Below are 144,179 nucleotides of genomic sequence, written 5' to 3' on the forward strand. Positions count from 1 at the left end.
CCATTGTCAATTGTGCTCATTCCTTTTGTGTGTCCTCAATCTGGCAACCTGCAATATTTAGAATTTGGACCGCAGTACCCATTTTAACTGCTAGCTGTCAATATCACATACTGCACCTTTAAAAAGTCTTTGTTTAACAGATATAAGCCATGAGCCAAACCAAATCAACTTTGAAATGAATCACAAACATTACGAACTTTGATTTTAAGCAAAGAAAGTGTTTGAAAATTATACAAAAACAATGATACAAAAGTGAAAGAAATGTATTCTCATGAGGCATTGGAAATGTCTTAATCAAAATGAAAAATTATGTAGAAAACTTGCATCATTCACAGTACTTTTTGGGAGTGGGCTTGCCGCAACTCTCTGATTGGTGGACTATGATTCTCTAAATGTAGACTCATGGGTAATGTAGTTTTTCACCAGGAATTCTGCAATTGAAAAAAACTATTTAAATAATGTGGGCTCGTGGCTTCAACAAAAACATATACCATCGATAAGCAACCTCATAGCTCAAAGTAGCTCTGTCTTTAAAGGTTTATATGTTATTGTTGAAAATCCATTTCCCTATGGAGAAAGTGAATGCGATTTTGACTTCCAGAACCTGACTGTTGCATTCTAGAAACTTCTTGGCTTGAATGATTCAAAGATATAAGGACAGTTACAGAGCACCTGAAACCTACATTGTGATGTCTCTTTTTGAAATGTGTCGTCTTTGTTGAATTCAGAACACTCTATAAACGAGTTTTCACTTTCCATGCAGTCATTTGTGCCAATGAAGTGAATTATTCAGGTCACATTAGACACACTTTAGAATAACAGGCAGGGCAGATGCAGGTAAACAGGTGTATTATATTGCTTTTGTGTTTTTGGTCTTTCTGTCTCTATTGGAAAAGAGCTTTATGATGTATTGAATGTATATGAAGTGAAACATGGTTTATTTATTAAATGCTACAAAAGTTGTTTGTATTTGTTGTTCTTCTTCTGTTTAGTTACATTTTTATTATATTTATAAAGTTCCCTGAATGTATATTCACTGATTTTTGAGTACTGGGACAAAAACAAAAAGGAGACAAAACTGAAAATAAATAAATAAATACAATGTATCAAGGAATCGTATTGCAAAAATAAATTACACCGTGAAACACATTTTTATAAAAGTTTTGTTTCACTTTTATTTGTAATGTTTCTTTATGAAGTTTGACTTGCTGAATATGAAAATTACATATGTTGACAATTTATATAATCTGTTATTACTCATGCATAAAAATAACAGGGTACATGCATAATACTGAAATAACAACAAATTAACATAAGCAGTTACCAAAAATGAGTCCAAAACATCAGAAATGTACATTGGTTTTTGTCTTTTATGACTGGTCCCAAAATGTTCTGGAATGTTCCAGAAAGCACTAGAATATTACAGAATGTTATAGAAACTTCTAGAATGTTCCAATGCTGGCAAAAGCAATATATATCTTTTAAAATTAGTACAAAAACTTTTCAGAATTAATGATAGAATTCTAAAACTTACCTATTTACCAAATACCACTGCTACATGAAAATAAATAGAACAATAATAATTAGCACCACAGAGTTACAGAAGAACCATAAAACATTTAAGAATTCGCAAACATTTTTTTACAGGTTGTTACAGAATTGACATATCAAGGTCATTAGTAAATGATAAAAATTTATCAAACTCACCACCAGAGTCCCGATGTTATAGCGGTTGGAAGGAGGGTCTTTTAAAAGGCTGACTTCAATATTGCCTGATTGTGTTTTATACAGTTTAGTAATACAGTGTATTTTAAAGAAACATAGTATGATATATTTTTGATCAAGTAAATAGAAAATTAAATTTATGGACATGTCATATGACAAACATTCTAATCTATTTCAAAACTAAAAACCGCTAAATCTGTGGCCGCTTCTCTATTTTGTAATTTTCATTGACATTAAAGGTCAACTATTGCTTGTATAGCCTCGAAATTTTGCAATATTCACCTAAAGAGCTTAACGACCTCTAGCATATTCATATTTTTCGTTCTTTGGAATCTATATATATTTATTTTGGCTCCTATAAAATTAAAATATATTATTAATTCCATAAGATATCTGAAAGTTATAGCTAGCATACGCGCATGCGCAGAGTAGCCTAAAGGTGAGCTGAAAACCGCAAATAAGGCTGCGTGGGAGAAGACAAACAGAAACAGACAAGGAGAAGATCGATAAGCTTACAACAAAAATGATGCTTACTACTTCTGCTCGTTTAGTATTTTTAAAGTGCTCTGTTGGTTCCACTTCTCCGACTATTGTAGCTTTTCCAAACAGGTCCTGCTCATTCCGCCGGTGCTGCAGCACTATGTCATAGCGAGCGCTCGAGCCAGCAGCTGATTCAGGAGAGAGGTGCATCACCGAGCAATGCACTCCACAAGCGCGCAGATCATATAGAAGACTCCTGAGCGAATTTATGATCTGGCACGGATTCAAGAAGTCATGTCATGTGCTTTTTTGTTCAGTGAAGCTGAAGAAATGAGTTGCGATTTTTCTGGAAGAGGAATGGGATGCGGGGAACTCCACTGCGACGCCTCCCCCCGGGAATAGAAAATGTGTGGGGGGAGATGGAGGGGTTCATGAGACACAGGATGAAGGGCAGAGGAAAAGACACTATAGAATTGTGTTGCGTTTTGTGGAGAGAGGGACACCTCTGCTTGGGACGAGCTATTCTGCTTACCTGTGATTCTATAGAGATTTATGGGGCAGATGGACAGCGGGCACATTTATGAAGGAACACAACTGTGAGAAGATGCTTGCATGTTTAATATTACTTATTAATCCATTAGTTTCAATTACATAGGAAAAAATGTTTCTGATCTTCTGCTGTTAACTTTTTTTTTAGGTACAGAAATTTATTGGAGATACTATCACCCAGTCAGTCAATTCATCTATGCATAAATCATCCTTTCGGTAATTTCTGGCATGCCAAAAAATTGAATGTCTTTGCTGTATTTGCTGTCTAGAACATGTTGAAGCTATTGCAGAGTTGCTAGATGCCAGACTTGGTAATTGGGTATGTCAACTGTCTGTCAGCTTTGATTTACCAACAAAGCAAGGTTTTTCTAGCAGCCAAGGTCATTTTAAAACCAAATGAGCTCTTATTAGCTGACTCACATTGGGCTTTGTTTCTTGGGCTGTAAAATTACAGTTCTTTTGTAAACAAACGGACAATATGGGGAACATACTTTACTGTTGCCGTAAGGTATCTGAGTTTGTTAATGCCACGGGAGTTGGGAACCAGACCGAGGAACAGTCTCTGCTGCTATCCCGGGAGAATAGTGATATAGAAAGTCTTTCTCCTTCAAGAACCTCAGCTGACCTGCTGGCCTCTCCTGTTCTGAACCGAGATCATCTACTTTTCCCAGACATCGTACTTAGCAGCAACCTTCGGGTCAGAGGGGACTCGATTCAGCCATTGGAGCTCTTGTTGCCAACGAGGGGGGGAGCACAAGATGTCAGAACGGACGAAGGAGTTTATGAAAGCAATCTACAAAATGGAGGAGAAAGAAATAAAGAGCTAGTGGGGCCGCCAAGCACAAACGTTACAGGCATAAATCAATTATGCTCCACAGAGGATGAATGGCCCCTTCTGTCGTCCCTGTACCAGATACCTGCTGCTCAAAACCGAATATGCACTCATGGACTAGAAGCAGACACTTGTAAATGTCATGGGATGGGACTATTTGCAGATATTACGGTAAGTCAAAATTCATTTTCTGGTCCTGTTAGCATTCCTGTGCTTGCTGCATCTTCACTGGATGCCTCACAAAGTGACATTGACGTGAGTCAGAGAGAAGATTGGACTCAAACAGAGCAGTTCATTGAACGCGAAGAACCAAAGGCGCAATTAAGAGTAAATGTGACACACACCGAAAAGAAACAGGACAAGAAACTACTGAATGATCCAAACAGTGCAGCACAAACACCTCTTGATGCGATGAAGATGCAACCTGCGTATGGCATTACAAGTGAATGTCCTTTGCTTCAGAAGACGCAAAGGGAAGCACAAACCTTGGAACTCATAGCACAACCATATGACTTTAAAGATCCAGATGCACTCACAAAAGCAGACCCAGGGCAAAATGCACAGACTTATGAGACACTAGAGATGGATATTATAAAGAGAGAGCATGCTAATGAGAATGCTACTACAACTGCAGAGCTTCTTCTTTGTATGGAGAAGAAAATATCTCATGTAGAGCCACCAGACATTACAGAGATGAGCTCTGGGCTGATGAAACATGAGTTAGGGGAGATTGAGCAAAGCCTGTCACAGATGGACCAGGATTTGATGTGGAAAAAGAAGGAAGTAGAACAGATGCAATGGGACCTGGAAGCACTAAAGCAGAGCACAAGGTTATCACTGCGGGATTCTGAGCAGGCAACCCTCGCTGTGGCACAGGTAGAGCAAAGAGAGGATCAGACTGAACGTTTAACACTTTTTGTGGTTGATAAACTGTTCCTGGCCACTCCAAACATTACAGGTGTGTATTCTGTCTACGGGTGCACAGTATACCGCAATATAATTTTATTTATTTTTTTAATTATCAGTATTGGAAATATTGGATATTTAATTGGGCATGCTCATTTTCCCTATTTTTACATTAAGATTTCTTTAATGCTCACTTAAGGTTAATCTTTAATACCATTTTTAATTAGTTGAGTATTAATATTAATTGAATAACAATGTAATTGTTAGCAAATCCCCTAATTCATCCCAAACCTTTCATAACACTTTTGTTATCTACTTGTGATTTGTGTATTCTTCTCTTTTCCAAAATACAAGCACCCAGCCCTGACACCATGTCCAGTGGCCATGTGCTAGACACTCCAGCAGACAACCTGACAGAACAAGTTGAGAGCAACAGCAAAAAACATGAGCTTCCTGCTGTTCCAGACATGGACCCATCTGAGGATGCAGGGTTCACGGTGAAGATCCAGGCGCCTGGAACAGAATCCACTGACTTCCAGGTAAAGGCTTGTCACTTACAGGAATTCAAACAAAGCTGCTTTCTGTATGTGTAGATATAAATATAGCTGATATTTATCTATCTTTCTGTTTATATTGGGCTCAAGGTGTCACCTTTAGCGATGGTGCAGGAAATTAAGCAAGTGCTGATGGACCGGGAGGAGACCTGTCGTCGTACCTGCTTCTCCCTGCAGCTCAATGGAGTAACTCTTGACAACTTTACCCACCTTAGATCTATACCAGGTCTTCAGGAGGGCTCCATTCTGAGGGTTGTGGAGGGTAAGGCCGTAAAATTTACCTGATTAAGGGCCAAATTTACTAAACAGTGCAAATTAGCATGAGATGCAGCCAACTCATTTTCATAACGACCAATGCAATTTACCAAGAGCAGCGCAAATTATCAACTGGTAATGGTTATGTCAAGCGCAAAATGAGTTAAGACATTTTGAAAATTCTGTCATTAATTACTCTCATGTTACCCTCATGTTGTTCCAACCCCATAAGACCTTCGTTCATCTTCGGAACACAAATTAAGATATTTCTTATGAAATCCGAGAGCTCTCTGACATTATTTTTGTTTTCTTTGCACACAAAAAGTATTCTGTAGTTTCATAAAATTATGGTTAACGTCGACTATTTTTACAAAAACATCTTAATTTGTGTTCCGAAGATGAACGAAGGTGTTACGTGTTTTCATTTTTGGGTGAACTATCCCTTTAAATACTCTCCTCCCACAAATTTTGTGTCTGAAAGTGAAATTCCTACAAATGCATACGAGGTCAGCCACAAAAATAACTGTCCAAACCTTTTCATTACTAAATTCTGGCAGTAGTTTTTTTAATGCCAAAAAATAGGCTTTGTGTTGGTGCAAACTGTTAGTAAATCTGGCCTTAAATCAGATTCACATCATCATAGTTGACCAAGTAAGCTATAACTGGAAACATCACCTAAAAGTAAAATGGTTGAAATCTTAAATTTTAGGCATACATACCATTAGCACTATTAACTGCCTCAAATTTCTGTTCTTGCTCCCCCTTGAAATATGACCAAGAGCCATACACTGTTCGAGAAGTGCGTATCCATTTACGCCACATCAGAGACCTTTTAAAGAGCCTGGACCTTACTGATGGCTATAATGGATTGGAGGGCAGCTCACCGTCCTTTCTCAGTTGTGTCACAGAAGAATGTCTGGAAGGTGAGATACCAGTCTTAGGATAAAATACAATAGGTAAGATATCAGGCTTAAATGTTTGGTTAAAATAACCTTATACATTAGATCGATATAGTAGACCTATAAATGAATAACCAGAGTTTATAAAATATTAGAGCTTGTTGGGGTAATATTTGATGTATATAAAAAAATTACATTCATATTATGAAGACACATCCACATTGCAAGTCAGTATGCAATACAAGTATGGTGGCTTCATAATATTTTAATTGAATTTAATTTCCAGAGAACAGCAAACCTAAGCGAAGAGGTGATGGGTTGAATCAGATGAGCTGCAGCCCTCCAGATCACATCCTTCCAGGTTCTAAGGAGTGTCTGCTGGTACCCCTGCTACCTCATACACATTTTGGGAAGGTAAGAATTAAATGATCTGTGACAGTAATGGTGTTAAAATTGTGCTAGATGTTCATATGGTTTACTTCTGGGTTAAGGATGATAATATGTAGTTGTTCATCTTTTAAACAGTCCTCAGAGTGCTTGAAGGTTCTGACCATGAGTAGCTGGAACCCCCCTCCTGGAAACAGAAAGATGCATGGAGACCTCATGTATCTTAATGTGGTGACCATGGAAGACAGACACTTCAGTATAACGGCATCAACTCGTGGGTTCTATGTAAATCAGTGAGTTACTGAGTACAGTTGTCTTCTAAATTGTCCTTTGCCTCAAAAAGACAAATAGAAATTTATTTTAAACAATCTGGTTCACTTAGGTCTACGACATACAGCTTTAACCCAAAACCAGCCAATCCTAGTGTCCTCAGTCACGCTCTGCTGGATCTTCTGGGTCATATCAGTCCTGTTTTTAAGAAGAACTTCAGTGCCTTGCTGAAAAGGAGGTATGCCAGTTCCTACAAGGAGGAAAAGAGTACCAAAAAACTGAGCTAAAGCATGGGTACTGCACCTATTTTTGTGGTTCAGGGTCACATTTATTTATATAGGAAATGTTTAAGTCTTCTCGACCTGCAAAATATGTACTGGTCTGAATAAAATTATAGTTGTACAAAATTTATAGTTTACAAAATTATTGAACTCAAACTTCTCTCTTATTTTAGAGGGTCCACACACCCCTTTGAAAGGATTGCTACGCCTTTCCAGGTGTTCAGCTGGACTGCTCCAGCACTTGACCACACAATGGACTGTGTTCGAGCGGAGGAAGTCAGCTCCTTCTGCCTGGGTTATGAAGAACACGTGCCTGCTCAGGTAAACATGTTGAAAGTCAGCACACAAGCCAGTTACATGAATAGATTTTAATCAATTCCTCTGTGTTGAACAAAGGCCCGGGACTGGAATGAAGAACTTCAGACCACAAGAGAGCTTCCAAGGAAAACCGTGACTGATCGCCTGATGAGGGACCGAGCTGTTTTTAAGGTATCTTGACCACTTATCATATGTGTTCAATTTAGAACAAAAAAAGGCTTTAAAAATTACACAAATTGCTTTTACAGTCACAAAAGTTATTTATATTTTCTAGTTTTTTTAGGCCTTGTTTATACATTGTATTAAGATGCATAGCTGAGACGCATTTCCATTTCCATCTGGTCTTACCATGCATCATAAATGTATCTCATGTGACCACTTGGATTTTATCTAGACCCTCCCCTATTATTTCATCACACTCTATATCAGTATCACAAAAGTAGCGATTGTGGCGGTACTATTGAATGAAAGGAAAAAGAAGTGAATAGAAAGAATACAAGTAATAGCAGCGATTTCAAGTTCTGGCTCAACATAACAAAGTTTGGATAAATTGTTTTGGTGTAGTTTCTCAAAATATGTCCTATGGCGCTCATGTGTTACGTCAGTGGATGGCAAGTAGGCGGTCATTTGTGGGTTTTCGAGTGTATTCAAACACATGAGCGTCTAAACTACTAAAGCAGTCCTCTCAAATGCGTTTTCTACTACCTCTGGAAGTGGTTCAAAGTGGACAAGCTCAAAACGTTTTAGACCCTGTTTACACCTGTATTTAGCATTGACCACTTGTGATTGAATCATTGAAAAACAGGTGTAAACATGCCCTTAGAAAACTAACCAACCCAGCAGAACCCAAAAACCAAATCTGACTTCTGAAAAACCAAAACTGTATTATCTGTTCTTGACGTATCTAAAAACTAGACCCATTTTTATTGACTTTTTAGGCTAACAGTGATTTTGTGAGCACTGCCACTCGAGGAGCCATGGCAGTGGTAGATGGTAACGTGATGCCTATCAACCCTAGCGAAGAACCACGACAACAGATGTTCATCTGGAACAACATTTTCTTCAGTTTAGGCTTCGATGTGCGGGACCAGTACAGAGATCTGGGAGGTGAGGCTGCGGCCCACGCCGCCCCTGTTCTTGACCTGAATGGTGTGAGAGCTTATTGGGCAGTGGATCAGGAAGGCCTCTACCTGATTGGCACTGTAGTGATTGATTACCGTGGCTACCGCGTCACTGCCCAAACTATCGTGCCGGGGATTCTTGAGCGTGACCAAGGACAGAGTGTCGTCTATGGCTCCATTGACTTTGGCAAGACTGTTGTGTCTGATGACAGGTAGAAGGACTTTTATTTTAACAATGTGTTAGAAATGACATAAAAAATTAATATGTAAATGTAACCACAATATTTCATACTCTGTGAAGGTATCTAGAGCTGCTTGATAAACCCAGTAAGAAGCTGAGAGTGCAGCGCCACCTAGTGCTAAACAAAGATGATACAGCAGTAGAGTTGTCCTCCTCGGTGGAGCACAAGGGCATTGTGGGTAATGATGGACGGCGCTACATCTTGGATCTACTTTTTACCTTCCCACCCGACCTCAACTTCCTTCCTGTAGAAGGAGAGGATTTAAATCCTGTGTGTCAACAACTAGGCTTTCCAAAGTTACATCCTCATCGCCTGGTCTGCCTGAGACAGGAGCTCATTGACGCCTTTGTGGAGCACAGGTAATTACATTCACTTGTCTTATGATCAATATATGGGTGAATCTCATAAAACATGTCAGGAATGTCATATTTTACCCTAAAATAAAACTAAAAAACAAAACAAACAATAATATTTACATACAGAAAATGAAGTCTGTTTTAAGATTTTACTCCTTTCTCCACTTCTCTTTACTCTCTCTCTCTCTCTCTCTCTCTCTATATACACACATTGAATTAAATTCTGTGTAGAATTTAATAAATTATGTATAGCATTTAATTGTAAATTAATAGCTGCTGATTTGAATACAAAATAAATATTTTAAAATAAAATATTTAAATAGAATAAAAAAAAATCGACTAATTATTACAAAAGAAATTATATGGTGTATTGTTTTATCTGTTATACAGTAAACAAAAACTTTATCGCAGTAATGTATGTTAATCAGTAAAAATGTGACTATAATGAGAATAACTGAATAATTGAGTATAGCAAATTAAAACAATTTATATAAAATAAATGCATTAAAGTACTGATTTTTGACTGAATTTTAAGGAAATTAATTTTCACAAAAACAGTGTCAAGATGCAAAATATTAAATTTTCTTTTGGCCATTTTTTCTTTTCATTTTGTTGTGAAATATGATTAATAACAGGTTTTGTGAGATCCTCTCACACAATTACTCTAATAGTACTACATTTGCAGAATTATTTCAGTGCTTTTATTATAATTCATTGTAAATAGCACACAAATCATTTTGGGTGTACCAGTTGCATCAGTAAAAATAAATCAAATGCACAGAATGAAAAAAAAAACTATATCATGGTGCAGATATTAACCTGATATGAGTTTTTGAGCTAAACAGTCTTTTTATATGTATGTCTGTGTCATCAGATACCAGATATTCATGGAGACTGTCTCCAAAAGTACTGAGCATGACAGAGAAATCCCCAAAGCCATTGGCATATCTGCGATAAAGAGTGATCCAATTACTACACCTCAGCTTCCCTCAACTACTGTCACACTCCCAGACCAGGAGGCAGATCACCATTCCCTAAAAAATGTGCCAGTGAATAACATCCAGCAGGGGTCTTCAATAAAACATGCCTTCTCCTCCCTCAGGGATACTTTTGACATACATTTCAACCCTAACGTCTTTTGTGCAGGTGCGCTATTAGCTTTTTGGACCAGCAGACAATAGTAGAAATATGTGTATGGCTAAATGTGAACATTACTAATATTTTCATTTATTAAACAGATGTACGTTTTCCCAATGAAAGTACTGAAGATATCCAGAAACAAAAACAGCAGTTAAAGGATGCGACAGTCTTTCTCATTTCCAATCAAATACCTGCATTTGTAAGTTGCTTTTTATAATGATTGAACTGATTATCCCTGATGTCTGTCCTTGTGTAACCCTGGGGAGGAATGAGAGGAATCACATCTTTTACTGTGTGTCTCTGTAGACGAAGAGTTGCCTTGACCACACATCAATGCCTACAGATGGTGTCACACTAACAGAGGCTCTCCATAAGCATGGCATCAACATTCGATACCTGGGAACTGTGCTAGAGTATATTGAGAAGATACCCCAGAAAGAAAGACTGGATCATGTCTATGTGAGTGTGTATTTCACTCATGCAATCGATCAGTTCAGTCGATTCTGAATGCAACGTACACATCTGTATACTGTATGTACACTACCATTCAAAATGGCAAAAAATACAGCAAAAAGAATAATATGAAGTATTATTACAAATATTATTTTCTATTTTAATATATTTTAAAATCAAATTTATTCCAGTAACAGCAAAGCTGAATATTTCAACGGCAATTTTCCATTCTAATATGCTGATTAGTTGCTCAAAAAACGTTTCTTTTTAATATCAGTGTTGCATACAGTTGTAGTGCATATATATGTACACACAGAGCTGGGTAGATTGCTAACAAATTGTAATCCCTTACTGATTCCAAATTGCATGACAAAAATTGTAGTCAGTAACGTAATCCACTGCATTACACGTTTTAGAGTAATGTAATCAGACTACTTTTAGATTACTTTTGTAAACTCATTTATCACATTGATTTAAAATGAAACATTTTATTTTTACCTGCATGCATATGACCATTAACCAATGTCAGAGAACTGTTAACACACAAATGTGATACTTAATTATTAAAATATTTATTTTAAAATCTACTTAAAGGGGTCCTTGATTATGATTTCACTTTTTTAACTAGTATAGTTGAGAGATATTGGGTCTTTTAAACTATTTTAATAATTCAAGTATGTATTTATGTTTTATATTTATTATACTATAATATAATAAATACATAATTATTATATATGTAATATATCAATTTTAATTAAAATAATACTGCTATTATTCAATATAATAATAAATTAAGTAATAGAATGATAAGAATTAAAAAAATAGTATAATTTAATCTTAATGAAAACTGTACCACTAGACTAACTCATCTTACTCTTAAATGAATAATTATTAAAATCAAAAGAAAAAATGTGCATGAAATCTGAAAAAGTATTTTTTTTTTTACCTTTTTCAGAGAATTGCACTCTGTGAGCTGATCACCAGATGTGCAAAACATCTGTTTAAGACATATCTTTTGGTGAGTGTCCAGAAATTGCTTATGGTTTTTATAATGCTTGGTGAGGATATCGCTAATATAATGTTGTACATTATGATACGCTTGCCAAAAATCTTTTGTCTCTGCCTCAGGCTGTAGAACCATCTGCCTTGTCCGCCTCCGTCAGCCATTTCCTCAACTGCTTCCTGAGCTCCTTCGCTGATGCCGGAGTCATTCAGCAGAACGACAAGTTAGCTTCTAGACGCAGGAGTCGGAGAAAGCGGAGTCGTGCATCCGTGGGCAGCACTGTGACCGCCTCGTCCAACCTCACTCCGACTGACCTTTGGGGGGCCATCAAAGCTGAGGCTCAGGAGTACTACCATTACAGCCTGCCCTGGTGAGCGTCCTGTTCTCTGAACACAAATAGATGCTGTGCTGTGATTTGATACGAGTGGGATCTCATCTCTTTCTGGCAGTGGAAGTGTGGAGGAGGCCGTGGACGAATGCAGGCTGCAGAGGATCACCCTGCTCAGAGAGCTCGCCATCAAAACTGGCACTCAGGTGTATCAGTTTGCAATAGACATGATTTAACATGATTTTTTGGCAGTGTCTGTGCATCTTTTTAACTCTGATGGCTAATTCATCTCATTCTCTGCTTCAGATTCTTTTAAGAGAATATCACTTTGATTCTGAGCACAAAACTGTATTCACTGAAGAGGACATCCTTAACATTTTCCCCATAGTAAAGCACATCAGCCCTAGGTCCAGTGATGCGCTTTATCTCCTGCGTTGTGGTCAGTCTAGGGTCCAGCAAGGTGAGCATTCAGAGTAATTCTGGGTATAGGAATAATCCAGGGGACAAACTTTATATTATTATTATTATTTTTTTTTAAGTGGCAACAATTATTAGAATTATTAGAATCAACAAAATTTAAAATATATATTTGTTAATAATAATGCTTCTCAATGCACTTTACATACAAAAGAACAAGTGAAAAAAAAAAACAAGGACAGTTGATATGCATGCATATGTATATGAATATACACTAGCGTTCAGAAGTTGTTTGTTTGTTTATTTATCTATTTTATGTTTTTGTAAGAGGTCTCTTACTCCCACCAAGGTTTATTTGATTTTGTGAAATATTATTACAATTTAAAACAACTGTATTCTATTTTAAGATATTTAAAAATATCTTAAATTCAATTTTAAATTCAGCAGCCATTACTGTAGTCTTCAGTGTCACATGGTCCTTTAGAAATTATTTTAAAATGCTAACTGCAAGAAACATTTATTATCAGTGCTGAATCAGTTATACTGCTTATTATTTCTGTGGAAACTGATACATCTTTTTGATGATTTTTTTTTGTTGAATCAAAAGTAGACCATCTGTTAGGAATATAAATCTTTTGTAACATTGTAAATGTCTGTACGGTCACTTTCGATCAATGTAAAGCATCCTTGCTAAATAATTATTTGTTTCAAAATATAAAAAACATTTACCGACCCCAAACCTTTGAACAGTAGTGCATATCAAAACCAAAATGACAAAAAAAAAATTGTCATTTTTATTCATTTGTACATGACTAGGTTGTCTGAAAGAGGGCTGTGAGTTAATAAGCCAGGCTCTGGGTCTCTTCACTAACGTCTACGGAGCTCTGCATCGGGATGTCTGCATATGTCTGCGGTTACTGGGACGCATACACTACATCCTCGGAGACTACGCTGAGGTATCACATGTTCCAAAATGACAGATGAGCCAAAATAAATCATTTGAAAATGACATTTTGAAAGAAACTTTGAATTTTATGCTGTCAGGCCCTCAGTCACCAGCAGAGGGCTGTGCTGATCAGTGAGAGAGTTCTGGGAATTGAGCATCCCAGCACTATACAGGAATATGTAAGTAAACAGCTTTGTTTATTCAAATAAATTGAACTCATACAGTTACATTGGTGTCTACAACCCGAATTCTGGAAATGTTGAGACGTTTTTTAAATTTGAATAAAATAAAAACTAAAAGGCTTTCAAATCACATGAGCCAATATTTTATTCACAATAGAACAGGAGCTCAAAATGAGCTCATTTCAAATTTGATGCCTGCTACAGGTCTCAAAATAGTTGGGACGGGGGCATGTTTACCATGGTTTAGCATCTCCGCTTCTTTTCAAAACAGTTTGAAGAAGTCTGGGCATCGAGGTTATGAGTTTCTGGAGTTTTGGTGTTGGAATTTGGTCCCATTCTTGCCTGATATTGGTTTCCAGCTGCTGAAGAGTTCGTGGTAGTCTTTGATGTATTTTTTGTTTAAAGATGCGCCAAATGTTCTCTATAGGTGAAAGATCTGGACTGCAGGCAGGGCAATTCAGCACCGGGACTCTTCTACTATGAAGCCATGCTGTTGTAATAGCTGCAGTATGTGGTTTTTCATTGTCCTGCTGAAATACACAAGGCCTTCCCTGAAATAGACGTCATCTGGAGAGGAGCATTTGTTGCTCTAAAACCTTTATATACCTTTCAGCATTCATAGTGCCTTCCGAAACATGCATGCTGCCCATACCGTATGTACTTATGTACCCCCATACCATCAGAGATGCTGACTTTTGAACTGAACGCTGATAACACACTGGAAGGTCTCCCTCCTCTTTAACCCGGAGGACATGGCGTCTGTGATTTCCAACAAGAATGTCAAATTTAGACTCGTCTGACCATAGAACACTTTTCCACTTTGAAACAGTCCATTTCAAATGAGCCTTGGCCCACAGGACATGACGGCCCTTCTGGACCATGTTCACATATGGCTTCCTTTTTGCATGATAGAGCTTTAGTTGGCATCTACAGATGGCATGGCGGATTGTGTTTACCAACAGTGGTTTCTGGAAGTATTCCTGGGCCCATTTAAGAATGTCAATGACAGAAACATGCCGATGAGTGATGCAGTGTTGTCTGAGGGCCCGAAGACCACGGGCATCCAACAAAGATCTTCGGCCTTGTCCCTTACGCACAGAGATTTCTCCAGTTTCTCTGAATCTTTTGATGATGCTATGAACTGTAGATGATGAGATTTGCAAAGCCTTTGCAATTTGATGTTGAGGAACGTTGTTTTTCAAGTATTACACAATCTTTTTACGCACTCTTTCACAGATTGGAGAGCCTCTGCCCATCTTTACTTCTGAGAGACTTTGCCTCTCTAAGACATCCCTTTTATAGATAATTGTAACGGAGCCAATGAGGCGTGAGGATCCATTTGCAAGGCTTAATTAGAAGGCGTGGTCATGAAGCATTGGACGATACACAGCAAACAGACATAGACAAAGAGTAATCCTAGGACAAGCGTAGGTCTGCGATCGACGAACAATATCCAACAGGGCAAGGCAGAGAGATAATCCAGGTACACAAGCAAAAGTCCAAACGAGTCCGAACAGCAAGGCAAAGGGTTAATCCAGGAAACACGGGCAGGTATCAAAACACGAGAAAACGGGCAGGTATCAAAACACGAGAAAACAGGCAAGGCAAGACTATAATAACTGAGTGGGCTCCGTAGAGTAGCTATCGCTAGGATATCCGCTATACAATACTCGACGATGACAGAGAGGAAGTTCAATGCTTATAAAGCATGTCTGATGGGATCAGCTGTGTAATCAGTGCAATGGATGATGGGATATGCAGTCCGGGGGTGATGTGCAAGAGTCAATGTGATGGAAGAGTGACCTCTGGTGAGTGGACGGAAGGTCACGAACCAGATTTGTGACACTAATCATGTTACAGACCTGATGTCAATTAACTTAATTAGTTTCTAGATGTTCTCCCAGCTGAATCTTTTCCAAATTTCTTGCTTTTTCAGCCCTTTGTTGCCCCCGTGCCAACTTTTTTGAGACCTGTAGCAAGCATCAAATTTGAAATGAGCTCATTTAGTGGATAAAAGTGTAAAATTTCTCTGTTTAAACATTTATGTTCTCTGTTCTATTGTGAATAAAATATTGGCTCGTGTGATTTGAAAGTCTTTTAGTTTTAATTTTTTTTATTCAAATAAAAAAAAAACATCCCAACAATTCTGGTTGTATATACGAAAGGGACAGTTAAAGTTGTTTGCCCCTTTGTGTAGAAGCACCTTGGTCTTTACTGCTTCGCTGGGGGCCAGTCAGTGACAGCTCTGCGATTACTATACCGCGCTCGCTACCTGATGCTCCTGGTGTGTGGAGAGGACCACCCTGAGATGGCTTTACTGGATGTGAGTTCTAATGATAGCAATGTGATAATAATAAATAACATGGACATTGAAAACTTCAAATAGTGGCCCGCAATGTGACATGCTGTATTCCCATCTATTTAATTTTATTTTATTACTTTTTGTTTTTTGTTGTTCTGGTATATTTTCACATATTAAGAGATTTATATTGTTTTATGTATTCTATTCCATTCATTAAAATTGTTTACATCTGCTAAAAGTTATTTTTTCCCCTTTCAGAAGTTCACTTGCATTTAGACTAATGCTGAAAAGTTTGGGGGCTTTTTTAATGTTTTTGAAAGAAGTCTCTTATGTTCACCAAGGCTGCATTTATTTGATCAAAAATACAGTAATAACAATTACTGTGATATTGTGAAATTTAAAAATTTTCATAAATTTATCTTTTAAAACAATTTAAAATTACTGCTTTATAATGAAATAGTTACTTTTATTAATTAATGAGACATTAAATTGGACTGACAGTAAAGACATTTATAATGTAGCAGAACATTTCTGTTTTAAATAAATGCTGAAATTTTGAATTCTATTTTCATCTAACAATACAGAAAGATAAGTATTGTCATCATTAATAATCATAAATGTTTCTGAAGCACCAAATCAGCATATTAGAATGATTTCTGATCATGTGACAATGAAGACTGAAGTAAAGATGCTGAATATTCAGCTTTGCATCACAGGAATAAATTACATTTTGAATATCTTCAAATGGAAAACAGTTATTTGAAATTGCAATAATATTTCAAAATATATTTGTTTTTATTATAGTTTTATTAAATGAATAAGGCTTGGTGCGCATAAGAGACATCCTTTAAAAACATTTTTAAAATCTTACTGACCCCAAATGATCAAACAGTAATACTTTCGTTCATACATTCATATAAATTTCAATCTCAAATGTCCATGGTATTTGTATCTCCACAATATTGACAAGGAATACCCATACATATATTTGCAACTGTTTGATATTTAACTACTAAATACACAAAACCAAATTAAAACACTTTTATCTGAAACATATTTTGCATTCATCTCCTGTACAGAGTAAGATAGGTCTTGTGCTTCATAGTATGATGGCCTGCGACCTTTCCATGAAGTTCCTCGAGAACGCCCTTGCCCTGACCTCCAAATATCAGGGACCCTCGTCTCTCAAACTGGCACAAAGGTGAAGAGTGAACAGAAACACAAACACATGCAGCACTCATAAATTCTGAACATGGCAAAACAAATAAATGACAAGTGTTTCATTATCTTGTCCCTTTTTACAGTCATCACTTGTTGGCAAAGGTGCATGAAAGTAAAGGAGATTTCCGTGCTGCACTGATGCATGAAAAGAAGCGTTATGGCATATACAGAAAGCAGGTGAGCGATTACAGTCCCAAAATGATGAGCAGATTTGTTCTAGTCTAAAATCTAATCTAGATTTTCATGAATGCTGTTTTAATAGGTCGGAGAAGCACATGAAAAGACCCAAGAAATTTCAGAGTACCTAAAGCATCTGACACATCAAGCAGTGATTCTACAGAAAACTATGAACTGGATCTACAAAACTGGCTCAGACACCAATATTCCCCCTTTCAGTGTTAGTACTGTACAAAACACAGAATACATGTCTTAGTTGATGCATAGTATAATAATGATTGAATGAATTAATAATGCTGTCTTTGGCTTTGCTTCATCCTCATATAGCTGAATTCTCCAAGTCGCGTCTGGATAATGGAGCAGCTAAATCTTGTCACTGGGATTGTCCTTATTCCTCTTAGGTAAGAGAGATCTGAGTTTTATTCATTAACTTTTTGTTGTATGAACTTAATATATTATGATGGTCACATTAAAACAGTCTAAACCTCATGTGTTATAATCTCTTTGCATTTTTCTTTCTCATGCATCCCACTTTTTTATACCCTGAAGTACCAGAGACCTTGAGAAACTCAGGACTGATGCTCAGAAAACATCTCAGCTCACACAAAATAATGTTCAGTCCGTGGAGGATCTGCAGGAGCCGTTTGAGGACCACGACGCATCACAAGCTATTACTCAACAGGACTAGCTCCTTCTAATTTAAGACTGCAAAGTGAACAAACAGATGAGCCCTTAAATGAAGGGTTCTTGTTAGGGTTTAAACATATTAACATGAAGATAAAAATGAAAATGTGTAAATGAACTCTTGAACAAATGGTGTGGTGGATGATGTTGCCAAAAAAACAAATATATATATATATATATATATATAGCACTCCCTTTAAAAAGCATGAGTGTATCTGGCTGTTGAGTGTATCTAGGCAAATTTGCACATTTGTAAACAGGACTGTCTGGTCATTTATGTCTTCCTTTGTACATTGATGTGTGATGATTGCACTGTGTATGTATAAGAGCCACAGAACAGTGACTAGTAAAGAGGGCTAATGCATGCACTTCATACTTGACTGACTTTAGCTTGATTTCAAGGAATGTACGACAAGAAATGTTATTGCATTGTGATAAAAATTACTTGTGAAAGGTGCTACAAATAAAGCAGTTTAAATGGATTGTTATTTTAGTATTATGTAATTTTTCATTAATATTTTGAATTTGCTTTTATTTTTTCATTTGATCATTTTTAGGCCTATTTGTTTTTTTTTAATATTACTATTTGATTTTTTTTTATTTCGGTTTTAACTGATTTTAAGTAACTGTTTAACTTTTAATTTATTTCCATTAAGTGCTTCAAATTCAACTTATTTTACTTTGGTCCCAAAGCTACATTTATAATTTTTGTTTAGTTTTTCATCTCAAATTTGTATTTTATTTCAGTTAACAAAAATGTTTTAATAGTTTTCGTCTTAGTTAACATTTATAACAGTGTACCCATGTTTCCATTAATTAAATCTTACTAATTTATCAAATGATTAATAGCTCACGCAGAAATGTAATGAAACTTTTAATGACATACTTCTCCATTTGCATTTATTCATCATAGTGCAGTTTAATTGCTTGTGCTATGCAGTGTGCAAAAATATGTAATTGAAGGGGATCTCATAATTTACCAAAAAATTGCATAATTTGCAATTATGTTAACTCTCGTAGTTTGTTTTTATATAAAAACATTTTTTTCACACTTGGTTAAAATTCATAAATGCCAATATTTATTGAAACGTCCCACCATAAAGCTGATAAAACGCTACTCATCCTGAGTGTCAGCTGAAGGTTATGATGTAAGTGACCGCTGTGATCCTCAAGGCGTGCGCGCCCCCGGCCTCGCCGTGCGCGCGCCCGGCATCAGTAGACGGTTATGCGGCGCAGAAATCAGAAGCAGAAACAGCGCTGACTGAGCCGCAAAATCGGAAGTGACTTTCAGCAGAGACATATCTCAGTCGTTTTTACCTGGCTGTGTGAGCTGGCAGATGAGACCCTTCTCATATAAGAAGGTAAGGGTCATTTGTATTCGCTGCTAGCTGTGCTACAGTGAAAGTGAGTCAGGTAAAGTGTGTATGTGGCTGCGAAATTTGCGCCGCCTGCCTGACTGACTCAAAATGGCGGACATGCCGTTAGAGCAAAATAAGGGTGGGAATATCAAAGAGCGATATAAACAAGCGCCGGTAATAGCATGACTTGCGTACACACGTAGATACGGAAACAATACGTTTATTTAATTCTCATTCGATTAAATTAAACCCCTTGCTTGACCTGAAATTTGTGACAGCCGGCCTTAAGTGATTTGACCCATACTAATGTTAGCTAGTTCTTGTTAGCATCATCTCCGCACTAAACTCATTGAATAAGTAATAACAACTGGTGTCATTTGTATTTATGTGTATCAAAACCTCTTTGGCACTAATGTGGCTTCATGAAGCCGTTTAAATTGTATTTCAGTGGCTGGTGAGGGTGATATTTGGGATTGGGTGTGCCTGTGATGGTTGAAGGCCGGATTCATCACTTCGATGCCGGTGTATAACTGTATGCTTCGCTACTGTTATGATAATATGCTGTTTAATCTGTCAACAGGGGCGTGTGTGATATGTTGTGCTGTGCTGTGTTTGCTAATTAATAGTCGAGCCGTCCATGATTATAGTTGGCAAACAAATTGTCGACGTTGACTGTCTGGCTGCCGTCATGTTTTGATTCTGTGTTCAAGCTGGAATGCTTTTGAATAAGATAAACAATATTCTTAAATGATATTGCGAGCCACCGGAAATGTTGAGCAGACATGAATAAATACTGGCTATGCTCAATTCTGGTTAGAAAACATCACCAGCTCAAGAATCATGACATGTAGAGGTGTGAGCTTGTCTTGTTCTCGGTAACACTTGATATAGACATGCACGCCTTAGATTATTTAGCTGTCATCACTCTCTTACCACGTGGGCGTTGCCTTACTGTGGTAAGTGATTATTATTGATCCGGCCTAATTAATTTTAGGCTGCTTGGCCTGAACTTGCCTTATGTCTGACGTCATTCAGTGTGACGTCTTCATTGCAATCTAATTCTAATGTAATTTTTTTTCCCTGATATAAACTTAACGCTTTACGTCTGGGAAGGCCCAGATGAAAATGACAGACTGACACAACTGGCACACAATTCTTGAAATAATTTTTTAGAAATAAAACTGTTTATCAATGAATTATACACATCATAGGACTTTTCCCACGAATGCATCCAATGTGCTCCCATATGTTTGTAATTATTGTAAATTAGGGTTTCACGGGTTCACGCCCACGTTTCACGGGTTCACGTTTTAGGGGTTCACGCCCACACAAATGCTTGATATTCCAATCTGATTTTTGGATTTGATTTGTCTCCTCAGACCAATTCTAAAAAATGGCATGAATGACTTAAAATGATGGATGCACTGATGCATCGGCTAATAATCGGTGGTGGTTGATAAAGACAATTATCCACATGCATGCATGCATGCATACATACATACACCATAATTAATGCTGGCTCTATAATATGGCTCTATGAATCACCCATAGTTCAAGCCAAGGTTGCCAGGTCTGTGGTTTTTCCCTTTCACCAAACATTATTTGTAGCATGCCACCCATCCATTATTCACAAAGAGCTTTGTTCTCTGTTGCTTCTAATAAAAAAAAACCATAGTCTCAGTTCTCTAATTCTGTCCATTTGGTCACAAAATTCAAACAATAGGCTAAATGCTCTGACTGTTGCATTTCTGTTTTTAGTACTAATCAGAATATTGTTAAATTAACGTAGGCTGATTATGAAATTGTATATTAAAATTTACCTGGTAGTTAAAAACACCGTTGCTACATAAAAAAAAAAAAAAAGCATTCGTTGTTGCAGCATTATAATATTCTTCTAGCAACTCTTAATATTTAGCATACTTTTTATATTGCTCATCCTCTGAAGACTTCACAAGTCATGAGGACACGTATACAGCCAATCCTCACTGTTTTTAGTGTATAATGGAAATTTATTGGGAGCAGGTGTTTCTCACAGTGGGACAAGCCTTAGAAATGGTTTAAGACACACCCACACAGTTGCATCAGATCACAATTAAACGAAATCAACAGAATATGTTGACATGCTTTAATGTTCAAAAAACAAATAATTTTTCAAATACTATACATTATTGTAGGTCCTCTATGCCCCACCTCTCTCAAACGCTTCGTTTTCTACAAAGTCCCTCCTTCCGACAAGCACAGTCTTCTCTGATTGGCCAACTGGCACAGTGCATTGTGATTGGCTAAACACCACAACTGCTCGTCGGAAATGTAACGCCCCTTTCCATAATCGCGAGCTTCAGCTTTCAAAATATAAGACGGTTAATAATGTGCTTAGTTTTACCATCAGTTCAAGCCCGAAAGGGGAACAGAGTCGCGTGAACGCAGTGATGAAGCTCGTATGTGTTTGCACAAAGCCGCTATTAAGTCAGCTGACTCCACTGTGATGTGTCTCTCTCTCTCTCTCTCTCTCACACACACACGACGCGCAAAACTCCGCATTTGAACAGTCAATAGCAAATACTTAAACTAATAACAAAACATAGTCGCTGATTCAGAAGTGCCAGATTGTCATATCAAAGTCAGAATTACCTCTTCTCCTAGGTTCACGAAACGGTCGTCCATAAAATGCGTTGATAACATCTGGGTTGTGCTGTTCTGTTGTAAGTAATCTTAATGATTTCTAAATGCGTCTACTTTCGGAAGGCCAAATAAAGTGCTTTTGCTTTCACCTGGAAACACAGTGTCTCCTGGACATGACTGCATCAACACTACTGCGGTTACTGAAACCACGCCTTCTTTCTTTGCGTGAACATTTGGGCTGCGTTACACAAATATTTCCACATCTCGACATAGACATGTTGGGGCGTGTTTGAATGAGCTGTTTTAGGGGGGCGTGGCAGAGTCTTAACTTTGATAAAGAATATCTCTTTGGTTTTGAGACTTTAATCTTTGCAACGTCAGGGATCTTATCTATGCACAATCAGCTTGTAACACTCCAAAGAGAAAGGAAAACTTGCATCTTAATTTTGTAAAATCAGCTGTATTCATACTGACCCACTTAATGCGTTTTGTTGCTCTGTCACAGACAGCCTCATTCAATGAAAAATTCACAAAACCATTTCATGTTTGACTTACTTCAGACATCTACCAGACCTAATTCATTCATGTGCTCGAGCATGGTGTCGTTTCAGCGCTTGTTTATGCTGTTGTAATGAAAGTATTAGGCCTAGCTAGAAATGAATCCAGTATTACTGATTAGAGCTGCACAAGTTATCACACTAAAATCAAAATATGGATGTGGTTTAATGTGTTTGCGTGAATGTGCAGCATGCTTCAAATTTAATGAGCGGCGCTCTGATCTGTCCTCTACTACACATACTCCAAACACACGTGGTATAGGGCCTTGTTTTTTCAGTGGCCTCAGAGCAGTTTGCTATTTTTGACTGTTCCACATGAACTGTTGATTCGGTTTATGTCCACAGTTCAGTTTTGCGGTAATGTGCATTGAGAACCCTAAGTGATCAAAGCTTTTTACTCCCATGTTATTCCAAACATTATTGTTATATTTAATGATGTTATGGCAGGAGTTCATTTCAAACTATTGTGAATTACACAAAAGATGGTTCACCAAAAAATTTAAATTCTGAAAATATAATCACTCATCATTCAAGACTCATGACACTTTTGTTCATCTTTAACACACAAATGAAGATCTCTTTATTATTCTCTCAAAAAGACATCCGTTTGACTACATAATCCATCTGAATCAAGTGGTTTAATCCAGGGCATCTGAAGAGAGACAGTCAATATGTTGAACAGATTTCATTTAATTTAGGCTTTATGCATATAAGCCTTGATCAATGCACACAAACAGAGCACATCAAATGGAAGCTCAAACTGGTTTGAAATGACATGAAGATGAGAAAATGGTGACAGTTTTCATTTTTCTGTGAAATATCGCTTTAAAAACCCTCTTTCACTCTTCAGCCAAAAATAAAGACTTGAGGATTAATGTAAAACAATTACTATAGAAATATTAAATATTCTGTGCAATAATGGTAATAATAATAACAAAGTAAATAAACGTTCAGGTACATTGTGATTTATTAAGAATATTCACCTTGGGGTCAAATGGATATGTATTGGCAGTAGAGCATGGACAAAAAAAAAATTATTTCAGAGACCTAAGGTATTTCTAGACTGTTTTGATAATGACCGCAAAATGTCTTGCAAAAAGCATGAAGGGCTGTTGAAGTGAAGATTGTCTTAATGTTTTTGGGATGAACTGCGCTAAACATAATATTTCATATTCTTTCCCAAGTCCAAAACACAGCCACATGTCTGGATATGTCATCTGCTCTCTGAAGGCCAGATTAGGCATTTTTCACCTGTGTCAAGCTATTTTAGTTTGCACCGCACAGATTAGAGTGGATATTTGCAGGCTGTCAAAACCGACTGAAAGGATTACAAAGTCTTGTCTCAGTCCCCAACACCCCCCACTTCTTGTCTGGACAACTGTTTTATTGGACCACCATCCCCTCAGGATTAGCAGAGGAGATTTGTGCCACGCCACCTCCAGCACTTCCAGTCTGGTTGTCATCGAGGGGCTTAATGTTACTGTAGATATTTGGGTTGGCGGTGATGGTTTCTTGTGAGTGCACCTGGCCAGAATGCCAGTTTGATTTAATATAAGTGGAATAGAGAGTAAGAAAGCTAATAAATTAATAAAGGCTCCCTCTTTTATTGTGTTTGTGAAGGGTTTTTTTTGTCTGGTTAAATGGCTGAGGGCATTTTATACATTTTTGACTTCACATTTCTCTTGTATGAGCTTTTGTGTTTCTTTTTCTAATTAATCTTTCTTTTTCCCCTCTCATTTTCCCTAGATGGCAAGTGGATCAAATTGGTGTTAGTTCCAGTGGGTCATCAATTTTGTCTTGTGTGTCACTGTGGACAAAGTCTCCACGCTGCAAAAGTGACGTCGGTTTGCACAGGATTGTGTGTCTCAGCCAACAATTCGTCCTGCTGAGGAGCTGCTCGGGACTGTTTGCCAGCTCCCTACTTGGGGCAGAGACAGCGCCCCCATTCTCCTGCCAAAATGGTGCTGTCACAGAGGCAACGAGACGAACTGTGAGTCAGAATTCTCATGTACACCTAAAATGCAGATCTGTATGTTTCACATTAATAGTCTACCATATTCGAAATTCTGTCACTTAACATATTGTCCAGAAAACAAATCACGCAGGGTCAGAATTTCACCATTTAGACATGTTGCATCAGTGTATAAGCCACTTTTTAAAATTGCATTCAGAAATTTAAATTCATTATTCATCATTTATTGTGAACACCAAGTTTAAACAAAAATTATGTAAAGCGAAACTGAAACTGCCAGAGTGTGAGATCTCATTCGGCATGAATCCTAATGTGTTCATTTTGTGTGTTTTGTGTGCTTGGCATTAATTGTGTTATGTAAGCCACTTTACAATACAAGCTGCAGCATGATTTTTAAAAAGTGACACAAATTCCTGAAAATACAGCAAGTGTTCACTGTGAAATGGTAGATATCAATATGTTATCAAATGAAATGATTACACCCTGTGAAACTTGACATCAAGTGCAGTTCAGTGTACTAGTAAAGAGCATGACTGCCTGCACCTCAGGGAGCATCCTGCAACAGCTAGTTAGCTTTAATATTTCATAAAGCCTCTCGACCGAGAAGTGGAGGAGGGGTTCATAATTGCGTGACCATCCTTGTGCATTCTTTACGCATCACGTAGCATTAGGGCTCTCTGGGTAATCTTGGGTGTGCTGGAAATCTGTGAATTTCTTCATTCACTTATTTAAAGAGTGATAGTGATGAAGAAACTGTTATGATACAGGTGAAAGGGCAGTTCTGTCTGATATTTGATGAGCAAGTTTAGATGTCGTTGTTGGCTGACCGCCTTGTTTGGAAGGAAAGTTATTGCTGGAAGCTTGTACTGCTGAAGCCTTTAAGCCAAAACAGCATTACAAACATCAAAAGCCTTAACCAGTTGAGGCCAGTGATTTGTAATTAAGCAGCTCACTTAATAATCACTACACTGAAGTTAAATAATGCTTTACAGTTTTTCTGTAAAGTGTAATGTCTGCTCCACATGAGATGACCTTGCAAAAATCACTGTTTGTTAATGACATGATGTTGTTGTTGTAACCAGAAAAAAAGTGCAAGTCAGTTGTGAGAGCAGTGCAGCATCAGGACGTTTTAGAGATCGCACACAAGTGCAGGAGCAGTTGAGTATCTGTAAGTAGTGCAGGAGGAACAACAAATGTGTTGACAATGTAAATGGGAGTGAATGCATTGGAAACTGCTTATGTTTCCGATGTGAACTCTTATTTGTTAATGTTGATGTTGAAAAATGCATGTTTTGCATTGTAGCAGATGCAAAGTAAATAATAGGAGGTAGTAGACCTGTTTTGGATCGGGCAATTAAAAGCATGAAATGTGAATTTGATGTGTAATGGATATTTTCCCCCTGTCTGCTGCCTGTCACAGCTTAGGGTAGCCACTAGTGAAGGGCTTGAGACCGCAAAATGTTCTTGTAATGCCATCAGGCAGTCAGTGAACAGTCAGTGCCATAGTGTTTTTGCGCTCTTCAGAAGCCAACTTATGAGTGGCTTGCTTACAGTTATCTGTGTAGATAAAATTGGCATTGGAGAAAGTATTTTAAGTGGGGGGGAAAACACATCACCATTAAGAAACTTAAGAAATGAAAATTGAATGAGGTGGCTGCTCTTTGATTCCAGCCTATGGTATTTTGCCTATGGTGACTGGACTGCTTGTGTTCCACAGTTTCCTTCTGAAAAGTCACTGTTACTACAACTAGTCTCAAAGGTGCTGACATCACTGTCTAAATTTAGCCCATTGGCCAGCTCATGAAATATTTACCATCATCTGAAGAGGTGAAAGTCTCATTTACATAATGAAGCACAGAAAGGAAAAAGAGGAGGCTGTGTTTTGAGAAACAGAGTGAAAGTGCTCAGTCCTCCATTTTGGCATTTCCTGCTGTGTCATTGGAGACTTTTTCCATCCTCAGTGGTGAGTGTCCATGACAACCAGGGCTCTGTGTTTTGGTTACTTCCCGGTCCTTTTTTCCCCCCAGTCTCCACCTTCATTATAAGATGGAACTTTCTTACTGGGTTGTACTGCTGGAACTGTACTCTTTATTGCCATGTAGACATCACAGTTACATCAAAAACACTGGTAACGAGTGGAGGGAAATGGGTAAAATCCATAGAATAAGAGAAGAAAAAATATTATAAATGGATTTGGTGATGATCACAAACTGGTCATATTCCCATAGAGGAAAGGCTTAGCTGCATGATTCCACATCTTTGTCTAATAAAATCACCTCTTTTTCTTTCAGAAATCGAGCAATAGCAGATTATTTGCGCTCTAATGGCTATGAAGAAGCATATTCTGTTTTTAAGAAGGAGGCAGAGTTGGATATGGTAATAGCATATTTTTACACTAAGCTTCAAAATGGAAAAAGATGTACTAGTAGGTCCCATTCTCACTTGTAATTTCTTTAGAATGAAGAGTTGGACAAGAAGTATGCAGGCCTTTTGGAAAAGAAATGGACTTCAGTTATCAGATTACAAAAAAAGGTCAGTAAATCCTTTTTTTCAGTATATTCTTATCTTTAAAAAAATCTGGGCTATATCTCTTAAATAACTGCACAGGTGTCAATTTTTCAAGATTAAACAATCCCAGTTTGTCCTGTATTTTTGTTAGGTAATGGAGTTGGAGTCTAAACTAAATGAAGCTAAGGAAGAGATCACTTTAGGAGGCCCCGTGGGACAGAAACGAGACCCTAAAGAGTGGATCCCACGCCCGCCTGAGAAGTACGCCCTCAGTGGCCACAGAAGCCCTGTCACACGCGTCATCTTCCACCCTGTGTTCAGCCTCATGGTCTCCGCCTCAGAGGACGCTACTATAAAGGTGTTTTTTTTTATTCTGTATTTTAGTGTCAGATGTTTTGACTTTGGTAGGCTGCACAAGGATGTGTGCATATGCTATATGGATGTTGTCTTTTGCCATGTTTCAGTTTAGAAATCCATCTGCTCTTATTCTTTTCTGCTGAGTCACTGAGTATCTCCATGGAGAAATCGTGATGCTCTGGTTTCCCAGGGCAACGGCGCAGTGAGCAGTTCTCTGGACACCAGGCAGTTCAGTTATAAGCGTTCTCAGCCTGCATTTCTGTCAGATCTTTCTTTGTACCTTTCTTTGTACCTTCCACATGTCAAGACATGGATAGATCCCAAATAAATATCACTGCTGGAGACATTTTGCCTCACACATTTTTATATAGGTCTTATAGATCTCCTTTATGTTCTCTGTTTTCTAACCTGTTGACATTTGCAGTTGAAGTGGTATACTCTTGTATGCTACATTTAAGACCTGCTATTAAGTTTGCTACTGTACATTTAACATTTGGGATTGGAGCTTTAGTGTAAAGTAGAAAAAGTGTAAAGCTTGTTTTTTTTCATAATTTTGTATACACAACCATTCAGAAGTTTGAGATATAATGTTATGTATATGTAATCAGATCATATCAGTTATTGAAAAATTATTATACTACTATAGTATATTATTTATTGTATATTTTTATTTGATTGCATATTTATAATGTATAATATGATATTTATTATATTATCATTGATTATTCTAATTGGCTGTGGGTTTTGTGCAGAATTGCACTGGTGTAGTTTGATTCTGAAAAATGAATTCTGTTTTGTTTAGGGGCTTTTTACAGTGGCCTAGAACTATTGGTGGAATTTCCCGCTTTTTGGCATGTTCGCATCGCAGCAACTAGGAACGGGTTTTAGTTCTAGGAACTCCATTTGGGGGCCACTAAATTAGCTCTTATTTCAGAGTAGGTCTAAGACCGATCTATAGGACTTATCGGTGACGTAAGTGCACGCTGACTGGCCAAACGCATAAGAAACACCGGCTACCCAGCATTTTTAAAAAGCCAAGTAAAAATATTTTCTCTGTGAACATGGAAAACATCGATAACGGCATTTACCCATTGTCTACAGCATTGTTCTTTTCTCATCCTCAATGATAATACTGCAAGTTGTCATGAGATTAAGTCAGATTTTCATGCTCTTTCAATTGTGCATTTACATTCCATTTCCGCTATTAGCGCGTCGTCCATTTGCAAATGCCGCGAATAAAGATGTCACTATCGGCCACTTCAGAGTTTCTGCTGCTGATGTGAATAGTTCCTAGAACTATGTGGTGTGAAAGCCCCTATGTTCTGAAAGTACCGGAGCACTCAGATGTTTTACTCAAGATACACAAACTGTTTTTGAAAGTGTGCAACATTATTATTATTTTGAATCACTTTGAAACAAGTGTGTAAGTATGTTCTGTTGCATTGTTTTGCAGGTTTGGGACTATGAGGCTGGGGATTTCGAGCGTACCCTGAAAGGTCACACTGACTCAGTGCAGGACATTTCCTTTGATCAGACTGGAAAGCTGCTGGCTTCTTGCTCTGCGGACATGACCATCAAACTCTGGGACTTCCAGGGCTTTGAGTGCATCAGGACCATGCACGGTACATATTTTCTGCACTTACTACCACATTATTACCATTATTCAAATCTACTGCTGGAAGAACTTCCTTAAATGGCCTTTGACCTACCATGTACTGCAGCCACTTCCAATATAGGCTTAAAGCTTACTGGGATCCTTATTAGTGTGCTGGAGAATCCTCTCTCTGGACGCTGAGACTCAGTCAGTACCTGTTGGTCCAGGGGGAGGGGTAAAGGTTTGTTTGGGGCCAGGATTAACCAGGTTGACCACTTTAATCTCTCTCTCAGATAACAAAGGTGCCTCTTTTAATCATATGCTGTAAGTTCTGTCCTTTACATCGGTCAGTAAATTACCTTAGATATTTCAAATGAAGATTTGGGTTAATTTTTGTTTTTGACATTGGATGGTTATGCATCTAATCATAAGTCCAGTTGCTTGAGACTAACTGTAACTAAGCTTTTCCCTGCATCTTTTATCTCATTCGTTTTCTTCACGTCCTCAGGACATGATCACAATGTGTCGTCAGTTGCAATCATGCCCAACGGTGATCACATAGTGTCTGCTTCCAGGGATAAGACCATGAAAATGTGGGAGGTGGCCACTGGGTGAGTAATACTGAAGTGCATTGTGTGGGTAATTGTGGTCTGAATATTGTACTCAAGGATTTCAGTGAGTCACATGTGTAGCTTTGAATGTCTTGTAGTTTTTGCGATGTTATTGCCTCAAGCCAAGTAGTTACATAATTTCTTTCTTTTTTTTTTGAGAAGCAATACAAAACATTCTGGAAGCATATGTCATTGTATAATGGTTCTCTTTGTCTTGCCACAGCTACTGTGTGAAGACGTTCACGGGTCACAGGGAGTGGGTGCGTATGGTCCGGCCCAATCAAGATGGCACACTATTGGCCAGCTGCTCTAATGACCAGACGGTGCGCGTGTGGGTGGTGGCGACCAAGGAGTGCAAGGCGGAGCTGCGGGAGCACGAGCATGTAGTGGAGTGCATTTCCTGGGCCCCTGAGAGTGCACATCCCACCATATCTGAGGCTACAGGTTCTGAGGTACATTGTGTTGGTTGATGTGAGCCTCATTTTTCCTTTTCTGCATCATCATGATCCTCTAGAATGCTATTGTCTTTCGTTGATAATTTATCATGTTTACTCTCTTCTTCCAGAACAAGAAGAGTGGAAAGCCTGGGCCATTCCTGCTATCTGGATCCAGAGACAAGACCATTAAAATGTGGGACATAAGTACTGGCATGTGCCTTATGACACTGGTGAGTTGAGCTATAGCTCAGGCAGATTCATTGTATTATTTCTATAGCTATATTGGCTGTGTTCAGAATAGAAAACGTACTGCTTTTTCTTTTTACTGCTAACATGTATGCACTACAGAAGCCCATGTCATCAACATAATAGAAAAAAAGACAAAGTCATAACAATGAAATTAAATTGAAATAGATACTAAGTTGTAATTCACAGATAAAATATTGATATTGACATGAGTTGTCAGTAAAAATGTGAAATTGAGATTTATGAAATTTCTCAGACAAAAAAAAGGTCCATTGTTGATTATCAGTAGTGTAATAATGTATGAAGCACTGCTCACAAAGAAGTCACTTTCAAACCAAGCAACTTTCTGCTGGTCAACACATAATTATGAGTCGTAATTGCCTGTTAGTTTAAGCTTAACTCATCACTTTTATAATCTTTTTATTATTTATAAATCGTATTATAAAATAATTTCAACTTTACATTAAAGACTTGGCAAAGTATTGCTTTTTTCTTATTTGTGATTGAAATAGGCTACCATTTATTTAATGGTCAACATTTTGAAACCGTAGTATGTTACATTGTGGCATTGCCGTTATGCTGAATGCAGAGTTTATGATTTCTGAAAACAAAAATGTTGTTTTATCCAATTTTGTTTATATAAAGAGTCAATAACAGTCCAGATAAAGAGATATTTAAAGTAGGAGCTGATTTCTTCTGCTTCATTTCTCATGCTGTTAATGAAAAGTTGCATTGCATTATCCAGCACAATGTGCTCTATTTTATAATGCACATTTTGGGAAAATGTATTCACGGTATTCCATGCATATACACATTTTGCATTGGAATGGTTGTATACTGTTTTGAACATGGCCACTGTGTACATATCATACTTTATGACTGCTTTGTATTTGATTGATTGAAGTATCAGCAAACCGCTTTTTCAAAAACACACTGTAGTGACTTTTCCCATTTATTAGATCTACTGAATCGTATAGCAAATTCTGGGCTTTCATCCATTTCTCTTTCTTCATTCATCTTTTTCTTCTCTCACCTCTCAGGTTGGTCACGATAACTGGGTGCGTGGAGTTCTGTTCCATCCTGGTGGGAGATTTATTGTGAGCTGTGCTGATGACAAGACCCTGCGTATCTGGGACTATAAGAACAAGCGCTGCATGAAGACCCTGAGTGCCCATGAACACTTTGTTACCTCTCTGGGTAAGCCAAGCAGATAAATGGAAATGGTGAAATTTGGTCTCATTACACCATCAAATCAATGCAATGTTCATCCTTTCTTCCGCAGATTTCCACAAGACTTCTCCTTATGTGGTGACAGGAAGTGTAGATCAAACGGTCAAAGTGTGGGAATGTCGCTGATCGCCATAGGAGCCTCCCCGTCCCTTTCCCCCCAGCACTACCACTTTGGCCACTCCCACACCTGCTCTTCTGGATGCACTCATTACTATGGTTACCACCTCATTCAGCTCTCTTCTAATAACTATTGTCCTTTTATGTAAATTACTCTGGATGTAGTTTGAGCTTATTAAATGTTACACAAGACACTCACAAGGTAAAAAAAGTAATAAGTAAAACAAGTATTCTTGCATGGTGAATCCAGACCTTGTATACTGTAAATTTTTTTGCTTCTCATCTAAAGTACCGTAGGGATGCGGAGCACAGGTGTTGCTCTCGCCTCAAGCGTTTATGAACAGAAGGCAGAATGATGCAGTTTGGGGAATTCAGGATACAGGGCACTCAAAACCGTTCTGTTGGACGTTTACGTTTTCTTTCTTTGACGTTTGTCACATTCTACTTTACAGAAAAGAAAGACTTGTAAAACATTTAAACTGACTGAAGATGAACAGCTTGACATGTCTGTTCCGGGGGTCTATAATGTAATTTAACCGTGTGAATGCCTGGATGCTCAAAAGATTCGTCACTTTAAGAAGTGGTAACAACTTCAGTTCACATTATTGAACCGTTCTCATCCATGAAGTCCATTTAAAAAAAACAGGCCAATCTACATGCAATCCCGTTATAAACGAAGTACAGAAAAGGAATTGCTTTTAAAAGGACATGGATCAGTAAAGTGCACTTGTCCCTGGAGAAAATGGGGTTTACATTTTTTGTTTTTTTGCTTGCTTTTTTTTTTTTTTTTTGTACAGAAGATATAATTCTGACATCCTCCGTCACCACGTCTTGGGAATGGAGGACTTTGATATACTTTATTTACTGATAGAGGGCAAGTGAAGTGCCATTTTACTCATTCTTAATTGCACACATTCACTATTTCCAGGACTGCGTTCAACAAGGTGCCCCACATAAATGCAGCTACATCTCATCCACGGTCTGATTTCCTCCCAGATTTCACTCTGACCTCCCACATTCTGCCTCCCTATTCTCAAAAATGACTTCATTCGGTCAGGTTTCATTAACCCCTGCGTCATTGATATAGCGCTTTCATTGCTTCATCATTCTGCTGCTTGCTTGCACCATCTGCTGCCTGTCCGCTTGTGAAGACTTCAGGAGACGTTGCCCATACGGTCTTTTTGACTTGCTCTGTGGTACTGCTCAGTGACCATGTGCCGATGAGCTATCTAGTCAGTCTCTCTTGATTCAGGGAGGTTTTTGGAATTGCAGAGGAAGACACTCTTTTTGAGGACGGCACCTCCACCGTAGATCAACGTGCAATATCTATAGGCTGCTCTGTGTTAACTATTAAGGTGTGTATGTGTTTTCTATGAACACAGTTATAGGAAGATGGCCTCCTGATCAGATTAACAGGGCAGACAGATGAAAGTCCGACAGGAGCGAGTTTGAAAGGTTCTCCACTGGCTGCCCCGTACAAGGCAACAATTAGCAATTTATAAGACTACATCAATGGTGAGTAGTTTGCTGTGCTTGCTGGTCCGCAGCGTACTGTTTCCAACAGTAGAGTCGTGTATGCCCAACCACTGCCATCCTAAAGCTGTGTATGTAGAATCTATGGATGTGTGCGTGGATGTCACTTCCTGTCTGTGAGCACACAGCGGACTCTGACTCCAGCTATTCGCTTTCTCTGCCTTGTTAATGTACTGAGAATCCCCAATATCGAGGACTTTATTCTGCTTTTTGTGGTCTCACTGTTGACACACCCTCGTGCACTCGCATAAATAAATAATTGTCCATCAGTATATCTTGATGTCATTGTTTGCAACATAATTAAAATAAAATATCTGTAAATATACATCAGCCCATCTATTGTTGTTATTTTTCTTTATCCACAATAGTGGCCAAAATATTGCCACTCTTTGTAGGAATTATGCAATATTTCAACCGAAATAAGTGTTGTCGACATGTCCATGAACCTGAGGGTATTCAGTATTATTCAATAGTATTTGTGGAAAAGAGTTTACAAATACAATACAAGTTATAGTTATATAACAATATACAGTTATTTTCATTGTTTTGCAGTGTAAGCATTATAATATACAAGGTTTCTTAAAATAAAATTTTGCAAAATTTTGAAATTTAAAACGTGTGTGTGTGTGTGAATTATGTATGAATTAATTTGGGTTGCAGTGGGCTAAATCAAAAAAAGGCGCACAAATAATCTTAATTTATTATACATAGAGAGAAGCCCTAAATATTTGTGCCCTTAGATGCATTTTATAATATAAAATAATAGGGTTGCATAGCACTGATAGATGATAGTCAGAGGTACCACTTGTGGCTGATGCCTTTGATATCAAAACTATTATAATTATTATTAGACCAAGTTTATTTGTTCCTTTATATTTCTTTTGAGGCGTTTTTACAGTGTTGCGCGTTATAGCCAATCACACACAATTCAGTTGAGTTTATGAATGCTGCGGCCAATCAGAGGCGCTCAGATGAGTCCTCGCTGAAACACCGCGGTTTTGTAGTTGAGTGCGCGCGCTGCTGACTGAATTCTGCTGTCTCGCGAATTCTCTCATAAACAAAAAATGCAGATGTAAGAGATATCTTTACTGATTTTAATTGGAGTATTTTTTTAAAGTGCATTAACTCGCGCAAGACTGAGTCAATGGTGATGTTCTTTGATCATGCAAAAATGGTCATTGCTCCTTTTCTATAGCTGCTGTTTGAATAACTGTAATTGTAAGCGTTGTAATTACATTTACATTTATTCATTTAGCTGACGCTTTTATCCAAAGCGACTTACAATTGCTATATATGTCAGAGGTCGCACGCCTCTGGAGCAACTAGGGGTTAAGTGTCTTGCTCAGGGACACATTGGTGTCTCACAGTGGATTTAATTAGTAAATTACAATGTTTTTATTAAATTGTGATCATGTTAAATACAAATTACGGCTATTAAACTAAGTAAATAAGAAATATTACGTGTATCGGCGATATATCACAGGCTGATGATATGGAGCATATCGCCCAAAACAAATATAATATTAACCAGAACTGTGTATTTTTTTTTTTTTATTATTATTATTTTTTTTTTAAAGGACCATGTTTGTAGGCTTATTCTGTACACTGGTTTTGTGTCATCTGCAACAGTGACTTTGTTCTGACCTTGGTTTGCACATCTAATGATTCAATGCCTGAGAAACTTCAACAAGCTGGCGCCAAAACAGCAGTTTCCATGGAAACAGTGGCTGATGCAGCGTGGACACAGCACCGTCAATAATGTCTTTTTTTTCTTTTTACTCCAGCTTCTTTTTCTTTTTATTTGTTGTTTTGTTCCTGGATATAATAAAATACAAGCCAAGAATTGAAGACTAAACTATTCAAGTGTTTTCATTGCGTTTCTCTGCCACGTGTGCGTTTGTAGACGTCATCTGACAAACCAGAAGCTGCTTCATATAAACTTAAGATGTTCCTAAGCGAGGTATAGAAAAAAATAATACCATTTATGTAAGGGCAAATGATACGTTTTTATTTGTTTAAAGCCTCATTACATCCCCAGTGTTGAGGATACTAGGAACAATAATATATTTGACATTTAGACACCAGCCACTGTATAAATTGTGAGAAAACAATAAGCTATGCAAAATTTGGTTTTATGGCATCGTTGACACAAGTTATTCGCATGTTTACCATCACTGCAATAGCAGAAGTAATAGTTATTTTTGCAACATGTTTGGAGTACAATGTAGATACTGTTTTATCAAAGAGGGCTTTTAATATCTCGCTGCTCCCTCTAGAATACCACTAGAGGGAGCCTTTGCATTAAGAAACATGATAGTGTAACTAACATAAAACGTAACATTTTTTCAATTAAAACATATCTAGTCAATACATTCTTATTGATGAGTGCATGCGCAAAGATTTTTTAATGTTACTGTTATTACCACGTTATTGCTACATTTTCCATCCCTTTTCATTTAAAAATGAGAAATTCTTTGATATTTTACATAGAAATTATTTTTGAAAATATCATTGTGAAATTTATAAAAACATACACTGATACTGGTAATACTCAGATTATTTAATTAAATTCCTATGAACTCCAATAACGTGTGTGTGTGTGTGTATATATATATATATATATATTATACACTCTTAGGGGGAAAAAAAGGCACAAAAGCTGTCATTGGGGCGGTACCTTTTCAAAAGGAATTAATTGTGCATATTACCTTAAAAGTACATATTAGTACCTAAATAGTACATTAGTAGCTTTTGACAGCATTTTTTCTGAGAGTGTGTTCAAGTCACTGGGAGGAGCTGTGAATGACAGTCAGACTGCAGACTATTTGTGCTGCGTGTAGTTTGCGCTGTCTATTACACGAGCTGCATGTGTTGGCATCTGCTATTTGTGAAACAGGTGCGCATACACAGGCATGCACTTAATGTTGACTGTCCATGTGTGTATTTGTATGTGCGTGTGTGACCATGTTTTACGCAGCTCTGAGCTCAATGCTGATTGGAGGAAAGGCTCTGACTGTGTGCTAGTCATCTAGGGTATCCCTACAAATCAGCCAATCACAATCTGTTACCATGCAAGCCCTCATTCATAGAAATGTCAGCATGCACGAGCCACAAGCTGCTTCACAATTTTGAATTTTAAAATAGTACAAGGGCCATTAAAAAGTCTTTATATTGTGAATTATTTTTATTAATATTAATAAACTTGTGGATTATCGTTGCAACAAGCCAAATTCTGGATTCAGGCCATATCAATAGGTCCTTGCCTCGTGGATTATTACATAGTATTAATGTTCAAAAATCTTGGGAGTCCAAAGTATATTAATTGTTAAAGCAACGATAGGCCTACTAAGTGTTTGAATATATAAGACGTTGTGTTATTTAAATTAAATATTATTTAAATAAGTATGTTTAAATACTGAACAGCTTTCCAGATATGAATGAAGTTTCAGTTTCAAAAGCGTCTAACTTCATAAATTTTCAGATATATCGAATAAATCATAATCATTTATGATTATGGCCAGGCTGCCTGTAAAACAAGTTAAGCTGAGCATGACAGTACTGTCACTCATGACTCCGTTGCTTGCATTACCAGACAAATGTACCGCGTACAAATACAAAGAACAATATATTCGTATTCTTCGTAGAGATTCATGCGTTTTGTTTTCATCGGTACTAAGTGAACATTGACTACCCAAAAGCTAAAACACGATCTGGGCGTGGCCACTTCGACACTGGTTCAGGATGATTGGCAGATACCAAGACAGCGAGGCAGGCTCACGCTATATGGCAAGCCGCTTCAACATGTAAAATTAAAACTATAATCCGTATATATTTTGTTACTAACACATATTTTTCTTAGATTGTAGTAATAATACAATAGTGACTAGTATCTCATCAGTTAACTACTTTTTCTAGTACTTACTGCAATAGCAGCTAATTTTTCCCAGTACGGAATAAAAATATCTATGGGGCTGGTTACACCTGGTCACTTCATGCGTTTTCTCTGATCGGATCTCTATCTGATTTGCTAAAACGTTTCCATTTACACTTGGCCACATAAATGTGTCTTCGTAAAGCGGATATAAATCCGTTCTTTAATTCCCGCGCTATATGCAAATTTAACGGAGTTCACGTCAATGAAAGCAATAGATATGCCCTGCATTTTATTCGTTATCAGATAACTTCAATATCAGAGACCACAACAAGAGAGAGCGAGGCGTCAGCACTGGAAAGATAGGTTAGTCTCACTACTTTTAATGAAGATGATTGTGTGTTGAGTGTCTGCAACTTACTTTCAGTTTCATTCGCAGCAATTTGCTTGCTGAAGAGATACTCAGCTACTCATCCACGGCGATGCTTGTTGCATTAGCGCTGTCATATCTGACTGTAACATACCATATAGCCTATAAAATGCTCTCACACGTTTTTTTTTTTAAATATATTTTGTAAGGAGTAAAATTAGCATATATGGTTACAACAACCAGATGCATTTACACTTGTCCAGTTTCGTCTGGAATGCGGCCCAGACCACCTACTGAAGTGGTTTGAGCGATCGGATCCGTCTCAAATGCGTTTTGGAGGGCATTTACACCTGGTCTTTTCCGATCAGAAAAAAACGCATGAAGTGACATGAGGTGTAAACAGCCAATGGACAATGGCGAATGATATGCAGATCCTGAGCACCACTGACAAGCATTTAAACTTGTAAAATGTGTGGTAAGTACTGCCGCCCTACATGTGATCGCAAATCTCAAAAGTTAAAGTAAAAAGTGAGCATGCACTCAAAAGCAGTTTCAGTGCCCTGCATATTAATAGCGGCTCCCTGATGCCCGCAATTTATATACAGTATAAGTACCCGACGATATAACAGCGAGAGAAAGAATCACTGAATCACGATGTCGGCTAAACATGAATAAACATCAGAAGGTATCTTGTTTCAACCACGGAAAGATGTCAATACACACCATTTTTCAAGTTGACCTACGTTATGCTCTCCGGTCTGGTTTATTTGTCGGACAAATGGCAGATTCAGCGTTATGATGTCAATCAAACTCCCTGCGAAGGGTCAATTGACCGTTCATAAAGATGTCTGTCTGTCTGATTTGTGGTTAGGATACTGCTGTGGCTCCTGGGCATGCGCAGATCAATATAGCATATTATTTTTCACACTGTACATTAATAATTACTGTTTTTGCATTATTGTTTAGGGTTGGGGTAGGTGTAGAGGTTAATAAAACACAATCAAATAGATAGAAAATTTAATTTATTGTTACTTTCCGGCCATAGCTGTCGTACAAGATAGCGGATTCAGTGTTATGATTGGTCAAATTGCCTGTCAATTAAGCTCTTTCCAAAGGTCAGTTGAACTATATACTAGACGGAAGTGAATGATTGATATCTGAAGCACATCAATTAAATGTAAAAAACTGCATTTTTTTTTTTACAATTAACAATGAGATGACTGCTAGTGAAGGAATATAGTTAACAGTTAAATTTAAAATACTAGTTTTACTTTCTGGCAATTAAACAAGTCCTAGCAACAAAAATAGGTAGTTGGATAAATGTAAAATGGCTTGCCATACACGTCTCGCTCAGCCTTTAGCGGCTGCCCATGTGGACAGACACCATGCCTTGTTGTTCTCCACGCCCATTGGTTCCCTCTCATCGACATGTTTTAATCATGTGCTCATGTACTGCAGGGTAGGGCCACCGAGAAAACCCGGAGCACGGATTCCGTCGACTTTTCGCACGGTTTCCTCCTTTTATGCTCTAATAAGCGACCGGAAACAAGTTTACACAGCTTCTATTGTGTCATATAAAGCTCACCTTTAAGTCTTGATCGTTTATATAAACATTTATATTTCTATTCTTAGAATACGTTCGGTTCAGATTCCCGATCCTATCGCTTAGAGTGAAGCGTGTTCTGCCCTACTTTTTAATCACTGGTAGTATGAGGGAGGAGTAGCTCTGAACAGGGCGGAGCTTGCACGGTATGCCTCTTGTTGTGTTTTCTGTTACTCCAATCGCCATCTTGTTGCCAGTGAAGTAATGCGTTTCTGATGAATTTCGGGAGCGCCCTGGATGTCTTATGACTGTCTTTGGAAGCCAGTGGATTATACTGTGATTTAACCCACCACATATATCTGTACCGGGGGCTTGCATAAATTTTTTTTTAACGGGAACGTATTGTATCGGTGTTCAAAATGAGTATCGATACTCTATTGGAAGCGGCCAGGTATTTGGAGTGGCAAGCCCAGCAACAACAGATTACACGTGGTAAGGCGGGGGGGACTGGGGGATTGCATAGATCTATGGGATAAATTAGATATGTTCCCAGCAAAGTGCATTTTCATGCCGGCACACTTCAAGATAAATACCTACAGATTTATTTTCTTTAAAAAGCAAAAAATTGTAAATCATCTTTTTATCTTAAGCATTGCGAAAAGAGCTCATTGTCTCAGTATGTCCAGTGGTTTGCACGGTTTTAGGGTGCAGTGTTCGTGACTAGGGCATATTTCGCTCACTCGGTTTCCGGGTTAAATGCATGCTATATTTAGTGTGCTACTATACTCGCTCAGTAGCGCGTGCTACATTTCCCCGATAGATCCTAGTACATGCGCGTCGTATTTTTGTCAGACACAAAGTTACATGTTTATTGGCATTCTTAAAATTATAACAACCATTTTTACCGAGCGGTTAATGTCTAAACAGATTTGCTGAAAGTAGTGAACGTCGTGTTTCTTATCCGTTGGGCGGTGGCAATAGACCAAAGCGTTTTTGTTTTTTTCTACATAATGACATTGCTGAGTGGTTATCTCACTCATGACTTTCAAGACACTGTGTGATTTCCCATCACAACTTCTTCGTTATTATCTGCTTAAATGTCTTTTTTGTTTGTTTTCGCATCTTCTATACGCCGAAATTCTATAAAACAGCCGTTGTAAGGTTTTACTGGCGATTTATTTTTCGCTTTAAACAGAGCTGGGGGCTTTTTGTTTCATTCTCGAGGTGACGTGTCAGTAAAGCCACACCCACAGCAAATACCGCGTGCTGAAAGTCCGCCCTCTTCAGCCACGTGCGCGCCAGACACCACCCCCGCCCCTCTCCCTCTCTCCCAGGTCACAACTGGGGAGAAAATAGGGCAACGCCACCCTCCCTCAATGCAGAAGTTATATAATGTGCATTTTTCACGCATCTCCAAGTAAAAGCTTGACAGACTGATTTACTGTTTTGAAGACTGTTTAAATTTTGTGAATACAGATAAAAAGGCTGTACAACAATAAGTGCAGTTGGCATATTTTTGAACATTTCTGCAAGGTCTTTCTCTTTAAAGGCTCTATTTAAATGTGCAAACTTTGCATACACTTACACAATATTTGACCTTGTGTTAGATCTATAAAATTGCATGTAAGATCAAATGTGCTGTATTAAAAGAGGAAGTGAGAATGATGCACCACATTTATTAAAAAAAACAAAAAAACAGGGAGAACTGTCAAACCTGGTTAAGCTTTCACTTACTGTTTGAGCTTTGTAAACTAGAGTCTGTGAATGTATTGAGTGTTAATGAAGACGTGACAGGTTCTTAACTAATTGTCCAGACCTAATTATTTGTTCTTTTATATTTCCCAAGCTGCTCGTAATTATACAAGAGCCTTATACCGGCCAGCACACTTGCTTATCTTAGAGTAACACAGTAGTGAATAGGTTAGTTTGATAAGTTGGTTGTTAAAGTTTTAAACAAGCAAAGCCTCCTAAAATCTTTTGTGCTGTGCTTGTCTAGTGGGTTGTGATTTCCACGTTAGCCTGTGAAAATGAAATGGAATTTTGTTGTATGCTAGACATGAGGAAACTTCATTGGAAGGTTCCTTTGTCCCATTTACGCAGTGCCATGTTGATAATGCACACTCTTAAAGCCTACGAACCACCATAGTATATCCTCAAGAGCTTTACATGCTTATTTATGGAGAGCAATAGATGGCACTCTCATGAGCTCAAAGCTGATTAGCCTGGCTGTATAATATTTGCACAATGACACAATATTGTTTGTGGTTCCATTCCTAACATGCTATTAATTTCTTTGTACGCATTTAAATGTCAAGAGAAATGGCATTTCTGTATGTACTTGTCATCTCCTGTTATATAATGGAGAAATACGCAAGCACTGAAAATATTGATCCCAGCACTCTGTGCTTCTGAGAACGTGTTTCACAGTCAATATTATTCTTCCTGCTGATGCAGGAGGATTCCCGCATGTGGTGGTTTGAACTGTGTAGGAATGCTTCGCATCAGGTCACCTCTTTGTCTGCGGCGTGCTCACATTCGCAAGATGCAGTTTCTCCTGCACAAGAATGTCTTGCTGTGCAAATGACAGTTTTGGCTCAAAGACGCTTTGGACAGCAGGCAGAAATCCTCTCCCCCCCCCCCCCCCCCCCCCTGTATTAAAATTCAAAGATCGATCTGAAGTCACAACTCAAATGCAACTGAATATGGATCGACGGGCTCAACAATAGATCTGTCCATCAATCATGGAAATCGTTGGATAGCGGGGGCATTTTAGCCTGCAGATGGTACGGCCCGGCCTCAGATTCCCCACGCCAGCTCTTGGCTTTTCGTGCAGACTGCTGTGTTACGTGAGCGTAGAGCTGGAGTCAAGGCAAGACTCTTACTGGGGCTTCTCTCTTAAAGAGACAGACCATGCAGGACAGCTAGCTCATACCCCACCCTAATTTAGCCAAGGAGTCATGATTTACTGCTCCCTGCACTGGCTTTTCTTGTTTAAAATGAAAACTATAGCTACACCGCAGGTTTTGCGCCATGTTTTATGAATTTCATACGCTGTCTTGATGTATTAAATTACTCTGTTAGTCTTCAGCTTCTCATTATTAATTTACACTTCACAGCCAAGAGCGCTTCTCTTAGTCAGAGCCTAGAAAAGCACTAATTAGTTCCATTCTTGATCTGTAAATTGGTATTGATCTGTAGTATTGTTGCTGGTATTCATCAGCTATGGTTATAGTTTAGTTTGCTTCTTTTAGAATTTTTTTTATTTTCTTTTTGTGCAAACAGAGCAATGCCATTATAGCTATATAAATAAATAGTAAATCACTCTTAGAAACCTGCACTGTGAATATTTATTTCAAGCTATTAATGAATCAGGCAACCACATCAAGGTAACATGAATGTGAGTTTCATAAAATATACTTAAGTCTGAGGGAAATTAATCACCTGTAGAAATACATTTTTCTGTTGTATTATACTTTGATGGATAACCAATCTATTACAATCTTAAGAACAAAAGTAATGTTTTTTGTGGGGGGGGGGGGCTATTTAGAACTATTTCCAAAATTAGAAATAGTTTTTGATTTATTTGCATGGGTGTCGTTGGATTTTTGGACTGACACAAGGGCTTTTTGGTCATTTGAAAACATTGAAATTGGCCAATAATCAGTATAACTCTGGTGCATAAAGTGAATTAAGTTCTCTTTGGCAAGCTGTTTCGAACTCCTGACAACTCCAAACAAATTTAGTTTTGGCATTATTTTGTTCAAAAAGAAGTCACACCAGTTCTTTGATTTTGCTTTTGACTCTGCTGTGAATTTATGCGAGAAATCAGAACACCTCAAAAACTGTTTGTGAATAGAGCAGCATTTCCATCTTTCTCTAACTAGAATCTCCAGGTAGAGACGAGAAGAAAATGACTGTTTCCATTAAAGCTGCAAATTTAATTTATGCAACAAAAACTGCAAAACTATTTGCAGATCAAGCAGCGTTTCCATCCCATGTGTTCAAGAGAACAAAATGGTCACTTCTAAGGAAATTGCAAAATATAAACGAAAACAGAAGCGGTAGGCTTTTTTAAAATTAAATGTAATAAATAAATTGCTGTTCAGAATATGCAAACACAAATGCTCTGACAATCTTCAGACAGTTCCAAGGGGTAAAAGCAACCAATCAGGAGTGAATTAATCAGTCCCATTTTTTATACAGCATCCCAAATTTAAATATACACGTATTATTCTCAAATAGCATTTCCAAGTTGTAGCCTTCATTTCATCTGTCTTTGTGCATAACGTTAATTTTTATCTGTTTTTTTTTTTCTCTACAGAGGAGGAGGAGGAGCGGCGAGAGAAGGCCTTGCTGTCCCATGAGGCCGAGCTGAAGCTCTCCGCCCCCATTATCCAGTCTGTCCAAGTTAACCATGTGACCTGGGCCAATGACATGCGGCTTGAGCCACACCGCCACCACCAGCACCACCCTCCGGTCCCGCCCCCTCCCCTCCCACCACCTGTTCCCATAGCTGTCATTCCTATCCCGGTGGTCCCTGCCAACCCTGCGGCCCCTCCCATTCAGACTGCTTCGTCCCTTCACACAGCCTCCCCTATGCCAGTGGTCACACCCTTGGCCACAGCCTTGTCCCCACCAGCAGCCCCCCTCCTCAGCCCCAATGGCAAGGATGCCCACTCCCCTCCACAACAGCAACAGCAGCAGCATCGTCACTTGATCGCACACATAAAAGCAGAAGTTAACACCTTGCCTCTGTCGAATAACAGTCCCAAGCAGCAACTACAGCCGCAACAGATGCAGGCACTTTTGCAACCGTATCCAGCCTCCATCATCACAGCCCAGCCTTCACCACAGCAACACGCCCTCCTGCCCCAGCCAACACTACCCCAACCTCAGCCCACTCCGGCCCAGGGTCAGGCAGGCCAACCGCCCAGGCCTAACGGAGTCACTGTTGAAGAGCCACGCAGCCTGGATGGGAAAAGGAGACCTGGAGGGTGAGCCGTGTTTTGTGACTTTATACAAGAAAACTGAAGAGATTTTTTTTTAAAGCGGAGGAAAACTGAATGACACACATCTGTAATCATAAATGAACCAAACTGGGTTGGCTATTTTGTTTTGAGATTGCAATTTTTAAAAAGTAGGCTGCTGTCCTGTACGGTGACCCATGAGGAGATATAACGCTGCCCCTCAAGTCATGCTGTGTGTTTGTAGGTTGCAAACTAAATTTGTGATTTCTGATATTTTATGTGGAACACAAAAAGAGATAAATTTGAGAACGTTCATGCTGCTCTTTTGCATACAATGCAAACAAGGTTTGAGTATGTTAAAGGAATAGTTCACCCAAAAATGAAAATTCTGTCATTAATTACTTACCTCTTTGTCATTCCAAACCCATAAGACCTTCATCATTGGAACACAAATTAAGACATTTTTGATTAAATCTGAGAGCTTTTTGACTCTGCATAGGCAGCAATGCAACTGAAATGTTCCCAGGCTCAGAAACGTAGTAAGGACATTGTTAAAATAATCCATGTGACATCAGTGGTTCAATCGTAATTTTATGAAGCTACGAGAATACTTTGTGCGCAAAGAAAACAAAAATGACTTTATTCAACAATTCTTCTCTTCCTCATCCCATCCTCCGCCATTATGGAGAGTACAGCGACGCATGCGCATTGCTTTCCTCTGCACGTAAACAAGGCTCAGTGCGTGTTCTATGTCAGCATAATCACACACAGGTGTTGTTTACGTGCAGTGGTACTCTCGATAATGGCGGAAGATATGATTTAGAGAAGAATTGTTGAATAAATTAGTTATTTTTGTTTTCTTTGTGCACAAAAAGTATTCTTGCAGCTTTGTAAAATTACAGTTGAACCACTTATGTTACGTGAACTGTTTTACTAATGTCCTTACTACGTTTCTGGGAACATTTCAGTTGCATTGCTGCCAATGCAGGGTCAGAGAGCTCTAGGATTTCATCAAAAATATCTTAATTTGTGTTCCAGAGATGAACGAAGGTCTTACGGGTTTGGAGGGACATGAGGGTGAGTTATTAATGACAGAACTTATTTTTGGGTGACCTATCCCTTTAAGCTACAAAAAAAGCACCATAAAAGTAGGTTTTTTTTTTTTACTTTTTCACTATATTCTTAAGCTGTATGATATAGTCATGTGGAAATATTTGCTGAGAATTGAGCACCTAAATAAACAAAGGGCTCATCCAGTTTAAATAAATAAAAGTCAGAGTTTTGAAAGTTGGCATTGAGAATGAACTGTACATTAACGGAATATATGTGCTGTATGTTTCAGAGTGAAGTGAGGCACTGTGTTCTTTTACTTGCGAGCAGCTCATGATCCAGTGTTTTTAGTTTCTCAGAGAGGCTTGGTTCACAGTAAATGCTGCTCCACACAAACTCCGTCTCTGCATGTGTTCTGAGTTTGCATCGCTTATAACATGCATTCTAGAACACAACATGCACCAGTCATCTTTCCAAAATTGTAAAGAGAGGTGCTTATAAACCTGCTGTTGTCAACTAAAGAGACACTTTCAGGGCTCTCTGTGGCCCAAATAAAAGTTTGATGTTTTAACAATTGAAAATGAAGAAAGTAGTAGTAATAGTAGTAATATTAATATAATAATACATTTATATTAAAATTTTGGATGATTTGTGCAGCCCAAGCACAGCAAACCTGGAGTTTTTTTTTTTTATTATAGTAGTGTAATACCACTTGTTCCCCCAAATCATGCCAAGTTTTGGTCTTTTATTCTCATGAAGCTATCATTTGGCTTCAGAAGACTCATACGGACCACTCATTATAGTACTTTTATATCAGAGCTTGACAACCCCTGCTCAGTGTTTTGATGTCATTGTTTGTGTAAGAGCTGTATGAAAATCTTTCCTTTTGTGATCCATTAGAAAAAAAGTTTGAAATAACATGAGTGAGCGATGACAGAATATTCTTATTTGCACACACATGCAACAGACCATTATATAAAATGTAATGGGTTGATTTGTTAAAGTTTACATGTGACCTAGGTAAACATTTTCAATATTTTTCCCGCAGGGCTGGAACTCGAGAAGTTCACAACAAGCTGGAAAAGAACAGGTGGGTTAACTTCTGTTTGCATTTTTGTTTTAATTAATTTTGACAAACAGAAGCTGAGCATGTAAAGTCGTTGTGTAGCCTTAATGTACGTTGTATGGTTGCTGGACTGATCACAGACACATTAACCCTTGTCGCTTTGCAATTTGTGCACTATTTGTTTTTAATTGCTTGAAGGCCTTTGCTCTACTAGTAACATATATTATATCACAAAGCAATTGCCTTTTGACTTCCATCACCAAATCACTTTGCCTAAACATCTGTTAAAACTCTCACTTGCTTTGTACAAAACAAAAAGAAACGGAATGATCAGTGCTTTTCTTTCTGTCACAGACGAGCACATCTGAAAGAATGCTTTGAGACCCTCAAGAGGAACGTTCCTAATGTGGATGAAAAGAAAACTTCCAATTTGAGTGTCTTGAGGAGTGCGCTCCGCTACATCCAGGTAAATCAACAATGGGATTGGATATGAGTGTAATAACTATAATCAATACATTTTGCATATAATGAAGCCTATTTTTAGGGCCATTAAGCATATTAACATTGAAAAATATATAATTTTTCTCCTTTGATTTCTGAGGGCAAAGGTTTGATGACGCGGACATGTTTTTATGAGATCGCCTAGAAACACGCATCCATCCTAATTCCATTTGTAGGATGTGGACTGTTACGTCTGCTTGTAAAAGTTAATGTTTGAATGTGAGGATGGAGTTTTGATTGGGAATGATTTTCCTCTGACCTATAACAGTTGGCTGCCAACTTGAATTTATAAACAAAATTATAATATGGTTTATTGCTAAAGCATATTATATGGTAATAACATATAAAAACAGAAAATGTGTTGGGAATAGGTCACAAGATGGGGATTTGTAGTCTGTTTTCTCCTTATTCTCTCGTTCTCACCCTCCCACCCACATACGATTCTCCGCACATACTCTACTGGCAGCATTGTGTCATATGCATCTGCCAAAACATCATGGGTCGAATTCTTCTCCGTGTGCGCTCATTATATCTTTTCCTTACCCTCTTACCCTGTTCATTTATTACCAAAAAGAGGTATACTTCTTTTTTCCACTTGGCTGTTTCTCTGTCCATCTGGTTTTTCTTTGCCTTTAACAATGTTCATTTGAGCATATGAAAACCTTGATTTATTTTATTTAGTAAATATTACATTTTGCACATTTAGGGTTAATATGGTGTTAAAAGTGCATATAAGTTTACCCGGATCAGAACATTAACACTGATGTAGATACAGCTGACATAAAAGCGGCAAGGTCACGGTCGATCGTTTAATTTCCAGACTGCAGCCGCAACAATTAGTATAATAGTGTGGGTGGAAAGCAAGGTGACCTGTTTATGAAAGACATATCTTTGAGTTATGAACTCAAAAGCTATAAAACTGGTTATAAAGACACGATAAACATAAGCGAGGGAATGTGGGCCGCCCGCTCGCACGCTACTCTCTTCTGAGAGTGCAGTTCTGTTCTGGAGCGCCCTCTCTCTCCTGCTCCCCCTCCTGCGTCTGCTTTGAGCCTGCTCCTGTGTCCACGTGAGGCATGAGCACATGGCGAGCGCGAGTCCGGTGACGTCAACTGCTGTTCTGTGCTAGTCCTCCCCTCCCTCTCGCTCCCTCAGCGTGCGCACGCCAGACACACACATGCCGACCGAAGCTGTTTAAATCAAACAATGCACTGTTGCAGGACATGATGCGTGCTGTATGACATGCTTGTGTGAAAGTAGGTTACGCTACATTGTTCGAGTCGAGATTTTTCTTTCTTTTCTGGGCCGTAGTGCTGTGAATCGTTATAACCAGGGAGACCACGGCAAACAGAGCTGGTGGTCAGTAAACAGCAGGGGGTCCCTCTGTCTGTAGATTGAGTTTCTTTACAGATTCGTTCTAGATGTAGTCAAATGCTGTCTGTGGTTTTTCCAGGCATGACGCGCTTGTTTTATGCCCACTGGTTGTGGAGCAATATAACAGGGACAGAAGTGATGAATTTTCATATAAGATAATATGAGTTACATGATCAGTTCACAGTTGCAGTGATGTAACAGCATCATCGGTGTTGATTTATGGTGCTCCCATAAATATGTGCTAAAGTTTATATTTTATTACTCACTTTATTACATTTAATTTACTTTAGTGGTCAACAAATTTTTTGTTTGTTTTTCTTTTGGTGGCTGATATAATACTTCTGTACATATAATCAAACGAATAAAAATATAACATTTTGCATACTTTTAAAAGAGTACTTGTGGAAATAATATACTTTATAAGAATGTGTTTAAGTGCAAACTGAATGTTTTCAGACACTTAATCACGTCAATTGCAATTACATGGAAATGTATAAATTTAAACTATAATACGGAACGTATACTGAATTTCATAATTCTGTTGTCTTTCAAATATGGTTAAAGTTCACTGTCAGCATTTATGGTAAACTACAGTGTACTTTAATGCCATTTCTTCTGAAACTTGTAAGTCATATCTATATACACTCACCTAAAGGATTATTAGGAACACCATACTAATACTGTGTTTGACCCCCTTTCGCCTTCAGAACTGCCTTAATTCTACGTGGCATTGATTCAACAAGGTGCTGAAAGCATTCTTTAGAAATGTTGGCCCATATTGATAGGATAGCATCTTGCAGTTGATGGAGATTTGTGGGATGCACATCCAGGGCACGAAGCTCCCGTTCCACCACATCCCAAAGATGCTCTATTGGGTTGAGATCTGGTGACTGTGGGGGCCATTTTAGTACAGTGAACTCATTGACATGTTCAAGAAACCAATTTGAAATTATTCGAGCTTTGTGACATGGTGCATTATCCTGCTGGAAGTAGCCATCAGAGGATGGGTACATGGTGGTCATAAAGGGATGGACATGGTCAGAAACAATGCTCAGGTAGGCCGTGGCATTTAAACGATGCCCAATTGGCACTAAGGGGCCTAAAGTGTGCCAAGAAAACATCCCCCACACCATTACACCACCACCACCAGCCTGCACAGTGGTAACAAGGCATGATGGATCCATGTTCTCATTCTGTTTACGCCAAATTCTGACTCTACCATCTGAATGTCTCAACAGAAATCGAGACTCATCAGACCAGGCAACATTTTTCCAGTCTTCAACCGTCCAATTTTGGTGAGCTTGTGCAAATTGTAGCCTCTTTTTCCTATTTGTAGTGGAGATGAGTGGTACCCGGTGGGGTCTTCTGCTGTTGTAGCCCATCCGCCTCAAGGTTGTGCGTGTTGTGGCTTCACAAATGCTTTGCTGCATACCTCGGTTGTAACGAGTGGTTATTTCAGTCAAAGTTGCTCTTCTATCAGCTTGAATCAGTCGGCCCATTCTCTTCTGACCTCTAGCATCAACAAGGCATTTTCGCCCACAGGACTGCCGCATACTGGATGTTTTTCCCTTTTCACACCATTCTTTGTAAACCCTAGAAATGGTTGTGCGTGAAAATCCCAGTAACTGAGCAGATTGTGAAATACTCAGACCACCACCAACAACCATGCCACGCTCAAAATTGCTTAAATCACCTTTCTTTCCCATTCTGACATTCAGTTTGGAGTTCAGGAGATTGTCTTGACCAGGACCACACCCCTAAATGCATTGAAGCAACTGCCATGTGATTGGTTGATTAGATAATTGCATTAATGAGAAATTGAACAGGTGTTCCTAATAATCCTTTAGGTGAGTGTATAGTTGTATTTACATACTTGTAATGATGTTAAAATGCATTGCATTTAAAATATATATTACCCTTACATTTAATATTATTTAATAATTTAATTTTAACACACATTTTCATGCATGTCTCTTTAAATGCAAATAAGCTGCTGCGCACAGAAAGCAGCGGTCATACGGTATACGAGTACTAAACTAACTTCTCTTTTATGTCTTGCGCTTAAAAACACACGAGTTACAAAAATAGTTGGTTATGTCTGTAAAGGTAAACAGCTGGGAAAGAAATCACATGTTTATATTAGATCTGTGTGGCAGCAGTGTAATATACAGTAAACCCAATATAGAGGGACCCGATTATAGCACTTAAACATGGACAAATTCAGATTTTCATGATATGTCACCTTTAAAGCACAACAAAAGACTATTAAAACAATGATCTTAAATGATTAATTTGACATGACTACAGAGTGCACTTTTTAAAAGTGTAATTAAATGTTAAAAAATCTAAATCTTGAAGCTCTCTTTAAGTACACTTATGTGGCCTTTTATTGCATAAAAATAGGTATTTTTTAAATATACTTTTAAAATTTTCAGTACACTACAAGTACACATTCTGTACAATTAAGTGCACATCTTTTGCACAAGGGAAGTTTGTCAGTAGATTTTAGATTTTAAATGAGGATGCTCCTGTTAATTATCCAATGCCTTTAAATCGACCAATTAATCATTTATGTACTTTAATTTATTGTATTTGTGAATTTGTGAAACAATTGACGTGCAGTAAATTGGGCAATAAAAAAATTTAATATTGGATGTTTAATAGCCGGTTATACGAATAAGTAACAAATATTATTGCAGCATTATTTCATTGTTTGGATATTCGAATGCAGTGTTACTTGAGCGCCTTCTTTTTCAAACTACGTGATAAAAGTGGAAGGCATAGGGATGCTGGGAGCAGGTGAGGAATGTTTTAATCACAAAAGTAGAGGGGCATGAAGACGTGAAACGGGGGAGGAAGTGTGAGAGCCATCGTACTGGAAAGCACTAGAGGTCGATGTGAGCCAATCGCATTAGCCCTTGCCTCTCTCTTACACCACCTCCTCATCACCACGTTGCTCCTTCCCTACTCTGTTGCCAAGGAGACCACGGCGGGTTCCAGCTGTTGCCGTGGTGATATCCAGTGGGACCTGATATCTAGTCTGTAGGGATGTCTAGTCTGCTTCTTTACACACAAAAGATGGAGTGGGTTCAAAAATGTCCCGGGGTCAGTAAGCACAGGGTTTATACACTGACACATAAGGATTCAAGCTGATGGCTGGGGTTGATGTTTCAGTATTATCATGACTGCTTTATCACTAGCTGAAGTGTCGCATTCCCAAGAACTATGATGACAGTCTTGTTGTCCTTCTGATTTGTCATCTTGACTTGTTTATTTCAAGTGTATTTAGCTTCTAAAGCATCACTTCTAGCAGTATTAAGTTCAGTTGTTTATCTCAAAAACACCCCAATGTTTATATGAATCCTTGACAAGGTATTATCAGTCATTTAGCAATTACAACAAAGTCCAAAATGTAGTTTACGAGACAATGTTTTTGCAGACTATTTTGCAGTATATCAGTTATCGGCCAACATTACATATTTTTCTTTTTTATTAATCATTATCAGTAGATATTGGATATTTAAATATTTAATGAATACTCATTCAGCAAGGTTGCATTTAATTGAGCAAAAGTGACAGTAAAGGCATTTATAATGTTACAGTAACAGCATGTAATACGTCTCAGATGTCCCCAGAATGTGTTTGTGAAGTTTCAGCTTAAAATAGCCCACAGATCATTTATTACACCATTTTGAAAATGCCTATTTTGAGTGGAAGCAGAAAAAAACATGCTGTTTTGTGCATGTCTCTTTAAATGCAAATGAGCTGCTATTCCCCACCCCTTTTTCAGAATAGTACTGTGAATTTACAGCTGGTTCCTCAGATACTCTGCTAAAAAACATCTGCTTGGGTTTGATTATCGTTGTACCGAAGTCATGCGTTTTATAACATTAGTTTTAACTTCTGATACACACTGTTCTCTGAGCGCACACACTTAAGTTCTCGTTCATGCCTTATTGCGCTTAAACTACAAAATACACACAAGTTAATGTATAAAAACACACATGAGTTGCAAAAAAAGTTGGTTATGTCTGTGAAGGTAAAGAGCTGGGAAAGAAATTGCATGTTTATTAGATCTGTGTGGCCTCAGCGTAATATACAGTAAATAAATCAATAAATCCACTGCTCTTGTTTACTCTAATGCTGGGACTCTCAACATTGTTCTGTGCTCCTCTGTGCAGCCAAAGACAGAGCAGTTAGCATGCTTTGCTTAGACTTAGAACTGGTACACTGTCTGCGCTTGCGAAAACACAATGGTGGCACTGTGGGTGGAAACTTGCAGATTAAGGGGCAATAATATTTATAATAAGTATAATAATATCTTCTTATAATTTATATTATAATAAGATCCCCTTTCTACATCACAGGGGAGTGAAATCTGAGTGGCTTATTTTTTCACAAGCTTGCAGAGAAAGAATTACCCCCAAAAAACTGGGTTGTTCTTTTTCACGTCTTCTGGCTTGCACTGGGGGCCCGATTATAGCACTTAAACACGGAAAAAAGTCAGATATGTCACCTTTAAAGTAAATGCTTTTCTTTTGAACTTTTCTATTCATCAAATAAATCTGGAAAAAAAATCTGTTATCATTTATTTTAATATACATTAGAAAATTTTTCAATTGTAATAAATAGTAAAAAGTAATAAATAATAATAAAATTTATAAATAAATAAAATGTTTTAATTTGAATAAATAGTTGTTTCGCAATATTACTGTTTGATTTTTTTTTTTTTTTTTTTTTTGCCTTGGTGAACAACATAAGATAATTATTTCCAAAATCCTTAAAAAAAAAAAAAATCGTATAAACAAACTTTTGTGTTTTGGATATGTTTATATGGCTGATCACTATCAGACAGAATTGTAATATCTGTGCATCCCTACATCTAGTTCATAGCGGGTGCTTGGCTTTTCAATATTAAAATTACTTTCTGCTGCAGCCTAATATAATCAATTAAAGGTTCAAAAACACAGTTTTTGCAAAATGTTTAATGATTTAATATGATGCATTTTAGTAGCGCTGGTTGTATACTATCCGTGTAGTAAACAGAAGGTGTTGGCTTGTATGTATTGCTCTCTGTGTGTGTGTGTGTGTATTTGTGTTGACCTGCTGTGTGAAGGGGGTTTAGGGCCAGACAGTCCAATCTGACTAATCCTGGATCAGGCTTCAGTAGGACAGACTCTCTCTCTCTCTGCCTATGCTCTCAACCTACTGCACCAGTCGCATTCATGTTCCCTTAATACTGTATCAGTGTGTTATATAATCCCAGACACGCACAAAAAACACCCTCCATCTCTGCACATCGCTCTATCTTCATGCACGCTCACTGTCTCGCTGCTTTCTATTCTTCAGCACTCAGAAACGTGCTGTTATCATGTATACTGCAGTCCTCTGACTCTACGGGACTCCTGCTAATTAGGAGCCAAAACGCCCGTGTTGTCACACAGTTTCTTTGGCAAGAGCATAGGTGAGGGAGGGACTGAGGAGGAAACTGACTGATGTGAGTGTGTCAGAGCCATCACGTGCGCTAGGCTTTGACAGACGGGATGGGGTGTGTAAACTGCTTTGCTCCTTGGACGGTTTGTTTCCCAAAATTGTATGAGCAGCACATGTGTTAAACATTCTGTCACAGAGCAGTTCCGCTTTCACACGGCCAGCCTCTCTCTTACTCACATTTCTTGAATGTGGATGGACATACCTGCTCCTCTTCAAGGGTTTAAATATCTAAACTGTTTGTTCCCATTAGCCTGGTTTGATGTCCCGTGGTCAGCTGACTAACAAAAAGTGGGTCAAACCATTTGCCTGTGACTGTCTCATCCCTTCTTTTCATCCCTCCCTTCTTCTCTTCCCTTATGACTTCAAACTGTTGCTCTCTTTAAAAAGGTGCACTCAGTTATTTCTGTATGTTCGCGTTGGAGTTATTTTGACTCCAAAGGTGTGTTCAATTCTACTATAAGTGCCCTGCAAAGTGAACTTCACAGGGTGGACTTCACGTTCCAGTCTGAGGGGAGTGAACATGTTCAGTTCAAAGGGCACTGCAAATGGCATAGGGAATAAGGGAATGAGGGAACCACTGATTCATCACTTCACAGGAAGTGGAGAGGAAAATTTACCCACCAGTCACTGCACATCAGTCTAGCACTTTAAGAAGTTTCAATAAAGGCAGTGAAAAGGAGTCAAGGCTCTGGCATTACTATTACTACTAATACATCATAATTACAGTTAAATAACTGGTATAACAAGATAATTGTTTTTAGTGTTAAACATCGTGCTTGGCGCTTTCAAATATGACCTTAAATTAATAAATGCATATTTGTATAAATACACAGATGTATTGGATATGGATATGTATAAATACACAAACCTATGGTCATTTATATTTATTTATAGAAGTATCTTGCCTCCAGAGCAGTGAACACTGTGTAGGGAATTGGAACGCAGGACTAGTTTCATGAACACAAAAGCAAATCTTTTAAGTTGATGGCACCGTATAAATGCACTGTTGGCTCTGAGCCGAGATTTAATAAATACACCAGCCAAAATGATAGTAGTAGTTGATATACTGCGATTTGTATTTGGCTTATCGTGTGATCTCAAAATGGCCCTCTTCGTGTGGTGACCCACTACATTTAAAATCAAAGAGCTTTTATTTGGCTGATGAATAGAGGCTTTGTGTCATGTGATGTGCGTTAGACTACTATTTTATTTTTTTATTTTTTTTAGAAAATAAAATTAATTTTTGTGTAGAATGTTTTGAGTGAGCATTTAGCTTAGCAACATCAACTATGTTAATGAATTGTGAGTTGAGTCTCCTCTACAGGTTTTGGAATATGATTATGACCTCTTATTCTTATATATGCTAGTAGTTATTCGTTATTATACATAAAAAGGAAGTAGAGACTTTACAGCCAATGTGTATTCAGAAGCTTAGACATCAGTTAATTGTTGAAACCCATTTGTTGACTGATTGGGAAATGTGTCATACTGAAACCAGAGCGTGTGTGATTGAGGATTGCACAGTGAATGCTTCATGTGCGTATTAAAGTGCAGATGATTCAAGGAGTTATGTGTCATGTTTCTTGCAGACTTTGAAGCGGAAAGAAAAGGAGTACGAGCACGAGATGGAGCGCTTGGCACGGGAGAAGATCGCCACTCAGCAAAGACTCGCGGAGCTGAAGAATGAGTTGAGCCAGTGTATAGACATCATGGAAATCGACAGGATACTTCGACAAACTGTCCAACCGGAAGATGATCAGGCCTCCACATCAACAGCATCAGGTACAACACACATATACATATATATATATATACCGCTTAAAAGGGTCATATGATGCGATTTCAAGTTTTCCTTTCTCTTTGGAGTGTTACAAGCTGATTGTGCATAGATAAGACCCCTGAAGATGCAAAGATTAAAGTTTCAAACCCAAAGAGATATTCTTTATCAAAGTTAAGACTCTGCCACGCCCCCCTAAAATGGCTCATTCAAACACGCCCCCACATGTCTACGTCACGATGTGGAAATATTTGCATAATATTTTGCACGTTGTGTGTGTGTGTGTGTGTGCATGTGTGAGAGAGAGAGACAAGGTCACATTACAGTGGAGTCAGCTTTTTTTTAATCGCGGCTTGTGTGCCACACATACGAGCTTCATCACTGCGTCTGTCACGCGACTGTTCCCCATTCGGGCTTCAACTGATGGTAAAACTAAGGACATTATTAACTGTCTTCACATTTATTTTGAAAGATGAATCTCGCAATTATGGTAAGGGGCATTACATTTCCAACGAGTGCTCGCTGTGTTCGGCCAATCAGAGTAGACTTCGCTTGTCGGAAGGAGGGACTTTGTAGAAAACGACACGTTTGAGAGAGGCGGGGCACAGAGGGCCTACAATAATGTACAGTATTTGAAAAATAATGTGTTTTTTGAACATTAAAACGTCAACATATTCTGTTACACCAAATACACAAAATAATGATCTTTAAAAAAAGCATCATATGACCCTTTTAAAACCACAGTTTCCACAAAAATATTAAGCAGCACAGCTTTTCAAGTATTCATAATAAGAAATGTTTCTTAAGCAGCAAATCAACATATTAGAATTATTTCTGAATGATCATGTGACATGGAAGACTGAAGTAATTGCTGCTGGAAATGTAGCTTTTCCATGAGAGAAATGTTGTATTTAAAAAATACTAAAAAGAAAACCATTCCTTTAAATTGTAATATTTCACAATAATTTTTTTTAAATGTATTTGATAAAAAATAATGTTTTTTTTAATCACTTTATTTATTTTACAAATTGTTAGTTGATTTTTTTTTCATCAGAAATAGATATTTTTTATTATTTATTTATTCCCCCTTGATGTCCCCCATGTTGAGGTTTCTTGCACCAGAAACCGATTTTCTTAGTTTTTCGTGGTGTGTACAATTAAACAGGCCATTTTCCTTTCCAAATTTACATTGATTTCATATTACATCAAACATCAAATTTTCCCCCTAATATGATTAATCGTACTCTGTATCAGGGCTAAGAGACCAGGTAAAATCTAATTGCCATTAATCATTTCCACTCTTTTCAGAGGGTGAAGACAACTTCGACCAAGACGTAGATGATGACATCCTTTCCTCCCCGCCCTCTGCGGCCAAACCGTCTGCACCAGCGCCGTCAGAGCCCCGCGCTGCCATGCTTCCACCCTCCATTCTCCCTACGCATATCTCCATACAACACAAACCCACCACACCACCCTCCGCTCCACCCAATCAACCCCAGCCCACAGTGGTCACCCCTCAAGCCATTGCCCCTGCGCCCCCTTCCCACGTTGTATCCTCTCCTCAGCCAACAGTCATCACCCATGCCTCCGTATCCCATGCATCCGTCATCCAAGCTGTCAACCACGTCATCCCAGCTGGGCCTAAACATCTGGCGCACATTGCGCCCTCTAGTGGCGGCCAGCCTATCGGACACATCACCGTGCATCCTGTGGCCCACCTCCCTACGGCCATTTACCCGCAGTCGGTGGCCGTCTCTCAGTCGGCGATGGTGGGGCACATCACGCACACGTTGGCGCACCACCCGCACACTCACGCCCAAGTTAATGGCACGCCGGTCACAGGCCAGCAGGCCACCATGGTGGGAAAGCCAACGGCCGTGGTCGCTCACCATCACACCGGGCTGGTGGGCCAAACGGTGCTCAATCCGGTGACAATGGTAACTGTTCCTCCTTTTCCCGTCAGCACACTAAAGCTGGCCTGAAGAAAAGAGAGGCTGCACAGAACGACTATGAATGGAGGTCTCACAAAGTGAGAGCAAGAGAGACTAGACGAAGAGCTAATCGCTAAAAGGATGACTAGATCCCGTTCAGAAATTCACTACTGTCGCTCCTACACGCCAGGACCTCTTCAGGATCGGAGCGTGTCCTCTTTTGCTTGTAGAAGGGGCTTGCGTGTCTTTTGACATGCAGCGTTGGAATGAAATTCATGTAATGCACTTGCTTAACTAAATTCGAAGACATTGGTCAGTCTTCAGTAATGTGAAAGTGGAGTGCTAAAACAAATCAATTCTTTCTTCTCTTTTCCTCATGTCCTTTTTTTTCTGTATGCAAATTCTCACGCTTTACATTCATTCACCAAAAAAAAAAAAAATCCACTTTAATCAAAAAGGAGAGCTTAAAGGTCAGCACTGAAAGCATGCAGAAAAACGTTACCTGTGTAACTATATTTGGGGGGCATTTAAAACTCTTCAAACGGGGCTTTTGACTAAACAGGTACATTCAGACTCAGATCAGTTTCTCAAAGTGTCTGTACTTGCGAGTGAATATAAGTGCCTAAACCCCAATTCAAGCCCAGTGGCGCCACCTGCTGCCTACGCAATGCAACAACAACATTAGTCTGCCATGACCTGACCTACAGTCACAGACATCTGTTGGCAATCAGTCTTAAAAAAAAAAGTGTCGAGGCGAATGGGTTTCAATGAAACTCAACTAATATACAACTCAACATCTGAGAAAGACATGTATTTGAAAGTACATTCAAGCATGTATAGCTTACAGCAGGTGCTCAGATATTTAACTTTATAATACTTGATTAACGTTTCAAATGATTAAAAACGTTACTTACGGCGTGTGGTAGTCGGGCATTTCCGTTTCTTCAAATCAGCAGTTACCAATGTTCTCGTGCTTGTAGCAAACACGATGAAAAACGTCGAATGAAGTCTTAGAAAATACGTTAACGTATATGAAGCTCTTGCGTCACGCCGCGCGCACGTTCACAGGTGTCCAACGCGCGCGCTTGTCCAGTGTAAATCGGTGCTGTTGTTGTGTGTCCATTCTACGTTCATCGGCGCACACACATTTTTCATTACTACGCGTGATTGTGTAAATTGTCGTGAAGTAGGCGCTTGTTAATAAGCATTTAAGGAGGTTAAAATTGCTGTTTTCTGGTTTCATTGAGATCAGGACAAAAAGCCCCTTTGCCAATAGCAGTGCTTCTCTTAAAGTCGGCCTGCCATACTCAATGCACTCGCTCGGTTGAACCTGCACAAAGATAGCCATCTGACCGTTTCCCCATGTAAACTTAATGGTTTGCTGTTGATGGTTAGGTACACCACGTTGTTGCTTTATACTGTCACTTTCAAACGGAACACTGTGATTCCTGCTCTTAACATCCTCTTCCTGCTGCAAACCCCCTAAAATTGAGGTTTGGTTTTTCTGTTTGACTTCCTTTTTCTTTTTTTGGAGATGTGAAGATGGAATAATACATGCTGTGCTTCACATTCAGTTAAAAAAGACAAGCAAACAAAAAACAAATTGCCTAACCTATGTGAAATTTATTAGCGCATTTTGTTTTTCTTTCTTTTTTTTTAAATATATGTGTATGGATGTATGTATATATGTGAGGTATATGCACGCATTCATATATATGTGTATGCATTTTAGGATTATACTGATGCCTGGTTTTGCATGTAGATTGCAGTTTTTGTTTGTTTGTTTAAATGTTAATCCCTCCCTTTATTTCATTTTTTGGGACCATGTATCATACTGTATGATGTGGGCGGGACCGTTAGACCTCATTCTACATTGATATTATATATGAATATATGAAAAACTGCATTTTCCCTATGGAGAAAGTTTAAGTTATATATCGCCTGTACATTTTGGGCTGCATTAAGATCGAATTGTCCACCATGTTTAACTAAAATAGTAATAAAACTTATTAAAATATGCTAGATTACTACAAAAAAAAAAACATATCGACGATTCATAATAAATCTTACGACATTTACAATTCAAGTTGTATTGGTTTTATTTCTTGTTTATCACAACAGTCATATTTACATTGTCTAAAATATTAAAAGTATTTGTAGATTTATTCAGACAGCTAATTTAGGACACATTCCTTCAAACACCTACGTTCACAAGATGCACACATTTTACAGTTAATATTCAAACCTTTGACATCTCAAGCCATATTTCTATCGTAAACGCATTTAAATTAATTGATTAGTCTGTCTTAATGTCCATGACGCATCTGTTCCTGAATCCTCTCCAGAACGTCCTGCATTCGGCGCAACTGCAGAAAGAAAAAATACACAAGATTTATTACAACTATCAGAGAGTTTAAAGAAAGGAGAGACTTAAACATTGGCTTTGTTGAAATATGCTAACATACTAATCTTAATATACTAATTTTAATATGGCAGACATAGTAATATTCTAGTTGTATTCTAGTAAGGGCCAGGTGTGGTAAATATGTGGTAAATACCTACTCTTTCACTTAATGTTTTAAAAAATAGTAGTATGGTGTGAATGGTAAGTTAGTATCCATTCCAAACATGCACTGAATCTATTCTGAAGAGAATGAAAACATTGTATGGATCTAATTAGATAAAAAAACAAAACTGTATTACCTCTTCATCTTTCTCCCAAATAAGGCGCTCAGTCTCGCTGTCCACAGGCATCAGAGGCACAGGAAGGTCTGAGGTGCTGTCTCTTAGCTGGTTACACAGACTGGATGAAATAAACAGTAAGCACACCAATAATTTGCACTGTAGAATATAGTCTGATGTGATCATCTGATGATGTCAGTTCATCCTCTGACCTGCGTTTCCTCTCCTTGACCACCATGCGGGTCATATTCTGGATGCACTGAGCGCGGTAATTCTCGTAATGCATTTCCCGAGTCACATCCTTCAGGTCTTGCATGTGCGTGCGCACCAACATGTTCCTCAGCTTCAGGAAGTCGGAGTGAGCAGGGTTCTCCACTGCAAAAGTCGAGTCGACTCATTTATTTGAATAGTTCCTTACACAATACACATTGTTTCAAAACAGCTTTACAGAAAATCAGGTTCATAATAGTAACGATACAAGCAATTAAGCAGTTTAGATATGCTATACTGTATGTATGTATGTATATGTATATATATATATATACACACAGTAGTATTACTTAAGTATTGGAACAGTAAAGACAAAATTGCTCTGTTGGCTGTGGAGTCAAGAAATTTGCAAATGTGATTAAAAGATGAATGAGACAAAACTACAGAATGTCAGATTTTATTATTGGGTGATTCAACACATAGATGTTTTACCAGCTAAGAAGTTCAGCACTTTTATAGTTTCATCCCTCTATCTGATGTGAGCATAAGTATTGGAACAGTTGCCTCACAGGTCTTTCTAAGTGATCAGCTGTGTCCTGTTGCATTAATTCTTCAGATATTAAAAGCAGGGAATGTGTCGTATCAGTTATATCTATTAATTCTGTATTCTGAATCTTGCATTCGATGATGACAAACACAAACCAGGATGAAGACGAGGGAGCTGACTTTGAGAGAAAAACAAGCAATTTGGATGCTAAATGAAAAGAGGAAGTCAGTTAGAGCTATAGCAAAAACAAAAGACATGGAGAAATAAAGAGTCTGGAAACCACCAGCGACACCAGCAACCACCTGATCGGCTAAGAAAACAACAGTAGTTGATGACAGACAAATCATAAAAGCTGTGAAAATGAATCCTAAAAGACGTGTCTGTACAATCACCAACAACTTCCAGAAAGCTGGGGTGATGCTCTGACAATCTACTGTCCTCAGGAGACTTTGACACAGAATTACAGATGCTACACAGCAAGATGCAAGCCTCTGACCAGCACCAAAAATAGAAAGGCAAGATTAGAGTTAGCAAAAAAGCACAAAGGTGAGCCAGAAGAGTTTTGGAACTGTGTTTATGGACCGATGAGACAAAGATGAACCTTTATCTAAGTGATGGGAGAGCAAAAATGTGGAGAAAAAAAGGGAACTGCAAATAATCTCAAGCATAGAGCCTCATCTGTAAAGCATGGTGGAGGTGGTGTCATGGCATGGGAATGCATGGCTGCCTCTGGAACAGGCCCTCTCAACTTTACTGATGACTTAATGTATGATGACAGTAGCAGAATGAATTTGGAAGGGTACAAAACCATCTTGCCTACCAATATTCAAGAACATGCCACCAGATTCATTGGGAAGTGCTTCATATTGCATCAGGATAATGACCCAAAACACCCTGCCAGTTCAGTCAAGGAATTTCTAAGGGCAAAGAAATGGAAAGTCTTAGATTGCCCAAGTCAATCTCCAGATTTAAATCCGATTGAACATGAATTTCACCAGCTGAAGAGGAGAGTAAAGGCAGAAACTCCCCAAAACAAGCAACAATTGGAATTGGCTGCATTAAAGGCTGGGAAAAGTATTTTAAAGGATGAGACTAAGAGTCTGGTGATGTCTATGGGTCACAGACTCACTGCTGTGATTGTGCGCAAGGGATCTGCAACTAAATAATAGCTTTTAATCTTTTATATCTGCCTTATGTTCAACTGTCCCAATACTTACGCTCACATCAATGAGTGGGATGAACTCTAAAAGTGCTGTTATTTTTATTTGGCAAAACGTGTATGTGTTGAAACGGTTAATAATAAAATGTGACATTCTGTAGTTTTGTCTCATTCATCTTTTAATCATATTTGCAAATGTCTTGACTCCACAGCCAACAGAGCAATTTTGTCTTTACTGTTGAAATACTTATGGAGGGGACTGTATATCTCACTCTGCGTGACTATGCTGAATGTTGGACATACATTTTCAAACTGTACAGAGTGCTGGGCAATAATATAGTTACATTTTGATTGAATATATAGTAGGGTAAACGTACCTATTAAGCTCACAGGTCTGCTCTGTGCCCATTAAACACACTTCCATTTTTGAGACCAGATTATAGAAACAAAAAATTATTTATTTAAGACTTGATGTCTTAACCAATTGATTTGTTTGTTACTATATACCTCCAATAATTTCAGGTCAACCAGATCATTGCACACTGAGATATGAGTCTCCATGTGTTCACAGTGTCTGGCGGCCATTTTGAAAACTGTCTAAAAACTTTCACCAAAAGAGTAGCTCCTTAAATGTGAGTTTTTAGATGTTTAAGCCTTTATTTTGGGTAAGTTTCACTACTTATTGTAAAATTAAGAGATTAATGTGCAGACTTTTGCATATTATAACCTGGAACTTGGATGTAGGAAATAATTACATTAGATCCAAAAGATAGTTTAAGCAACATAGCGCAGATGCTACAGAACACAGTTAGCTGACTCGCTATATAAGATTGCTACGCTAACACATGCAATCACAGGCATTACTTTCTTGTACTTTTACATCCATAATATTATAAATTGACAGTTTATTCCTGGTCTGTCGTTTTACAGTGCTGTAATTTTTAAAGATTTCATTATATTTTAATTTTAATCATATCTTACTACTCATATCTTACACATATCATACTGCCAAAGTCACGTGATTTCAGTAAACGAGGCTGTTTCTAAACAAAACATTAAACGAAAATGTTTCGACATTTCAGTGATTCACTGCTAGGGGTGAGCTCTGTGAACCCATGAATCATACAAGATCACTGAGATTGCCTCATAGCATCTAATTTTTTACCTGATTTTAGATCAGTCTTTATAAATTTGTAGACATTTTAATGAGGCATTTGTATAATTAAAAGGAATAATAGTATAGTTAATTGCTTATTGGCCCGTTTAGCTGAGTCATTCATTGAATAACCAAAATAAGCCTTGAAAATGGATAAAAGAACACATACAGACACTTAATATTTAATGGTTATTTAATGGGTGGTTAGTTAATTTGCTTTGCTTTCAATAAAACACTTGCAATGGGTTTGTAAAAGTTGTTTTTATGCATGTATGGCCTGAGTTTTGGCCAGCAGGTGTCACCAGTGTGTGGTTTTGAAAGCTTCGAAATAGTGAATCATTTTGCGAAGCGATTGGTTCAGTTGATTCAAAGCTTTGAAAAGCTTTGTTTCTCTCATCACTACTGTACAGTATGTATGCTGATAAAGTGGGAAGTATCTAAATGGAACTTTATATCCAAATCTCTATATATCCAAAGATAATTAATTTTGCTGCATTTTTGTTTCAAATAAAAAAACATGAGTGTAATGTATGCAGATAAAGTAAAAAAGATAATTCAGTTTACATTTTACATAATCATGCAGCTGAGATTTGCTATATAAAATATATTGCTTTACAACCAGAATCTGGAAATGTTGAGACGTTTTTTTAAATGTGAATAAAATGAAAACTAAAAGAATTTCAAATCACATGAGCCAATATTTTATTCACAATAGAACATAGATAACACAAATGTTTAAACTGAAAATGTTTACAATTTTATGCACAAAATGAGCTCATTTCAAATTTGATGCCTGCTACAGGTCTCAAAATAGTTGGGACAGGGGCATGTTTACCATGGTGTAGCATCTCCTCTTCCTTTCAAAACAGTTTGATGTCTGGGCATCGAGGTTATGAGTTTCTGGAGTTTTTGTGTTGGAATTTGGTCCCATTCTTGCCTGATATAGGTTTCCAGCTACTGAAGAGTGTGTGATCGTCTTTGACGGAAGGTCTCCCCTCCTCTTTAGTCTGGAGGACACGGCGTCTGTAATTTCCAACAAGAATGTCAAATTTGGACTCCTCTGACCATAGAACACTTTTCCACTTTGAAACAGTCCGTTTTAAATTAACCTTGGCCCACAGGACACGACAGTGCTTCTGGACCATGTTTACATGATAGAGCTTTAGTTGGCATCTGCAGATGGCACGGCGGATTGTCTTTACATACAGTGGTTTCTGGAAGTATTCCTGGGCCCATTTAGTAATGTCAATGACAGAAACATGCCGATGAGTGATGCAGTGTCGTCTGAGGGCCCGAAGACCGCAGGCATCCAACAAAGGTCTTTGGCCTTGTTCCTTACACACAGAGATTTCTCCAGTTTCTCTGAATCTTTTGATGATGTTATGCACTGTAGATGATGAGATTTGCAAAGCCTCTGCAATTTGACATTGAGGAATGTTGTTTTCCACAATCTTTTTACGCACTCTTTCACAGATTGGAGAGCCTCTGCCCATCTTTACTTCTGAGAAACTCTGCCTCTCTAAGACATCCCTTTTATAGCTATTCATGTTACAGACATGATGTCAATTAACTTAATTAGTTGCTAGATGTTCTCCCAGCTGAATCTTTTCAAAATTTCTTGCTTTTTCAGCCCTTTGTTGCCCCTGTGCCAACTTTTTTGAGACCTGTAGCTGGCATCAAATTTGAAATGAGCTCATTTAGTGGATAAAAGTGTAGAATTTCTCAGTTTGAACATTTGTTATGTTCTCTATGTTCTATTGTGAATAAACTATTGCCTCGTGTGATTTGAAAGTCCTTTAGTTTTCATTTTATTCAAATTTAAAAACATCCCAACATTTCCGGAATTCGGGTTGTACGTGTGGACGTTTGTATCTTAACATACTGAATGTTTGCAGGTGAAGTATGACATACTATATATCCAACTTCTAATATATCACTGGCTGATAATATAGTTTACACTTTTCACCAATATTACAATCAAGCAGTTGAGATTTGCTATTTAGTACATATTGCTTAACATGAATGGACTGTATGTATCCAGGTAAGAGCATACAATACAGATTATTACTGTTTTTGCAGAGACACTTAATTCATCATCTGTGAACAAATAAAAGATTATGTACAATAGTACATAATAGTCTACGACAGAGTCTAAGTACCTTCCACCACACCCCAGGGGTACTGACGGCCTCTGAAGCGCCTGCCTTGGCTTTCAACTTGGAGATTACTGCCAATTACTGCAAAGGGAATGCTGTCCTGTAACAAAGATTGAAATCCACGTCAGTTTAGTCTGTGTTCTGTTAAGTTTGATGTAAGTATGGAGCAGAGCAGGTCACCTTCAGTTCCTGTTGTTGAAGTTTGAACTCCTCATCTTCATCTGAATCACATTCAGGGAACTGGTAGATGTTGATGTCGAATCTCTCAATCTCCTCACGAATCTAGAGAAAAAAACAAACCCATGATGACTGTGATATTATATATATACTTTTTATACACTGCATACACACCTTCATTTTCATTTTTCTGACTTCCAGTGGAGTGAGACTATCTGCTTTGGCCAGCACAGGCACTATGTTGACCTTCTCATGTAGCATCTTCATGAACTCCACATCCATCGGTCTGAGACTGAGGAGAGAGGGGAAAAAAGAGTCACTCCCATTATTCCTGAGGTACATTTCCAAATCAAATGCCACTGTCATTAAGTTTTTGAGTTAAACCTCTATTTTTATATTGTCATTAAACTGATTTAATCTTAAATAGTGGTTGATCGATATGGGTTTTACAGCATTCTGATGCCAATATTTCAGAAGAAAGCAACAAAAATTCACAAATTCAATATAATACATGATTCTGGGACTGACTTAATAGTAGCTAAACACTATAAACAAAGGTTATGCTGATAACCTAAAAATACCAAATCCTAGTTGCTAGTAGTCAGGAAGTGTTACCCGTGGCCATAAGGTGAAATGAAGTAGAGGCAGCAGTGCACACGGTTGTCCTGAATGTTTTTACGGTTGAGGCCACTTTCGTCACGAAAGTATTGCTCAAACTGCTGGTCAATGTAGTCCACAACTGCCCCCCAGCTATTACAATTAACATAAAACTGGAAATGAGCAAATGTATTTGTATAAACAAAATCCAACATGTATTCTGAGACAAATGACTAATAATTCATATTGCAGTTCCACCTCTCTGTGTTGTTGACAGCATCCCCGAATCCTGGTGTATCCACAATGGTGAGTTTTAGTTTGACTCCTTTCTCCTCTATAGCCACAGTGTGTTTCGTGATTTCCACTGTCTGTGAGATCCGCTCTGCAATGGGTCAATGAAGAACAATACAGATAAAGAAAAAAAAACAAATAAAGTAGTAATGTATGCCATTTTCAAAAAAAATGTTAGTTGAATGATTATGTCATGTGGTGTAACCATCAAGTAACATATTTTCCTTACACCTTGAATACATGTTCATATTTTAAGCATTATTAAAATATTTTAAAATATATATTTTTCAAGGTCAATCAATTGTTTTAACAAATATCATGAATTTATTAATTAACAAATATTAGTTATTGGGGGGTATACCACATGACATTTTAGAAACTGAACTTTGCCTTGTCGTTAAGTCAAATTGTCTGATATTTTAGGAGACTTACAGACCTTTTTAGTTCCTCCATATTGTTTGAAACACATGACCTTGATTTAATCACCAAAGGTTATAAAAAATATTTTTAATATTTTATCCAAATAAATTTTAATTCAGAAATTAAAAATATGTTTGATGGTGTATTTATGAATTGCAGTTATATTCTTGAATAAATTAGATTTTACAATCAAAAATGTGTTTTGATTGACTAAACTACATAATGCTTATATTATACAAAGGTTGTTTTACAGAAGAATATTGCTTATTACCAATGTTATTTTAGTATAATTAAAATGCTATTATAGTTTTTCGTAATATTTTGAATAACATTTTTATTTGAATATTTTCTGTCTTCATTTTAATAGTTACAGTTTTAGTAATTGTGTTGTGGTTTGTCGTTTTTGTTACTTTTCAATTTATTAAATATTTCTACACAGTTTTTATTTAGTTTGTTTATTTTAGTATTTAGACTTGTTGCATTGAAAACTAGCTCAAATAAATATTTAATTTCAGTAAATGTCGGAGGAATTTTTTATTGTTTTAGTTAATGATATCCTGGTTCTTACCTTCAGCATTCAGCATCTTCCTGTCTTTGTAAAGGTCTGTGAGGAAGAGGCTGTTGACTAGTGTAGATTTCCCTAAACCTGACTCCCCTGGACGGATCAAAAGAAAGTTTTATTGGACATCAAATTCAATTTTTATTTTGCACTGCCTGTGACATACAGCATCTGATGATCTCACCTGCCACCATAAGAGTAAAGGCGAACCCCTTTTTCACAGATTTCCTGTGCACCTGGTTGGGCAGCGTTGCAAAGCCAACATACTCCTTATCTTGATCCTAAAAGTCTCAGATGGTGATGTGATTTCAAAATAAGTATTTTCAAAATCAGGTCCTGCGTAAGCAATCAAATAGGCTGAGTCAACATTATGCATCATACACAGGACTGGTTACACATTACCTCAGCAGAGTCATAGGGGTCAAATCTGCCCCAAGGACTTTTCGGGCGAGAGGGGCTCAGGGGAGAATCCAGAGAGCTCATGGAGCTGAGCTGTCCACGGCGGGGTAACTCCGGCTCGGAGCCCAGAAAACTTCTGTTCATTGGCCGGGTGAAAGTGGGTGTCCCTGGTGTATGAGGGCGGGTGCTGCCATCCGGCTCCCTGTCCATCATGGGCATTTCACATCCAGGGAAGGTGTGACCAGCTCTAGGGGGCAGGTCTCTCATGGTATAGGCCAATTCAGCATCCTCACAGTCTTCAATGGCTAAACTAGACAACTGCAGATATGGGACACAAATTACTTTATTGTTTCCGTTTGTATAAACTTAATAACACTATAATATAAACTATATAAAATAATCAGCTTGAATAGTTAAGGTTGCAATGTAACAGAAGTAAGCTACAGATCTTTACTTTATTGTGATTTTGTCTTTTTTTGTATTTGTTTATATACTGAATTGTGATTGACCTTTTCTTTCTTCCATGTAACCATTAACCATTTATAGCCACAGTAATGTCGATAATAGACAATGATACAATAACACTATAAACCTTAACACTGAAATAATTAACTGGTTTGAGTAGGGCGATCTTAAATTAAGCAAATTATTTCAAACAAATGGACTTTTATGAGTATTCAGAATTTTCTTTTTCAAGTTCATGAAACTGACACCTCTTAGTAATCTAAATGGTTTCAATGTTTTAATGAACAGTAGATAAACTTGACTAGATAAACTAAACTGGACTGGGATTTCTATTTGACAGATTGTTTTGGGGGGTTACCATCATTGCCATGAGTGGAGAAATGATGGTTTGAGAATAGCAAGTTACTGAATTGTCTAGTTTTGCCCACTTATTCAGGTTGACAGTGAATAACAAATGCATTTGTGTGGGAAAAAGATTTATACAAATTTATATAAGTATTCATTGATAATCTTTCTAATAATTTCAGAGCTTGACAGACCAAGTCAACATTTATTTTCATTAGCTATATGGAAATGTTTTGTAATTATTTTAAGAGTAGCCAGAAAATCATACGTGGCGTTTAATCATACACAAGTTTAATTTGTCACTTCACTCAATTCACCTTCACGTTGCCCCAGACCAATTCATAAAACAAACAAAAAAAGAGTTGTAGGCCAAGCAGAATGTACTGACTACTTATTTCCATGCAATTAAAGTGAATGGGGACTGGGGCTGTCCAGCTCCTATTTTCATTTATGAGCAAACTATTCCTTTAACAAACTTTTTTTTTTCTGAATTACATGCTTTATCACAACAACAAAAGAACAGAACACACTCATCAGGTTTGAGCAACACAAATAAACGTTCATTACAGTAGAGATTCACTACAGTCGCTCAGTCTCTAATGCAAACAACGTGACCTGCATTCAGCCTGTCACTGCTCATTAGTCCAGACACATTAATACCTCACACTAATGCTCTGATCTCCAGTAAGATGCTGGAGAAGTGGGGGTCGTGACTGCTGGCACAGTTTGGTCGTTTCGTTACAACTCTTACTACATTTCTATCTTAAATAAGGAAATTAATTGTTATGCATCCATACCTCAGGATCTGGTGCCAATGAAAGTAGAGAGAAAAAAGCATTATCAAAGTTTCAAAATTAATATAGAATTAGTCAGCTGCGTTAATGACCTATATATGCAAATCCATCATTTAAAAATGTATTGTGTTTATCTGAAAAACCCTTACCGCGCTGCCTGTACATCGCATTCACGAACCGGTTGGTGGTCGACGACAGGTGCTCCATGCTCCTTTGTTTACATCCACTTGTCAATGCTCTAAATATCTCTTCCTCTCAGCCTACCTACGGATGAAAGCAGGCTCAGTCCAATCAGTGATCACTTGCGCTGTCCGGGAGCGTTTCAGTTGCGTCGCGCTTATAAACTAGTCTTTGATTGGTCGACTAGGTGCCAACCCAACTCCAGCCTAAAGATGCGTTGGTTAGAGTCATTGTGTTCGTATGTCAGTATAATATTATAATTATGTTGCGTTTAAAATAAGAAAACTTAACATATAATAGGCTAAGTAAAATAATATATGCATTTTAACTGTGAACAAATTGCCACAAGCATGAAAAGACATTATTTCTTTCATTATAGTAGCTCAATGGTATAACCGGGTAAATGTACATCAACTAAAAAATAATAATAATACTTTGTAATTTTTTTTTTTTTTACATTTCAAATGATCAGTTAAAGATAAAGGCTATACTGTAAAATAATTCATTTAAAAAAAAATGTAAAAACTCTACAGTACTCTAAAAAGTGGGTTATTTGGCTCGTAATCATAGGGGAACCACTTTTGGCGGTGTATAGCACCATATCTTGGTTCTTCAGCGGTTCTTTGGCATGACTGAGGGGCTATATAGCACCGCTATCATATAGAACCTGTTAAGCTCCTGTATGGTTCTTCGGCGGTTCTTTGGGGTGATTAAGGTGCTATATAGCACCACTGCCGAACAAAGAACCTGTTAAGCCCCTTTAAAGGTCCTTTACGAGCCAAAGAACCACTGTTTAGCACCATTTTTGTTGAAGAAATACAGTGCAATATGGCAACTCTTATGGTTCCACATAGCACCATTTGACAAAGGTTCTGTATAGCACCTTTGAAGATATGGTGCTATAGCACCAAAAGTGGTTCCCCTATGATTACGAGCCAAGAACCACTTTTAGTGCTATATAGTAATATATTTTTATTATATTTTTATTTTATTTAAAATAATATATTTATTTTAGAGTGTAACCTGTATCATCGGCCTATAATATCATATCATATTTACACTAAGTGCAAATAGCCCGTCTTGTTGGCAAAGGGTATTTACACTAACTCCGCCCACTAACGTGTGATTGGTCAACAATAAAACAAGACGCTACTTCAGCATCAGTTTCAGTGGCGTAAAGCATTTTGACGCGATCGACCCGAGTTCAAGCCCGCTTTTGCCGAACTTTTTTTCTCCCTTTTCAAATCCCATATCACATCGGAAAGGCATTTATTTTCAACAAAAATGAAGGAAATAATCAAAAAGTTGAAAATAAAGTATCGGGTAGGGTTAGGGTAGGTGTAGGAAGGGCTTTATTGTCCCAATAAGGTGGCATCCATTTAATAATTTGAATTAAAACTATAATTTACACTCAGTACGTTATTATTGCATACTGTTTTATAATGTACTACAATACTGAGGTGCAGATAATTGCCACTATTTGTAATAAGTAGTATAAATAGCAGAAAATCTTGCTATTTAAACATAGTGTAAATAGCATCTATCTCTAAAAAAATATGGTATTTGCACTCAGTGTAAATAGCATCTATCTCTAAAAAAATATGGTATTTGCACTTGGTGTAAATAGCATCTATCGCCATTTACACTTAGTGCAAATAGCCGCTGCCAGAATAAAAACACATAGGCCTACATTCAATGTGAAAAACAACAAGAATTATTAAGTAAAAAGTATGAATTCTGCTATGAATTAAATGGGTGAATTATGAAAATCTAATATTTAAGAAAATATTAAGAAAATAGGCACTTGGCGCTCAAGCAGCTGCCCTTTTGGCCTGACAAGATAAGTGCCTTTTTGCTAGACATTTTTTAATAAATTGTTTTACTTTTTATATAAATGCATCACTTCTTAACGTAGCGGACAACTGCATTTAAATTCTAATAGACCTTAGTCGGGATTGCACCGTATTTAGTGTTTGACAGGCATGAAATTGAAGTTGTGAGGAATAAAAGTACAGGTCATTCAGTTGATTGTACAGTGGTTTAACAATACCAATTATTCAGCTGACAAAACATCTTTCTTAGAAAAAAAAAAAAAACTTCAGTTGACAACACCTCAAGTAAAATAGTTTTTAAAGTTGTGATTTGGCAAAACATGATCTAGGACTTTTATAAAGTGCATAGAGTACAATGGCACACACAAAGCATCATTTTTATATATCTCCTGTGTTAGCAGCACCACACACATGCATCGCATTACTCATGAATGTGCATCGAAGACTGTCATGAAAAAGAAGAAATTGTTGAATAAAGTTATTATTTTTGTTTACTTTGTGCATAAAAAGTATTCTCGTAGCTTTATAAAATTAAGTTTGAACCACTGATGTCACATGGTCTATTTCAATGATGTCCTTACCTGTCTGGGCCTTGAATGTGATAGAGTTGTTGTCTAGTCTGGGTCAGAAAGCTCTCCATATATTTGTCAGTTTGCGTTCCTAGACTGAACGAAGGTCTTACGAGTTTGGAACGACATGAGGGTGAGTAATTAATGACAGAATTTTCATTTTTGGGTTTACAGCGAGCTTACTTGCAGTAATATGAGTATCCATTAATATGGGTATTTAATACTGGAGCGCAGATCTATCACTGGAGGACCCAATCACCTCTCAAGTTGATGATGGCTGGAGTGACAGCATCTTGCAAGATTTAGTTGGTGATTTGTCTGAATGAACTTCTGTTGCCCTCCATACTCTTAACGGTGCAAATTTAATTTTGACTCCCTCCAAACTTTAGTCCATGTTGCACCTGACTGTAGTGTTAACGTCCCCTGAGGTACAATCTGTGCCACGTCCAACTGTAGTAATAATATCCCTCCAGCTTTATTTTGTTCCTCGTATGATTGTGATGATGGTTCTGTGATGGCAGTTCAACGGTCTCTGCTTTAAAATGACTTTAATTTGCACTTTGTTTAAAGGTAGTTGATAACTAACATAAAAAAACATATTTAACATTCAGCAAAATTTCATATGTGTATTTATGAAGGAATGTTCACTAAAATAGTTCTGTAGTGTGACATGGATTTTTAAAGGCATTGTAGTATCTCAATAAATATCTAAAATAGAAAAGTCTTTTAAAAAAAGTTTTGAAGTAAGTGGTGTCACCGATTGACAATTAATGTCAACACCTCTTATTTATCTTTTAACATACATCAAGTTGTGCTGATATGAAATCAGCATTCAACTTGTGTGAGGGAGGCTTTGGAACTGTTTATGCAGCGACTCATTTAGAAGATGGCCTTCAGGTATCAATCTGTATTACAATGTTTATCAAGCTTTATTATACTCACTCTTACCTTCGCAAGCACTCTTAGTGTATCATAGCCTATTAACTATTTAGAGTACTTCATCTGCATTTGTGTGCTCTCTGTTTCTCCTCTCAGTCACTGTTTTAATTTCAAACATCTCGTATCAACATTAATCATAGACTGTATATGATTTTTCAATAGACAACTGCCATTTTTAACAGTTTGTCCAGAACTGATTTAAATACTTTTTTAATATAAATCTTATTTTGTTTTGATTTTATGATGGTTATTCCAAACCACTTTCGCTTGAGATCATTCTCTCAATTCTTGCAAATCAAGACCCCAGGCCAAAGTTCCTGAACTTATCCAGCTTCATGACTGACAGAGATCCTGATAAAAATTAATGGAGTAAATAAAAAGTGCACTTATTTATACTGAATGTGCACTTGTACTCTGCTTAAAATTTTAAAAGTATATTTATAAAAACTAAAAATACCAATTAAATAAAAGGATAGCATACTTTCATTATTGTTTCTTAACACATGTAAATACACTTCATAATAATGTCAAATTAAAAGTTTTACTTTAAAGAACATATTTAATCATTATTTTTCAATAATCAGTTATTGTGCTTTAAAGTACAATCATTTTAATGTAGACTAACATACTAAAGCACATGTAACGCATTGATTATTTTAACTGTAGTGTGTAATTTGATATGAAATTAAAAGTTAAAGGAGGGGTGACAAATGTTTTATAAAGGCCCAGTTCAATGCTGGATTTGCCCATCGTTTGATACTGAAAGATGGAGCGGTCCCAGCGATAAAAGATCCCGGTCATGGAACTGCAGGTGGTAAGTAAAACTGCATCAAATTTCTGTATTTTGTTGGCAATCGGCGTGCAATTGCTCTTGATTCATTAGCTCCACCCACAGCGTGTGCCTTCAGGAGCTCGGCTGTTTTCAGAGAATAGTAAATCTGTATCTTTCTTTTATAAATGTGACCCTGAACCACAAAACCAGTCGTAAGTGTCAATTTTTCAAAACTGAGATTTGTGCAACATCTGAAAGCTGAATAAATAAGCTTTCCATTGATGTATGGTTTGTTAGGCGATATTTGGCCGAGATACAACTTTTTGAAAATCTGGAATCTGACGGTGCAAAAAAATCCAAATATTGAGAAAATCACCTTTAAATTTGTCCAAATCAAGTTCTTAGCAATGTATATTACTGATCAAAAATTAAGTTTTGATATATTTACAGTAGGAAATTTACAAAATATCTTCATGGAACATGATCTTTACTTAATATCCCAATGATTTTTGGCATAAAAGAAAAATCAATAACTTTGACCCATACAATGTATTTTTGGCTATTGCTACAAATACACCCCAGCAACTTAAGACTGGTTTTGTGGTCCAGGGTCACAAATAAGATAAAACGAAAGACTCTTTGGAGATATGAAGGATGCAGTACTCTAGAGGTACTCAAGATTAAAATGAGATTGAGCGAAACTGAGTGTGTTATGTCCCCTTTACTATATATTAAATTTACTACATTAACTTTTCATCATTACAAATGTGTAATTACAAATATGTTTAATGACATACAAGTTTCAATAAAATGGCATTAGTATTGTCACGAATCCTGGCCATGAATTTCCATTTGTTCACCACCAGAGGTCACCCACTCACCACATGGACTTTCACACTACACAGCACATTGGACTCCATTTCCCACCATCCATTGCACTGACGACACACACACAGCTGATTACACTAATCACTCACAGCTGAGAACTATCACCCAATCACACACACTTTATAAGCCTTGGACTTTCTTTCTGTCACTGCCGAGTATTGTTTAGCCCAGCTACCTTACAAAGCGTTCCTGTATATCTTGTTTGATTTCCTGTGTTTTGATTCCTGCCCGTGTTTCTGGATTATTCTCTCTGCCTTGCCCTGTTTGGATACTGTTTGCCGATTGTCGACCCACGCTTGCTCTAGGATTGCTCTGTGTCTTGCCCCTGCCATACCTGTTTGCTGTGTTCTGACCCTGCCTGAATATGACCTTGTTTTATAATAAAGCTTCACAAATGGATCCACATGTCTCACGTCTCGTCAACCCCGTAACAAGTATTGCTTCTGTATTATTTTTTTAAATCAGTACATTTGACAGTACTTTGATTCTTTTGGGTACTTTTTGGGGAAAGAATATGTGTCTTTACAACTTTTGAGAAGCAAAACAAAATCTGTGACTCTGTTATCAAAGAAACTAATAATCACTACTTTGTGACCTGTAGTCCTGTCCTTTAACTCTAGAGTCTGCTGCTTGAACAGATCTTCATTATCCGGGTCACACTCTGGGACCTGGAAGATCCTGATTTTGAATTTGTCAATTTCAGTCAAAATCTATGGAGAAAAATGCACTTTGTTTAGATAGCTCATCTGGTGGTTTTTGTTGACAGTCCCATGTTCTCAAAAATATCTACACGATAGAGTTTCAGTACACGCGCCTTCTCACCTTTGCCTTCATATTGCGGGTCTCTTTTGGAGTGAGGCTGTCTGCTTTAGCCAGCACAGGCGCAATGTTGACCTTCTGATCCAGGGCTTTCATAAAGTTCACATCAATGGGTTTGAGACTGAGAAGGCACAAAGGAAATTTGTTAATTGAATACAGCCTTTATTTTCATGGTTACTAAAATCCTGGGATAGAAATAAACACAAAAACACCTGTGCCGAGAAGAGGTCTTACCCATGGCCATGAGGCAAAATGAAGTACAGACAGCAGTGCACTCTGTTGTCTGTTATGTTTTTACGGTTCAGCCCAATCTCATTTCTGCGGTTCTTCTCCATCTCCTGATCTACATAATAAACTGCAGCCTTCCAGCTGTAAGAAAAACCATGTGTAAATAACTTTTTGCATTTTTCATATTTAGGGGAAGTCGTGGCCTAATCGTTAGAGAGTTGGACTTGTTACCCAAAGGTTGCGGGTTCGAGTCTCGGGCCGGCAGGGATTGTAGGTGGGGGGAGTGAATGTCCAGCGCTCTCTCCACCCTCAATACCACGACTGAGGTGCCCTTGAGCAAGGCACCAAACCCCCAACTGCTCCCTGGGTGCCGCAGTATAAATGGCTGCCCACTGCTCCGGGTGTGTGTGTGTGTTCACTGCTGTGTGTGTGCACGGTGTGTGTGTTCACTGCTGTGTGTGGGTCACCATACTTGGCAGTATGTCACTTCACTTTATATTTCCTATTAGCAAGCGGTCACCCAAGTTATGCGATTAAATTTGATCATTCTAAAACAGCTTTTTAAACATTTCAAAATATTTAAAGAAGTGCTCAATAATCAGTGCTGGGTAGTAATTATTTACATGTACTCTGAATTAAGTACTTGTAATTAGAGTATTACTTTTTAAACTGCTCATAGTGGGACTACAGATTATTCACAAACTGGCAGTAAAATATTCATAATTCATCAATTCTTTCTAATTCCTCTTTTAATTTTCACAAATGTCATCTAAATAAATTTGCAAACCATACTTATGAATTTGGGAGAAAGCCGCCTCTCTAGCAACTAGACAATGTATGAAACCAATTACTATGCAAGTTACTAAACTGGTGATGTATAGATGTGAATCATTATGTCATTATATCCGGTATTGATTCTGGAAGTCTGGACAAAAATATGACTTTGGGCATGTAATCTCAGGTTTTTTTTCATGTTTATTAATGTTTATTCATATAATGCATTGATTCTCAAACATTTTTGTCAGCCAAACCCTTAAAATACAATATTTACTTGAAATACATCTGAGGAAATTAATATGTCAATAATTTAACAACACATTCGCATGTTTTTCAGTTCTCTCATGTCACTTAATGGTCACATTGACATGCCGGTCAACCAATAAAATATTTATATTTTTACTGTTCAAGTGCTTAAGTGATTTTTATTTGACATTTTTATGATTTAATTATTAGCTCTTTTTTTATCACTCACAAACCCACTGCAGTTCTTACACTAAGCCCAGTTAGGGAAACCCTGGTGTAATGTAATGTTTAATGCCTTTTATGATGTTGATTTAAAAAAATATATATATTTTTTCTTTCTCTTTGCTGTTTTTCTGTCAGTATGGCACATTTAATGGCAAGTTTAAAACAAGTTTGATTAAAAAGGTAATCTAAAAAGTAGTCAGAATACATGACCTAAAATGAGATTACGTTCCTGACTAGTTTTCATTATGTAATCTGTAATCGGTAATGGACTACAATTTGTAGTAACTGCTTCATTTATGTTCGTACATATATTTTTATTAACATGAACATAAATGGCACTTTTAGAGTAATAAACTAATTTTAGTGTAACTGTTTTTTGTTTAATTGTAGTGGTTGCCTCATGGGGTGCTTGGCTGGGAGCACATGATGAGCTGTACTTCACAAAAATATCACAAAACCAGGGGTGTCGATAACAGTGAGTCTTAGGTTTACTCCCTCTTCAACAATGTCTACAGTGCTTTTTGCTATTGATACTGTCCGAGCTATCTTCTCTGTGAAAGAGTATACATTTCACAATCTAATCTTCTCTGCAGTTCAGTATACTACTTTTATAAGTAGTATACAAATGTTAGGTTTACCTGAAACATCAGGCATGCATCTGTCCATATAGAGGTTTGTGAGGAAAAGACTGTTGACAAGAGTGGATTTGCCTAAGCCAGACTCACCTAAACATACAAATTATATATTTTAAGATTATAAACAGTCTTTTAAGATTATATATGTATATATATATATATATATATATATATATATATATATATCTTAAAATACTGTATATAATACAAGAATCATGTGACAATGAAAAATGGAGCAATGGCTGCAGAAAATTCAACTTTGCCATCACAGGAAAAAATACATTTTAAAATATATTAAAGCAGGAAACAGTTGGATTAAATTGTAATATTATTTCACAATGTTACTGTTATTTATTTATTTTATTTTTAAAATAACTGCAGCCGATGGGCGTAAGAGACTTATTTTAAAAAATGGCAGTGTGTGTGTGTTTACGTTATATGTTTCTTACCAACAACCATCAGATTGAACACAAATCCCTTTTTCACTGCTTTCTGTTGGACTTGGTCCATGTCACAATGCCAACATATTTCTGGGAGGGACAGTGAAAAATAATCTGGCTTGTGTACAGTATATCACATTAAAGCTTAATAATATTACTGGTTTTACTGTATTTTTGATCAAATAAATGCAGCCTGTGTAAACATGAGAGACTTCATCACACTTTCGCCAGTGAAGGTCCAGGTGTGCAGCATGTTGCAATACCTCTAAAAAGGCACGTGGGTCAAAGCTGCCCCCTGGACTCTTGGGTCTAAGAGGTGATTTGTCATCAGCAGGATGCGTCTTATCTTCAGCCAGAGAAGAGGATAAGCCGAATATGTGAGACAAATGGATACTTTCATCTTTGTCCTCTGCGTCAGTGGAGTCACAAAGAGAAGTGTCATGATCCCTGAAGAGGCTCTCTGTTCCAAAGCTATGGAAAACTAGCAAAAAAGGCATAACGTGACTGAATGTGATAACTGGCACTAACTGTGTAAACTGAATTTATACTTTTTTCTAAATATTTTTAAAACCTATATGAAATATAAAACCTGCCTCTCCAACTAAGGCAGATATTCATGAAAATATGATGTGGCATGGGAAATAGACAAAAATAATTAATTTTAGAAAGTAATTTCCTTGACAACACCAACTGTATATAGCACACATATCTGATATTTATGTATAACAACAGCAATTTACTGCGAAGAATAAAGAAAATTTTTTTTTCACAAACATAAAAATTGACAGATATGTTACCTTGAAAGTCAATGTCCTCAATCTATAAACCTATAGTGAATGTTTAATGGACATCGTGGATATGTTAAACTTTTGAGTTTTTGCCCTAATGTATGTTTAATAATAATAATAATAATAATAAAATGACCTCTTATTTTCCTTATGTTCGCTTACATTCATTTGACTTAATACCCAACAGTAGCCTACAGCAGGCTCAGGCTAATAAATTAATATTCATATTTGACTTCATTTCTGGGCACTCTTAGGATTAGTTAAAGTCATTAAGTTTCAACCCAATATCCAAATGTTTGTTCATTTAGATATCCAGATATGCCGTCGCTTCGAGCAATGAAAATGTCCAGGGTCCTCGGTTAAATGAGCTTGACTAACCCTTATTACATTGCTTAAGTTTATTGATATTAATAAATAATCACTGTGCGTATCCATTATGCTGCTCAACTGTTGAGAAATGCTAGTTTTGCCTAGTTTGACCTCTCGTCAAACAGCACATTCATCGTTACAATTACGATTGAAAAAATACAACAAGAGTTTATCAACTACAAAATATCCAACGGACAGTGGTAAATGAAAATAGTATTATTTCCTACTTGTTATTAAGGAGGATCTGTTTCGGTGACTGAACTAAACCCGTTAAACTGGCTCAAATGAAATCAAATGAAAACATAACATTTATTCGGTCCATCAGATGGAGTTTCACAGTATCTGACACGTGTAACACAAAATTAGGCATATATGAATGTAAAATAATAATAATATTAATAATAACAAAACGTCTACAATCGTACATAGAGACATAAACAAAAAGACAATTAAAACAGATCCGCTAGAAATATTACACTACTCATAAATTTATAAAACATATTTTTAGCTTACATTTATAATACTATTCTCTTGAACAATCTATTAGCACCTTTGTGTCTGAGACCAGTACAAATACAAAATGACTGCAGCAGATTGTACAACCGAAACAAAAAATATATAAAATACAGTGACCCCAATTTATTTGGACACTTAAAAATGTACATAATACCTTTGCATTAGGCTACATAGCAAAACATGAAATCAACTGACACTAAAGATTAAGACCAAAAAAAGTAAAGTTCACGGCAAAAATGGCTCAGAAATATATTTAACTACATTAATACATTTTTACGTGGGGTCACTGTAATAGTCTGAGAATTTGATTATCTGGGGCCAGTTGCATAAAATTAGACTCTGTGTTAAGATTGTGTATTAAGAGCTAGTCTGACCAACTAGCAGTTAGCAAAGAGTAATGAGTCTTATTTTTCTGATTCAAAATAGAAAATCTAGGTTTTAATGTAACAGACAAAAGATTTACTAGTCAGACTAACTTGTTATGCAACTGCCTACAGATCGCAAGAAGTCTCAGCTTCTGCCTACGGCTGCATTCTCTGTCTGTTTCGAAGGAATCCCATAAGTTTGTTTTGACTGGCTGTGGTTCTCCCAAAACGCTTGCCGGATTTTATCTAGTTCTGACATCAGAGGAAGTCCAATCTCCATGTGCATCATTAGGTTCTCCAGCCACTCCTCTAATTTAGTAAAACTGGGACTATAGAAAGAAATAGGGAGAAAAGGCCTGGTTTCAGCATGAGATTTTTTTTGTGGTTAGGTTATGTAGATGACAAATGTAAATGACAATCACCGTTTTTCAGCCTCCAAGGCACAACAGAGAACCGCAATGGGAAAGAAAGCTTCAGGGCAATCTTTGGAAAAGCAGCGCTCCAAAAATTCATTCACATTCAGTCCAAACTCCTGTGTGCGAGGGAGGTAATCTGGATCGGCATATACTCTTCCGATAATCTGCCATGAGGATGGAATGTTCAGTTCATATGTTCAATTATATTTTTATCAAAAATTGGACTAAAAGTAGAGAAATATGTAAGTTCACCTCGCAAACAACAATCCCGAATGAGAAAATGTCAACATGTTCATCGTAGATTTTTCCTGCAGGTGAGAAATAACATGTAAAAAACAAAAGACCTGAAAAATGGTCTTTGATTGTTAATTCATGTGGCTCACCTTGGATCATTTCTGGTGCCATCCAATAGGGGTTGCCCACCACCGTATACCGTTTTTTACGACCAAGCTTGTTCAGTTTGGACACTTGTCCAGGAGAGGAGCTCTTTTCTTCCTTTACAAGCTGGGCCAAACCAAAGTCTGCAACGACCACTGTTTGGTTCTGTGAGGAAAACCAGTACTGTCACACAATTCAGTTCAGTTGGAGACATGCTCTATGTTTATGAGTATTGAGATGTATTCTGACCTCTCGGACAAAGCAGTTGTGCGAGTTCAGATCCCGATGAATGACATTCATTGAATGAAGGTAAGCCTGGGTTGGACAGAGAAAATAAATGTATTTGGATTCTAACTATAGCTTCAGATATTCTCTGTCAAAACATGTCTTTGCATTTAGGAATTGTTGGATTGCTCTTCATTACGTACCATTCCAGTGGCAATGTCCTTGGCATAGCTCACTCTAAGTTTCCAAGGGTGATCCTTATCATAAATCATGACAAAAAATGAGTTTATTCACTCAGAACCATAACAGCATGCTTTTCAGCAAGAATCTATGGACTTCATGAAATTATATCCAGTAAGGAAAAAACAAACCATTTTCTGGATGGTGTCCCTCAGCGTTCCTCCTTGCACATACTCAGAGATCAGGTTCAGTCGTTTGTCTTTGTAGAGGATGCCGATAAACTTTAAAACATTAGGATGTTCTAGGCATCTCATTACTTTGACCTGGAGACAAAAAAGTTTTGATTAGGAAACAATCCATTCGCTCCTTAGCGGTCTGAGAAAGAAAAACTACAATAAACCTCTTTCAGGAATGTCTTCTGAGTTTCTTCATCGAACTGAAGAAGTTCCTTAATCACCATGACCTCACCTGTTTCCGAATGCGTCACCTGACAACCCAAAGGAAGCAGTTAATTCCTTCATTCTGTCAGTCTGTGATCTCAGGGATACTCAGTGATAATTCAGACATATTGCTTTACCTTTATGGCTTGTCCAAAACAACCTTTTCCCAAAACTTCCCCGTATATTAGGTCAGAGGGTCGGAAGATACGTTGTGTTTTGTCAGTGGGGTCAAAACGCAGAGACTCTGATCGATTAATGTCTCTTCTATGAGAAAGAAGTACAGCGTGCCGTTGCGAGCACGGAGATTTATCAATACTGCAGCTGCGCCTACAGAGGCAGACAAATAGAAATTAATAATGTTAGTAAGAGCATGACAGAAATATGACCTTTTTAATTATTATTTGGTGCTTTTTTATTATCCAATAAACTCTTACTAAACCAGTACCTAAACCAGATTTCTTTAAGATTTCAAGACTTGTTTCCAAAGAACATTCTTGAATTAATATATGTGACCCTGGACCACAAAACCAGTCGTAAGTAGCACAGTATATTTGTAGCAATAGCCAACAGTACATTGTATGGGTCAAAATGATCGATTTTTCTTTTATGCCAAAAATCATTAGGATATTAAGTAAAGATCATGTTCCATGAAGATATTTTGTAAATTTCCTACTGTAGATATATCAAAACTTAATTTTTGATTAGTAATGCTAAGGACTTCATTTGGATAACTTTAAAGGAGACTTTCTCAAAACAAAATTTTTTTTTTGCACCCTCAGATTCCAGATTTTCTATCGGCCAAATATTGTCCGATCCTAACAAACCATACATCATTGGAAAGCTTATTTATCAGCTTTCAAGTTATTTCTAAACCTCAATTTAAAAAAAAAAAATTTACCCTTATGACTGGTTTTGTGGTCCTGGGTCTCATATGTTCATGGTCTATTGGCAAAATGTATTTTTTTCTTGTTTTAAGTATACATCTTTAAAACGCAGGAAAGAATAAATTAATTTATTTAATGTGCATTCTCCAAAAGAAAAAAAAAAATTAATGTTGCTTAGATGTTTAGATATTTTTTTACCTAAAACAAGAAAAAAATAATTTCTTTGCAGTGTAGTATTACATGTAATAAAATCTGATAGTGCCATAATTCTTACAGAATATTTCTGGATTTAGGGCTTATTCGACTGTAGCTGGGAAGAGGAAAGAAACCTAGTTTTCCAGGCTGGTCCAGTTCTTCTCCCAGTAGGCCAGATAAGTCTTCTTGTTTTGTGAGTTCTTTAGGATCATGTTCAATTGTGATTTGTAACCAGTGCTCTGTATCATGAATCATCAGATCTATCTGTTAAAAAAGTCAAAATATAAAGGGTAATGGTGAAATGAGCTGTGTCGTTATTGTTATCTTATCTGAGGTAAAGGACTGACCTCATTGAGTGGAATGTTCTGGACAGAAATCCCATTGATCTCAAGAATTCTGTCTCCAACATGGATCAAAGGCTTAACTTCAGGGCTCAAGTTGTGCATGTCCAGCCTGTGAATTTTTTTTTAATATCAATATTAACTGAATGCCATCATTAATTTAACAACTTAATAAAATCATATTTAGTGGCCCTATATTTTTGCTCAGGTGTAACTGTGTCTAAACTGACAACTTACTGAGATACAATGATCAAAGGGCTTGCGTCCTTCTGTTCCACTGTGAAGGATAAACCTTGCCTGCTTTCTACAGAAGGAGGAAATGACATCGATGTCACTGTATGAGAAAGCTGTGAAAATTTTGCTGCCAAGTGCTGCATCGACACCTTCTGGTGTCCACATTGTACACTATGAGAGAAGAAGAAAAGTCATTAACTGAGCTACTTTCCCATCAAAATGCTGAGCAATTAGCAAGTAGTGACTGTGTTTTGACAAAACCAACCAGTATAAATTGGCATAATCCACTAGAGTGAAAGAATCACCATCTCCAATAACCATGCCACAGCTTTCACAGAGAAAACACTCGGGATGGTATTTATGCTTCCCAGCCACCTGCAGAGATGGAAGGAAGAGGCAAAGTTATTTTCTAGTACAGTTTATCTTGAATTCAGCTGAAACAGTAAGGGAGGAACTGAAGTGGGACAGGGTGGATGACATCATTCTACAGAAGTGAAGCAGCACAATGGAAGGAAGCGAGATTGTGAGTGGGTGGGGTCGCCTGCCCTCAGGTCATAGCAGGAAATGGTGACAAAACACAAAAACCACCATGTTAACCTTTTCAAGATTGAGAGATCAAATTACTGTAACCTTTTAGTGAGTGAACTGTTGTTTGATTGTGCAATCTACTAAAGGAATGCATGTATTCATGAATACACTAGGTTCTCGCCAAGTCAGTATCTTAAAAAAAATAAATAAAAAAATGAAATGAAATGTCAAATGTTGTTGTAGTAAATGCTCTTTTGCTGTCTGGACAACACATTCTTCACAAAAGTCTTGTTAGTGTAAGTGCTTAGCGGCACTCTATGCATTCTTTACAACAGCTGATAATTGCTGCCGATTTAAAAATTCTATACAATTTTAACAAAAAAATGTAAAATATAAAACTAAAATCAGTCATTTTAAATGCTATGTGTCAATTTAAGCATCACAACATGTAGTATGAAAAGGCATGTTCTTTTTGGGATTTGCTGAAGATTAAATTTATAACAGTATTATTCATTTATTAATGTTTTTAAAGGGATCCCCGGGTATTAAGACATGTATAGCTTAATATAACGTAAATGATGTCTCTTATTTAAATATGTAGTAGAAAACCCATGAAAATGTATGTTATTTAAAATTTGGCTTTTTACCGCAACACAACTCAGAATACGCAATATTAAAAAAATAAAATACTGATACGATACCACATTGTGTGGCTTTTGGTTGTCATTTTCAGTCAAAGGGCAGCAAGAGAAGCAATGTAAGACTGCTTTCCTAGCGATAATAGGAGGAGAAAAGCATGGGAAGATGCCTGTGGACGAATAAAACTTTATAAAAACTCGCTTTCTTTTTTCTCTCCGCTTTAGCCCTAATGCCTTTGAGTCTTTTAGTAGACCACAGCTACTGAAAGAGCTTATAAACGACTGAGACAAGATACACTAGATGCTATCTGTTAGGACGTAAACATGCCGACAATCATGACTCGCGGCCGCTAGAGGAGTTTCTCAGCGCCGATTTCCCTCAATATCCAGGGCCTTTAGTCTCCTTGTGGGGAAAAATCGATCGTACAGCACTTGGTTTAAACCTATACTTAAATCCATCGCCACCTGTAAGCTATTTCAGTAGCTGTGGTCATCATATCAGTATTTTATTTTCCGAGTTGTCTATTTCGAGATGTGTTGTGGTAAAAATAGCATCAGTTAACGCTAGTAGCTCACCGAGTGCAACTATTTTACGTCATCAGAATAATGACGCCCCAAAATATGTATAAAACCATGTGATTAAAAAAAAAAAAGTAAATCTTTGATGGGTTTTCTACTACATATTTCAGTAAGAGACATCATTTAAGTTATATTAAGCCATACAAGTCCCAGGGATCCCTTTAAAGTTTAAGTTTAATTGAGCAGTAAATGACAACAAAAGTCAACTGAAATGTAAAAATAGAAGAAATGAGCATGCACATATAAATATCCAATATTGGCCAATGCAGATAAAAACTATAATGAAGGCTACACTGTAAAAAAAAATATTGGAGCATGTTTTTCTGGAAACTTCAATTTCAGTCTTTCACCTTCAAAATTTTATGTTAAATTCAATGTGTTACTTACTGTTTTCTAATTAGATCCTAAACCATTTTTTTTCTGTCTATATGGTACCGAAATATTGAGCATCAAGTTTGTTTTACCAAGCTAATATTACCCCTTCACCTCTAATCACACATTTCTAATGTTTATGAATTGATTTGTCAATGTTGTGTTCTTACCATAATGAGTCCGGTGGTGATAGACTCTGAGCAGCCGTGGCATTGCTCCCCAAATCGTGACCAGTAATCTTTCTTACAGAAGAATTGTCCATCTCTTTCATAGTACCAGTGAGAAAGAACCGAATTACATACACAACACCTGAGAGAGAGATATAGAAGAAGTGTATATTTATGTACTTATTTATTGCACATTTCATAAAACTTAAAGGGGTGTTACATTAAAGTTTTGTGCTAAATTGGGTCACTTGAATAAATGTGCTATGTCAAGTATCAGATCAGATTATTAACTACTGTTAAGATTCAGCTGAAGTGAATAGAAAATGCTAGAACCAGGGGCGTTTTCTTTCTTGCTGCATGTGAGCAGGATGCCTGTCATGTGTTCCACAGCTGGCGGTTATCTGCTGTTTTCCTTTCATTCCTATCCTTTCGTTCAATAAAACACAGCCGTTTCACGGAAACACATGCCCATTATACACACAAACACACTCATGCACACACACACACACACACACACAAGTACACACACCATGTAGTTTTAAACACTAGCAAACAAAGAGCAGAAAAGCAGAATAACAAGAAAGTGTTGTTTAATTCTATGGTTGACAGGGGTGTAAAGTACAGTATTGTCCTTCATAACTATAATTAAGTATTATTTAGGAGAATCTGTGCTTTACTTGAGTGTTATTGAAACTTGCTCTTGTAATCAGATTAAATACGCTTTTGCACATTTCATCCACTAGTCTGATAATAACACTATTACAGACAGGATTCAGTACAAACTCATATATCATTCTTTGTACAAGTTTGTCTGTTATTGTAATGAACACATGCAAAAACCTATCTAAATACCAATGTAATCATAGTCCTGCATCACTTTGGTAAACTAGATTCTCACTAGAGAAGTGGGAGCTAGTGGACAGAACTGGTGTGAAACAAAGTCTGAATTCACTTTCTGTGTTTACATAAACACAAACATTATTCTGCTTATGTTGACTATGCCAAAGGGGTCTCAAACCAGCTCACAAGACCACAAATTATGGTATATGGATATGGTAACAAAATATACGTTCGAATTGAACAAAGTTCCAGAATTACGTTATCTCATGACAATCTGAAAGTAGACTGTTGACAAAGAAGTTCCTGTTTTTGTTTTACAAGAAATGTACTGCAGGGCATGTACCAGCATTACTAAAAACCACAACTGTGAGCCTTTTTCCAAGAAATTAAGAAACAGAGAAAAATAAGACATTGAAACTTAAGAGAAAATGTGAATTAGTAAACAGAACAAGTTCAATTTGACTTACCTTGCCTTCCCTCCTCTCCGGCAATACAGGTCCTGACAAGACTTGAGCATAGCAGCAGTAGTAAAGCTCTGCTAGTTTTCTTACTGTCCCCCACTCATTTCAGGGGTGGAGTGAAGTGGGAGGAGAGGACAAAACTGTTACAAACACTCAAATAGATTTTCTTTCATATCAGCATATGCAGTACTGAGCTTCTCTAGGCTGCTTCCTGCCAAGTGTCTGAAGAGAGACACAAATCCCTCCCACTCCTCCTAACTTTAGCCCATCTTCTTCTGATTTAGTCTGCAGCAGAAAGAATGCATACTGTCAGAGGATATAGAGTTACCCGACCAGTGTCACTGGTTCATAGCCCTCATGAACTACATGACCGGGCAGAGACGTGCATTTAACCCAGGGAGGGTTTGAGTAAGAGAAGTGAAGTGAAGTGACATACTGCCAAGTATGGTGACCCATACTCGGAATTTGTGCTCTGCATTTAACCCATCCAACATGCACACAGCAGTGAACACACACACACACATGTTGGTTTTTGTGATTTATGGGGACTCTCCATAGGCGTAATGGTTTTTATACTGAACAAACTGTGTGTGCTATTGCCCTACACCAACCCTACACCTAAACTTAGCCCTCATAGGAGACTTAGTGCATTTTTAGATTTTCAAAAAAACACCATTTAGTATGTTTTTTAAGCCTTTTGAATTACGGGGACATAGGCAGTGTCCTCATAAACCACTTTCATATTGTAATACCTCTGTCATACCCATGTCATTATACAAATTTGTGTCCTCATAAACCACATAAACATGCACACACACACACCCGGAGCAGTGGGCAGCCATTTATGCTGCGGCGCCCGGGGAGCAGTTGGGGGTTCGGTGCCTTGCTCAAGGGCACCTCAGTCGTGGTATTGAGGGTGGAGAGAGCGCTGGAGATTCACTCCCCCCACCTACAATCCCTGCCGGCCCAAGACTCGAACCCGAGTTCGAGCCTTTGGATTACGAGTCCGACTCGCTAACCATTAGGCCACGACTTCCCCATATTCCTTCCAAGTGCATTCATGCAAGAGCAATTATGAAAGGATCTTTCTTTGGAACTGCTCACCACGTATTTGTTTGTGGATTACTTACATCCAGTCTTTAAACTTTAATGTAGAGTGGAACTGGAGAAATCATTTCGATTTTATATTGCAAAGAAGGTTTGCTATCAGAATTATCCCTGGTGTGGAGGCTATACTGAAAAAAGTAAAACAATTATAAAAGCCAAAACAAGTAATTAAACATGAAAAATGTAAAAGGTAAAACAAAATCTAAAAAAAATTAATGTGACAACTTCCCCCGGCCTGACACTTAAAAAGAAAAAAAAATAAATAAATAGTTCAACCTTTCAGTTAAAATCTGCCTCCATTATATGGTAAATAAATAATATGAATAAAAATACAATATTAGAATATTGTAAAATTTGAATTTTGTTTTGGATGATATACTCAAAAAATAGTTAGGCCTAAATTTAAGATTTATGTATTTGAATTGTAATAAATCATGAATTGATTATACATTTTCAAATTTCTCTCCATTTGGATTACACAATGTTAACATAAACATAAAATTGTATACATATTTGACAGTCATACATACATGAAACAACTACGATTTCTGCACTCAAAACAAACAAACGTGTTATAGTTTAGTTTATTTGCATTGTACTATTTGCATTAATAAACTATTTGCATTTTTTTTTTCCTTTAAAAAAAATAAAGACAAAATACTTTTTACAATTTATTTTCAATAATGTATGATACCTAAAAGGCCCAAATAAAATCAAAGGTCTTACAAAAATGTGTTGGAGTTTCACAAAGTAACAAGTGCATAAACGTGAAGAACAAAGGTAAACAATGCGAGAAGATTCACTAGATGAATTGCCTTTATCATACTTTCATGTCACATTTGAATAGTTGCACTTATACAAACACAGATACAACATTCACAACACACAATGCTTAAAAACCCCAAAACGAGTTAGGTTAAATGCATAGATACCCTTAAAAACCCAACATTTTAATTTAATAAGAGTTACGTTAAAACAAACAAACAAAAACAAGGTTTTACTAGGGTCAGGATACTAGAAAAGAAACCGCTTCACGTTCCTGAGGTATCATTGAAGACAGCTCATAATCCTCAGTACTTAGATGCTGTCTACTGCAGTTACGACAAGCACTTTGTTCTTATAAGACTAAAATTGGTAAGCCTAGATCTCGTTCCTTCATGTGACTACGCTTTGAATGACTGAAAATGCTGGAAATGACAAAATATGGGTTCATGAACTCATATGCATACAGCCAGAAAGAAAACAGGCTTGTTTACTTTATGATAAGTGGCCAGAACATGAAGCCTAATGATGCTGCTTCTCCTACTGTCACAGTTCATCCTGAAATAGCAGCGACACGTCCCTAGATTGCATGTGTCTAAATACAAACTAAGTGTAAGTGAGCAACTGCTGCAAAACCATAAGACCATGCACAGCTGGAACTGCAGAATTTTAAAATGGAACATTAAATGGTAAAATGGCTGAAAAAAAAATTAAGCAATCATGTTAAACTAAGAAAATGTATAGTGACATAATTAAAGGGAGTTTAGGCAGTGCAAAGAGTGCCTTGTGAGGTTCACATCGCATCTAATCATACGGCTGAAAAATTCTTTAGTGTAAGTACAAATCTCTCACATATTACATGAGGCACTTTTAAACTGTAAAAAAGTGCATTTGAGATCAGGCAGTAGCACCACTTGTTTATGAGGTCACTTTTATCAGCTGGTTTCTCACTTCCTCCTCCTTCCGCAGTATTTGCCTTGGCATCCTGCAGAAAAAGACACTGTTACTACCACCACTACTGATAACAGTATGTTATGTACAGTCATGTTTATTCAAACTACAAACAGTGTTATCATCGTTAAGAAACTATTGTACTTGGATTTTGATTTAATTTTATTTCTATAGTTTCTATTTTCATTTTAGCTCTATTTGCCATTGTTTTTATTTTTTAAATATGCCTAGATTTTTTTTAGTTAGTTTAGTTTTTTCATATTTTATAATATTTCAGTTAAAGTTCATTTTATTTCAATTGACAAAATGGTGTATGATTTAGTTCACTACAATAACCACAATACATATATAATAAACTACTGTGGTATTTTGGCATTTTAGCTTTATGTTCAATATAAAACTTGTGTGCGAACCTTTTTAAATTTACATGGAATAACATGCACTGAAAAGCCATTTATAAGACCAGGAATTTGTATAATGAAAGAAAGTGATGTCAATTTTGATTTTAAAGTTGATTCTTTGTGTTCTGTGGTTTGATTTCTATTGGTGTATTAAAACATGAACTTGTGTAACTAAAAGTCATTATTTCAGGTTTCTGTTGTATGGACAATAGAAAATAAAAACGGCATTTATGTCTGCTTACGTACCTCTGTAGCCTCCAGCACCTAGAAAGCCTTGAAGAGCTGCATATTTGGCTGCTTTTGCTATAAAGAATCATACAAAACGCATGCAATAAATACTTGTGATTGGCTGTGGATAATGTAAAGGTCTAGACCAAACTAATTTAATCATGGGCTGCATTTTAGCTAACAACGAGTGCGCTGAAATAGCAGCACGTCTTACATTGCTGAGGTGTAAGTGGAGCACTTCCAGGTCCCCCTGCACCAGTGCCACCATAACCTACAATAACATATAATGCAATATATTCACAGCTCTTCATTTATCACTCTAATAACCTATATTATAATATAATAGCTCACCTAGCTGATAGCCTTGACCACCCAGTGCACCCGTGCCAAAGCCTTCAGGACATTGAAACAAAGGCAAGTAAATATAATCTGTCCAAAGTTTACATCTAGTATTCTCATTTAGTTGGTGAGACAAATGAGAAGAATTTGACAAAAACCATGCACTAAGTTTAGTGAATTTGCCTTATTATAAATAATCTTAAATGGCAATGCAACAAATAAAACTTTACCGGTTCCAACTGGGCTTCCAGCACCTCCTCCTAGACCTCCTAGTCCTCCACCTGCTCCTCCAAGACCTCCCACGCCTCCAGCTGCACCTAAACCTCCATACCCTACAATAAAAACAATATGTCAACATATGAAGGCAAAGATGTCAGTAGTGGTTCAATTTAATGTCGCCACAGCCATATCTGATTGCCGAGCATCTACTAGAGGTATTAACTGATTGAGCAATTCTGTACAAATTTAATACATATACTCCCTTGTGAAAAACTCTTTACTTTACTTTTAAAATAATACTTATTATGGAAATAACACACTTTAAAAGAATATAGTAAAGTGCAAACTGAATCTAATATTTTCAGACAATTAAATGCATTTAAATTTACAATTAAAATGTATTATATTTTAAATATATATTAAATGCAACGTTAGAGTACTTTTTTGACCCATTTAAGTAGGACTTGAGTACATCTTTATATAAATAAGTTCACTGTATTGTGGAAAGTACTGACAAGTATTCATGGTAAACTTCACTATACTTGAATATTATTTCTATTGAAAATTGTAGGTCACATATTTAAAAAATATTTTGCAATGATGAAGTTGCAATTTAGTACAGGTAAAATATATTAACTTTGTAAATTAATGCAATATAACACTACAGTTAATAACCAAGTACTTTATGTGTGCTATAGTACTTCAGTTAACACCTCAAAATAATTGTACTTCTTTGAGATTATTAAAAGATTATTTAAAAAAATTAATAAAACATGATTTAAAATGTAATTTGATCTACACTATTACAAAGGGCACTTTTTAAAAGTGTGTTAAGAAACAATGTCAAGAAAGCATGCTATCTTTAAGTACACCTAAGTGGTCATTAATTTCATAAATATCATATCTCCAAGAACAGCTTTTTAATATACTGTTCTTTTAAGATGTGAAGAACACTGCAAGTGCATATTCAATACAATTAACAATTCTCTCTACCATCATCCAAGCCAGACAAGTAGTTTACCATTACAAGCTAATGTAATGATAGTATTAGTAAGTCATAATTATATTGATATTTTAAAACACAAGAACCTGATTTCCCAGGTTTCAGAGCTCCAGCTCCCAAGCCACCACCTGGATATCTGGCACCTAAACCTAAAAAACAAACAAAAAACTTTTAATATCAGTTATTTGTGGCACAGATGTGTAGTTAATGTAATTTAAGATGCACATGAATATTTTAGTATTTAATGCATTGTGAAATTTGCAATAGATCTTGCCATTTATATACTTATTATCTAATTTTAATTTTAGATAATCTATTCTAACCATGTGAACAAATTTCATCAAATTTTATTGCACTACTGTCAAACTTATGTTTAATGTATATTAAAGCACATGATACCTCCACCCAGTCCTCCAACTCCTCCAGGACCTCCACTGACACCTCCTGGTCCTACTCCTAGACCACCACCAAGACCTCCAGCCCCTCCTGGTCCTACTCCTAGACCACCACCAAGACCTCCAGCCCCTCCTGGTCCTACTCCTAGACCACCACCAAGACCTCCAGCCCCTCCTGGTCCTACTCCTAGACCACGACCAAGACCTCCAGCCCCTCCTGGTCCTACTCCTAGACCACCACCAAGACCTCCAGCCCCTCCTGGTCCTACTCCTAGACCACCACCAAGACCTCCAGCCCCTCCTGGTCCTACTCCTAGACCACCACCAAGACCTCCAGGACCTACACCAATTCCTCCTCTTCCAGCCCCACCCAATGTTCCAGCTCCTCCGTAGCCTGATAACACAATGGAAAAAACAGAAACAAAAATGTGTGATTATAATATTTGTTTAACCTGCTGAGGACAGGTTTTGTAGTATTAAAGTGCTGATTTGATGGGTTTTACATACTTTTAGGTGGTTTTACTGCGCCAGGACCATAACCAAGCCCTAAAAAAAAAATAAAAAAAAATAAAAAAAATTATATATATAATATATATATATATATATATATATATATATATATATATATATATATATATATATATATATGTGTCAGTAGTCTAAATTTCAGAAGTAAAAATGTAATTTCTGTTGTTCCTTTTCTAGTAGTTCTTTGGTCACACTACCAAAAACTGAAACTTCAGCTTAGAATTTGGGTGATTTTTGAAATTTCTCTCTGGTATTGCTAACAAGAAATATACACATCAGCTGCTTGGGTGTCCAACATTACCCAATGTTCCAGGTTACCCTAATTAAGTTTTTTTTTTAATTGTGGCAGGAATATGAGATGTGTAAACCCAAATAACACTTCAGAAACTTACCACCAACTCCAGGCCCTCCAAGTCCTCCAGCACTGCCTGGGCCACCACCATAGCCACCCGGGCCACCACCATAAACACCTAGACCACCTCCATAGCCACCGGGTCCTGTTCCATATCCGCCTGGGCCTCCAAACGCACCAAGTGTGCCTGCTGTCCCATAAACTTTCATAAAAGTGATATATTAGATATCTAACAGTCTTTCCAGTTCAGTGTAAAATATAACCAAACTACATCATAAAGATTGTGGATTAGCAAAAATGTTTTCTGGTACCTTTTCCTTGTTTGTTGCCCACTGCAGCCCCACTGGGGAACCTGAGGCCTGCAAAAAATGAAACGTACAATTCTCAGCAAAACAATAACTGTCATAACTGGTACATAAAATATCAGGAATGTGGTGTTTTATTTTAATCTGAAAAATATTTACCAGTCCCTGGTTGGATCCCACCGGCTCCTAAACCTCCAGCTCCTCCATAACCTACAATAGATTTACAAAACCACAAGTTAATGCACAAGCTAATTACATTCTTATGTAAATGTTAAGTACACTTTATTAATCTCCACCTCCTGGTAGTAAACCACCTCCTCCAGGCAGAAGTCCAGCTCCTGTTCCAGCTGGACCTGTTCCACCTACACCTCCAACTCCAAGAGCTCCAGTTCCACCTGTACCGCTGTAAACTAGAAGAAACACATTGGTTGTGTTATCGTCCTCGTTTTGCAAACACAGAAAAACACAGCTAATAGACATGTTACAGATCGAGATTTTCATGTTAAATCACCTTTAGGGGGTTTAACTCCTCCTCCAATTCCTCCTGGAACTCCACCGGGAACTCCACCAACTCCTCCTGGAACGCCACCAAATCTACCGGGAACTCCACCAACTCCTCCTGGAACTCCACCAACTCCTCCTGGAACTCCACCAACTCCTCCTGGAACTCCACCAACTCCCCCTGGAACTCCACCAACTCCTCCTGGAACTCCACCAACTCCTCCTGGAACTCCACCAACTCCTCCCGGTCCTCCACCAACCCCACCTGGACCACCGCCTACACTTCCTGGTCCTCCTTCAATAGTGCTTGGGGTATCTCCACGTCCAGCAATGGCTCCACCTCCAATGCCTACAGTAAGAAAAATAAAAAATAAATATTTTTGCAAATGAAACAAGCACCTGCTTTGCTTGCCCAAATGTTTCGAGACAGTAAGAGTACAGTGAATGGCATGAAGTACCTGGGGGCTTTAGTGGTTTGGCTCCTAGTAGTGTTCCACTATCGTCAACTCCTAAGGAATAACAACATTATTTTAAGTGATTCAGTCATACAGGGACATAAAAGCAATAAAGCCTCTTCAAGCAATGTAACCACGAACATTATTTTCATATAAACTGAAAATCAGTGAAAAATCACCATTCTAAAAGCTTAAAATAGGAACTTTTCAAGGGAACCAATAAAAATGCTCATTCTTGAGCATTCATATGACTGTAGCTATATGACTGACTAACCTTGAGACTCTGGAAAAAAGTTATAAAAGTTGCCTTATACAGATTTTGTTGTGAATTTGTTGATGTAAAATATATTTGCATTAAAAAAAGTATTCACAAGCTGAATAAATTTCAAAAGAATTAGTTTTAAAAGCTGCTACGACCACATGCAAGAGACTCTTCCACCACTAGAGAGAGCCGTAACATTAGCAAGTTTTGAACATGGTGTGGATCATTTCGTGTAAATCGGCAGAAAAACTCCTAACACCACTGACAACTAAAATAAGAAACAGGGAAAATAATCTTGAATTCAGTTATTTTATGTGAGGTCAGTATCTATTTTCAGATTACGAAGACAGATCTTACTCTCGGGTCGTGGCACCCGTTCCACATAAAAAGGGAGAGCGTCAATAAGGTAAAAAGAAAAGGTCAGACTTAATAAACTGTTCATTTACAGTATAGTACAAATAAAAGCTAAATCTGGTGCAGTTCCAGAGACACTTAAAACATTAAAAAAGGTCATTCATGTAGTAATTTTGTGTTGATGAATCCCATTTTCAACACTTAATAAGCAATTACAAATCATTCTGAACATGCAATGTATTTTGATATGTATTTATTTACATTTTTTGTGTTATGTGGTTTTGCTAGGCTGTATTATGGTCTTCATGAATAACCAGCTGTTGCAGTGCCACTCACTAATATTGGCACCCTTGGTAAATATGAGCAAAGGTGGCTGTGATAAATAAATCTGCGTTGTTTATCCTTTTGGTCTTTCATTCAACGAGTTTGGAGAACACCTGATAAGAGATCAGAGACAATGCCTTCATACAGAATATCTCCAGATCCTTCAGATTCACAGCTCCATGCTGGTTCTTCTACTCTTCAGTTCACCCCACTCATTTTCTACAGGGTTCAGGTCAGAGGACTTGGATGGATATGGCAAAAGCTTCATTTTGTGCTCAGTGATACATTTTTGTGTAGATTTGATGTTTGTTTTGGATCATTGTCTTGATGGAAGATCCAAACACGGTCCATTATATGATTGCTTACAGAGGCAGTCATGTTTAGACTTTTTATTTGTTGGTATTTGATAGAATCCATGATGCCATGTATCTGACCTCCGGCAGAAAAACAGGCCCACAACATTAAAGATCCAGCAGTATATTTAAAAGTTTGTTTTATGTTTCATCTGACCATAGAAGCCAGTGCCATTTGAAGTTCCAGTCATGTCTGATAACAGAATATGCCAGAGATTGTTTTTGTATGAGCCAGGAGTATTTTTCTTGAAACCCGTTTGAACATGTGGTGATGTGGGACTGTTTGATATATTTTTTTAGGCTTTCTGACGCCAAGATTCAACTAATCTCTGCAATTCTTCAGCTGTGATCCTTGGAGAGTCTCTGGCCACTCAAACTCTCCTCCTCACAGTGCATTAGGATGATATATAGAAGTTACACATCCTCTTCCAGGCAGATTTGTAACATCTTTAGTTGATTGGAACTTCTTAATTATTACCCTGATGATGGAAATGGGGATTTTCAATGCTTTAGCTATTTTCTTAGAGCCACTTTCTATTTTGTGAAGCATTGTTCTGTACATCAGAACTATATTCTTTGGTTTTACTCCTTGTGATAGAGGATTAAGGGAATTTGGCCTTTGTGTCCCTCATATTTATAATCCTATGGAACAGGAAGTCGTGACTGGACAATTTCATGTTCATAATCACTCTGGTGTGCTAAAAAAGTGTAAATATGAATAGAAATATACTTCAGAGATATTTTACTCAGAAGAATTTCTAGGGGTGCCAATAATGGTAGCCAACGTGCATTGGAGAAAAACATTTATTTCATAAGGTGAGTTTCCCCCCACTTTCAATTGTTTTACTTCAATGAAAGTTTAGAATTTGGTGGATTTTTTAAACTAAACATCAAAAAGATAAATGATGCAGATTTATTTTCACAGCTGCCTTTGCTCATATTTACCAAGGGTGCCAATATTAGTGAGCAGCACTTTACACATAGTACACTGATGGCAATAATATTAATTCAACTATAAATATGAATAGCTTCTTTTACGAATAGTTTTTGCTAATACTACTACCACTACTACTAATAGTAATAGTAAAAGATCTGACACAATTTACTCCAAAATCTGTATAACCTTCCTACAGTGGACAAAAAGGAAATTTTTAAAGAATATTCTGGCGAAACATACAAGTATCATAAAAGTGAAAGGTGGAAAAGAAGGTATGAGTGGCAGGACCAGGCACCTTAAAATCCATCAAGTACCTCCTCTTTCCCCCTATCTAATCAATGTTAAAGATAATAAAAACATAATATTATGGTGCAATTTAAGCCATGCTTCAAACTTGAAGCAAAGCTCAATAACCCAAAATAGTATACTTAAGCACTCTATGAATAGTGCAGTTGGCCAGAGATTGTCTGACCAAACATAATCTGGTGAATTTTTATGTCTGTAGGCTTGTCTGGGTTTTTGACTATATCACAGAAGATGCAATGTATGGTTTTTATTCTATGTAAATTAAATGTGAGCTACAAAAAGAAAAAAACATATCCACGAAAAATAGATGACAAACTGCAAAAGGATGATGTCAACAAGCTCCCTGAAAAGGAGGGAAGTCTACCTGGTTTTTCTCCAGCTAAAATGGGTATTCCTGTCCCAGCAACCCCATCAAGTCCATCAGCATCAATGGACCCACCAGTAACACCTGAAAAAGATTACATGCTGCTCAGTTTCTATCCTTTTAAAAAGTTGTTAATCCAACTTAAAATACCACCTCAAATAGACCCACCTGATCCCTCAATTGGTCCGCCAGATTCTGAAATAATCACAAAATAAAACTGGTGGCTAAAAGGTGAACACGCCTGTTCATTTTTCTTACATTGTCAAAATGACAATTGTTTTATCCTAGTTGATGGGATCAGATGGGATTTAAAAAAAGAAAAAAAGAAATGAAAAAAATTAACTTTTCTTACCAGTCTTGGGAGCTTTTGTTCCCCCTGTGTGTTCAACAAAAAGTTAAAATTACAATGCAGGAACAAACAAATTAACAGCTAAAGAACAAATAATAGATACAATAAATATCTATAATACAGTAAAATAAAAAAGGTAATTACCTTGACCTTCTCCAGCACCACGGGTTGCACCATCAGGAATACCAATCACTAACATGGAACAGGTAAGACTGATTGTTATTATGGTCTCCTATTATGGACGTTACCTATGTGTATCTTAATGTACATTCCAAATGAACTGCATTACCTCCATCAACTCCAGGTTTAGGTCCTGCTCCACGATCTGTGCCGGTAGCAGCTGTACTTCCTGGAATTGCTGTTCCTCCTATGATGCCTGGTACCCCGGATTTAAATTGAAAATTGGAATAGCAATATTTTACTGGCGATATGGATGGTTAGATGATACAGTATAACCATAGATTGCCAACTCACCATATTTGTCTGGCTTGATTCCTGAAACTGGTGTGCCTCCAGCCCCACCTACACCACCTGTGATGTAACGCTGAGCATGTAAACAAATTCCTATCTGTATCTATTAACTGTTATTTAGTCCTCTTTTAGCAGTTATCATCACCAGTTCCAATTCCAGTTCCCGTGGCCCCGGTTCCACCAGTTGCTGGTACCGACCCACCCAACACACTTCCAGCCCCACCAGCTGGTTGTCCTAGATGGAATGCATGGGGTCAAATCTTAGTCTGTATACATGTGATATTTTAATTGTAAACATTAAATACCAGAAGTGGTTTACCATATTTAGGTGGTTTTTGTGCTCCTCCATACCCTTTAAAATGAAATGTGCAAAACAGCAGGTTCACCCACCAATGCTTAGATTACATATTTCAGTTTTAGAAATTATTATGTCACATCTAATGAAAGTTTTTAAAACTTTACCTCCATATCCAACACCAGTCCCAAGCCCTCCAGGCAGAACTGAAAAAAATTAATTTATTTATTCGTTTGAATTTTATTTCACAGACATTTCTCAAATTGATTTATGTTCCACTGAAGAAAGAAAGTCATGTAGTTTTGGAACAAGTAAATATAAGTACAGATTTTTTTTCATGGCGTGTCCCTTTAACCAAAAAATAACAACAACAACAAAGAAACAAAACAAAACAAAAAAACAGTTGCATGTCAAATTGCTTCACATACCGCCAGGACCTCCTCCCAGTCCTGTTCCAGCTCCTGGTACACCTCCTGCTCCCAAGACACCTCCAGTTCCAGGTAAACCTGTCAAGATATGCATGGGTTTAGACTCTGTTAATGTTGTTGTATTATTTCAAGGCAAGCATTTTATGTTTACCCTTAATAAATATTTGTAATGTGCATTAAACATAAATATGTGTTTGAAAAAATACATAAATTAATATTAAATTATGTTTCATCATTATATTCATAAAATATTTGGTAACATTTTTGAGAATTTGAATGCACTGTATATTCATCAGTGATCAAGTGCCACTTTCAATATACACATAAGTGAATGTAGTGTGTTTCAACTTGCCATATTTAGCTGCTTTTGATCCAGGTCCATATCCTATAAGACATTACATGTAATTAATTGAAAGATAAGTTGATCAGGTACATTTTTAATAATACAGATTTTCTAATTCCTGTGTAAATGACTTACTCTGACAGGTTTAAATTACCTCCAGCACCTGTTCCATACCCAGGCCCAAGCCCTCCTCTGCTTCCTGCTCCAACAGCACTACCAGGAAGTCCTGCTCCAGCAAATCCAGACCCGGGACCTACTGCAGTCCCTGGACCATAACCACCAACTGGCCCTGCCCCCGTGCCAAATGCGCTTGCTGGACCGGTTCCTACCTGACCCTGCAGACCAAGTCCTGGAGCTCCTCCACTACCACCAGGACCTACACAAGTATTAAAAGTGTTAATACCAAAGTGTAGAAAAAAAACAAACATAATGGCATAATGAATTTAAAAGATCCTACCATATTTTAGGGTCTTTGATCCACCTGGATATGCTGCATTAGATACAAAGAATAAATATGATATGATATGATATGAAATACAGAATGCCTAAACAGCATTTATGTAATATAATGTCTGTCGGCATACCTCCAGAGCCAGGCCCATATCCTCCAGCAGGTACTCCTCTTGTCCCATAACCATCTAAGGGTGCCCCTCCAGGTCCATAACCACCGATTGGTGCTCCTCCTGGTCCATAACCGCCAATTGGTGCCCCCCCAGGTCCAAGTCCTCCACCTGGTGTTCCTCCAGCAGCTCCAACACCTGACACTGTTCCACTACCAAGAGACCCTCCTAAACCTCCAGGCAATCCTGTTTTGCAAAATGCATAAATAAAATGTCAGTTATAATTTGTATTTTTCTACATGGATACTAAAATTTGGAGATTATTTAACTTTGCCATACCATATTTGCGAGCTTTGGCCCCAGCGTATCCTTGAATATAAGAAGTCAATATTAGAGAAATATGATTTAGTAGTGGTTAAAGCTATGTACAGTTCTTGTTATGAAACTTTCAACGTCATATCTCTACAAAGTGTTCAAACATGAGCACAGCAAGATCTTTATAGCTTGTGCTTCTATGGAAACCTCCAATGATCCAATCTTTACCTCTCTTCACCTGCTGATAAATACTCTAGTCTAACAACTTCAAGATGTCACCTCAAAAAACCTTGGCCAGGTGTTATGAGGCATAACTGCACAATGGTGAGCTACAGAGAAAGAAGAGCAGAGTATCGGAATACTGCTTATGCTTAAAATCAACATCCAGTAGATGATCAACATTATGCTCTAACCACACTAAACCTACATTACTGTGTGCTTGAATGATACAGTTATCCACTTAGATAACACTGATGAGACATTAGAATGTGCTCAAGAATGCAATGGCTAAATTTAGTCAACCAAAAGAAAGGTCATCTGGGGATATACTTGGCTAGACATGCTACTTAGATTTCCAGATTGGCCAGGGTTTAATTAAACTCCAAAAAAGGTCGAAGCTATCATTTTCTTATGAAATTGCATTACTATGGTTGGTGAGTTATTAGTGATGCTTTTTGCCTGTCTGTCCCTGAGTTTGTGCAAAACAAATTACGTATCTTGTACAATATTTCTAAACTGTTTAAACTCAATATGCGGTTGCATAGAGAAGATCTTAGCTATATAAAATAAGAGTTGTGCCACATCCATTCACATATCTCTACAGTGAACAGTCATGGCAAAGACTATCTCTGTGGTGGCTTGCACTTAAGAATATGAAGAATATTATGTATAACATTGTTGAGGGCAAATACTGCGTATGGGCTATCAAGTGTACCTTGTAGTCAAGTCTGGTGGTTAGCAACCCTGCTTCCCTTTCTCCTTCTCTTCTTTAAAAATATACTACAACAATACATGAGAGTAAACTACACTCTAAGAAAAGTCTGTAAAAAATAGGGCACAAGTCAAGTTACCTTAATTTTTATAGCGCTTTATATAATTGTTTCAAAGCAGCTTTACAATATTAAACAGGAAAGTAGCAGAATCAATGATGCAAACTTCAAAATTAGGCAAATCCAAATTCTGCTGTAAAGCAGCTGTAGCAGGACAATTATTCAAAATTTTTATTGTTATTATTCAGTGCCAGTCAGTTGGTTACTGTGTAAAGTTCATTCATTATGAAACAAGTTCATTTCAGCTATAAGCATCTATACTGAAGACAGTGGTATCGTTATTCAGTTCGAGTCAGGTCAATGTTTTTTTCAGTTTGGTTCAATAACAGTGTCAATGTTGCAATATTCATATATTTTGAACACATTTGATTTAGCTATATAGCAGAAGACAACAGTGTCACTGTTTTATAGCCCAGTGTTTGAAAACTTTAGAAATACTGATTTACCTCCAGGTCCAAATGCACTTCCAGCAACACTACCAGGTCCAAGCCCACCACTGGGTACACCTCTTGGACCAAAACCCACACCAGGGACACCTCCTTGTCCAGTCCCAGTTCCTGGTATAATCCCTGCCCCAACTGGCCTGACACCAGTGTTTGGTAATCCACCTGGAATACCTGCAGCTAATCCAGTGCCTGGGCCTAAACCAGCACCTCCACCAAGTAGACCTAGAAAAATAAAATAATTTATAAGGTTGTAAGCTAAGTAAAGTTTGGATAATAAATGTTATCAATAAAACCAACATAATTCATCTAACAGTGTAGTATGTTTAAGCATTGAATTAATGGATGTTTTACCATATTTACGAGCTTTTGCCTCTGCATATCCTGCAAAACATCAGAATATTTAATATAAAATATGACCTCAAATCTTTATTGAAATTTTATGTTGTACAATATGATGGTATGATTTGTTACCAGTTCCAGAGCCGGGGAGTCCGCCAGCACCAGCGCTAGGAAGACCACCAGCTCCACCACCAGGTAATCCACCAACTCCACCTCCAGGTTGTCCACCAATCCCAAAACCTCCACCAGGTAATCCACCAAGTCCACCTCCAGGTAGCCCTCCAACTCCACCTCCAGGTTGTCCACCAATCCCAAAACCTCCACCAGGTAGTCCACCAAGTCCAACACCAGACACACCAGCTGCTCCAACTGGCAATCCTCCAGTACCTAAAGTCCCACCAGGACGTCCAAGATGAGCTACAAAGGATTTATCAGAGAATATCAATGTCTTACAATTCTTTAGGTTTCTGTGACTGTGGTAGAATTTCACAAATTATATATGAAAAAAATTATCAAATCTAAGCACAGTAATATATTTGTATATTGTATTATATTATCTTATATTTATTATATTATTATTAGGATTGGATTTGGCCTGTGGGACACTAGTTGAGGAGCTCTGATGTTGGGTATACAATATATACTAAATCATTAAGAGGCATGCTAAAATAATTTTCCTTTTTAACAATAAAAAGAGCCAAACAATAGAGCCAAAAATTAAGTCTGGAATTTTGATGAAACTCTTTTTCTTATTTTTAGGACGGAAATATAAATAAAAACCCTTTTCAGACACACCTTCCAGCAATTTTTAAGTAATTCTCAGCATGTTGGTTTAGGTGTGTTAGATTAGGGTTGGAGCTAAGGTACTGTAAATCTCCAGGAGCAGGGTTGGCTATCCCTGTACTAGAGCAAAATTGTATATTTATGGATACAGTGAAGACTATTTCAATAATATTAATGTTGATTTGCCAATAACAAGATCTACAGTATTTCATTGTAAAATGCAAAATGTAAAGTCGTACCATATTTTCTTGCTTTGGCTGCAGCATATCCTAAAATATGGCAGAATAGTAGATATCATTGTCCTGTTAATGATAATAACTTTGAAAAACAAAACAAGGTAATTTTCAACATACCTTCAGGACCAAATCCAGGTGCAGGGATACCACCAGTGCCAAGACCACCCACTCCCAAACCAGAACCAGGAAGTCCTCCAGCTCCAAGGCCACCCACTCCCAAACCAGAACCAGGAAGTCCTCCAGCTCCAAGGCCACCCACTCCCAAACCAGAACCAGGAAGTCCTCCAGCTCCAAGGCCACCCACTCCCAAACCAGAACCAGGAAGTCCTCCAGCTCCAAGGCCACCCACTCCCAAACCAAAACCAGGAAGTCCACCAGTTCCTATCCCGGAAGCTAGAAAATAAACAACCCAAAATTGCATAAAAATTAAGATGAAACTTGCATGTTGTTTTTATGCATGTTGCATGATCGTCAATCCAGAAAAAAAGAAAGATTTTTCATGTTTAATTTGGCTTTTTCTACTTATATTTAACATCTGGATTCCACCCCTGATATCTACTGTAATTTTTTCCATGAAAGAGACGGTTGTCATCCAGATGATTATATATAACATGAATCTAGAAGTTTTCTTACCATACTTTCGAGCTTTTCCCCCAGTTCCTAATGAAAGACAATCCGTGGATATTATAAAACTTAAACAAATTTAGTGTTTTAGATAATCCTTAGATAATCTCTATTTGTAATAAATCATAAATTTACCCCCAGGATAGGAACCACCAGCTCCCGGATATAGGACACCAGGAGTTCCACCGCTAGTTCCAGGAATGACTCCAACACCTGGAACACCAGCTGCACCTGGAACACCGCCTATTCCTGGCAAAATGCCTGCACCAGGTATGCCACCTATGCCTGGAACACCACCTGCACCAGGTACCCCACCTATGCCTGGAACACCACCTGCACCAGGTATACCTCCTACACCAAGCCCACCACCCAGACCTGGGACACCACCAGCCCCTGCAAGGAGAGTCAGCAATATCAAGCATGTCGTTTAGACATATATTGAAATTCTTGTTCCTAAGAAAGTCTTAATTTTTTCCTGCATGACTTACCATACTTCGCAGCTTTAGCCTGAGACTTTGCAGCGCTTGTACCTTAAAAGGAGTAAGAAAGTAAATTTTCATAAATAACTCTGTAATCATATGGCAAATAAGTTGATTTTAAATAAAGAAAAGCTAATGTAATTGGCTGACAAGCATAATTTGTGTTGGTTGATCTCAAATGTAAATAACTACAATGGATAAAGAGATACATTTTTAATGCATGCTACCTCCAGACTTTGGTGATATAAGAGGATATCCACGGAACACGCCTGGTATTTGTTGACCAAATCCTCCACGGCCTGCTGCAAGAGAAAAGATAAGTGAGCTCTGTTAGAAGTAGTTTTCATACCTTTTATTGAAAGGACTGTACTTTCAGTAATTTATTTTACCATTAGCTCCAAGTGCACCTTGACCAAGCTGCCCTATAAACAACAAAATAGAAGAGAGAGTCCCAGAAAATATTTGAATTGCTGGATAAGATAAAGCTATAAATTATAAAATTATAAACCACATAAATCTTACCAGTTTGAGTTCCTGTGGCTACACCTGGCAGAATGCCTCTACCGCCAAAACCTACATAAAAAAACAAAAATGTAAATGGCATATATGTATGAATGTACAGTTACACTTTATTTAAGGTGTCCTTGTTACAGTGTATTTATACATATAAATACTGAATAATTTTAATTAACTACATGTAATTACTACATGGTTAGGATTAGGGTTTGGCTTAGGGTTACTTGCATGTAATCATGCATAATTAATTGTTATTATAATAGCAAGTAAATGTAATGTGTAACAAGGACACCTTAAAATAAAGTGTTACCGGATATTCTAGAAACAGTGGAAAATCTCATAACTGTCAAATATTTTAGTCACCCACCTTGTCCAGGAACTATACCCCCTTGGTATAGCCCAGGAATGCCAATACCTTGTTTGTTTGGAGAAGGAAAAAATAAAACAATTCTTCTGTGTCAAATATTTGATAAAAAATATTCCAACAAAAGGGGAGCTCCATTAATAGACACAGTTACCTGGCACTGGTGCCTTCCCAATCTTTCCGACCTTTCCCCCCGCACCTGTCCCAGTTCCAGTTCCCGGTAAACCAGTTTGAGGGAGAAAATGTGCTAGGAGCCATAATGGATTGAAAAGTTGCAAAGGTTAAAAGTTGCAAGCAACTGCAAACAGCAGTAGCTTAACAGTTATGCCCCTCAAAATCTACCTCCACCATGTGCAACTCCTGCTCCTCCAATTCCAGTTCCAGTGCCACCAGGTCCAATTCCTACACCTCCAGGCCCAACGCCAGCTCCACCTGGTCCAATTCCTGTGCCACCTGGACCAATTCCTGCACCACCTGGTCCAAATCCTATGCTACCTGGACCAATTCCTGTGCCTCCTGGTCCAAGTCCTGCACCGCCTGGTCCAATTCCTACACCTCCAGGCAGAACTCCTGCACCCCCAGGTCTAGATCCTGTGCCGCCTGGACCAATTCCTACACCTCCATGTCCAATTCCTATTTCATCAAATCCAGCATGTGTTGATACAGTTTAAATATGTTTTTTGGAAAAGTGTAATCAAGTTTCTCATCTTCATTTAAGCCAATACTCAAGTCCATAGATCTATCTTTACCTGGTTTTGGTGGTTTCTGACCAGTTGTTCCAGCTCCAGGATAAGTACCATATCCACTATAGCTACCTAAAAACAAATCACATTTTTAAAGCAGCAGATAATATTCCTTTATTATTTAACCTCCTCAAAATTAACTTTTAACTAGTCATCTTTAAATGTATTCCTTTTTAATGTTTATTATGTTATGTCATGGCTACAGCACATAAGGAAAGGAAGTATATTCTTACCACCTGATGGATAGCCTGTTCCAGCACCTCCAGGTGTAAGTGGAATAGCACCTGCTCCAAGACTTCCTGTTCCAAATGGTCCGCCACCAAAACCCCCAAGCCCACCATAACCTAAATTTACACCATCTGATGTAAATGCATTTTGAACTCTTGACAATATACTGTTTTCTGACTGCAATAGCTATACAAATTAATAAGAAATAGTGATGTTCACAACAAAAACAATGGATTTTAATTATGCATGCACTTTTTTATTGTAGTTGCAGAACACTTTTAAATTCAAATCATACCTGGTTTCCCAGGTTTTCTGCCTGCTCCTGTGATAAGGCAAAATTGTTTTGTTTATTTTCTATCAAATAGTGCTATGAACAGAATCACAAAGGCAGTAATAAAAAACTCCTGTTGTGTCTACTGTTCATTAAAAAGATGGCTTACCAGGACTCAAGACACCTGGCCCAACACCACCAGGGACAATGCCACCTTGCCCAGTGCTACCTGGGACAATGCCACCTGGTCCAACGCCACCAGGGACAATACCACCTGGTCCAACACCACCAGGGGCAATTCCACCTGGTCCAACACCACCAGGGACAATGCCACCTGGTCCAACACCTCCTGGGCCATAACCACCAAGACCTCCATAACCTAAAATAATGTATATATATTTAAATATTTAGAATGAAGCTACCTTTAAATTCCTTAGTGAAGATGAAACACTGCATCTTACAGATTGCCTACCTGTTTTGGGTGGTTTTCCAACCACACCTATAAGCAGGAAAGGGAAAAAATAATGGTACTAAGCAAAACTTAAAATATTTAGAATTAAAATAGGTTAACTGGTTTAGCTTTTAAATATAGATTAACAGGTTTAGCTTTTAAATAGGTTAACAGGTTTAGCTTTTAAATATCGATATATAGTTACTAGCATTTGTTTTAATTTTCTAACCTCTTCCAGCACCTACTGGACCAACTCCACCAGGGCCAAACCCTCCCACACCAGTGCCCGCACCTGACAAAAAAAAAAAGATAGAATTCTCTGTTGTGAGAAACATCACCATAAAAGATTGCTTAACTTTCAAACAATGGAGTTTCTCTACCAGTTTCTCTACCTTGTCCAGGTATTCCTGTGCCAATGCCACTAGCGCCAGGACCAACACCAAAGCCACCTGGTACTACACCTCCAAGGCCAGCACCCCCTGGCCTAAGTCCAAGGCCACCAAGACCTCCAGTTCCAAGAGTGCCTGGAATACGCCCATAACCTGTTTGTATGAAGCAAGACTCATGCAAGTCTTAATCAAACCAATACATTATTTGCCTAATTTAATGCATGTAGTTGGAATTGCAAATGTATGTGAACACTTTATTGACTGCAGTTTTCTCCCACTCACCTAGTTTAGGGGGTTTGCTACCAGCACCTACAGACAGTATAAAGTAAGGTGAAATAAAAAGTGCTTGAGATCAATCTCAGTCTAACCATTTAAATATCTATACCACCTTACCAACAAATATGAATTTGCAGTGTTTATTTGGCTCAGCTTTACTGAGTTATTCTACAATCCCTAGCAGAGTCTAGTAGAACCTTATAGGAAACAGTTCAGTTAAGTTTGATTGTTTATTAGTACAATTACATTCTGAGAAATATTACCTGCTCCAATGCCTCCAGTTCCAACACTTCCTGGTCCAGTTCCTATGGTACCAGTGCCACTAGGTCCAATGCCACCAGGTCCAATGCCACCAGGTCCTATGCCACCAGGTCCAATGCCACCAGGTCCTATGCCACCAGGTCCTATTCCTCCTGGTCCAATGCCTCCTGGGCCAATGCCTCCTGGGCCAATGCCAAAAGAACCAACTCCTCCAGGTGCAAGTGATCCAGGACCAACACCTGTACCACCTGATCCAATTCCTGGTCCAAAACCTCCATATCCTCCTGTGTTGACACAATGAATTTCTCATCTGATAAAAGCAATGTCTCTGCCAATCTTTATTATTAAAATGAATACCAACTTTTAGCATGCGTTACATCGCACCTGTTTTAGGTGGCTTGACAAATGACCCTGTGGAAAAATCAAATTCATGAAATCATTTTTGTGCCTCAGTAGTATGCCCCTAAATAGTTAAATATGTTAATTACAAAATGATAGTTATGTTAATTACAGTTTATGGTACATTACAGTACCATAATATGTAATGGAAATTTCATCAACCTGTTCCGAGGCCTCCGGTGCCTAATCCACCAGTGCCAAGTCCTCCTGTACCAAGCCCTGCACCACCAGGCCCAAGTCCCCCTAGACCTCCAGCACCAGGCCCAACTCCCCCAAGGCCTCCAGCACCCAGTCCAGCACCTTGTCCCCCAGGACCACCACCTCCAAAGCCTATTACAAGTTAGACAAGTAAATATTAATTTAATCAAACTTAAAATGACTAATTAGGAGAAATTTAGCCATGCACCTCCTGTCTTTCTTGGTTTGAAACCAGGTATTCTTCAAACTCCTGGTAAGTAAGTAAATAAGTAAATAAATAAAATGATTGTATTAGATACATAATACAATGCAATACACAATACACAATAGAATATTTATTATTATTTATATTTATATATTTATTTATTAAAGATTATTATAGCACTGATATGGAAGCTAGGGACACTAATTGCACATGAAATGTTTAAGAATAAAATTCTCACCAGTTCCAGGTCTGATTCCAGTTCCTGGCCCTATTCCAAGACCACCTGGACCTAATCCTGTTCCAACTCCTCCAGGACCAACTCCAACACTTCCGATTCCAGCACCAAATCCTCCTCCTGGACCTGTACCAAGTCCAGCTCCAGTTCCAAGACCACCCCCTAATCCAGCTCCAGTTCCTCCCCCTGCACCAGCTGGTATGTATATTCCTGAGAAAGAAAGTGAACATTAATAAATTCCTTTATTAATGTGTCCTGGGGCCTGTTCTTCATACGTCGCTTATTCCATCTGAGATCAAATGACACATCCAAGATGATATCATTGCGCTAATCATTATCCAGCTAATTTGGTTCTTCGAATGCATCTTTTGTTGATGATTAGTATGGCTGGATTGAGATATCAGAGATAATTGTGCATTCATGGGTTGTTTTAAAAGGGGCTACTCTAAACCACAATCACCAATGCAGAGATTGTCTTGCGGAAAGGCAGCAACGTAATGACATCATATAATTAAAAAATATTCCTGGCGAAAAAAAACTTGACAAATTTATGGACTTTTATAAGGACACAGCCTTGTGTATATATTTAAGAAACCTGAAAATGATAAGAGGAGAATAAAAATAATATTTTCTAAAACATTATTACATTGAATAGAGAGTAGATATTACCTAATTTCTATGAACATCACTGTTTGCACTGCAAACCCATACTTTTTTATTTGACAACGATGCATATTAGGATCTAACTCTTGCAACACATTACCAGTTTATTAGGACAATTCTTGTCCTTTACTCAGTGAAGATGTCATATACCCAAGGGGTTCTAACTAATCTTGCATCTAGTCTTTCATGTGTAGCCTCAAACAGCACCGAATGCATTACCACATGAGTTTCTCTGTCCTCCTGCCTTGCTGTTTAAGGTTTGGAGGCATAGGGGAATAAACATCCCTATGAACAACATCCTATGCATGACCTCCTCCAATTGCTTAGAACTAAAAAGCTGAAGTCCTCTGTTCTACAAACCCACTGGGAAATGCTTGTAGGTTGTTAGTATATATGATGTAATGATCTGGATTAGAATTACTCAGATCATTCCTTCTACATAAATAAAAGATGGCAAGTGGAAACCATTTCCATAAACATAAACAGTGACTACAAATCCTTTAAAAAAATAATTTATTTTAATCAAAATCCATCTGGATTTATGGAGTACTATTTGTGATTGTATCAAATTAAACTTAAAATTATATTGAAAACTTGCAAGTGCATATGTTACATACTTCACTGATATTTAGTTTTATCCAATGATAAAAAAAGAAAGAAAATCTAAGTAATATAAAATGCTATCTCAGCTCATTTTAAATGGACAGCTTGTAACTTTACTAAACTACAAGTTGGCAATGTTTCCTCACCATCATACATTTTTAAGCATTAAGATTTAAAGATCATGCAGGAACAAGACCTGAGTCAAATTTAATTGACACAGTAAATCATCCTGCAACAATTCACTATAGCAATACACTCAGTACAGCACTTTTAATTCAACTTGCTTACTTTTTATAATCCATCCTTTACCTGAAACGAACATTTAGAACATAGACAACAAAGTACAACCTAAGTGCATCCACTGTCAGCAGTGTGCAACTAAATTTAAAAGAGTGTGATGCTATTGCCAAAACTGCAATACACCTGTAATGCAATGAGATAGAAAAAGCCAAATTAGTTTGGAGAGACCTTACCTCCTTGAAGGGAGGGTTTACACAGAACCAGCAGGAGAAATCCATGCAAGAGCAGAGGTACCTTACTCCAGGCCATCCTGCTCTGTAATATCCCTCTCCACTCCCAAACTGTGGGTTTTATCCCCCAAAAGCAAATCACTGCACACCCATGTCTTGAACAAGAAGGATAAGGGGTGGGGGGGTCAGTATGAAAGAGAGAGAAAAAAGAAAGTAAGGATGGAGGAACACTATGCAATTAGGGAAACTAGCACACTTGGGTCTTGTACATTGTTTTTTTTTTTTTTCTAACCCCACCCCTAGCCCCCCTAAATGACTGGTGCTAGTGCATTTATTTGGGTCACCTCTGCCAACATGAGTCAAAGCATTGGCCAAAAAATAAATACAGATATTTGAGGATGGGGGGATAGGGAAAATCTCTCTCGCTCTCTTAACATCTACCTCACCAAGAGAAACATCTGCCAGATATTCTCATGGAGAGTATTTCTTTTTTACCCAATCAAAAGCAGTAAGAAATCACTCCAGATAAAGTTATTACATGATATATTGTTTCCAGCTACGGGGGTGTAAGTAACATTTAAGGACTTGACCCATCATTCAATCATTCAAGAAGGAAGATTGCTCACCTCTGAGGTTTAAAGTCGTTTGGCCAGGCTCCAGGCATCACTCTATTGTTATTAACTTATGAGTCCCAGAGGAACACATGAAATCATGTATGTGATGGAAAAACACTGAATGGGTGTGTGTTGGAACACATTATTAAAGGTTGACAACACAGATTTTAATAACCCCTGTAGCACCAAAGCCTTTAGATCCAACTGGGATGTTGACAGCTAAATCATGAAGACTTTTGAAATAATGGTGCATCCTTAACGGTCCAATGTGACCTCTGAGAATGGAGGCTTACAATAGGGACCAATACATAAATGGCCTTTTCATAATTAAGTTGTTTCTCTCCTTAATAGGCAATAAATTGTAATGTACTTGAAACTTCAAACAGTCTTTTAGGCTGAATGACGTACAGAAGATCTGACAATAGGAGTATGAGTCACACATTACGCTAAAGCTGCTGTAAATGTCATTCACTAGCTTAAAATGTTCCGCTATCTTGACAGTCATTTGTAATATTTGATATAATGTTTTCCATGTTTTATAAAATAGTTTCTCCAAAGGTATCACTCCATATGGTCACTTACACTCATGGGTTGTTGTAATACTGCCTGTACACAACTGCCTGTTAGATTGTTGGATTCTTGCATATACATACATTCTGGCAGTTTGTGTCAAAATTTTGTAAAGAAACCAAGGGGGTTTTCTGGAAAGGGACCATATCCCCCTCCCCACCCCTTGCTGAGTTTTAAACCCAGATTGTCTAGCACTCCTTGTTTGGTCTGGAGGAGTTTTGCCAAAAAGTCTGCGTTCAAGCACTAGTTGTGTTTCAGGCTATTGGCGAAGAATAAGATTAGGTCATTCCTCTACTGATAGACGATTTTTTATTTCAATGTAAAACCATGTTCATGTGTATACCTTTTTGTGTTTGTGTGTGTTTGGAGGTTGAGAGGGGAAGTGTTGGCAAGAAGCATATCTCACTAATTAAGAATAAAGAATGAATGGATGGTCTTTACTTTCCAAGCCACAAAAGTAAACAACATCCACGTCCATAACTGTGCAATGATCCTGTGGAGAAAGCATAGAAAACTAATCATTTAAAGGCACCCGCTAGTTGTAAAAAGATATAATAATGAGTCTGTCTCTGTAAATTTGCATCATTATATGCAGGACCAGATTTTTACTCTTTCTGAAAATGTAAGTGGTGTTTTCCTTGCAAAGCTTATTTTTTCTTATGTTGCTGTGATTTTTTGAAGTTAGGCATTCTGAAAAGGGGTTGGTATGTGGTTTATATGGTATTGCGATTCAGTTACTAGGTTGTTCTGAAAACTTGCTTAAGCTTTGCCAGATGCTTGCTAGGGTATTCTGGGTGGTTGCTTGGGTGTTGCTATTCAGTTTTTAGGGCATTCAGATACATGGTGCTGTGTGAGCGCTAGTGTTCTGGGTTGTTGCTAGGGTGTTGTTATAGGGCATTCGGAGATGGAGTTGCTATTTGGTTCCCGGGTGATGGAGTTTCTAGGCTGTTCTTTGAGCTTATAGGTGCTCTAGTGGTTACTAAGGTTACTACCGGTTTAGTCCTAAATCATGACATACTGTGCACTTATACTGTGCTCTCTACGACTATTGTATGAATTTTATACGCTTATTTTGTCGTCCCGCATCATCAATATGGATTTTGCGACTGTTGAGAACATGTGGTGTCCAACATTACACACATTTTTTTTTCACATCATCTGGATATTTGAAGTGCACATTTTCTTGTTGAAATTCACACTGCTTAGGTTTCTATGATATTGTAATCCCCCATTCTCTACCCTAATATAGGTCTTTTTTTGTTTGTTTTTGTTTTATGGTCCACCTGGAACAAATTATTGTAAGTCTTATTGCTTAAAAAGTAACAGCACACATTTAATCAAAAAGCTTCACAATGTTGTGCTATTACTCATGTCCATAGCACAAATAGTTTAATTATGAGAGTATTGAATTTCTTCGATTACTAATAGTGATGGTTGCGCAAAGTAAGCAATACAAAACAGGACTACATGATGCTCATGAGAGGCAATCCCCTCTGTCTTTTATGAAAGTTTTCCTATATTAACACAATGTGAACATGACATCCCTATGCAGACACTTTTAAAACAACCTGAATCATGGGTGAAAAGCGATAAGCCTGCTATCTGCTGACCCAGTTACACTCTGATTCGGGGGTTGACAGCTGATTCAGCCAAATGTCAAAAGTGTGGGAGAGAGAGAGAGGTGGTGGATATATAATGGAATAGGACGATTTCGCTGTCCGTAATTGGACAGAAAGTGTTTTACAGCCTGTCACAAAACATGGTTGAAATGGTTTTACATGGATAGTTATGTGGTCAAACATGCATGGAATAAAAAGAACGAGAGAAAAATAAAAAGATGTCTCAAGCTGATAAAGCAATTTGAAGGAAAGCTTGAGAGCACAGTGTCCATTGATAAGGCTTGATTTAATAAAAACACATGCAGACTTGGCATGTGATTTGTTTTGCAGTGGATCTCTGACCTACAAACTCTATCAAGTAATACAAATCTCCAATACCACACCGCCTGCAGTTTCTTTGACTTCTAACAGCTGCTTATGACTATGCATTGTAAATTCTACCACCCTCTTGTCTGCATAAAACAGTTATGCACACAGTACCGCAGCAGTGTTTCCAGTGCCAGCGCAGAAAGGCATATCGCACTTATGAATACAGCTGTTGACTGAAAAGTGCCTGTTTTCAGTTTACCTAACGTCTACCTTGCGTTTACCTAATGTCTGCTGTCTATATAAGGGCCGGCACTGTGGCAAGCTCAGGGAGACTGCCTCAGCTTTTGAAGCAAGGAGGGGTATCAGAATAGGGTTTCAAGGGTCCTTCAGATAAGCTGGCACTGCTGCTGAGATTTCTCAGCTCATTTCTCTTGTTGTATTGCAGTCTGGGCTATACAGAAGATGTGGTGGGCCTGAATATTTAAACAAACGAGGGTTCAAGCAGGTGCATAGAGCACAGTCAGTGTAATGGAATAAAAATAGGAAAATTATGCTTTAATTGTCATGAATACATAATACAAGGTATGACAATGCCTTGGATTCTTTTCTGTGTTTATGAATATTATTGGTTAAAAGATAAAAAGCCTAAGCTAAAGGTCTTTGCACACTATTATGATTTGCATGCTACAACATGGTAAACACCAAGGGTTCTGACCATTTTAAATCTAGTATATTAAGCATAAAGTATAATGTATAATTCAATTTATAATTTGAGTCAAAAGCTGAATTGAAAAATTAACAGAAATTTCAGATTGTCTTAAATATTTGTTTTTCTTTTGCTTTTTAAAAAAATTTAATTTAAAACTTTAAATCTCAGATTTACAATGTGTACTCTGCATTTCGTACCCTACTGATTTTGATGAACTGACTTTAAAACGTCCTTAACAAAAATTGAATGGTCTACATTTAATAAATTGTTTATGCTGTATTACATTAATTAATATTAGATTAAAAGATGAAGAACCTAAATCAGCTCAACATCAGCGTAAAAATCACAAGATGAAGTCCCAAAGTGATTACTTCATGTTTGTGCACTTTACAGGGAGACTGCTGGGAATTCTTCACAGGCCGATTCCCAGTGATGTGATCATTTTGCTATTGGATACGGCAGCAATAACACCAGAGCAAGCTAACAGTATACTGTCCAGGATTTAACCTGGTGACAGGAATAGAACTCGACTGGACATCGTTTGATTGATTTAGACTGAGTAAACACACACATTGTGATTTTTATGAGGTAAAGTCTGTTCCATTTTTGACTTCACAGCAATGCGTGTGTAAAGGAATAAAACAGAACTGGCCAAATTGTAAAGCAAACAAAAGCAATATATAATGTGCAATATTTTACTGGCATATATGATCTGATATCTTGAGAGGCGTCATTATAAATGGAGGTCAGACACTTGTTGAATAAGGGTCATTGCTAAGAACATACTTTTCTGAAATGGCAACATTAAAATTCCTGTGACACAGTTTTAAAAACAATGTTGAAGTGTCTGACGTCACATGAGTTATGCCGCATGATGTCGCCTGCCATGTCATGTCCTCTTCCCATGAATCAATGTACTGGGCTGGCTGTGATTCAGGAGGTTGAAAACAATAAAACAACAATAGCCGTGTCTTAAGAAAACTATTTAAAGGAGTGCAGTGCAAGGGCTTCATTAATCAAAAGTTAAGGAGCCGGACCAAAAGGATTGTGGGAAATCAAGCCTTACCTTGAAATCTTCATGTTCCTATTGGTTTTCTCAGGAAATGGAGAAACTAGTTTGGGTTACACTTTATTTTAAGGTGTTCTTGTTACAGTGTAATTATACATTTAAGTACTGAATAACATTAATTAACTACATGTACTTACTATACGGTTACGGTTAGGATTAAGCTTAGGGTTACTTGCATGTAATTATGCATAATTTATTGTTATTACAATAGTAAATACATGTAACGTGTAACAAGGACACCTCAAAATAAAGTGTTACCTTAGTTTGAATTACATCCACAGTCTCCTTCAATTCTCCTTAAGTTTGTGTTTCCTGAATATCTTGAGAGGATTTTATTACATTCTGAGTCTAAATGTTTTCCCTTTTTTGGTTGACCATGATGCTAAACAATGGAGTGAACCGGTGTCTCTTGAAAAACTAATTTTTTACAGCCTGACAAGGACAATAATTCATGTAAAAACAGAATTCTATTCATAACTCCTGAATTGTTCAAGTTCTATAAGTAATTAAATCTAGAACTAATTTTAGGGTTAAGCAGGAATGCTGACCCCCAACATAAACAAATGGATTGGCTCACTAACAGTAGGAAATAAGATGTTCTGGCATAATTTAGGAACATTTCTTCACCTCATCAGATTGCAGATGTTTTACATTCCACATCCCTAAAGATGACTGAGGTAAGAACATGATTTCAGGTCTGCTGCAAATGAGGCTTCCCTTTGAGCAGAAAGTGACTGAGCCAGAGACAGGAAATATGGCAGGGTAACTCAAGCATAGTGTGATCCTACCCGGAGCTGAAGTGGCCAGCAAAAATAGGAACAACAGTTGCCGAGAGACTACCTCTTATTTGTCAATGATCATATAATCATTCAGAAAGTTCAAAAAGTAACAAAGTTTTAAAAAGAACAAATAAATCACATGCAAACATGCTGCATATCCTCTCTCCTCAAGTTAAATTATTTGAGGTATCATTTGTGTCCATAACAGTTTAAACTGTTTAAAAAGTACAACCCCAATTCAGGAAATGTTGGGACGTTTTTTAGATTTGAATAAAATGAAAACTAAAAGACTTTCAAATCACATGAGCCAATATTTTATTCACAATAGATCAGAGAACATAAATGTTTAAACTGAGAAATTTTACACTTTTATCCACGAAATGAGCTCATTTCAAATTTGATGCGTGCTCCAGGTCTCAAAAAAGTTGTCACGGGGGCAACAAAGGGCTGAAAAAGCAAAAATTTTGAAAAGATTCAGCTGGGAGAACATCTAGCAACTAATTAAGTTAATTGACATCAGGTCTGTAACATGAAAGGGATGTCTTAGAGAGGCAGAGTTTCTCAGAAGTAAAGATGGGCAGAGGCTCTCCAATCTGTGAAAGAGTGCGTAAAAAGATTCTGAAAAACCACGTTCCTCAATGTCAAATTGCAAAGGCTTTGAAAATCTCATCATCTACAGTGCATAACATCATCAAATGATTCAGAGAAACTGGAGAAATCTCTGTGCGTAAGGGACAAGGCCAAAGACATTTGTTGGATGCCAACGGTCTTCAGGCCCTGCATCACTGGTCTTCCTGGTCTGCATCACTCATCGGCATGATTCTGTCATTGACATTCCTAAATGGGCCCAGGAATACTTCCAGAAACCTCTGTCGGTAAACACAATCTGCCATGCCATCTGTAGATGCCAACTAAAGCTCTATTATGCAAAAAGGAAGCCATATGTGAACATGGTCCAGAAGCGCTGTTGTGTTCTGTGGGCCAAGGTTCATTTAAAATGGACTGTTTCTATGGAAAAGGGTTCTATGGTCAGATGAGTCCAAATTTGACATTCTTGTTGGAAATCACAGATGCCGTGTCCTTCGGGCTAAAGAGGAGGGAAACCTTATCAGCGTTCAGTTCAAAAGCCAGCATCTCTAATGGTATGGGGGTGCATAAGTGCATACGGTATGGGCAGCTTGCATGTTTTGGAAGGCACTATTAATGCTGAAAGGTATATAAAGGTTTTAGAGCAACATATGCTCCCCTCCAGATGACGTCTATTTCAGGGAAGGCCTTGTGTATTTCAGCAGGACGATGCAAAAACCACATACTACAGCTATTACAACAGCATGGCTTCGTAGTAGAAGAGTCCGGGTGCTGAATTGGCCTGCCTGCAGTTCAGATCTTTAACCTGTAGAGAGCATTTGGCACGTCATTAAACAAAAAATACAACCGCAAACTCTTCAGCAGCTGGAAACCTATATCAGGCAAGAATGGGACCAAATTCCAACACCAAAACTCCAGAAACTCATAACCTCAATGCCCAGATGTCTTCAAACTGTTTTGAAAAGAAGAGGAGATGCTACACAATGGTAAACATGCCCCCGTGCCTATTTTGAGACCTGGAGCAGGCATCAAATTTGAAATGAGCTCATTTTGTGCATAAAATTGTAAAATTTCTCAGTTTAAGCATTTGTTATGTTATCTATGTTCTATTGTGAATAAAAGATTGACTCATGTGATTTGAAATTCTTTTAGTTTTCATTTCATTCAAATAAAAAAAAAAACGTCCCAACATTTCCGGAATTCGGGTTGTAGATAAAAGATCTAGTTACTGACAAAAGATAACTTAATAATATATATGACAAAATCCATTTTTCTCACACTGATAAAAGAACTCAAGAGAAACCATTTCAATATATTTTCAGTGTTTGATACAAAACAGATTGCAGAATGTTAATAAAAATTGATTTTTTATTGCAGTGGTTGTGTTGTACTATGGATCTGATTTTTCTTCAGCTCTCATCATGTTAATTAAAGTGCTGAACTTTTCACCCTCATTATCATTAGTATTTGCATATGCAATCACATACTACATCTAAGTCTAGAAGTAGAGTTTCAGTGCTTCAAACTTAATATTTACCCCATCCCATTCTGAAGTCATCTTCCTATCATTGTAGATGACCCAACAAAAATAGACATGATCCGTATCATTAACATCAAATCAAAATCATCCAGCTGGAAGCACTTTAAATCAGATTTGTGGAAATTTCTCTTCTGACGTCATTGTAATGTTCCCATATTTTGAATAACGGCACACACAAAAAAACACCTTTTACTGTAGTACATTTGTTAGTATTTTTGAGCATTGAACTATTTCCATTTCCATTACTTAATCTAGTGTCAAAGATAAGAGAAAAGTTAGGTAAACTGAACTTTTAAACTTCAAATAACAATGCAATTTTATACTGTAACAATGTGTCAGTCACTATGATTTTAAAGCTAAACCAAACCTCTCCAAATGTATACTGTATAGGTCAACCATGTGAATGTGGTGTTATTTGCTTCAGTTGTATCCCTGCCAATTGATCACTCAGTCAAGCACTCAATGTTCAGTGATCCATTGGAAATACAAACCCAATTAACCACGTCTATAGAGTCAAAGTATGTTTTAAAAGCTAATCACATAATAATTACTCATTAACAATATCCTTTTATAACAGCAGTTTCTGGCCTCCCATCAAAGCTCTGCAGAATGATTCATGGTGAGGATTGTTGCCGGTCAGATAAGCTCAATTATGTCTGCAAGTGCTCCCTGATAAAACACAAGCTGGTATTTCATTTGAGTTGAATTAAAATAATTATGTAACATGGAGTTGCTAGCCTTCCCCATGCGCTATTACATGCACAATTTGATTTCAGTGGTATCAAAAGCATTGAATTCTACATATCATTTGTTAGTTGTTGCTTTATTAAATTATGATTTTTGGTGGAAAAAATGGTGCACAAAACATGTTGTATATCTTCCTATATGTCGCCTATATGCAAACAGCACATGTACAACACACTCTTGGCTTCAGACAGTCATACTGTAATTGAGACACCTGTCTTACGTCGCCTTTTGGCAAATACCCTGTCGGATAATGAAAAAAAGATAAAATGTTAAGCCCCCCCACAGCTTGTCATTACATAAATCACGCACACATATCGCTGTAGAACAAGAGTGTGGTGAATATGTTACATGCCATAGTCGTGAGCACATTACATATACAACATTAGAGCTTACAGTGTGAATCACTGAACAAACAATGCCGGGGAATTTAATCAGAGCGAAACGGAGCAAAGAAACAGGGGGGTTAGCTGTCCATCAACGTTCTGGCTAAGGCGAAGGCTTTCTTTTGGGCACATACCTGTGAGCTGTTACCATACATAGAATCAGCACTTATCACAGAAGAGGGATATAAATATTGAATTTAGAGCGTCTGGCTCATAAGGAAGCCAAGAACTTAATGCTGCCACTATGAATAGAAAAGCCTTTATTAGCTGTCCTTGTACACATTCTTCTAGTTCGCAGTGCTGTAAAATTAAAGAATAAAGGGAGTTTGTTTGTAAAACATGTCATTAGAATGAGAGTCGTCCTTTTGATCATTAATATGGTTTACTACCCATTAAAACAGACTTTTTACTGTAAGCTCACTTTGTACCAAGAGAACAACACTAAGAATGTGGAACTATGTTTGGGCTCAACTTCAAAACCCAAACTGTCCCTAGATTTCATTAGCAGGCAAATAACGCTACAAGAATACAGACGGATATAGGTGTTTCTTCAATTTGAGGCACTTTTATGTCCCAGAGGATGATTTTTATTAAAAATAACAGATTTTGACTTTTATTTTCTCTTGGTATTCCTGTAGCTGTAGCTTGAACTGTAGATCATGGTGCTAGCAACACCAAGGTCACTGGTTCGACTCCCAGGGAATGCATGAGCTAATGAATTATATACCTTGAATGTAATGTAAGTCACTTTGGATAAAAGCATGAATGATGTAGATGCTGTTATAGGAAGTTTACATTATGTCTGGTCTAGGTAACTGTCTAGGTGTCTCCCTGTCCTGGAGGACCCCCTGACCTGCACATTTTGTGTGTCTCCCTAATCAGACACACCCAATTGAGTTCTTGCAGTCTCTACTAACGAGCTGATGAGTGGAATCAGGTGTGTTAGATAAGGGAGACATACAAAAGATGCAGGGCAGGGGGGCCTCCAGGACAGGTTTGGGACGCACTGGTCTAGGTAATATTTTTACCATGACTTCCTTGTTTATTCTAGCTACTTGTCAAGTTAAATTATATACATAAAATAAAATATATGACAAACCATCAGAAATATATATTTTACTTTTTGAAACTATGATAAATCTACAAAGAAATAAAAATCAACCTTTTTTATTGACTCATGAAAAAACTCTTGAGAGCAAGTTCAGAAATGAACTTACCTGGTTAATGTATTGCTTACCAAGGAGATAACAGTGACTGTGGAGTTCACTCCAATCAAATATGTGGTATGTGAAAAGGAAAGAAAAATCAAGGTTAAATATCACTTGTTGACATTTTTATTTTTTTATTGTTTGTGTAGTTTGCATAAATTGAAATCTGTGAAATTAAACAGAAGGTTATGTTATCAAACTTAATACATAATTTGAGATGCAATGGAAACAATGCCGTGGTGAAATGTTCATGACAATCAGAATAAAATGGCAAAAATGACAGAATTCTGCTGTAATTCATGTATATACATTGTTGGACAAATTAAATAAACTAGTGAGAGTTTGAAAACTAAGTTTTAAGAGTTTATTTTCTTAAAGTCCACATGGCCAAAAGTGTCCATTAGAACAAACACCAGATTTTGACATCTGAAATGTGATGCATACGTTAATTCATAAAGGCATAAAGCAAACATGCAATTAATTATCTGGCAGAGCTTGACCGTTGTACGTTTTTGACAATCTCAAGAACAAAAGAAAGACATTTTGTATGTGGATTTAAGAAATGCCAATTAAACTAAAATGGGAGAATTTCTGGCATTGTGGTATTGTGGGACCTTAAAGGGATAGTTCACCCGCAAATGTCATTGTTTACCAGACTTGTATGGCCTTGGCTCTTTTGCAAAATACAACAGAAGACATTTTGAAACATATTTTAAGTGTTTTTGTTTACACGTTGAAAGTGGGGTCCACTGGACTTTCATTGTAAGGAAAGAAAAAACCATCCAAAAAATTTTTTTAAATAATTCTTCTGTACTAAGCCTGAACTCAGAAAATACACTCTGACAGTATTAGACGTGAAACAAGATAAATACTTGCTTAAGATAAAAGGATGCAATACTAAAAAAAATTGCTTTAACAACCCCAAGTTTGCATTGCATTTGCTCTATAAACTGTAATGAGATTTGAAGACTTTGGTGAAGCATCTGTTGCCAAGGAATGGTTAATTGTGATAACTCTGAGACAGCGATATTGCATTTGAGTCGCTGCAGCTGCTTTGTGCTTAATTATGAATTATGATCATTCTAATAGTCACCACAGAACCAGTTACTCAAATGTCTCTGAAATATGCAGCTTTCCCCAGTGATAGTAATTCACTTTAACGTCTAAACATCCTTCCCATGCTCATTCAAGATAGAAGTGAACCTCAACTATGTTATCTGTAGTCTGGGTTGGATTGTTCGGATGACTTCACTGCCTGAACCTGAAAATGTTCATGGTATTTGAACAGAAACATTGTTTTAATTGTGACATCACAGTCAATCTGTCATCGCTGCAAGTGTGATAATGTTCCACACACTGGGCTTATTTCACTGTGCTGCTGATTGTGTCTGCAGTCTGTGATACACCATCCTGAGACCATGGCTCTGGTCCAAAACCTAGTGAGCTGCCTATACAGCAGTTTAAGGTATCAAGTTTGTCCCTGACAGACCCTAAACCTAACCACACTGAGCCTATAATGCTGATCAGCTTGTTAGACCCCAAAAAGGCCACCTTGCACAAATCTACCCTTTTGAATGAGTACACTTTAGTATGTATTACAGAAATACTATACTTAACATTCAGTTTGAAGTATTCTTTCAGTGTTTTTGCATGTTATTTACAATTAAATGAAAATGCATTACAGTTTAAATGTATATGAAATCCAATTAGTTTAACTTAAAGGGATAGTTCACCCAAAAATGAAAATTCTGTCATTAATTACACCCTCATGTTGTTTCCAAACCCGTAAGACCTTCATTCATCTTCGGAACACAAATTAAGATATTTATGATGAAGTCTGAGAGCTCTCCGACCCTCCATAGACGGCAATGTAATTACCACGATCAAGGTCCAGAAACGTAGCAAGGAGATCTGTAAAATAATCCATGTGACATCAGGGGTTCAACTGTAATAACTGTAATTTTACGAAGCTTTTTAATTTTTTTACAAAGAATTTTCATATTTGGGTGAACTATCCCTTTAAGAGTTTTTTTTGACTCTATATTAATATCTGATTTCTTAATTACGTCTGTTGTCATTGAAATATTCCGCTCTAAAGTACAGACAAGCATTTATGGTGAACAATATAGGCCTATACTTTAATGTAATTTCTGTTGAAACTTGTATATCATAGATTTAATTTTAAAATAAAAAAAATAATTAAAATTAAATGTAGTACATGTACTTTACAAGTTAACTTACTTAATGCATGGCAAAAGATTACTCAAACAATGATTTAAAACATACTTCAAAGCAAAACTTTTAATTTGGCATTATTACAAAGCACACTTAATTAATACAGTTAAAAGAGTACTTAAGTGTGTTAACAGAAAAACTTTAATGCCGCCCCCCCAAAAAAAAAAATTACAATTGTGAGTCACAAAAACCTATTTATTTATTAATTTATCTGATAATTAATGAAAAACAGAAGGCAATCCCAAATTGCACTGTGACAACCTCAACAAAAAATCCATTCAAAATGGAGTAAGAAGCGAGAAATGCACTTACTATTTATTCAATAATGAAAAATATTGATTAAAAATAGCCCAGTCTAATTAAACATAAACTGTTGGGAACAGTAAAGTATTGCGTCATTAGCTTAGCATTTTGCTACTGTCAAACTGTATTGAAATCAAGCCACTTTTGGCTCATTCAAGGAGTTGCTGCCCATGTAGAGAGTTCAAAACTGGTCAATAATGAGGTTCGGGATGCTGCCCTAGAAGGCAACCGCCTAGGCAGCAGAAAGTAAGCAAGTCTAAATTTTGAACAGTATTGTTTTATCATTTAAAACCTAACAAAAACCTTTTAAAAAACAATGTTACTGTTCTTGGAAAGTGTTGGTGTGTTTTGTTCTTGTCCTTGTTCTACCTTAAAAAAATGTTACTTTTGCTATCTAATGACATTCCCCTTTGTGAGGCCACTGCATGCGATATCAGGGTGACATGCTGAGGTTTGATTTATTTTGACAAAACATGATTTTATAAAGACAGAGCAATATTTTCCCAACATAATGTGACAGATTAAGATAAGAATTGAGGTGCTGGACAAGGTTTACTCAGGCACTTGCAGTATGGTTGGTGGAGCATTGGTGGTCGTGTCTGGAACATATCCAACAGTAATCAGTGACATCACTGGGGGGGACAAGGAAAGAGAAACAGATTGTATGTGTATGTGTGTTTGAGATTTAAGTGTGTTTTTACTGCTAAGACTAGAATAAATAAATTCATCCGTAACCTAAATTACAGCTTTTAGCATCCCAACCTTGATCTTTTCTGCTGTATAACAGATGTATTGCTCAGTAGATGATGCAAAAAATTAAAACAACAATAATAATTAAATCTAATTTTCCCAGTAGATTATAAACACTAGAACAAGGGTGACTCCCTGCAGCACACATTGCAAGAATTTATTGCTCGATTGTTCAGATATCATTAAATTCATAATGGTCTACATCTGTAAAGGAGTCACCAGAATTGGAACAACAGAGAAGAAACAAAAGGAAAAGAGGTTGCCCTTGCTGTATTTCAAGGGAAAACAGTCAGTATAACATTAATTGAAAACATACAAACAAAGAATAATTTTGTTTTACAATATCTGTATTTGTGAGGGATGTGTGATCCATACATAAACTTTCTACATTACAAGCTTGCAGCTGAAACAAAAAGCCTGAAACACAAAACTGAATTTTTTAAAGAGACACTCCACCATTTTTTTTTTACTTATATCCCCTACCATCACACACATACTGTTAATGTTTCTTAAAACACTTAAAAACAACGTATAAAAAGTGCACTATGTAGTAATAACAAATTAAATAGTTTCTTACATTTTTTACATTTTAATCACTGTTTTAAAAATCATTTGTTGTGCCTTAAAGTACAATTGCTGTGTTGACTAACACACTTGTAACGAACTTGTGCCATCCATCCAACCACCAGAGGGAGCTCTCCCCTGAATACTAGCTGTATGTTTCTTCTTTGGTAACTTCATGTTTGGTACCATATTTTAACCATGTGGTCCCTATTGCTCACTGCGAAGTATTGCCAGTTCTCACTGCCTTAGCAAGCGTTTTTCATCCTGTTTTGCTCTACTATTCTGACCATTGTGCCTGCCTTATTTGAGCTCTACTACTCCTTATTTGACCACTGCCTTTTGGATTACTGTTTCTGCCTAGTTTACCTTGTTGGACTGTCCTCACATTTACTGAATACCTACCTCTCTTGCCTTCTATGATACTGCCTTATGATTTGGATTTGTTTGCGGAGTTATTAAACTTCTTGCATTTGGATTGTACACTCCTTCCATGTCGTCGCCTACAGCTCCCTCACAGAATACTTTGCCTAACATCAATCCAGTAGAGACTGCTCTAGCTATCAGAGTGAGCTGCTCAATGGATATTAGGAACAGCTAGTGCATCTGAGAAATGCCAAGACAGTCTCACTCAATACATCCGCTCTCTTCCCGCTCCTCAAAGCTCTCCAGTTAGACTCGCTTTTCCTGACAAGTTTGATGGCAAACCAGAACTATGTTGAGGGTTTATTCGTCAATGCAAGGTCTTCTTCACTAGTCAGCCTGAGACTTATAACCAAGAATCTAAGAAGTGTGCTGTGGTAATGTTGTAGTTAACTGGGTGAGCTTTAGATTGAGTGACGCTCACATAGAGTCTTTGTTTGACTATTTCATCTCCCAGCTTCACAAAGTGTTAGAATAACCTGAAGGGGGGCAGGATATTTCTGACCAACTACTGAATGTTAAACAGGGAACTCACACTGCTGTGGACTATGCTATTGAATTCCGAACGCTTGTTGCACAGAGTGGATGGAACGACATAGCTCTTAAAGGGTTAGTTCACCCCAAAATAAAAATTCTGTCATTAATAACCAAACCCGCAAGACCTTTGTTCATCTTCAGAACACAAATTAGGATGTTTTTGATGAAATCGGAGAGCTATCTGACACTCCATAGACAGCAACACAACTGAAATGTTCCCAGGCCCAGAAACGTAGTAAATACAATGGTTAAACAGTCCATGTGATATCAGTGGCTCAACTTCAATTTTGCGACGCTACGAGAATACTTTTTTTTGAGCAAAGAAAACAAAAATAACAATTTACTCAACCATTCTTCTCCCCCGAGTTACGTCATCCACCATTTTAGAGAGTATCACAATGCATACGGATGCTTTTACTCCCCGAACCTTGAGCAACACATCAAAGATATCAAGACAGTCCTGTCACGGCTACAAAAACACCAACTTTATGCCAAGTTAGTGTGAGTTCCATATCTCTAATACATCATTTCTGGGCTATATCGTCAGCCAACAAGGAGTGGAGATGGACGATTCAAAAGTTCAGGCAGTCACAGAATGGCCTCTCCCAAAGACAGTTAAAGAACTCCAATGATTTCTGGGATTTGCCAAATTTTACCGCCGGTTCATTCGCAACTAAAATTTGATTGCAGCCCGTTGACTTCTCTCCTAAAGGACAAACCAGCCAAGCTAAAATGGAAGCAAGAGGCAGTGAAATCATTAGAGGATCCCAAAGCCAGTTTTACAACAGAGCCCATTTTGTGTCCAAACCCCCAAACTTCCCTTCGTTGCAGAAGTGGATGCCTCAGACTGTGGGATCGGTGCAGTACTTTCACAACGTCATGGCACCACTGGTAAACTTCATCCCTGTGCATTTTTCTCACAACTGACTGCTGCAGAGAGGAATAATGGCATGGGCAACAAGGTGCTTCTCTCGATGAAGGCTGCACTAGAGGAGTTGCATCACTGGCTGGAAGGAGCAGTGCACCCCTTTCAGATTATCACAGACCATAAAAACCTTGAGTATATCAAGGGCCCCAGACGGATGAATCCCAGGCAGGCTTGCTGGTCTTTCTTTTTCATGCGCTTCAATTTTACTGTGACTTACGGTACAGGCAGCAAGAACCACAAGGCTTACAAGCTTTCATGCAGTTATGATCTTGAACAACTTGACCAGCCCTTCATATCTATCTTACCACCATCTGTAGTCAGATCAGTTGGGATATCATGGAGGAAATCCAAAGAGGCCAACAGGATGACCGACCTTCACCAGAATGTCCACCCAATTGACAATACCTCAAGCCCTCCGCAAACAAACTTTATAGTGGGTCCACACCTCTCTAATTTCTGGACACCCTGGGAATCAACAAGTGCTGTTTTTGTCACCAATAATACGAGTACAAATGTGATTTCATACAACAGTACGAGAATTTAATATTGTACAAAATTTAGACACAATATTGTGCGTTTTGTTCTATTTTGCCAACAATAATATTACCTATAAAGCCACAGCAGAACTGTTGTGCATCTCCGAGCAACACAGCAGTGTATAATTTCTGAATGAATCTGCGTTTTGAACGAATCGTGTGAACCAATGATTCAAAAGGCCCATTCATAAAGTGATCCGTCTACTGAATCCCTGAATGAATCAGCCGTTTGAACGAATCGGGTGAATCAATGATTCAGTAGCCCATTCATAGAGAGAGCTGTTTACTGAATTGCTTACGTCAGAGTTTGCTGCTATGGCGTGGAGTAAGGAACAAGGAGATGAGGGATAAACTCAAAGAGCAGTTTTTTAATCAACATCCAAGGGGTAACACAGGGCAGGCAGGAACACACAAAACAGGAACAAGTATTGACCCCTTCGCAAAACATGATGTAGTACTTGGTGGCAAAACCTTTGTTGGCAATCACAGGGGTCAGACGTCTCTTGTAGTTGGCCACCAGGCTTGCACACATCTCAGGAGGGATTTTGTCCCCCTCCTCTTTGCAGATCCTCTACGATTCATTAAGGTTTTGAATCTGACGTTTGGCAACTTAAACCTTCAGATCCCTCCACAGATTTTCTATGGGATTAAGGTCTGGAGACTGTCTTGGCCACTCCAGGACCTTAATGTGCTTCTTCTTGAGTTCCTCCTTTGTTGCCTTGGCTGTGTGTTTTTGGTCATTGTCATGCTGGAATACCCATCCACAACCCATTTTCAATGCCCTGGCCCTGACGGTACATGGCCCCGTCCATCGTCTCTTTGATGCGGTGCAGTTGTCTTAGCAGAAAAACACCCCCAAAGCATAATGTTTCCCCCTCCATGTTTGACGGTGGGGATGGTGTTTTTGGTGTCATAGGCAGCATTCCTCCACTTCCAAGCACATATTTATTTCCTGGATGTCAGATTTTCTAATTTGTTGGCTATGTGATTTTGTTTTATTCAATACTCTGCCACCTGTATTTGCTAAGTATAGTAGGGTCATTTACTAAGAACGCATTCTTTCATTCCACCGCTGTACTTTTCCATTGTATTTCAATGTAAATGTGCTACTCAACGTCTTTGAATGCTGCGCTCTCGTTTCAGGTCTTTATAGCAGCTTCTCGCACATAATACATCATTCTAAAACATGTTCAAATAAATTCAGCTTCTAAAAACACATCTCTAGACCTTGTGCTTTAAAAAAAAGAAAAATAAATAAAATATATATTTTTTTTAAACTTCCACTGACCTGTATCATGAGTAGCGATCAAAACACTATCTGTGTGAACCCAGTATTCTAATAGTTGTAGTAGTGGGGTTGTCTACAGTCTGACAAACAGCTATATCATAACCCCCTTTCGTCACCTCCATGAACCCTCCATGGTGCCGGCGGTGGACGACTGGATCAGGTGCAGCAAACGGGTGTGGGACAGCACACATGTGAGACTTCAGAGAGCCATAAGGGCCCAACAGATCCAAGCGGACCATGAGGCGTCCCCACCCCAACTATCAACAAGGCCAGAAAGTATGGCTATCCAACCGAGATCTCCAACTACAACTGCCGAGTAGGAAGCTCACCCCGAGGAATGTACGCGAGGTACTGTGTGCGGCTGACGAGGCCTCTGACGCCCCTTGGATCGCCGCGTAGTGAGAACTGTGAGCGGGTTCCGCAGCTACCTCCACCCTGAAGTTTGAGCCTCTCAAGTACAGAGCCCGATTGACATAGTCCTCCAGTGATTCCTCGGGGTGCCAGTAAGGCATAAGGGAGTTGAAGGGCTCAGCTAGGCCTCCCCAGAAAAAGACCATGAGGCAGGTTTTTTCAGTAGCCGACTGACGAGCCCCTCCAACAAGTCCCTGGCATAATCCTCAATGCTCCAGTCTCCCTGGCGGATGTTGAGGAACTTCCCTGCTGGACCCATGTTTGCTGGCTTAATTCTGTCATGGAACACTATGGGAGCACCGTGGAAAGACCAAGGTCTGGGTCCAAATGCAGGTAAGGATATATTTTAATAAACAAAAAGGCCAACAAGGCAAAAAACAAAACAGTTTAAGGAATGGGATACCCAAGTCGGCAACACAGTGCATGTATCCCCAGAAATGAACATTAACTATCACAAATAATTAAGCCAGACAGAGTAGCGGGAGTGTGGTATATAAATAGTCCATGACAGTGGGAAACAGCTGAGGGTGTAATAAGTGACAGGTGTGTGAAGTTTGAGGAATGGACTCTGGGAGGATGGGAGATGGTGACCTCTGGTGGTGAGGGGGAAGAAATGCAGGGCCCGGACTCATGACAGTGTTATTCTGTAACGAATGGGGCTGGTAGCCATCTATCCAACAACCAGAGGGAGCCCTCTCCCGAATGCTAGCTGACTGTATCTTCGTTGACAAACTTCCCGTTTGGTACCATATTTTAACCATGCAGTCCCTATTGCTCAATGTAATGTATTGGCAGTTCTAACTGCCTTAGCAAGCGTTTTTCATCCTGTTTTGCTGTACTGTTGTGAACATTGTGCCTGTCTTATTCGACCACTGCCTTTTGGATTACTGTTTTTGTCTAGTTTGCCTTGTTGGACTGTCCTGTTATTGAGTATTATTAAACTTCTTGCATTTGGATCATACACTGCCTCCATATCGGCTCCCTCACAATACTGAAGCACATGTAAAGTATTTAATATTCATTTTACTGTACTGTGTTGACATTTAACGTTAATACATTTAAATTGCAACTTCATCATTATAAATGCGTAATAATAAATATATTTAAATACATGACATGCAAGTCTCAATAGAAATAACATTAAAATATATTTTAGTTTACCATAAATGCTTGTCAGTACATTTGACGGTAATGCAATGGCATTGCTCCATGTTGAGCAATGTCAATCAGTTTCTAAATTAACAAAGTTTCTAAATTAATTAAGTTTAGTGGTCAAAGTTTATAGTATGTTTATACAAAGTTTATCTAAGAAGAAAAAAATCTAATTTGCCAAACCTCCTTCAAGCCTGCATGATGCTTTATTAAGTATGGCAATGCAGGTTGAATTCATCCATGTTGAAGGGTATTTAAATAGATGCCAGCAATGACAACCATGTCAAGTAATTCAACTGTGGGGTCAACAGTGTAATTACAGATGTCAAGTCACCTTTATTTATTAAGTGCTTAATAAAATACAAATAGTTTCGAAGAAGCTTTACAGGCATAAAAAGGTCACTGTCACTGTACACTTTTGTACCTTATTTACCCCTAAATGGTGCTTATTAGTACCAACAGCTTTTGTTTTGTACCTTTTTTCTGAGATAGAATGATGCAAACAGTGATCATCAATTCTTGTTGCAAAAAAGCAAAAAGTTCATTGTTCAGCTGGGGTCAGATCAGTGTTGATTCAGCTCCATTTAATGACTGTGTAAACATCATCAATTAAAGTAGTTCAACTCATCTGTAAAGCAGCTTTGTAGAAAACAGTGATGTCATCATCCAGCTCAGTTCAATTCTCATCTATTAGTGTCAGTACAGTCAATTCAATAATATCGCTGAATATTAAGAGTCTCCAACTAATCAAGCCAGAGGCAACAGAGGCAAAGAACCCAAACTCCACTGGTGACAGAAATGGCGAAAACATAGTAAAATACAAAAATTAATCACAGACATAATTACATGCAGATATTTTTTTTTTAAAATATAGGTCCAATATTATGTATGTACACAATAAGTGATTGTATGAAATTATTAATTTGAATGGTAGTACATAGAAGTTAAAGACACTGGGGGACCAAAATAAGCAAAGATAAAGTGAATCCAAAACTTCATGTTAAGGTGTCCCTGTTACAGTTTAATTACACAAATACATAGTGAGGAATATTAATTGTACTTACTATAGAATCAGGGCTAGGATTAGTTGCTTGTAATTATGTATAATTTAGTATTATTACTTATAAGTACATGTACACTGTAAAATAAAGCATTACCAAAACTTTAATATCGGCCATTAACCAATATTTTACCAATAGACAGAATCATTGCTAGGGTGTTCGGAGTGGTTGCATACTGGCCCAAGTCAAAAGAACTCACCCCTAAGGTATTCTGGTCTAGATATGACTCATTCAATGTAGGTCAATTGGATTTTTTTTCACCGTTTCTTCATCTGCCAGGTGAAAAAAAACTTTCAGGAAAAGTCTCATCACTTACAAGAGCACACTTCTTCTAAACAAGCTGCACAGTTTGAGGTATCATTCGTGTTCACAGCACAAAGTGGATAGCAATAATAATGCATGCCATACAGCTGACATTTTTCGGAACATTTCCATGTCTCATTGGTCAATCAAACAGATAGTCCCGCCCCCAATGCAAACCACTGGTTGAGTCAGTTGCTGTTTCAGGCTAGATTGGATGCTCAAACAATTAATCGATGTTATCTATAGTTGCAATGACATCAGATTGCATGATAATGACATGGCCAAGGTACACAAGCTAAGCAGGCCATGACTTAATGTTTAGAGAAAGAATAAGACAAGGTCAAATCTGGTTATTCAGTGCTGGAGAATAAAACCACTGCCAAGGAAGTTTGAGATAAACAAAAGCCTAATATGTTTTCAATTTACATAGGATAAACTAAAAGAATACCACGTTGCATGCTGGCACTCGTGAACTCTTGTGGAGGGTTTACTGGTGTGCATCAGAGTGGATGCCCCCATCTTCAACTACACTTTTGGTCTCTCTGTGAAATGCTTACACCATGTTCTATGTTTACAGCATGAAAAGCTCTGTTTGCAGAAGGCACTGTGAATGGAAGAATTGAAACACTGTGTTTACGTAAACAGCATGACAAGAGTTGGACCGGGCCGTACGTCTGCTGCTGCCATACAGATGACGAGATGGGCTTTCTGGGACATGTCCTCACAATACGCCTCACTGCTGCCCAGCTGAGACTGTTTGCCTTGTGTGTCAGTGTGTGTATTTTGCTCTAGTGCTGTTCCCTTTCCCCCGAAGGATACCGAGACTGTGAGCTTCATTCTTGGCTGATTTTGACCTTGTGCGACAACAAACTGTACGTTATTGATATGTTTTTAAGTGCCATGTATTCTTGAAATGTATATGAGGTGTTCTGCACATTGTGCATGTGGCATGAAAATAGCAGGTGTTGTTGGCACAGGTGTGGCACACGAATCCAACTTTATGGGCCGTGACCTGCGTTGTGATTCAAGTGGGCAAAAATATTATTGCAGTAATTAATAAATAGCTTTCTTCTGCTAGTCTGCTGGTATTTCCATAGTGATCTCATGTTTGTTTTCAAGGGACACTGACATCAGCTTGCAACAGACATTACACTGGAGCATCTTCCATAAAAACACACAAGTCATTAATCAGCATAATGAAAAGCTGAATCACTGAAGCTATGAGGAAACACAGTTAGAAATACAAATGTGTGAACAGTTTTGTAGCAACATGGTTGTAAACACAGGAAGTCTGAACAATTAAAGACGACGAATTATTCGAATAGTCTTTCAGCTGTAGCTTTATGAATTTTTAAAGAAAATTCTAGATGAGTTGTGGCTGGTTGCCATGCGGTTGCTAGGGTGTTCTGGGTGGTTGTATACAGGCTTCTCAAAAGAGGGGATCTCTTGAAATCCCTAATCTATAGACAAATGTAATAATGTTACTTGTAAGTAATTGGGTCAAAGATGTACAGTGTCCATAAAGAAAATGACAAATTATTTGATGATCTTTGTATTCATATTGGTTTTGAAAAATACAATTTTTATATCATTTTTAAAACAGCATACAATTTATTGACTCTAAAATGTCATGTTGTATGACCATAAAGTAAAAAAAAAAAAAAATTCATACACATCGTGAATTATGAATTCATTAATATCAGAAAGTATTTTTGGGAGTTTACTATGCATATTTGCAACAATCAGCAATAAAATCTAACATAAACAGTCACATAAATGTTGTTTCATATGGTCAAATAGCATTCATTTTTGGAAACACTTTAAGGACAAATTATCACTATTAACTAGTTTCTTATTAGCACGTATATTACAAACATACTGACTCTTTATAATATTTATAAAGCACATATTAATGTCTTGACCATATTTTAGATCAATTAATCTTACCCCATACCTAAACTTAACTACCTTATTATTACTATTACTATTAATAAGCAGCAAATTAGCAGCTTATTGAAGCAAAAGTAATAGTTAATAGTTAGTTAATAGTGCAAACTCAACCTTAAAATAAAGTATGACTAATTAATTTTTTTCTCAGGTCGGTTTAGTCAATGTGCATATGGGGTCCCAAGTGCATGTCTCTGTTTCTATTTTAACCGGAACGTCAAATTGTAGCTGCATTGACAAGATGATTTTACAAATTGGAGAATGGCTCTTTTAAATGGGTCATCGGATGCCCATTTTCCACAAGTTGATATGATTATTTAGGGTCTTAATGAAAAGTCTATACGATACTTTGGTTAAAATTTCTCAATGCTAGTGAAAAAAGCACCTTTTTTACTTTTTTTGGCAAAATCAGCTCTGTTTTCAGCAAGCCATTCTAGTTCATGTTGCTTTAAATGCTAATGAGCTCTGCTGACCCCGCCCACTCAATCCATGGAGAGACTAGCAGACTGTAAACTTCAGCTGCAGAAAACTGGCTAACTAGCGATTTGCAAAGATTAATAAAAAAGCCTTATACTCACTTCTTCTGTAGATGAAGCTGGATCACGAATGATTCACGCGAACATAAATGCATTTAGGCAGATCGGGGATCATCGCATTCCCTTCAAAACAAAAGTAACGTTAATCCTCTGCGTCTTCAGCGGCTCAGATGTCAGGAGTAAATTACGACTGCTATCTTCATTATTACATCCAACAACAAAACACCTCAGTCACTTAATCGGAGATATCTTGTCTTCCCCTGCACCAGAGTCGACACAATGGCAGACAGCTCTCAGCTCACTCAGGGCAGGTCTAAGGTAAGGCGGCCGTGTCAATCAACTATTGTGGGAGCGGTCTGTTCAGAACTACTTCATTCTGACAGGAATCTCAAAACAGCCTGATTTGAGAAAGGGGATTTTAAAATAGGGATTAAAAAAAAAAAAAGAAGGGCGGCCCGCTGTCAAAGCAGAGGCTGTCTCACTGGATTGTGGAAGCCGTACTTATGATTCCCAGTAGACAACTGAAGAGTATAGCCGCACTTTATAGTGTTGATCACTCAATCTGACACAGACATGAGCGCTGCCCAAGCGCTCAGGTGGCTCGATAACGGCGACGGTGGTTTAGCTGCGGCGAGGGCTGTGTGCCAGTCTCCGGTGAAACACCGCTGCTTAAAGGAATGACAGGTGACGTGCCCGTGGGACGTCGCATGGAGGCATTTGCCACTGAAAACTCGGGCTGCACCGAACTTCCACTCCGCCAAACGTCCCCCAAGGTAGAGGTTTTGCTTATAACACGGTTAATAATCAGTGGAGGAAAAGAGCTCTTTTGGTGAGGCATGTAATGTTTTATGTTTATTGCAACAGAACACATCGGTTTCAACATAACATGTAAACATACATTCTTGGCTTCTGGCTGCCGAGTTAACTCTGGGCGAGAACATGCCCTCTTGGCCACTGGCCCATTGTCATGCACGGACTGCACCCTCTTCCTCCTGGCACGAACATGAGGTACGCTGCTCTTTTTCCTCCACAGGCCGAACCTGCTGACGGGGTGCCGGCTTCACTCCGAAGGGGGGTTTCTTGAACTGCCTCTGACGAAGCGGAGGCTCAGGCTCGCGTCGTGAGCTCGCGCTCGGTGGTGGAGAGAGACCAGCATATCTGGCCGATCGCTGATGACGATCTTGACCTTGACCTGGGGGGAGCGCTAGATCGTTTGGTAAGAAGGTGCGGCAGCATCTTCGACTGCTTCAGTGCTTCCGTGTACTTCTCTGAAAAAGCCTCCACCACAAATGCAAAGAGACCATGTGGGCTCATCGGGGCGTCGAGGAGCTGCTTCGTGTCTGCATCTCGCATTTCCGTAAGTGTCAGCCATAGGTGGCCATGCAGAACCACTAGGCTGCCCATGCTGCGACCGATTCCCTGGGCAACCTCTTTAGATGCGGCCAGGGCTAGATCAGCTGCTGTCCGCAACTTGCGGAACGACTCTGGGTTCAGGACTTCTTCATCCAGGGACCTCAGCAGTCGCGTCTGGAATACCTGCAAGACTGCCATCGTATGGAGGGCAGATGCTGCATGTCCTGCAGAAATATATGCCTTTTCAGCGATGTGAGCTGTGGCTCGACATGGCTTAGAAGGCAATGAGGCAGTTTTCCAACCCCAGGATGGACAAAGGTGAGCCGCGACGGCGTCCTCAACGGGAAGCGGTCGCGTGTAAACTTTTTTCTCTGCCCCCTCCACTGTCGTGAGAAGCTGAGTTCCCTGTGCATGGGTTCGGGCTGAGTGAGGGGAGCGCCGTGAACGAGTGAGCTCCTCGTGGAGCTCAGGGAAGAAAGGGGCGGGTCTCTGTGGCACATCCGCTTGGCAGTTCGCGCAGAGGAAAGGGCTGCCCAGTCCAACTCCAGATCCGCTACAGCCTCCGTGAGGATGTTCATCAGCTCTGCGTCCATTGAAGTCGGGGTGCAGCTAGCCTCTGAAGGGACCTCCGACCAGGCATCTGGGTTGGAGGCATTCGTGGACATGGTGTCGTCCTCTTCACAGCCGAAGGAGACCATTTGCCGCACTTCTGTCGGAGGGCGGGAACTCTCTTCAACATAGATGAGTGGAGGCTCCGGCGTGCGAGGGCGACGTGGGCGCTGGGCCAACGTCAGCCCCTCGTTAGAGCCTCCTGAAGGAGTAACCTGCATTCTGCCAGCCCGTGGCTCGAAGGCGGCGAGCGGGGGAGATGCAGGAGCCAGCGCTGCGAACAACGGCCAGCTTCGCCCGAAGGATCTTGATTGGCAATAGAGGAAAAAACACTGGGTGGATTGTTATCTTTATAGGACACACTTCCAACACACATTTATGTTCAAACAACTTGTAAAGTGAATTTTGCATCCGATGACCCCTTTAATTAGAAAGCGAGATTCAATCCGCCATATTGTGCAGTACACTATCTTCTATTCATAGTACTAAGAGTGAATCATCTTTGGTCACACCACATGGCATTTTGCAACCTAAAGTAAACCTGCCGATAAAAAAGGTTTACAATAAATGTTACAGATTTATTAACCTTTACACACAGTGATGAAAGTCTGCATATTTCTGAATGTTGGTCACAACACATGATTTTGATTCGGTGTGTGTGTGGGGGGGGGGGACTTGCAAAATCGTCATTGAATTGCAGTAGCTAATAAACACTGCAATATTCCATAAAAATACAAATTGTCAGCTTTGGTTTCATGGTGAATTTAAAAGAATAGAATTAAATTAGCAAAACTGATCATCATGTCTTTGACCCAGTACTCAAAAACTCACACTTGCATGATAAATGCCATAGTTATTCACATTTGTGTGGTCTTTATAGCTTTATAAACACAAATATAATGAACTGCTGTCTTTTTCTCCCAGCCATGTTCTATGTAACCCCTCTGACGCCAGCCTCATACAATAACATTAAACAAACAGAGTGCAAAACAGGAATATGGTGACAGCGATCTCGTTCATCACTCAAGTGTGTTTAAATTTGCATTTCATTTCTGCAGGGAAAATATTCGTAAGTCACATTCGAATCTCCAGAGAAAATAAACTGGGCCACATGAGTCATTGCCTCTTTCACACTAGCATGTATGTTAACGGTATGGGCCGTTTCCTGAAAGCTGACCTCTCCCTTCTTCCTGTCCTGTTGCTGCGTTCTTATCTGCGCCTCTCCAATCAGCCTCACTATTGCTGTCAGAACAACACTGAACTAGAGTAAAAGCTACACTGAAGGGCAGTGACTTAGATAGAGAAAACATTAAGCAGGAGCAGAGATGATGGAGAGATCTTAAAGATCGTTAAATTTACAGAATGCATCATGACTTTTTGGAAATCCGTGTTCTGGGCTGGCACTGTTACCACTCACAGATGTACCATAAGCTTTCATCTGCTAGACATTAAATAAATGTGTCGCGTCTGCAGAGTACATTTATTTAAATCTATAAGGCCTAAAATGGAACAGGCCTTCCAGTACCTCAGTCAGTAATAATAACTGATATATTACATGTTTATGAATGCACAAGAGCATTGCAGACGCATGGTGTGCAAGCCTTCCACTAAAACTCCCATTGCACTGCCTTAAATGGGAATCACATAGAAACAAGCCATGTTTTCTGTGTGGTTCTGATTAATACCAGATTCGACTGTGCTGGCCCTGATCCAGTTCCCACCCAGGGACAGGCCGATTTCTTTTTCTTACACTGTTGAACACATTAAAGTATTCCATGATCTGTTCCCCTATTTTAGACACATCTTTCTTCTTTTATAAAATGCCTGAGTCTTGACTGAGTGCCAGTTGGGACAACAGGCCAAACAGTTCAAATGGGAGTTGGACCACTATATGCAAAGCGCTTTGCTGCAATAAACTTTGCTGTGTGCAAGGCAAACTTTATGGGGGAGTTCACAAAAAGCATTCTTTAGTTTGTAAAAAGTGACGTTACTACCATATACAAATCAGGATGACGGAAGGTGTGAGCATGAAAGTTAAAGTCTCATTAGAGTATAGGCTACATAAATGTATAGATAAAGAATAAAAATATTAATTTGAGATGAGAAATAATAATTGTTTATCATACATATTATAAATAAAAATGTATTAACATATTTATTGTAATCTTAACATGTTTAAATTATACATTATTTAATTCTACAATTATTAAAAACAAGTACAATTAAATTTCATGTGATACATTTCATGTTTATTATATAAATTTTTGTGTGCTTACAACACTTGACAAATACATTCTCTGTAAAAGACAGAAAATGATTTATTGGGGAAAAAAAGCATTTTGGGGGGAAAACTGACTAAATATAATAGGCCTAATAATAAAAAGTGACAAAGTTTATCATATATAATAATATATAAAATAATTATATTTATTGTATATTCCCAGTATTCAAATTGTATAATATTTAATTTAATAATTTATTTTTTGAATATTTTTATATATTCTTACAACACTTGTCAAACAGAAAATTATTCATTAGAAAAATAGCATTTGGAAAAAATACTTTCAAAAATATGATACTTAATAATAATAATAATAGGCTAATAATAATGTTAGGCAGAGTGCTATATAAAAAATATCGTAAATAAAAATATTTTACTGTATATTTAAATTATATATTATCTATTTTTCCAGTTTTTTAACATAACAAGAAATATAGGTTTTATTTGTGTGCTTAAATATTTGACATACCTGTTTTTTTTTTTTTTTTTTTTTTAATATTTGACATACCTTAAAGCCGCCTTGGTACCGTTTTACGTCATCAACATGAGCCACGAGTCTTGACATTCAGACGCATGCTGAATGTTTTCATGAGTTTTTGACCTTTACGTTAACGTTTACCTTTACAGGGAACCCGGTAAGTGTATTATTTACACTTTTCATCTACATACACACAGAAATGCCTGTTGTTGTGTTATGGAAATATCTGGCCTCAGTGAATACAGCAGATTTGTGGAAACCGGTTAGCTTAGCTAGCAGCTGATTATTTAATTGAGCTTTGGCTTTCGATCCTGCAAGTTCATCTAACGTGAACATTTACTAAATCTTAGGGGACTGCAAAATATAAACGGCATGTCCACGCGTCAAGCATCGGTCCACGCGAAATGGATCATTGGTCAGGTGATCGGAACCAAGATGAAGAAGACGGCAAAGGTTCGAGTAACCAGACTCGTGCTTGATCCGTACCTGCTCAAGGTAAGATATGAATTTTTTCTTTCTTAGAGTGTCTTTCTTTTCATTGTTTTTCTTACATTGCCTTAAAATATGTGTAGCTGTAAGCATTAGGGTCACTTATGTTTGTGTAATAAGTAAAATAATTAGGCATTATTTTATAAAACCTTTGGTTTGTAGACAGAATTATCCTGATCCTGAGTTATGTTTTTTTCCCCCAAGTACTACAACAAGAGGAAGACATACTTTGCCCACGATCCTTTGGAGCAGTGCACTATTGGGGATGTGGTTTTGCTGAAGGCTTTGCCGGAGAAAAGAGCCAAACATGTCAACCATGAACTCGCAGAGATTGTGTATAAAGTCGGGCAGGTGGTCGACCCGCTCACTGGGAAGAGGGTTGCTGGGACGCAGTATCTGGAGCCTCTTACAGAAAGCACAGAAGACACTGAAGTATCTTTGACAGAAAAACTGGAGCAACTGAACATTACTGCCTCCTCACCTCCTTCAGCCTCATAGTATTGTGTTTGTCCTTGATGTATGTACATAACTCATGTCCTGATTTTCACATAAAATATGTGTGGTCATTAATCTTACATAAAAATGCTTCTGCCTGATGTCCTTTTTGATAGTCGAGAAACCATACATCATTTTATAGTACAAGTCTGTAATATACTATCATTATTACTATAGACTTAAATGGCCATTTCTACATTACTATGGCTAAACTAAACTTTCCACTAGTCATTTTCATTGAGAAGTTCAATGTGTCCCTCTAGTGGAGGAACAAGACCAGTCATCTATTTTTGTCATTGATAATGGGTCAGGCCATGTTGTAAAGTATTCAAATAAATACATAAAACATTATTTATAGCTAACGACATTATAGATTATATCTTAAATATTTTCAAAAAGTACTCATTTGTTTTATACCACGTTTACATGCATAGCAAGTCACCTAGCATACTTTATAGTGAATGTATTGCATTTAAAAAAAAAAAAGTCAAGTTCTATAATCCAGAAGACATGTAACAATTGTTTATTTAAAAGATAATTGAACATTAATACTGACTTGACTTGCATAATTATTTGAAAACAATGTAAGTCTTAAAGCTATTAAAAAGATGATTTCTATTCATTATGCATAAAATATATTTATTTAAATTAGTGTATTCAGACACTGTCAGTTATAGCAAGAGTTCTGACACTGAGTCTATTCAAAAATATACTAAGATAGGAAAAAAGCCAACAATCAATGGATGTGCAAAAGCTGTGCACACCATACAGTATGTCATGTGCTTCCCGTATCTACTTGAAAGTAAATCACACATTATTTTACTTTCATCATATGATGTTGCATGTTGTTGTTTTTTTGTAATTAAAATCTGAGTTGGCAGAGTAAAGTGTTTATCACTGAGCCGACTCCACTGTCCTCTGAATATGAGACACTTCCAGCACTGGCATGAGGAGCTGGAACGCGTCCTGGATATATGATGCACTGTTTGATGCCTTAAAATGAAAATAAAGTGAAAAGGATGTCAATACTCCGGTGCAGACATCAGCATATTAGTCTTAAATCTGTAAATGTCTTTTTTATTTACAGTTATTTAAATGTGTAAAAGACAAAAAAACATACAAACCTCCAGAAAAATGCTGGTAATAAGTGGGTTGAGAACTTCTCCCTTTTCATTTGCCTGAAATAACAAATATTTTCACTTGATAGCACAGAAAACTCACATTTTATGATGACTATAAGCCTATTATAGATCTCTAAACTATACTATAAGAAATGAAGCGTCTTACCCCAATGGTAGTCAAACACGATGTGAACTGTTTGGATAGTAGTGATACCTCCTTGCAAATAACAATAGTAACTCTGAAAGTGAAACATATTATGGTTACGATTTCTCCAAAACCAACTTTTGCACACTTTTTGCAACAAAATAGCTCACTGTGATAGGACTTTGGCTTGTTCTGTGGTCGTCACCCCCTCAGGGTTACAGTGGAGCAGCATTTCAGCTGTTTTGTGGAACTGCTCTATGGATCTGGCTGTGAACTCGGCCAGGCTTGTAATGGCAGACAAATGGGCCTCCTATGAAAATGAAAACTCAATTGTCAGAACAATCACAAATATACATTATTCTAAGATGCATGTATGCATATCACAAAAGTCATTTAGTACATTTCAGGCAAAATAGCAAGAGTTGCAGACCTCAACGCTGCAGTTTGACACTGCCGTTTTCTGTTCTTTCTCTTCTTCTTCTTCTTCTTCTTGCTGTGGGTTTTCACTTTGTTGCTTCATGTTTGTGATATGGCTGAATGCATTTTTTCTTGCCTGAGTGGATATGAGTAAGCGTAAATAATCTGACACAGAAAACACTCGAAGATTATAATTATGAAGAGATGCTCAGGTGTTACCTTGCTAAGTTTGTCTGCTGATGTGGAAATCTGTAGTCTTTCAAGCACATCCATCAGTTCCTTCACAAAATCCTCACCATCATCGCCTGAGAAAAAAATTTGTTTCTTAACAATTTGTTGTTCATTTAGTCTGAGATTTGGAGACATGAACAAAAATGTTAACATCACTATATTTTTTGACATTAGCTTTGTGTTCTTTTACCTTTCGTATCATCATCCACCTCGTCGTCAAACTCCATAAGGGAAAAAGGCTCTTTAATGTCCTGTAGCTCTTGTTTTAGTTTAGCTAACTCCTCACCGGACAGAGTGGTCAGCACAGATTTCACCTGCACACAAACCCAACACCAGCATTCAAATCCTTCACCGTTTTAAATTCTAGCATTGTTTTATATTTGTAAACAATTCTACTGACCTTGGCTTCACTCTCTCTAGAGAGGATCTCCAAAGCCTCCAGATGGGACAGGCCTTGAAATTCATCAAACAACATCCCATAATGAGCCTTCTTGTCGGTTTCTGAAATCACATTTTCAGCTTTCTGCTGCTCCTCACGTTCTTTTGCTTCCCTCAAGACCTTTGAGAGATGAAAAACAGAATCAGGTGAGTTTAATTCATAAGCAGAATCAAACTATGCATCGGTCAGGATGTGTTCAAGTAAAGGTCATATATTTCTGTATGAGTGTCTGAAGGGGAGTTGAAGTGGCTATTAATATATTCCATCTCATTGAGATAGACAGTCCTCAAAGCTTCTGCACCTGTGACAGTGTGGAGTTTCTGTTCATCAATCCCTTTGTTTTCTTAAAGCCAGGGTCTCCCTCTGCTATCACATCCATGGTCTTCTTCCCAATAAACTCCAATGCATCCAGACCACCACTTATTACTGTTTTACCCTAGCCCAACACAATAAATCAATCAATCAATGTTGAGGAGGTAAATTGAAAAAACAAATCCTGATTTTGAGATGTTTTAGTTACTAATTAGCTTTATTACCATCCAGCATACTTTTAGCTTGCCCTTACCGTACTCTGAACGGCAGTGGTTAAAGATGACAGCATTCCCATACTACTGGAGGAGATCATTCCCATAGCACCACCCATTCCATATGTCTTCTCCTCTTCATCTTTATTTTCCTTACTACTGGTTGAATCTGCAGGGCAAAAAGCAGAAAGATCATCAATATGTGTCAACTCATGCCCATGTCAATCAAAGAGCACATCATTCATTACCATCAGTTTTTTCTTTTTCCGCTTGAGCTGAAAGCTCCTCAGGACTTGGGATTCCTAGAGACGTCTCAGCTTTCTCAATGACCTGTGTCAACCCTTGGCCTTAGACAACGAATTAACAGTATGAGTCTTGATGATATAAGAAATGAGCCGTGTAAAAAAAAAAAAAGTGAAAACCTTGAGCCTCTTACCCACAGTAGCTACAGTGGCAGTAGCAGAGGAGAGGATAGATTTACCCCAGCTACCCCAGTAACCCCAACCTCCCTGGTCAACAGTCGTCTCTGGGGAGGGCTGATGGAAAAAAAAGTGACAGTTATATAATAATTAACCCCATGATGGTATTTTTAGACATTTTCATGTTCTGAATTTTTATTTTATTTTATTTATTTTTTTGGACATGATTAGTAAAGGCTAAGCGGTTGACCAATCGCATCAGACTGGGCCAGCTGACCAATCAGAGAAAACAGAGCAGAAATTTGGGCTTTAAAGAGACGGGGACTAAAATAGAGCATTTAAGATGAAAAGGGGTGCTGCAGCAATGTACAAAGCAAGGAAAATAATGTTTTCAAAAGCCTTAAATCATGTAAATGTATTCTAACAGACCTCAAAAATAAAATTAGAAAATGACAATAACTTGTAAATGACGATAATATGGGCACTTTAAAAAACAAATTTGCACACGTGATCTTCGCAGTCAAAAATGACCACTAAGAAAATATGAAAAATATGAAAATACAAATCAATCTACAAATTAGTTGTTGATTTAAATATATTATTTGAAATATATATTTAAGTGCAAAATCTACTATATATATATATATATATATATATATATATATACAGCAGCACATATATATCAGAAGAAGTGTGAGAAAAGCTTACGTCTGTAGCTCTTTCTGCTGGTGTTTGTGTCTCCGGGCTCTTCTGTTCTTCTGGTGGAGGTTTATGTTCTGGTCTTCTCCTGGTCTTTTGGGTTGGTTCTACATCAGTAGCGCTGTCACTTTGAGTTTCAGCGGAGGGCTCATCTCGGGTGGGTGATGAAGGCTCTTTGGGCTCTTGGTCCATTGATGTCTCTATTTGGTCACTTGTGGAGCTTTCGTTGTCAGACATCTTAGCAGTCTCCTGAAATGGACACATAAATATGTAATTACTTTTAAAGGATAGCTATATGATATATAACTGTGTACATGACAGTGTAGTTCATGAAACTGAAAACCAATATATTTTAAAATGCCTTCAATACAACGTTAGAGAAAATTCCTTCACGTACATCACAAATTGCTGAGGCCAAAGATTTATATTACTCAAACAAAAAATATGATTCAGACTTTACACATGAGTTGATCATGAAAAGCTGTTATAACAGATGCTGTAGTACTTAGTAAATAAGCCACATTATATTTGTCTGTAATACTGTCTGGCATACTGTACTGTACTGTACTGTATTTAAAGCTACGCTAAGTTTCATCAGCAATACTTAGTATCCAGTGAGCTGAACGCTATAAATGTATTTATAAGGAAGATGTTAATATTAAAATAAATAAGGGATAAACATAATAACATGTCCAACCTATTGCCTCCTGTTTCTCTTCTCTATCGTGCAGCCACGTCACTGGACTTATCCCTGCTGTGTTTTGTTTTTCCCGTTGCTCTCCCTCTTCCATTGAGGAATGAAACACAGATTCGACATTTTTATTCCGCCACCTGCTGTTTGGAGGAAGTACTTTAAGACCAACAGCACATGCACTGTCATACATCAGAATCAGAATGAGCTTTATTGGCCAGGTATGTTTACACATACGAGGAATTTGTTGTAGTGACAGAAGCTCCACAGTGCAACAGAAAGACAGCAACAGGACAGGACACATAATAAAAGAATAATATACAAATATCCAAATAGGCAATGTACAAAGCAGCAAAAACACAATATATATTGTGCTGGATGGGAGGGGTCCAGAGTGATTTTGCCAGCCCTTTTGCTCACTCTGGATAAGTACAGTTCCTGGAGAGTGGTGAGGATGGATTCAATGATGGCGGAGTAGAACTGTTTCAGTAAGTCCTGTGGCAGGTTGAACTTCCTCAGCTGGAGAAGAAAGTACAACCTCTGCTGGGCCTTTTTCACAATAGAGTCAATGTGATTGACTCCACTGCAGTCACAGTGCTGTTCATGATGGTGAGTGGGGGGAGAGCAGGGGGGTTTCTCCTGAAGTCCACTATCATCTCCACAATTTTGAGCGTGTTAAGCTCCAGGTTGTTAAGACTGCACCAGACAGGC

General features: G+C 37.8%; 9 protein-coding genes across 11 annotated transcripts; 4 read left to right on the plus strand and 5 right to left on the minus strand.

Moving 5' to 3' along the window:
- Positions 1-3,232: 3,232 nt before the first annotated feature.
- Positions 3,233-18,032, plus strand: cluhb (clustered mitochondria (cluA/CLU1) homolog b; the record flags this gene model as incomplete). Its single annotated transcript, XM_079405009.1, has 26 exons — positions 3,233-4,544; positions 4,847-5,031; positions 5,137-5,308; positions 6,081-6,224; positions 6,487-6,614; positions 6,726-6,880; positions 6,970-7,095; positions 7,312-7,459; positions 7,535-7,627; positions 8,395-8,789; positions 8,879-9,178; positions 10,050-10,321; positions 10,414-10,514; positions 10,622-10,774; positions 11,724-11,786; positions 11,897-12,141; positions 12,221-12,305; positions 12,406-12,559; positions 13,333-13,472; positions 13,561-13,641; positions 15,842-15,967; positions 17,026-17,147; positions 17,251-17,344; positions 17,430-17,564; positions 17,672-17,745; positions 17,894-18,032. 26 exons carry the CDS (start codon positions 3,233-3,235, stop codon positions 18,030-18,032), a joined length of 5,142 nt encoding a protein of 1,713 aa, XP_079261135.1.
- Positions 18,033-19,226: 1,194 nt separating this feature from the next.
- Positions 19,227-33,781, plus strand: LOC306862389 (lissencephaly-1 homolog B-like). The gene is made up of 11 exons (XM_079405180.1): positions 19,227-19,389; positions 24,312-24,555; positions 26,829-26,913; positions 26,995-27,069; positions 27,197-27,403; positions 28,856-29,024; positions 29,505-29,607; positions 29,831-30,059; positions 30,173-30,274; positions 31,331-31,487; positions 31,573-33,781. The coding sequence occupies exons 2-11, from the start codon at positions 24,524-24,526 to the stop codon at positions 31,644-31,646; spliced, it is 1,233 nt and encodes a 410-aa protein (XP_079261306.1). The 5' UTR covers positions 19,227-19,389; positions 24,312-24,523; the 3' UTR covers positions 31,647-33,781.
- A 5,362-nt stretch (positions 33,782-39,143) lies between these two features.
- Positions 39,144-59,197, plus strand: LOC306862888 (max-binding protein MNT-like). The gene is made up of 6 exons (XM_079405945.1): positions 39,144-39,446; positions 43,276-43,948; positions 46,020-46,061; positions 46,392-46,503; positions 54,995-55,187; positions 56,491-59,197. The coding sequence occupies exons 1-6, from the start codon at positions 39,374-39,376 to the stop codon at positions 57,162-57,164; spliced, it is 1,767 nt and encodes a 588-aa protein (XP_079262071.1). The 5' UTR covers positions 39,144-39,373; the 3' UTR covers positions 57,165-59,197.
- Positions 59,191-69,383, minus strand: LOC306862889 (septin-5-like). Its single transcript, XM_079405946.1, has 12 exons — positions 69,220-69,383; positions 67,470-67,784; positions 67,252-67,348; positions 67,077-67,163; positions 66,056-66,179; positions 65,816-65,950; positions 65,375-65,492; positions 65,204-65,305; positions 65,027-65,123; positions 60,008-60,170; positions 59,817-59,916; positions 59,191-59,479 (listed from the first exon to the last, which is right to left on the minus strand). The coding sequence occupies exons 1-12, from the start codon at positions 69,238-69,240 to the stop codon at positions 59,420-59,422; spliced, it is 1,419 nt and encodes a 472-aa protein (XP_079262072.1). The 5' UTR covers positions 69,241-69,383; the 3' UTR covers positions 59,191-59,419.
- A 5,109-nt stretch (positions 69,384-74,492) lies between these two features.
- LOC306862890 (septin-5-like) lies at positions 74,493-75,533 on the minus strand. Its single transcript, XM_079405947.1, has 3 exons — positions 75,304-75,533; positions 75,073-75,190; positions 74,493-74,960 (listed from the first exon to the last, which is right to left on the minus strand). The coding sequence occupies exons 1-3, from the start codon at positions 75,402-75,404 to the stop codon at positions 74,712-74,714; spliced, it is 468 nt and encodes a 155-aa protein (XP_079262073.1). The 5' UTR covers positions 75,405-75,533; the 3' UTR covers positions 74,493-74,711.
- A 3,534-nt stretch (positions 75,534-79,067) lies between these two features.
- On the minus strand, positions 79,068-86,931 carry LOC306862891 (LIM domain kinase 1-like). Of its 3 annotated transcripts, none has more exons than XM_079405949.1 (16): positions 86,543-86,760; positions 85,569-85,656; positions 85,239-85,377; positions 83,217-83,326; positions 82,955-83,122; positions 82,724-82,829; positions 82,456-82,640; positions 81,435-81,624; positions 81,258-81,344; positions 81,049-81,180; positions 80,881-80,934; positions 80,702-80,767; positions 80,458-80,617; positions 80,327-80,382; positions 80,081-80,238; positions 79,068-79,987 (listed from the first exon to the last, which is right to left on the minus strand). In XM_079405949.1, the coding sequence occupies exons 2-16, from the start codon at positions 85,652-85,654 to the stop codon at positions 79,804-79,806; spliced, it is 1,881 nt and encodes a 626-aa protein (XP_079262075.1). In that variant the 5' UTR covers positions 85,655-85,656; positions 86,543-86,760; the 3' UTR covers positions 79,068-79,803. The 3 variants fall into 3 exon arrangements, with proteins under 3 accessions (XP_079262075.1, XP_079262074.1, XP_079262076.1); XM_079405948.1 differs by having other exon boundaries at positions 85,569-85,661; XM_079405950.1 differs by lacking the exon at positions 85,569-85,656 and having other exon boundaries at positions 86,543-86,931.
- Positions 86,932-88,215: 1,284 nt separating this feature from the next.
- LOC306862260 (uncharacterized protein) lies at positions 88,216-110,050 on the minus strand (the record flags this gene model as incomplete). Its single annotated transcript, XM_079405010.1, is given in 52 exon segments — positions 88,216-89,390; positions 90,004-90,060; positions 90,200-90,256; positions 90,337-90,378; positions 90,555-90,656; positions 91,633-91,695; positions 91,946-92,335; positions 92,449-92,487; positions 92,862-93,023; positions 93,133-93,180; positions 93,286-93,336; positions 93,423-93,536; positions 93,638-93,976; positions 94,086-94,136; positions 96,983-97,066; positions 97,151-97,177; positions 97,335-97,358; positions 97,476-97,523; positions 97,621-97,698; positions 97,948-98,037; positions 98,122-98,154; positions 98,526-98,603; positions 98,878-98,910; positions 99,023-99,244; positions 99,326-99,402; positions 99,404-99,674; positions 99,768-99,797; positions 100,033-100,072; positions 101,239-101,409; positions 101,710-101,964; positions 102,714-102,977; positions 103,156-103,256; positions 103,356-103,613; positions 103,709-103,750; positions 103,927-103,998; positions 104,089-104,121; positions 104,222-104,272; positions 104,583-104,630; positions 104,734-104,826; positions 104,922-105,212; positions 105,329-105,394; positions 105,556-105,666; positions 105,846-105,872; positions 105,991-106,200; positions 106,294-106,320; positions 106,502-106,564; positions 106,665-106,778; positions 107,432-107,482; positions 107,583-107,609; positions 107,760-107,864; positions 108,239-108,445; positions 109,975-110,050. Coding segments are annotated over 52 exon segments (5,451 nt in total). The 3' UTR covers positions 88,216-89,352.
- A 27,795-nt stretch (positions 110,051-137,845) lies between these two features.
- Positions 137,846-139,841, plus strand: LOC306862615 (small ribosomal subunit protein uS17m-like). Its single transcript, XM_079405509.1, has 3 exons — positions 137,846-137,955; positions 138,149-138,293; positions 138,492-139,841. The coding sequence occupies exons 2-3, from the start codon at positions 138,171-138,173 to the stop codon at positions 138,783-138,785; spliced, it is 417 nt and encodes a 138-aa protein (XP_079261635.1). The 5' UTR covers positions 137,846-137,955; positions 138,149-138,170; the 3' UTR covers positions 138,786-139,841.
- LOC306862614 (protein FAM114A2-like) lies at positions 139,280-143,603 on the minus strand. Its single transcript, XM_079405508.1, has 14 exons — positions 143,475-143,603; positions 142,787-143,026; positions 142,096-142,195; positions 141,908-142,006; positions 141,701-141,828; positions 141,437-141,571; positions 141,097-141,255; positions 140,887-141,010; positions 140,685-140,770; positions 140,479-140,601; positions 140,219-140,358; positions 140,070-140,142; positions 139,907-139,960; positions 139,280-139,775 (listed from the first exon to the last, which is right to left on the minus strand). Exons 2-14 carry the CDS (start codon positions 143,012-143,014, stop codon positions 139,677-139,679), a joined length of 1,548 nt encoding a protein of 515 aa, XP_079261634.1. The 5' UTR covers positions 143,015-143,026; positions 143,475-143,603; the 3' UTR covers positions 139,280-139,676.
- Positions 143,604-144,179: the final 576 nt, after the last annotated feature.

Source organism: Barbus barbus (genome assembly GCF_936440315.1).
Source record: "Barbus barbus genome assembly, chromosome: 43".
Lineage (NCBI taxonomy): Eukaryota > Metazoa > Chordata > Actinopteri > Cypriniformes > Cyprinidae > Barbus > Barbus barbus.

Excerpts from the sequence above, each read along its gene's own strand:
- LOC306862615 (XM_079405509.1), top strand. The coding sequence starts at position 138,171 with ATGTCCACGCGTCAAGCATCGGTCCACGCGAAATGGATCATTGGTCAG. Across the intron at positions 138,294-138,491 it reads TTGATCCGTACCTGCTCAAG|TACTACAACAAGAGGAAGAC; the intron begins GTAAGATATGAA and ends TTTTCCCCCAAG.
- LOC306862389 (XM_079405180.1), top strand. The coding sequence starts at position 24,524 with ATGGTGCTGTCACAGAGGCAACGAGACGAACT. Across the intron at positions 24,556-26,828 it reads CAGAGGCAACGAGACGAACT|AAATCGAGCAATAGCAGATT; the intron begins GTGAGTCAGAAT and ends TTTTTCTTTCAG. Across the intron at positions 30,060-30,172 it reads CTGAGGCTACAGGTTCTGAG|AACAAGAAGAGTGGAAAGCC; the intron begins GTACATTGTGTT and ends CTCTTCTTCCAG.
- LOC306862890 (XM_079405947.1), bottom strand. The coding sequence starts at position 75,404 with ATGGAGAAGAACCGCAGAAATGAGATTGGGCTGAACCGTAAAAACATA. Across the intron at positions 75,191-75,303 it reads ATTTTGCCTCATGGCCATGG|TCTCAAACCCATTGATGTGA; the intron begins GTAAGACCTCTT and ends GTGCCTTCTCAG. Across the intron at positions 74,961-75,072 it reads CCCGCAATATGAAGGCAAAG|ATTTTGACTGAAATTGACAA; the intron begins GTGAGAAGGCGC and ends TTTTCTCCATAG.
- LOC306862614 (XM_079405508.1), bottom strand. The coding sequence starts at position 143,014 with ATGTCTGACAACGAAAGCTCCACAAGTGACCAAATAGAGACATCAATG. Across the intron at positions 140,771-140,886 it reads GGTGGATGATGATACGAAAG|GCGATGATGGTGAGGATTTT; the intron begins GTAAAAGAACAC and ends TTTTTTTCTCAG. Across the intron at positions 139,776-139,906 it reads TTACCAGCATTTTTCTGGAG|GCATCAAACAGTGCATCATA; the intron begins GTTTGTATGTTT and ends TTTCATTTTAAG.
- LOC306862888 (XM_079405945.1), top strand. The coding sequence starts at position 39,374 with ATGAGTATCGATACTCTATTGGAAGCGGCCAGGTATTTGGAGTGGCAA. Across the intron at positions 43,949-46,019 it reads GGGAAAAGGAGACCTGGAGG|GGCTGGAACTCGAGAAGTTC; the intron begins GTGAGCCGTGTT and ends TTTTTCCCGCAG. Across the intron at positions 46,062-46,391 it reads AACAAGCTGGAAAAGAACAG|ACGAGCACATCTGAAAGAAT; the intron begins GTGGGTTAACTT and ends TTTCTGTCACAG.
- LOC306862889 (XM_079405946.1), bottom strand. The coding sequence starts at position 69,240 with ATGCGATGTACAGGCAGCGCG. Across the intron at positions 66,180-67,076 it reads GAAGATGCTGAATGCTGAAG|AGCGGATCTCACAGACAGTG; the intron begins GTAAGAACCAGG and ends GACCCATTGCAG. Across the intron at positions 60,171-65,026 it reads CCCCTGGGGTGTGGTGGAAG|TGGAGAACCCTGCTCACTCC; the intron begins GTACTTAGACTC and ends CGACTTTTGCAG.
- LOC306862891 (XM_079405948.1), bottom strand. The coding sequence starts at position 86,592 with ATGCTCAAGTCTTGTCAGGACCTGTATTGCCGGAGAGGAGGGAAGGCA. Across the intron at positions 82,830-82,954 it reads CCTTTGATCATTGTATCTCA|GCTGGACATGCACAACTTGA; the intron begins GTAAGTTGTCAG and ends AAAAATTCACAG. Across the intron at positions 81,345-81,434 it reads GTTTTGGACAAGCCATAAAG|GTGACGCATTCGGAAACAGG; the intron begins GTAAAGCAATAT and ends TTGGGTTGTCAG.